The following is a 144179-nucleotide window of genomic DNA, read 5'->3' as shown; positions in this document are numbered from 1 at the left end:
TGATGATCTATCAAGTTTAATCTCCCAGACCTACATGGTAGAAGAGAACCAACATCCACAAGCTTTCCATTCAACTTCATATGTAAACCATAGCATACATATACCCACATATATATATATATATATATATATGTATATGCACAATAAATAAACGAATGTAACTAAAATTTTTAAATGACCCAATACAGCCAGAGCTGTAAACTAATTTATTAACTATGAGCTTTAGATAATTTGCATTGGCATGGATTCTTGTATACTGATAGAAATGTAAAATTATTTTTGTATTTATGTTTAAGTTATTTTGTATATTGATACAAATACCAAACTATATTTGTTATATTGTACATACATTTCTACTTGTGTTTGAATTATTTTCATATATTGATACAAATGTAAAATTATATTTGTCATACTGTATATTTGTTCTATCATAGCTTAGGATATTTTGTGTATTGATTCAAATTAAGGATATTCTTGTAATAATGTACTATAAATTTCTACCTTTGATTGAGATATTTTGTATATTGTCACAATTTTGAGTTCATTGTCCCTATACTATACATCTCTTTACAGATTGTTTGCTTTTTTAATTTTTATTTTTTTATTTTGCAATACAATTCATTTCTACATATCAGCCACGAATTCCCTTGTTCTCCCGCCTCCCGCCCCCCTCACCTTCCCCCTAACCCGCCCCTCATTCCCATCTCCTCCAGGGCAAAGCCTTCCCCGAGGACTGAGATCAACCTGGTAGACTCAGTCCAGGTAGGTCCAGTCCCCTCCTCCCAGGCCGAGCCAAACAATCCTGCATAGGCCCCAGGTTTCAAACAGCCAACTCGTGCAATGAGCACAGGACCCGGTCCCACTGCCTGGATGCCTCCCAAACAGATCAAGCCAATCAACTGTCTCACCCATTCAGAGGGCCTGATCCAGTTGGGGACCCCTCAGCCATTGGTTCATAGTTCATGTGTTCCCATTCCTTTGGCTATTTGTCCCTCTGCTTTATCCAACCTTGGTCTCAACAATTCTCGCTCATATAAACCCTCCTCATTCTCGCTAATTGGACTCCCAGAGATCCACCCAGGGCCTAGCCATGGATCTCTGCATCCAGATCCCTCAGTAGGTGGATGAGGTTTCTAGCATGACAATTAGGGTGTTTGGCCATCCCATCACCAGAGTAGGTCAGTTCGGGCTGTATCTCGACCATTGCCAGCAATCTATTGTGGGGTATCTTTGTGGATTTCTGTGGGCCTCTCTAGCACTTTGCTTCTTCCTATTCTCATGTGGTCTTCATTTACCATGGTCTCCTATTCCTTGTTCTCCCTCTCTATTATTGATCCAGCTGGGATATCACGTTCCCCCAAGCTCTCTTTCCCTCGACCCTCGCCCTTCACTAGCCCCACTCATGTCCAGGCTGTTCATGTAGATCTCATTCCATTTCTCTGTCATTGGGCGATCCCCGTGTCTTTCTTGGGGTCCTGTTTTCCAGGTAGCCTCCCTGGTGATGTGAGTAGCAGTCCAGTCATCCTTGTTCTACATCTAGTATCCTGCTATGAGTGAGTACATACCACGTTTGTCTTTCTGAGTCTGGGTTACCTCACTCAGGATGATTTTTTCTAGATCCATCCATTTGTCTGCAAACCTCATGATGTCATTGTTTTTCTCTGCTGAGTAGTATTCCATTGTGTATATGTACCACATTTTGTTTATCCATTCTTCAGTTGAAGGGCATCTAGGTTGTTTCCATGTTCTGGCTATTACAAACAATGCTGATATGAACATAGTTGAACAAGTGCTCTTATGGTGTGGTTGAGCATTCCTTGGGTATATGCCCAAGAGTGGTATAGCTGGATCTTAGGGGAGATGGATTCCCAATTTTCTAAGAAAGCTCCATATTGATTTCCAAAGTGGTTGTACAAGCTTGCATTCCCACCAGCAGTGGAGGAGAATTCCCCTAACTCCACATCCTCTCCAGCATAAGGTGTCTTCAGTGTTTTTGATCTTAGACATTCTGATAGGCGTAAGGTGGTATCTCAGAGTTGTTTTGATTTGCATTTCTCTGATGATTAGGGATGTTGAGCAATTCCTTAAATGTCTTTCAGCCATTTGAGTTTCCTCTGTTGAGAATTCTCTGTTTAGTTCTATAGCCCATTTCTTAATTGGACTGTTGGGCATTTTGATGTCTAAATTCTTGAGTTCCTTATATATTTTGGATATCAGTCCTCTGTCAGATGTGGGGTTGGTGAAGATCTTTTCCCTTTCTGTAGGCTGTCGCTTTGCCTTGTTGACTGTATCTTTTGCTCTATAAAAGCTTCTCAGTTTCAAGAGAACCCATTGATAGATTGTTTCCCTCAGTGTCTGTGCTACTGGTGTTATATTTAGGAAGTGATCTCCTATGCCAATGCGTTCAAGACTACTTCCTACTTTCTCTTCTAGCAGGTTCAGAGTAGCTGGATTTATGTTGAGGTCCTGGATCCACTTGGACCTAAGTTTTGTGCACGGTGATAGATGTGGATCTTTTTGCAGCCTTCTACATGTTGATATCCAGTTATGTCAGCACCATTTGTTGAAAATGCTTTCTTTTTTCCATTGTGCACTTTTGGCTTCTTTGTCAAAAATTATATGTTCATAGGTGTGCAGATTAATGTCAGCGTCTTCAATTCGATTCCATTGGTCCACATGTCATTTTTCATGCCAGAACCAAGCTGTTTTTATTAGTGTAGCTCTATATTAGTGCTTGAAGTCAGGGATCGAGATGCCTACAGAGGTTGTGTTATTGTACAGGATTCTTTTGGCTATCCTGGGTTTTTTGTTTTTCCATTTGAAGTTGAGTATTATTATTTCCAGGTCTGTGAAGATTGTGTTGGTATTTTGATGGGGATTGCATTGAATCTGTAGATTGCTTTTGGTAAGATTGCCATTTTTACTATGTTAGTCCTGCCTATCCATGAGCAAGGGAGATCTTTCCATTTTCTGACATCTTCTTCAATTTCTTTTTTCAGGGACTTAAAGTTCTTGTTATATAGGTCCTTCACTTGCTTGGTTAGTGTTACCCCAAAGTATTTTATGTCATTTGTGGCTATTGTAAAGGGTGATGTATCTTTGATTTCCTTCTCAGCATCTTTGTCCATTGTATATAGGAGGGCTACTGATTTTTTTGAGTTGATCTTGTATCCTGCTATGCTGCTGAAGGTGTTTATAGGCTGTATCAGTTCCTTGGTTGAATCTTTGGGGTTGCTCAAGTATACTATCATGCCATCTGCAAATAGGGAAAGCTTGACTTCTTCCTTTCCAATTTGTATCCCCTTAATCTCCTTCTTTTTTCTTATTTCTCTGGCTAGAACTTCAAGTACTATATTGAATAAGTATGGGGAGAGCGAACAGCCTTGCCTCGTTCCTGATTTTAGTGGAATTGCTTTGAGTTTCTCTCCATTCAATTTGATAGTGGCTGTTGGCTTGCTGTAAATTGCCTTTATTATGTTTAGGTATGTTTCCTGTGTTCCTGATCGCTCCAAGACCTTTATCATGAAAGGGTGTTGGATTTTGTCAAATGCCTTTTCTGCATCTAGTGAGATGATCATGTGGTTTTTTCTTTGAGTTTGTTTATATGGTGTATTACATTGACGGACTTTCGTATGTTGAACCACCCTTGCATCCCTGGAATGAAGCCTACTTGATCATGGTGGATAATTGTTTTGATGTGTTCTTGGAGTCTGTTTGCCAGTATTTTATTGAGTATTTTTGCATCAATGTTCATGAGGGAGATCGGTCTGTAGTTCTCTTTCTTTGTTGTATCCTTGTTTGGTTTAGGAATAAGGGTAAATTGTAGCCTCATAGAAGGAGTTTGGTAATGTTCCTTCTGTTTCTATTGTGTGGAACAATTTAGAGAGTATTGGTATTAACTCTTCTTTGAAGATCTGGTAGAATTCTGTGCTGAAACCATTTGGACCTGGGCTTTTTTTGGTTGGGAGACTTTTAATGACTGTTTCTATTTCGTTAGGGGTTATTGGACAATTTAAATAGTTTATCTGGTCTTGATTTACCTTAGGTATGTGGTACCTATCCAGAAAGTTATCTATTTCTTTTTGGTTTTCCAGTTTTGTGAAGTAGAGGTTTTTGAAATATGACCTGATGATTCTCTGGATTTCCTCAATGTCTGTTGTTATGTCCCTCTTTTCATTTCTGATTTTGTTGATTTGGATGCTGTCTCTCTGTCTTTTGGTTAGTTTGGATAAGGGCTTGTCTATCTTGTTGATTTTCTCAAAGAACCAACTCTTTGTTTCATTAATTTTTTGTATTGTTCTCTTTGTTTCTATTGTATTGATTTCAGCTCTCACTTTGATAATGTCCTGGCGTCTATTTTTCCTGGGAGTCTTGGCTTCTTCTTGTTCTAGAGCTTTCAGGTGTGCTGTTAAGTCACTAGTGTGAGATTTCTCCAACTTATTTATGTGGGCATTTAGTGCTATGAATTTCGCTCTTAGCACCGCTTTCATAGTGTCCCATAGGTTTGGATATGTGGTGTCTTCATTTTCGTTGATCTCTAGGAAGTCTTTAATTTCTTTATTTCTTTCTTAACCCATTGGTGATTCAGTTGGGTATTATTCAGTTTCCATGAGATTGCAGGTTTTCTGTAGTTTTTGTTGTTGTTGAAATCCAACTTTAGACCATGGTGGTCTGATAGAACACAGGAGGTTATTCCAATTGTTTTGTATCTGTTGAGATTTGTTTTGTGGCCAAGTATGTGGTCGATTTTAGAGAAGGTTCCATGGGATGCTGAGAAGAAGGTATATTCTTTTTTGTTAGGATGGAATGTTATTTAGATATCGATTAAGTCCATTTGAGTCATGACATCAGTTAAGTCCTTTATTTCTCTGTTAAGTTTCGATTTGGGAGATCTGTCCAGTGGTGAAAGTGGGGTGTTGAGGTCTCCCACTATTTATGTGTGGGGTTTTATATGTGATTTAAGCTTTAGTAATGTTTCTTTTACATATGTGGGTGCCCTTGTGTTTGGGGCATAAATGTTCAGAATTGAGACTTCATCTTGGTGGATCTTTCCTGTGATGAGTATGTAATGCCCTTCTTGATCTCTTTTGATTGATTTTAGTTTGAAGTCTATTTTGCTGGATATCAGGATGGCTACACCCGCTTGTTTCTTAAGACCGTTTGATTGGAAAGTCTTTTCCCAGCCTTTTATTTTTAGGTAGTGTCTGTCTTTGAATTTGAGATGTGTTTCTTGTATGCAGCAGAAAGATGGGTCCTCCTTTCGTATCCATTCTGTAAGCCTATGTCTTTTCATAGGTGAATTAATTCCATTGATATTGAGGGATATTAATGACCAGTGATTGTTCATTCCTGTTGTTTTTTGGTGGTGATTTGTGTGTAGTTCTCTTTGTTGGGGTTTACTACTGTGGCTTTTTCTATTGCCTGTATTTTCGAGGGTGCATCTGAATTCCTTAGGTTGGAATTTTCCTTCTAGTGCTTTCTGTAGGGCTGGGTTTGTGGATAAGTATTGTTTAAATCTGGCTTTGTCTTGGAATGTCTTGTTCGCTCCATCTATGATGATTAAAAGTTTTGCTGGTTATATTAGTCTAGGCTGGCATCCATGGTCTCTTAGTGTCTGCATTACATCTGTCCAGGTCCTTCTGGCTTTCAAAGTCTCCATTGAGAAATCAGGTGTTATTCTGATGGGTTTGCCTTTATAAGTCACTTGGCCTTTTTCCTTTGCTGCTCTTAATATTCTTTCTTTATTCTGTACGTTTAGTTGTTTAATTATTATTTGGCGAGGTGACTTTTTTGGGGGTCTAGTCTGTTTGGTGTTCTATAGGCTTCTTGTATCTTCACAGGCATTTCCTTCTTTAAGTTGGGAAAGTTTTCTTCTATGATCTTGTTGAATATATTTTCTGTGCCCTTGAGTTGGTATTCTTCTCCTTCTTCGACCCCTATTATTCTTAGGTTTGGTCTTTTCATGGTGTCCCAAATTTCTTGGACATTTTGGTTCATGACTTTGTTGGCTTTAGTGTTTTCTTTGACTGATGAATCTATTTCTTCTACTGTATCTTCAATGCCAGAGATCCTGTCTTCCATCTCTTGCATTCTGTTGGTTATACTTGCATCTGAAGTTTCTGATCTTTTACTCAGATTTTCTATTTCCAGCATTCCCTCTGTTTGTGTCTTCTTCATTTTTTCTATTTCCCTTTTCAGGTCTTGGACTGTTTCCTTCATTTGTTTCATTGCTTTTTCTTGATTTTCTTTCAGTACTTTATTGTTTTCTTCCAGGACTTTATTGATTTCTTCTAATTTGTTTGCCCTTTCCTCTAGTTGTTTACAGCGTTCTTCCCATTTTTTGTCTTTTCCTCTACACAAGCCTCTACCTTCTTCATGATGTCATTCATAAGGCTGTTTTCTTCTGCTTCTTCCAATTTCTGATGTTCAGGTCTAGGTGTTGTAGGAGGGCTAGGTTCTGGTGATGCTGTATTGCTATTCATTTTGTTGTATGTATTTCTGCCTTGATGTCTGCCCATCTCCTTGTGGTTCGTTTTTGGTCTTATCAGCACACTTGGTTCAGACAGAGCTGACAGATTCAGGAAGTCTCTCTCTCTCTTGTCCAGATGGGAGCTCTCTTGTCCAAATGGGAACTCCGGGGCACGATGGGAGCTCTTGTCCAGAAGGGAAGTCTGGGGTAGGATGGGAGCTCTTGTCCAGACAGGAAGTCCGGGGCAGATTGGGTGCTCTTATCCAGAAGGGAAGTCCAGGGTAGGATGGGCGCTCTTGTCCAGAAGGGAAGTCCGGGGCAGGATGGGAGCTCCTCTCTCTCTCTCTCTCTCTCTCTCTCTCTCTCTCTCTCTCTCTCCCAGAAGGGAAGTCTGGGGCAGGATGGGAGCTGGGGGCCGGCCTCTAAATCTAAGGAAGTTCCTGGGGTCTCAGGTGCATAGGCGTGTGGACAAGGCGTGGAGATTGCAGGGTCTGCCGGGGGTCTTGGAGAAGGGGATCCTTCCCAGTGGGGCTAGAAGGGAACCTGCCCAGTGGCCAGAACCTGGGGCCAAGTTGGGCAGGTCTTCCCCAGAGTGGCTGGTGCCCAGGGATGGGGTCAGGGCCAAGCCAGGGCACTCACCTGTGCTCCAGAAGGGAAGTCCAAGGCAGGATGGGATCACCAGTTCTTATTTAATAAAGCCTGTCCTAATTTAAATTTATTCATGGTCACAGTGAATCTCTGAGTGACCCAGGCCGCACAATATTTTGTTGTATTCTAACATGTTAATTTCTATTTTCAGTCTGTATGTATGTATGTATGTATGTATGTATGTATGTATGTATATATGAATTTATTTTGGGTTTTTCAAGACAGGGTTTCTTTGTGCAGCCCTGTCAGTCTTGGAACTCACACTGTACCAGGCTGACCTCGAACTCACAGAGATCTGCCTGCCTCTGCCTCCTGAGGGCTGGGATTAAAGGCATGTACCACAACAGCTTGGCTATAGTTGATTTTATTATTATTCCTTTGAAGCCTGTATGTTTTCACACACACACACACACACACACACACACACACACACACACACACACACACACAAAAACACAATTTTTATTCTTTGTGAATTTCACATCATGCACCCCAAATCTACTCATTTCCCAGTCCTCCATATCCTCCCTTCACCCTTGCAGCATCCCTCCCTTATAATAAAATATAAAAAATACCAAACTAAACCTACCAACCAACTAAACAACCAACCACGCAAACAAAAAAGCCCACTTCTCTCTTTTGTCTCTCCTGCCTCTTCAACATCTCTTCATTCATTTGAGTGGCACTGGGTTCCCCGGTGTGTCCTGCAGTATACCCTTTGTTCAATCAGCCCCATCCGAAAATGAAAATTGTAATGAGTCATTGGTCTGGTTCAAGGCCTCTGGTTTCTGGTACACCGTCATCACTTGACCCTCACAGAAACTCCTCTCTGATATCCCATGGCTGTCCCTAGTCATGGAGATCTGCAGAACCAGTCCCTTCACATGCTCCAGCAGGTCCTAGATGGGGTTGATGTTAGGGTGGGCCAATCCAAGGCCCTGGATATGGACCTGGGTGGTAGTTGAGTTGGTCAGTCCTTGATACTAAGGCTGCCCCCTCAGGTGGAGGTGGAACCAGCTCTCCTATGCCCATGGCATCAGGGTCATCTCTCTCATGCCTGTGTTGAGAGGTGGGGCCAACTCTCCTAAGTATAGGGGGCCAGCTCTCCATGCCAGAGTCATTGGGGCCAGCTCTCCTGTGAGGGTCAAGGTCAGCACTCTAGCTGCAGTGTCTAGTGAGGAGCAGGGCCAGCTTTCCTAGGGCCAACACAGGGCAGGTGTGGCTCAGCACTGCCCTTGGATTTCATCATACATGACCTCCTATGGTTACATGGCCCACAGATGTCAACACAGACTCCAGTTACAGCAGGACCACAGATCCAGAGGTGGTCCTCCAGAGCATCTCGGGCCCAGATGTTACCATGTCCCGTGTCTCAGCTCATGTCACTCAGAGGAGTTCAGCCCCAGCATCAAGTAGCATGGCTCTCAGACACCAGCATAGTCTGAGGTGGCTAACCAGACCCTGGGCATCTGCATGTCCCTTGTTTGCAACAGATGCCATGGACATCAACTTAAACCCTGGCTGCTGTGGGGCCATGGACCCAGAGATGGCCCTAGACTGAAGCTTGGGCCCTGACATACCACGGCCCCAGGTGATGGCACAGGCCAACCAGAGCAGCAGCATGGCTGTGGGACACCAGCATGTTCTCAGGTGGCAGACCAGACCTCAGGCACCATCATGCCCCTTGGTGGTAACAGGAGCCATGGATATCAACTCAGACCATGGCTGCCATAGGGACACCGACCTGGACATGGCCCTCAGCAGCTACTTGGGCCCGGATGACACCTAGGCCCCAGGTGGTAGCATAGGCTACTCAGATCAGCATGGCTCTGGAGGCTTGGACAACAAGTCCACAGGTTGTGCCACAGACCCTGGGTATCCATGTGGCCTAGGTGGCAACACGGGACACAGACTTTAACACAGACACTGGCTACAGTAGGACATGGACCCAGACATTGTCCTAGGCAGCTACATGGCCTGGATGTCACCAAGGCCCCGGGTAGCAGCACAGGCACTCAGATTGGCATGGCCCCAGAGGCAGCATGATCCAGGGTCACCAACACGGCCCCAGGTGACAGCCCAGACCCCAGACATATGCATGGCTTTCAATGGTAGCAGGAGCCATGGATATCAACACATAGACCCTGGCTGCAGTAAGGCCATGGACCCAGACATGACCCATCAAGCAGCCCAGGCACAGGAATCATCACTTCCCTGGGTGACAAGCAGGCCATCTACCTCAGCCGGCTCCTCACCACCTTTGGTTCTTCTATTCCACTTCTTTCCACAGCACATGAACCATTCTGTCTCTCTTTTTCTCCCATTTCTCCACCACACATTTGCTCATTATAATGGCACCCAACCTCCATCAACTGCTTTAGGCAGCCCAGGTCTTGAGGACCCAGGATGGCCTGTGAGTGGCTTCCACCTATCTGAGCTGTTTTCTAATGACAGAATGGTAGACATGTCCAGATGGAAGGGTAAGTGAGGAGGAACTGGGAGGAGTAGGTGGAAGGGGAAACCATAATCAGAATATAGTATGTGACAGAAAAATCTATTTTCATTAAAAGAAAAAAGAAAGGATTGTTGTGACCCCTCCCCAAATAAAAAGTAATCATCACCATCAATACTTTCTTTGCCCACCTTCTCCTTAGATTCCCCATTTGCAGGGTTACTACTGAATCCCGTGCTCAAAGGATCAAGTGAGCCTGAATCAAGAAGGCTTAAGTGATCCACTGTTTCACAATTCCCATGTGTAGGCAATAGTCATCTGTGCAAACAATACTCATGACTTAGAAATATCACCCCAAAAACAGAACTTGTCATTTTGTTTAAATGGCATTTCCTGAAGAGTGTACATCTGTATACTACAAAACCCCAGGAAGCATATGAAATTAAATAACTTGGAAATTCATGATTGTATTGTTAACATGAGTGCTGAATTTTAGTGAAGCTGGACATTGAGTACAGGTGTCACCAGATTTCCCTCTAGCTCCTGAACTAAGATTGCACTCTAAGGATAGTCGTCCCTATCGATAATGAGAAGGACCTTTTCAATACGAGGAGGTGTGCTCTGTACTACTACACGCCTCTGACTCTTCCTCTCTTCTGCTCTCCGATGGACGAACCATGTCTAAAATTAGAGGAAGGCAGGATTGGAGTTAGCATTGGCTTCCACCCCAGAGCCAAGAGATAAAAACCACTTTAAGACACATAACACTGACTTTCTATTCAGCTCATAAAAGCAAATACCAGCTGTCTGTCAAATTCTGTAATAGGCCATGATTTTGTCTTTTTCCAGCAGTATAGACACTTCAGTGGTTTCTTTTCTAATGGATGGAAACCTTAGATTACAACATGTTCCAGTTCCTTGATATTAATTCAATATATGGTAACTGGGTAAAGGAAAGTCTTCATTCTGACATTTTTCCATCAGCTGTAGAATACCCTCCTCCCTAGTGATCCATTCCTCTTGTTTGGACAGAGATTGTGGATCGCCAAGTGTTAGCACATTTTAAAGGCCTATGGACGGGAACAGCTTTCTGTTTGCAAAAGCAATCTTCAGTATGAAGTAATTAATCAACAGAAATAAGCATGGGAGATTTTTAGAAAGAAAATAGCATTCAAGGGTTCCAATGGGATTGTTGGTGCTTGAAATTTCAGGAGAGCGAACAAGTGGTGGGCAGAGAAGGCCTGGTCAATGGTTTGACATCACAGCCTCGAGTGTTTGTGAAGGTTGACAAATTTAACCTAATGACATACAGGACACCGAAACCTTTACCATCTCCAGGAGTTCAGCTGAAAGCATGACTTCCACCCATGGTAAATCTGAACAGTATATTCTTTCATGCTATAAAAAGTTCTCCAGGATCAGGACGAAGAATAATATCATTGTTTCACCTATATTTCCAGAATCCTGTCCAGCACAGAGGGCACACTAGGCCCTGCTGTGTCATCAGGACATCTAAAGCCCATCTTTCTTCAAAAGGCAAAGAGTAAGATGGTCCACAACAGTGTGGGGAAAGTGGTCATAAATCAGCTCTTCCTAAATATGGTCTAGCTATGGAAATACAGTCACAGTAACCTGTTAGATGTCACCATCCTCTCAGGCTCCTAGTGAAATGAGGGTCCATTGTATTGGGAAGTTCTCAAACTGTACATTTGTGCCTCCATGTCCTTTCTTTCCCTACCTATTATGTGGATGTATAGTCTAAAGAAGACCAACCAAAGGACCAGAAGCCCTACTACCATCCTGATGCCTCCATGAACTCAAATAAAGCCCCAGTGGCTGACTCATGTGGTCTCACTTTAAGTCAGAGTTCCCCGTTTGATTCCTAAAGCCTATCGTTTGCATTTGTAAGAGGAAAGAGGAAATCAGAAACGAGGCTATTGGAAAGTCACACTCAAGAGTGTGCAAACAGGAGACCATGGGTGTTTTCTCTTGTGTCTTGTGTCCACCTTCTCTCTGTAGCTGCAGTGCACCAGTCTCTAGAGCTGGAGTGTATCATCCTCTCTAGAGCTGCAGTGCATCATCCTCTCTAGAGCTGCAGTGCACCAGTCTCTAGAGCTGGAGTGTATCATCCTCTCTAGAGCTGCACTGCATCATCCTCTCTAGAGCTGCAGTGCACCAGTCTCTAGAGCTGCAGTGCATCATCCTCTCTAGAACTGCAGTGCACCAGTCTCTAGAGCTGGAGTATATCATCCTCTCTAGAGCTGCACTGCATCATCCTCTCTAGAGCTGCAGTGCACCAGTCTCTAGAGCTACAGTGCATCAGCCTCTCTAGAGATGCAGTGCATCATCAACTCTAGAGTTGTAGTGCTTCAGTCTCTAGAGCTGCAGTGAATCAGTCTCTCTAGAGATGCAGTGTGTCAGCCTCTCTAGAGATGCAGTGCATCAGCCTCTCTTGCAAAGAATAATGAGGCTACAATCGACAACCCAAGAGAAGCCAGGTAAAGAGGAGGTCCCATAGAGGGACATTCATGGATCACCCCAGGAAGGGAAAACAGATACGATCTCCTTTGTAAACTGGGTAGGGGATAGAATGGAGGGGTTGGGAGATAGGAGTATGAGGGATCTGGATGGCCAAGTTGGAGTAGGAATGGAAAGGGAGAGCCATGAAAGAGATATCTTGAGAGAGTCATTATGGGTTTAGGGAGAAACCTGGTGCTAGGGAAATCCTCAAGAACCCAATGCCTTGTTCGGCCTTGATGCAGTAGGTCCTGCCCCAACTGAATGTACCAGGTTTGTTGACTCACAATGGAAGCCTTACCCGCTGTGGTAAGGAGTGGATGTGGGAGTTCAGGGAGGAGGTGGGGATGAGAGCAGGAGATGGGGAAGGAGGGGAACTGTGGTTGGTATGTAAAATGAAAAAAAATCTTAAATAAAAAAAAGTGCCTAGGACAAGGCTTCCCAAGACATGAGGAAGGCTGTAGATTGACTGTTCAATGTCTTTGCTTGGATTTACTGACCTTCACTTTGACTTCAGGAATAGTCAAAGCTTGTGCAAGTTCTTTCCTGTGGAAAGAAAACCACAAATGTTTAGCATGCCGTGTTTTACATGAACTGCAAAGTCATAAATGATTTCTATGCTTTTTTAATATTGCTATCTTCCCTCCAACCCCCCCTTTAACTTTCATTCTCAGAACTAGTCTTGCTTTTGCAATGGTTTCACCTGTTATAAAAATTTCTAAAAAAGATTTTAATTTTAACACTCTATGAAAACTTAAAAATAAATGCCAAAGTGTATGCCGAGCAAATTGTACTAAATTAAAAAACAGCAGCAGGGGAAGGGAAAGGGAAAGGGAAAGGAGTTGATGGATAGGTACACAGTCCCTGAAAAGATGACGAGACTACTGGTCAGGAGGTCACCCAACAAAGTGTAAATCCTTAACACTGGTGAAGTTTACACTAGTGAGTATTTTGCCACACTATACTCATGTCTCCATATTTTACAGAAATTAAAATATGACTCGAAATGAGTGGTGTTGACTATGTACACTTGTTTGGGGCCAACACTACACGCTAATACTGACTTTTACCCCTACACAAGGCACCCTCCTGTACCCACCACCTAGGGAGAAGACAGCAGTGTCTTAGGGAGGGATGACAGGAAACCAGGGCCTGGAACAACAAAAGGACATCTCAACCTGTGACAACAGGGAGGTTGGGGATAGCTCCTGGTGCAAGACACATACCTGGCAAGCGCATCTGGGTACTGGGTTTCTTTGAACAATTTTTCCATTTCCTCGACCTGCCCCAGTGTGAACTTCAATGTGGTTCGTCGTCGCCTTCGTGATGAACGGCGCCTGGGAATCCGAATCACAGCCTCGGCTGAGGGCCTTGGCTCCTCCTGGTGAGGCTCCGAGGAAGAGGAGTTCGGGTCCCTACGGCTCTCCTCAGAGTTGTTTTGGCTCTCACGGACCTGGCGGACCCCGTTATTTAGTTCCATTACGCAGCCTGCGTCACCTCCACTAGGGTTGCCACCCACCATGGCCAAGGCAGCCTCTAAGGTGGAGACCTCAGCTATCTCCTCACCATTCTCATTCCTCACAACGTATATATATTGCCAATGGACCTTGCGGGCCATGACTAGTAGTGGGCCGAAACCACAGAGAGAAGTGGGACCCCAGGAATGACGACACTCAAGGCCTATTGTTCGGTCATGTCTACTACTGATGAGGCATCAAGAGAGGCCTGAGGAAAGGGTGACGTCAACGTGTCCTTCTGCGCATGTTCCACACTTCTCCACATTCCTCAAGGTTTGCGTCCACATGCTCCTCTCCAGATGGGCGCTATAAGCTTTTCCCTCCCTGACTGACTGCTCTGGGCTTTATGACCTCTTGCTGAGGTAGGCGGTATTTGCTTTGGTGCACAAGTGGTGGGTGTGGCCCAATAGATGAGGAACGAGGGAGCCACTGTGAAGAGGCTTGTGAAAGGTCGTGTGAAGTTAAACCTTGCTTCCAGGGCATGCATGTAGAAGGAGTTTTAGCTTGCTTCTGCATGCATGTGCGTGCTGCCTGTTCCTCCTAGGTTATAGAGATGACACTGGAGGATGAATTGTGTAGCATTGCAAGATAATTGGGGAATAGAGTATGGGAGAAAGATGGGAACACACACTGACCACAGGACCCTTGCGAGAACATGTAGAAAATTTCTGTGAACCTCACCCTCCACCTACCACTGCTGCTCAGAGAATGGGCTTAGAACTAAGTGGACATGATCAGATTAGTGGCTGATAGTTCAAGAGTGCCTGTTAGTACATTGAGTCCTAGAACACACTCTTGTCTTCCCTAAGTTGCTTTTTCATCGTATTTTATCACAGCATAAGAGAGCAACTGAGGGGTGGAGTGACTTTGGGTGGGTGGGAGGAGTGACTGATGAGGACTTATTAATGGGGGAAGTGATTGATGGGGGTGAGTGACTGTTGAGGAATGGCTGATGGGGGGAGTGGCTGATGGAGAGTGCTGAGACAGTTTTCAGTTGAGATTTTTTAAAATTTCCTTTAAGTTCCTAATTGTGTATGTGAGTGCAATAGTCACGTGTGTGGGTCAGAAGATAACTTGGAGGAGTTGTTTCTCTCCTTCCACTGCATCCAGGAAGTGAACCCAGGCTGACAGACATTAGCAGCAAGCACCTTTACCATCCGAGTCATCTTGCTGGCCCTGACAGTACCTACTTAGGCAGGTTGTTTGTTAATGGGCATTTCCTAGTGTTATATATGTTCTTGTTCCCATATACTTAGGGCTTGAAAGGCATAGCTGTTTGAAGATTCAGAAATAGTAGTGTTTGGTTTAGGTCTTCTAGACACATACAACCACAAGAGCTAGTCAGCATAGCTGATGTTAAACTTAGTAAACAATTAGATTTCAGATTTTGGTGTAGTCATGTTTTTTTTTTTTTTAATGTTGTTGTTCGTTTTGTTGAGACAGGGTCTCGTATAGCTCAGACTGGCTTTGAATTCAGTATGTAGTAGAGCCAGACCCTGAGTTCCTGATTCCCCTCCCTTTGCCCCCTGGGTTTTGTGATTACAGATTTGCACCATCATGCCTGGGTTCAATTTTTAAATCCAATTTAAGAAAAATGCATTGTCAGTATTATTTTGTGTGGGTATGGATGCATGTATACTCTGGCACCACGTGACAATCATAGAATAACTTTGTGTACTGGGTTCTTTCTTTACGTCTATGTGTGTCCCTCTGTCACACTCAGGCTATCAGGCTTGAGTCTTTACCAGCTGAGTTATCCCACTGGTTCCAGGTTTTTGTTTGTTTGTTTCTCAGGAAAGGTTTTTTTTTTTTCTCTGTAACCCTGGCTGTCCTGGAAGTCACTCCAGACCAGGCTGTCCTTGAACTCACAGAGATCTGGTTGCCTCTACCTCTTAAGCGATTAGATTAAAGGCAGGCACCACCGCTGCCAAACTCCTAGGTTTTGTTTTTGTTTTTAAATGACACATTTATTTTTATTTTATGTGCATCGGTGTTTTGCCTGCATGTCTGTCTGTGTGAATGTAGATCACTTTGAGCTAGGTTACTGACAATTGTGAGCTACCATATGGGTGCTGGGAATTGAACCTGGGTCCTCTGGAAGAGCAGCCAGTGCTCTTAACACTGAGTCATCTATCCAGTCCATAGCTTTTTTTTAATACAAAGAAATAAAATTTTTTTTTTAAAGGACTGGGGCTGTAGCTTGTGAGCAGTCGTCTGGCACATAGGAAGTTCCCTAGGTTCTGTTCTCAGTCCTGTCAGAAATTGTTAAATCATTTCCAAGTCCCAGGTTTTCTCTCCAAGAAGCACAAGGAGGACAAGAGCATTTCAGTAAACTGGTGCATAAGACATGTCCTCGGCTTTAGAGAACGTCGGTGCAACCCTGAGTTTATGAGCTCTTCCCCTCAGACTCCAAGAACAGAAGTTTATCTGCACTGTGGTAGAGTCAGTGTTTGTACATGGAGGGCTAAAGGCCCTGTGTCAGGCTCTGTAGTCCTCAATCATAGATGAGGGAGGGAGGGAGGGGTTAGTCGGGAGAGCCAGACAGCTGAGGCTCTATGTGATGCACTGTGGGAGTGATGCTCACTGTCACTTGGAGGTGAACTTTCTCATAGTTGTAGGAGAGAAAGACGGTCCAAGTGTGTGATCCTCCATATGCTGTCGTTCCAGGTTGACACTGTGAGTTTTGTTGTTGTTGTTTTCTTTTTAAAGTTAGCTGCCAGGTGGTGGTGGCAGCAGTGGCACACACCTTGAATCCCCCCACTTGGGAGGCAGAGGCAGGTAGATCTCTATGAGTTCAAGGCCAGCCTGGTCAATGTAGAGAGCTCCAGAATGCATAGAGAGACATTGTCTCAAAAAAATTAACTGGCAAATTTGGGGTTATTTTTTATTTTTATTTTTTTAAATTTATGATGCCTACTTTCAAGATAAAACCTAATGATTTTCTGAATTTTGTTGGTATCTGTTGCAGTGGCTCTCCTTTTATCTTTAATTTTATTAATCTGAGTCTCTAATATTCTTATCTTTGTCTTTAGATCAGTCTGCCGAATCATACATTTCAAAGAACCAACTTCTAGTTACATTGATTCTTTATTGTTATTTTTGTTTCCATTTCAATAATTCCTGCATGGATCTTGATTTCTTTTCATCTCCTGATTTGGGGTTTGGCTTATCCTTCATTTTTGAGGGCTCTCATATGTATCATTTATTTGCACTCTCTCTGGCTTTTCTGTTGTTGTGTTTTGGGACAGGGTTTCTCTGTGTAACAGCCCTGGCTGTCTGGGAAGTCACTTTGTAGACCAGGCTGACCTCCAACTCACAGAGATCCCTCTGCCTCTGCCTCCTGGGTGTTGGGATTAAAAGGGTGTGCCACCACCTCCGGTAGTTTCATTCCATTTTGATCAGGTAAACCACAAGGAATTGTTTTCCTGTATTTGTTAAGACTTGCTTTGTCTCAGAAAATGGGATCTATTTTGAAGAAAGTTCCATGGGAATAATATGTATTCTGCAGAGTTTGGATGGAGTAGTCTGTAGATGTCTGTTAAGTCCATTTGATCTATAATATCATTTAATTTGCATATTTCTGTTTATTTTTTGTTAGGGAGACATATCAGTTGGTGAGATTTAGGTATTAACGTCACCCACTAGTATTGGGCTAGACTTAATCTGGCTTGAATCTAATATTATTTGTTAGGAAATCAGGTGCACTTGCTTGAGGCATACTTTTAGAATCATAAAGTCCTCTTACATTCCCTTAGTCAGTATGAAGTGACTCTCTTTATATTTTCTCACTAGTTTTGGTTGGAAGTCTGTTTCATTAGCTATTGGAACACTGGCACCTGCTTGTTTCCTAGGCCTATTTACTTGGATCATTTTCCATTCTTTTCTCCTAGGGTGACATCTGCCTTTGTAGTGACATCTGTTTCTTGGAGGCATCAAGTAGATGTTTCCTGTCATTTGATGCAATCTACTACTAGTCTGTGCCCTTTTTTCCAAAGATTTATTTTTATTTTCAATTGTGTGTGCCCATGCCTGTATGTAGGTCTGTGCGTGTGATTGCAGGTTTTCAAAGACCCAGTGGTGTGGGAGCCCCTGAAATTTGGTTGTGGAATTGAGACCATTAATACTCAGTTATTGTTGAAAAGTGGGTGTTAATTCCTGCCATTTGTTGATTTTGTAGGTTTTTTTTTCTTTTCCCCTCTTGCTTAACTACTATCCTACTGTGTTTATTCTTTGCTGTGGATTTGTGGAGGAATTTGTTTTTCTTTTCAGTCCAAAAGATTCCTGTAAGTATTTTCTATGGAGCTAGCTTAGTGCTCATGCATTCCTTTAGTCTGTTTTTTTTTTATCATGCAAAGTGTGTATTTTCCCCTCAGTTACAATAGACTGTTTTGCTAGCTATAGTCATCTGAGTTGGCAGTTGAGTCAGAATTGAAATGCATCTGCCCGGGTCTCCTGGCTGAAAAGTTGCAGCCGAATAATCTGCTGCCATACTGCCATTCTGCCCTATGGGACATGGTGTGTCTGGCTGCTGCTGAGATGCTGTCTTTGTTCTGTGTCTTTACTGTTCTAATTGTGAGGAGGGCCAATTCTTTCCTGGTCTGTCTCTTGGTGTTCTAAGCACTTCACATCTGGATTGAACTCTCTGTTTCCAGCACTGAGAAGTTAGTTTTCTGTTATGAGTTTTTTTTAAAACATATTTTGTACCTTTAGTACTTGATTCTTCTCCTTCTTCTATGCTGTCGTCATGGATCTCTCAGGGGGTTGTGTGTCTTGGAGTCCCACTGATGCCTTCTTTGTCTTGTTTCGATTGTTCCAGCAACTTAACTGTATTGAATTTCTCAACGATGTTTACATTTTCCCAGAACGCATTTTGTGATTAACTTTATTCTGTAGGTCTCTTCCTTCTTGTTATTTGCTTCTGATTCTTAACTATTTATTGCTGATTTAAGTACGTATTTTCTCTGCCGTTTTAGAATTGAAGTGCCATGATATAACACACTTTTTATTAGTAGTGAGCTGGTTCGTTCATGTAGATTTCCTGCCCTCCCCTCCAGCACCAGGAATCACACCCAGGCCCTTGTGTGTGCTAGGCACAGGCTCTCCCACTGGACCCAGCCTCAGCCTATGGATTCTGAACCCTAGTGAGGTACTGTGGGTCTTGTGTGGATAATGTAGCCTGGGAGGGATTCTGATTATTTTCTTTACTTTTCTCTTCTGTATAGTGCTTAGAATTGGACCCAGTAGCTCAAGTATGTAACATATAGTTTATAACTGAGCTATATTCCCACTCTAGCCTAGGAAATCTGAGCCTTTGCGTTTCTATGCAGGAATTGTTTGGGGAGTGTGGTGATAATGGCTGAATCCTTGAGCTCCAGGAATGACTATGAAGAGAAAGAAAAATGGTTCTTTTAAAAGCAATTTTATTTTTATTTATGTGTCAATGTGTGTCTTTATGAGTGTGTGCCATGTGTGTGCAGGTACCTGCAGAGACCAGAGAGCATGGATTCTGTGGAGCATAGGCGGTTGTGTGCTGGCAGTTGGACTTGCAGCCTTTGGAAGAGCAGCATGCACTCTTAACTGCTCAGCCATCTCTCCAGTTTTTACTTTTTTATTTATTTTGTTTTGTTTTGTTTTTTTGAGACCTGGCTTCTCTGTGCAGTCCTGTAGAACTAACTATAGACCAGGCTGGCCATGAACTCACAGATTTCCACCTGCATTTGCCTCCCAAGTGATGGCATTAAAGGTGTGTACCACCACCTCTGGCCAGTCGTGATTTTTTTTATTTTTATTTTTATTTTGCAATACAATTCAATTCTACATATCAGCCACGAATTCCCTTGTTCTCCCCCCTCTGGCCCCCCTTACTTTCCTCCCAGACCACGCCCCATTTCCACCTCCTCCAGGGCAAAGCCTCCCCCTAGGACTGAGATCAACCTGGTAGACTCAGTCCAGGTAGGTCCAGTCCCCTCCTCCCAGGCCGAGCCAAGCGATCCTGCATAGGCCCCAGGTTTCAAACAGCCAACTTATGTAATGAGCACAGGACCCGGTCCCACTGCCTCGATGCCTCCCCAACAGATCAAGTCAATCAACTGTCTCACCCATTCAGAAAGCGTGATCCAGTTGGGGACCCCTCAGCCATTTGTTCACAGTTCTTGTGTTTCCATTCGTTGGCTATTTGTCCCTGTGCTTTATCCAACCTTGGTCTCAACAATTCTCGCTCATATAAACCCTCCTCATTCTTGCTAATTGGACTCCCAGAGATCCACCCTGTGCCTAGCCATGGACCTCTGCACCCAGATCCCTCAGTAAGTGGATGAGGTTTCTAGCGCGACAATTAGGGTGTTTGGCCATCCCATCACCAGAGTAGGTCAGTTTGGGCTGTATCTCGACCATTGCCAGCAGTCTGTTGTGAGGGTGTCTTTTTGGATTTCTGTGGGCCTCTCTAGCACTTTGCTTCTTCCTATTCTCATGTGGTCTTCATTTACCATGGTCTCCTATTCCTTGTTCTCCCTCTCTGTTGGTGATCCAGCTGGGATCTCCCGCTCCCCCAAGCTCTCTTTCCCTCGACCCTCGCCCTTCACTAGCCCCACTCATGTCCAGGCTGTTCATGTAGATCTGATTCCATTTCTCTGTCATTGGGCGATCCCAGTGTCTTTCTTGGGGTCCTGTTTTCCGGGTAGCCTCCCTGGTGATGTGAGTAGCAGTCCAGTCATCCTTGTTCTACATCTAGTATCCTACTGAGTGAGTACATATCATGTTTGTCTTTCTGAGTCTGGGTTACCTCACTCAGGATGATTTTTTCTAGATCCATCCATTTGTCTGCAAACCTCATGATGTCATTGTTTTTCTCTGCTGAGTAGTATTCCGTTGTGTATATGTACCACATTTTGTTTATCCATTCTTCAGTTGAAGGGCATCTAGGTTGCTTCCATGTTCTGGCTATTACAAACAATGCTGATATGAACATAGCTGAACAAGTGCTCTTGTGCTGTGGTTGAGCATTCCTTGGGTATATGCCCAAGAGTGATATAGCTGGATCTTGGGGGAGATGGATTCCCAATTTTCTAAGAAAGTGCCATATTGATTTCCAAAGTGGTTGTACAAGCTTGCATTCCCACCAGCAGTGGAGGAGAGTTCCCCTAGCTCCACATCCTCTTCAGTGTTTTTGATCTTAGACATTCTGATAGGCATAAGGTGGTATCTCAGAGTTGTTTTGATTTGCATTTCTCTGATGATTAGGGATGTTGAGCAATTCCTTAAATGTTTTTCAGCCATTTGAGTTTCCTCTGTTGAGAATTCTCTGTTTAGTTCTATAGCCCATTTCTTAATTGGACTGTTGGGCATTTTGATGTCTAAATTCTTGAGTTCCTTATATATTATGGATAACAGTCTCTGTCAGATGTGGGGTTGGTGAAGATCTTTTCTCATTCTGTAGGCTGTCGCTTTGCCTTGTTGTCAGTATCCTTTGCTCTATCAAAGCTTCTCAGTTTCAAGAGGTCCCATTGATAGATTGTTTCCCTCAGTGTCTGTGCTACTGGTGTTATATTTAGGAAGTGATCTCCTATGCCATTGTGTTCAAGACTACTTCCTACTTTCTCTTCTAGCAGGTTCAGAGTAGCTGGATTTATGTTGAGGTCCTTGATTCCCTTGGACTTAAGTTTTGTGCACGGTATAGATATGGATCTATTTGCAGCCTTCTACATGTTGATATCCAGTTATGCCAGCACCATTTGTTGAAGATGCTTTCTTTTTTCCATTGTGCACTTTTGGCTTCTTTGTCAAAAATTATATGTTCATAGGTGTGCAGATTAATATCAGGGTCTTAAATGCAATTCCATTGGTCCACATGTCGGTTTTTATGCCAGTACCAAGCTGTTTTTATTAGTGTAGTGCTATAGTAGAGCTTGAAGTCAGGGATCATGATGCCTCCAGAGGTTGTGTTATTGAACAGAATTCTTTTGGCTATCCTGGGTTTTTTGTTTTTCCATATAAAGTTGAGCATTATTCTTTCCAGGTCTGTGAAGAATTGTGTTGGTATTTTGATGGGGATTGCATTGAATCTGTAGATTGCTTTTGGTAAGATTGTCATTTTTACTATGTTAGTCCTGCCTATCCATGAGCATGGCAGATTTTTCCATTTTCTGAGATCCTCTGAGATCTTCTTCAATTTCATTTTTCAGGGACTTAAAGTTCTTGTCATAGGTCCTTCATTTGCTTGGTTAGTGTTACCCCAAGGTATTTTATGTCATTTGTGGCTATTGTAAAGGGTGATGTGTCTCTGATTTCCTTCTCAGCTTCTTTGTCCATTGTATATAGGAGGGATACTGATTTTTTTGAGTTGATCTTGTATCCTGCTATGTCGCTGAAGGTGTTATAAACTGTATCACTTCCTTGGTTGAATCTTTGGGGTCGCACAAGTATACTATTATGTCATCTTCAAATAGGGAAAGCTTGACTTCTTCCTTTCCAATTCGTATCCCCTTAATCTCTGCAGAGACCAGAGAGCATGGATTCTGTGGAGCATAGGCGGTTGTGTGCTGGCAGTTGGACTTGCAGCCTTTGGAAGAGCAGGATGCACTCTTAACTGCTCAGCCATCTCTCCAGTTTTTACTTTTTTATTTGTTTTGTTTTGTTTTGGTTTTTGAGACGTGGCTTCTCTGTGCAGTCCTGTAGAACTCACTATAGACCAGGCTGGCCATGAACTCACAGATTTCCACCTGCATTGCCTCCCAAGTGATGGGATTAAAGGTGTGCATCACCACCTCCGGCCAGTCATGATTTTTTTTTTTTATTTTGCAATACAATTCAATTCTACATATCAGCCACGGATTCCCTTGTTCTCCCCCCTCACCTTCCCCACATCCCACCCCCTATTCCCACCTGCTCCAGGGTAAAGCCTTCCCCGTGGACTGAGATCAATCTGGTAGACTCAGTCCAGGTAGGTCCAGACCCCTAATACCAGGTCAAGCCAAGCGATCATGCATAGGCCTCAGATTTCAACAGCCAACTCATGCAATTAGCACAGGACCCGGTCCCACTGCTTGGATGCCTCCCCAACAGATCAAGCCAATCAACTGTCTCATCCATTCAAAGGGAAGCCATCCTTCAATGAGCACTGAAAGTCTCCAGAGGACCACCACCTTTCCAATGGTTCCTACACAATGCTCTCATCCACCATGCCCCGGCAAGGCCTGAGCCCCAAACCACACACAGGATGCACCACTCCAAACTTTGTGCTCACCTGAGCTGGAGCTGAAAGATAGAGCCCTAGAAGGCTTCCCCTGCATGCAAACCTGTCCTTCCTCTACATCCCAGAGCTGACCACCATAACTGTTACATACTGTGCCTCTCAGCCATTGCTTATGGCTTCTCACAGGACTAGGCCACAATAATCCCAGGTATACAAACACCCAACACACACACACACACACAAACACACACAAACACACACACACACACAGACACACAGACACACACACACACACACACACACACACACACACAAACACTCCTCCATGCGTAGCAGTTCTAGGACTCTAGATAGAGCTTTCTGTTAATTTCAGAGCCTTCTCTAAGTATTTTTCCTGCTGACATGATGCCTGCACAGGGGAGTGAGTGCAGGACAAGGGGATTTTTGACCTTTGACCCTGGGAGGTCTCCCTGGGTTTAAGGCAGAGTGAGCTAGGCAGGAGAACAGAGGAAGGAGTATGCGGTCTGCATGTGTGTCCTGCATAACACAGAGGAGGCTTGTCGGGGGAGGCAGCGACCATGAAACCTGGCCACCATGGTACCTACGTTCTGCCATGCCTGTTTATGAGCACCCCTGTGTCCAAATCCTGTTCTAGCCTCTTCTACTGGGATTCACTTTGAGCCACCACACTGCCTTGCTGGGTACACACAACCACCTTGCATAGGATGATGATGGGTGGGGGGCTTTCAGAGCCCTTGTAGGGATCTGGGGATGTGGCTCTGCAGCAGGAACCTTTTCTGACAGGTCCCAGTCGCTGAATTCCACCTATAGCACAGCTCAAGGGGAAAGCCTGTAAAAGGAACAAAAGGAAAGCCAGAGAGAAGGCCTGGCAGCCAGAGAGGAGAGGGGATGGCAGGGAGAGAGTTAATTGGATGACAGACATTTGGCCAAGGTAGCTAGCAACCAGGCCTGAGACCCTGAGGACCTCCCACAGATGCAGGACAGAGTTTGTGTGGTCTCCGGAAGTGAGCTGTGGATACCGCCAGGGAGGCTCAGACAAAAGCTAGGGGGTCCCAGGGTGGACTTGGGCACTACAGTAAGGGCAGGCGGTCCGGCACACGGGTAGGAAATCTCCCCAAAACCACCATGATGCTCCTCAGGCTGCACAATCCCCTGCGGAGAGGTCCTCTGCTGCTGCAAGACATGGCGGCCACAGGACCCGGGAGGCTGTGCTTCCGTGACCTGCAAGCCAACCCTCGTGGCGCCCGCCCGGAGCTAGTCTCCTGGACCCTGCTTCCTCCTCCAGCTCTCCTGGCTCTTGGAGTGGGAAAGAGAACCGCTTTGGTCCTGGGAGACCCAGGCCGGAGCCCTTCCCTAGCCTGCCGCCTCCATTTCCAGGGAAGCACAGGGCCTTGCTGGCGGAATCGGCAAACTGAATCCGCGTGATGGCAGCAGTGCACCGAGAATGCCAATGGCCAAGGGTGCAGGGTGCTCTCCCTCCGCCCTTCGCAAAGCAAAAAAATAAAAAAAAAAAATTTAAAAAAAAAAAGAGTTCTCCTGCCAAGTTCCAACATGGAGGCCAACCCTGTAGGAAGGGACAGGACACACATGAGGCTCTAGAGCTGCTGCTAGGGATCCCAGGGTGTTCAGCAGGTGGGGTGCGGTGGGCACATGAAGGATACCGACCTTAACACTTCCTCCATGCCCTGCACTGCCCTGAGACACTTGGCTTTGGGCACATGCCAGCCCATGATGGCCCCGCCTGAGGGTCTCATGTAGTACCTGGAGAGGGGGCGGGTGGTGGAGGGTGTCAAGGAGGGGGGCAAGTGGGCAATGTGTGGATGTGAGCGCAGAAGCACTTGAGAGCCCGCACCAGACCCTAAGGGAACCCTACATAAACCACATGCCAATCTGGACTATAGGGAAGGAGCCTCAGAAACATACTCATGGATTTGGGGAGCAGGGGCTGAGCATCACTCCCTAGCTGCCAAACCAGGGTATTCTCACAGCTGCATCCCTGCCCTCGCCCCGCCCTCATCCCAAACACACACACACACACACAAACACACACACACACACACACACACACACACACACACACACACACACACAGCAGCTTTGAGAGATCCAGCAGCTGTCTACATGACTCCACCCACCAGGGTGACCAGTACAACTGCCAGGATGGCCTTGGGTCTGCTGACACAAGCTTCAAGGTCAAGGGACCAGCCAAGAGGGGCCTCCCATGCTGACCCCGGTCCTGCTAGGGCAGTGGGTTGGTGGTGTCCCAGAACCGAGAGCACAAGCAGAGGTGTGAAAACCAGGGAGGAGACCACCCGACTCAATGGGACCCTAGGCCCAGCACGGGCTTCCCACCTGGCAGAAGGCCGCTCCTGGATGGACACAAGGGTAAAGGACAGGCAGCCGTGTTCACTGGTCAGGGCTCCAGGTCGGCGGCCTGAGCCCCGTGGCCCAGGGTCCCATGGTCTAATATTGAGATGGGAGAGGAGAAGGGCTTCCTTCCAAAACCTTGTCCTTGGTAGTGATGTGCGTTCAGGTGGATGCTGCCCTACATCATCCGAAGCAGGGACCACTAGGGTCCGGGGACATCCACAACCTCGCCTCAACAGGCAGGCTGTCCAGGTCCCTGAGGAGGAGACAAGGACACATCTAAAGAAGAAACATTGCACCCACCTGCCGTCTTGTCACCAAACCCTGGGCCCCGGCCCCCACCTTAACCGTCTCCTAGGCAGCACCAGGCAACCATTCTGACCTACCTCCAGCTCTGTCACAATCCCTCTCCTCTGCACAGTCCTCTGCCTCCCAAACCTAACCTCCCACCTCCCCACCCTACCCAACACCAACTACCAGGCCCCACACAGGAAACTTCTCTTTCCCTTCTCTAACTTCCCCAAGACCCTGTCAGGCACAGAACTCTCTGTATCCTCTATGGACACCCACCTACCTGTGGGAGGGCCTAGGCACACACAGGACTCAGCTCTCTCAAGAGATTCAACTGGCCCGAGGACAGCAACAGAGAATTAAGTGACAAGATGTAATTCTCACTCTTAACACCAACACCAGGATGCCTGCAGCACACACCCACCCTGTCTGTCCTTATGGATATCCCACAACATTCCAGGTGTCCTACACACAATTCCCTCCAGGGGCCCAGACCCATACAACAGAAAAAAGTGTCCACAGACAGAGTTGGTCTGCCCACCAGCCTGCATGAAAAAAACACCAACAATCACGAAAACACCCAACACCCCACATGCAGATTCTAATGTGCTCTCCCACCCTCTCTCATCCTGTCCCGCCCCCCTCTCTCTCCCTGTCGCCCCCCCTCATTTATCTATCCTCCTCTACCTCCACCTCTACCTCTATCTCTGTCTTTCTCTATCCTTCGCTCCTATGTACAGTCCCATCCCTGGTATCCATGGTAGCTAGGCCATGTTCCGTTGGGAAATGCTTTGCACTCCCCAACAGGAAGCCTTCCTTCAAAGAGCACTGAAAGTCTCCAGAGGCCCTCCTCCACACTGCTGACATCTTCCATCATGGAGCCTCGAAGAAAATCACTCTCCCTGCCACCTGGAGACAAGCCTGTCTATGCTCTTCCAAATCTCCTTCTCTACAAAGCCTCATGGAGACATTTGCTTAGGATAAAAAGGGAGCTTCCTGGTGCCTTTGTGAGGGTGGAGGCCCTGACTTCCTAGACCTGCCTGGCAGGCCACTCCAATGGAGGGTCCCACCACCTTTCCAATGGTTCCTACACAATGCTCTCATCCACCATGCCCCGGCAAGGCCTGAGCCCCAAACCACACACATGATGCACCACTCCAAACCTTGTGCTCACCTGAGCTGGAGCTGAAGGAAAGAGCCCTAGAAGGCTTCCCCTGCATGCAAACCTGTCTTTCCTCTACATCCCAGAGCTGACCACCATAACTGTTACATAGTGTGCCTCTCAGCCATTGCTTATGGCTTCTCACAGGACTAGGCCACAATAATCCCAGGTATACAAACACCCAACACACACACACACACACACACACACACACACACACACACACACATACACACACACACACACTCACAAACACTCCTCCATGCGTAGCAGTTCTAGGACTCTAGATAGAGCTTTCTGTTAATTTCAGAGCCTTCTTTAAGTATTCTTCCTGCTGAGGTGATGCCTGGACAGGGGAGTGCAGGACAAGGGGATTTTGGATCTTTGACCCTGGGAGTTCTTCCTGGGTTTAATGCAAAGAGAGCTAGGCAGGTGAACACAGGAAGGAATATTCGGCTTTCATGGGTGTCCTTCTTGAAACAGAGGAGGCTTGTCAGGGGAGGCAGGGGCCGTGAAACCTGGCCACCATTGTACCTAAATTCTGCCTGGCCTGTTTGTGAGCACCCTTGAGTCCAAACTCTGCTCTAGCTGCTTCTACTGGGATTCACTTTGAGCCACCACACTGCCTTACTGGGTACACACAACCACCTTGCATAGGATGATGATGATGTGAGGGGGGCGTTCAGACTTTTTTTAGTGTTCTGGGGATGTGGCTGTGGAGCAGGAAATTTTACGGACAGCTCCGAATTCTTGAATTCCTCCTGTAGCACAGTTCAAGGGGGAAAGCCTTGTAAAAGAAACAAAAGGCAAGCCAGAGAAAAGGCCTGGAAGACAGAGATTAGAGAGGATGGCAGGGAGTGAGCCAAATGGATGACAGACATGTGGCCACACTGACCATATGTCCCTAAGCTTTTGTGTACCACTCTAGATACCTGGTAGTATGTGTATGGTTTCCAGAAGTGAAATGTGGGTGCTGTTGGGAAGGCTCCACCATATTTAGTGGGTCATTATGTGGCCGTTTACTCATTGTGAAGTAGGGCATGAGAAATTCCCCACATCAACCCAGATGCAGCCTAGAATGGCATGATTCTCCATGGGACAGTGACAGCAATTCTTCTGAGAGAATATTTAATTTAAATACATGAGATCTTATACAGCATTCATGCATATTACATATTTTTTTATTTTTAATGTGTATACAATATATATATCATATGATTATGTTAATTATTCTATCCTGACCCTTATAGTTTCAAATGACATTGAAAGCCCACTCTTTATCTTTCCAATAAGGATATAAACACGGAGTAATTTCCTTGACTTAAAAATATACTTAAAATTGTTGTCGACATATAAAAAGTTGCAACAGTCATAGAAGAAGAATTGTAAGATCACAGAGGTGTCTCAGGTAAAAACATTTCCTTGTGTGCGCCTGAAAACCTGTGTCTAGAGCCTCTGCAAATTATAGTGCCCCTGTTGTTCTACCTTTGTTTAGGTAGATAGAAATTAAAGAAGCGAGCAGAATAACGCCAAAAATTTTAGGTCCACCATTTTGGAGTGTGCGCTGAAAGTGCAAAAATAAGAGAGACCCTGTTTCAGACAAGGTTAACAATGAAAACCAACTGGATATATTTGTTCTAACCACTGTGTATACGTGCCTCATGCACCACATACACACTTTGTATACACACACACACATACACACACTTTGTATACACACACACACACACACATACACACACTTTGTATACACACACACACACATACACACACTTTGTATACACACACACACATGGAAAATTGAAAGATAAGGTAAACTTCAAAAATAATTCTGCTGTGCTGAATGTGTTATAAGAGGCCTCTTATCTTAGCCTTGGGTGATGAAAGCAGGAGTATGTTGGAGACAAGACACTTAGTTTGAAAAATAATAGAGGAAGAGAACCTAAAGCTTCTCAGGTATCAAGTCACCTTGGAGTATACACAAACTTGAGAAAGAGCAATGGCTATGTACAGGAAGTTCCTAGTTCCATGCCTGGTTCACTGATAAACCTTGATAAACCTTGTAGGGATGCAGAAACTAAATGGAGAGGTAACTTGTTTTGTGTTGTTTTGTGTATTAGGACATTCCTTTATCATTCTAGACTCTAGAGGAGGAAGCTTAAGTATTCCTACATTTGAGTAAAAACACAGTAAAAAAAAAAAAAAGCCCTTGGCTATATGTGAACATAATATTCATCGTGGTAAATAAGTAGGAACTATGATATCAATCTCTTCAGAAACTTTAAGTTTTAAATAATGCTGCATTGGAGGTTTATGCTTCAGTATGATTAACAACCAATACAAGGATACAGAGGAACACCCACAAATACCGACAATGCCCTCATTTGTAAATAATTTGCATTTTGACCTTTTTTTTTTAAATAGGACTTGCTCTTCTTAGGCATATTATGTATTATTATAGACTTTGGTATCAGAAAGAATTTTTTCTTAAAAATTTTAAAATTTATGTTTCATTATTCCTTTAATATTCCAGGGAGCAAGTGGTTGTAAGGCAGAGTGCTTTTCCTCACATGAGCAAGGACATGGTAAATCAGTGCTGTAAAATATTCATAACCATGATTTCATATCTTCTCCAGTTCACAAAACTCTAGAGTCTAGACCAGTGAAAATGTGACTGGCCGGTGGTGCATGTCTTTAATCCGAGCATTTGGGAGACTTAGGTAGAAGGATCTCTTAGTTGGAGGACAGCCTGGTCTACAGAGCGAGTTTCAGGGCAGCCAGGGCTAAACAAAGAAATCTTGTCTCTCTGGGGAAAAAAAAAATGCCCCTGAAATTTTTTGAGAACTTGCCAATGCACACGTAGAAAGGCAGCTGTTTTTGGTGATTTTTCCCCTCTGAAACATCCCCGAAAGTAAACGTTCTTGCACTAAGTTACGGGAACCCGCACAGCCTTGCACAGGGCGGCTACACTTTAGCGATTACTTAGCTCAAACCACTACAGCACCCGCGCCTAAATGGCGGTGCACAGGCAGAGAGTAGGGGGCCCTGCTTAGTGCTAAGTCCCTGAGCCCTCTGTGGCCTCCAGCAGCCTCCTCTGGACCAGGGAAGTGATTCCGGGTCCCCCACGAGGCCCTTCCACCAGGCTTTCCGGATGCTGCCCAGTGCACAAACTCAAGTGTCCCTAAACTCATGAACAAGGCCATCCCACGTGGTGTCTCCTCCACCTGCCAGCGGGTCTGTCCCAGTGAGCACAAAGTCCCAAGGCTCCAGGCTCAGGGTCACACACTCAGGGACGGGAGAGGCCCTGGCTCCAGAGAGATCGCTCAAGCTACCAGGAAGGTGGGGATAATGCAAGAATCTTACGTGGTCCAGGCAGGGCCGTCCTGTGGTCGGATCTCAGGCCTCTGGGGGGCTGCAAGCGCCAGCAGCGTGCACTTGGCGCCTTCTTCCCACTCTCCCAACTCTTGGTTGAGGGGGAAGTAGGAAAGGAAGAAGGAAATTCCTGTCCCTCTGAGTGCTGGCCCCGCCCAGCGGATAACTGATCTATCCTAGATCCGCCCAGAATCTCAAAGGGGCAGGATCTGTGGACCTGGGAAAGCCGGGAGGGTTTCTTTGCTACTTCCTGAGAAAATCTTTGGCTCCATTAAGTGAGACAAAGGGTGACTGAGGAACCATATAACGGGAAATTAGCATTTACGGGAGAAACAAGCTTAAATAGGTTTTAATAAGGATTAAAGTGTTGTGCCACCACACCCCTTTGGGTGTTTTGCCTGCATGTGTCAAGGCAATTTATAAAAGAAAGCGTTTAATAGGGGCTAAAGGTCCCAGAGGTCTAGAGTTCATGACCATTATGGCAGGGAATATGTCAGCAGACCGGCCTAGTGCTGGAGAAATATGTGAGAGCTTCCATTTTGAGACAACAGCCATCAGGCAAAGGGGTCAGGTGAGCTTGCTGGGAATGCTATGGGCTTTGGAAACCTTGAAGGCCATTCCCAATGATGAATCTACTCAACAAGGCCACACCTCCTTATCTTTCCAAAACAAAGAGTTCCACCAAATGGCGACCAAGCCTTGAAATATATGAGCCTATGACAACAGTTCTCCCTTAAAGCACCACACATGGCTCTCTGAAACATCGTGTCACAGTTTGTTCTTGCTAACATGGACCTTTTGTGAAAATTATATATGTTCATTAGGCTTTGATAAGGAATATAGCTTACATTCTATGTGCTCAAAAATGCACAAAAATGGCAGGTTGTAGCACAAATCCTAATTGGTCTTAATAAAAACCCAGAACCAGATATTCAGGTAAATGCTGAAAGATCAGAGAGAGAATGGAAGAAGCCACAGCCACCTCTCACCTCACCAACTCCTCAGCAGAAAGGGAGCAAGATCCTTACTCTATAGGTCCCCAAACTGAATGGCCTGAGATCCTGTCCCCACCTGCTTTATATTCCTGTGTGTACCCCTCTAGTGCTGGTTTTAAAAGTGTGAGTCAACCACCACCACCTGGCCCTATTTCTCTTTTAGACAGGTTTAATCTCCTGTAGCCCAGGGTGGGCCTTGAATATTCCTGCTTCCTCTTCCTAAGTGCTGGGATTAAAGGTGTGTGCCACTACTGCCTGGCCTTTATGGTTAATTAGTGACTGGGTCTGCCCTCTGATCTTCAGGCAAGCTTTATTCCTTAGAGTACAAACAAAATATCACCACATTTCCCCTTTTTTTGTCTAAAATTCAAAAGTTATAACTATTATATGAGAAACTATGTACAATAAATACAATAACTATATACAATATATACAAGCAATGATTGCATTAACAATGTCCATTAACAATTGTCAAATTTTTAGAAAATATTCCATATCTATCCTATGATATCCAAAAGATTGTACCTAATTTACTTTCTATTCTAAATTGCATTACCAAAACTATCTTTTAATGTCCCTCAACCTTATACACTTTACCCCTCTTTAGTGAATTTGTTTTCTGAATCTGGTAACAAGGAAATCTATAACTTCATCAGTGCCCCAGTAAGGAAATAATTTGCAATGTTGGGGCATCCATCTTCAGCCTACAGACCTAGAATGTCTGACAGACTTTTCCATGAAGCAGTTATTTTGTAGGACTGTCCTGCCTTGTCTTGGCAAGCTTTGGCAGTCACTCTCTTTTGTGTCCTGCTTGTGCAATTTGGACAGCATGCTGTCAGTAGTTGAGGCAAGGGCAGTTTCTTGCCAGTGGGTAACTTTTGCCACAAAGAAAGTAAACTGCATATGGAGTTTCTCTGATGCTCATAATCTTCCCTGAAGTAGATTGGTGCTGCCAGGAGCAGATGTGTCTCATTGTCATAAGAAAACTTATATTAGGTGAGTGCCCATCCTTGCCCCAGACCCCATCCCTGGGCACCAGCCACTCCAGGGAAGACCTGCCCAACTTGGCCCCAGGTTCTGGCCACCGTGCAGGTTCCCTGCTAGCCCCACCAGGAAGGATCCCCTTCTCCAAGACCCCTGGCAGACCCTGCAGTCTCCACGCCCTGCCCCCACGCCCATCCGCCTGATCCCCAAGCCTCTTCCTGAGACTTAGAGGCCGGCCCCCAGCTCCCATCTTGCCCAAGACTTTCCTTTTGGAACACAGGTGAGTGCCCTTCCTTGTCCCAGACCCCATCACTGGGCACCAGCCAGTCCAGGGAAGACCTGCCCAACTTGGCCCCAGGTTCTGGCCACCGGGCAGGTTCCCTGCTAGCCCCACCGGGAAGGATCCCCTTCTCCAAGACCCCTGGCAGACCCTGCAGTCTCCACGCCCTGCCCCCACGCCCATCCGCCTGATCCCCAAGCCTCTTCCTGAGACTTAGAGGCCAGTCCCCAGCTCCCATCTTGCTCCGGACTTCCTTTTTGGAACACTGGTCTGTCTGAACCAAGTGTGCGGATAAGGCCAAGAACGAACCACAAGGAGATGGGCAGACGTCAAGGCAGAAACATATACAACAAAATGAATAGCAATACAGCATCACCAGGCCCTAGCCCTCCTCCAACACCTAGACCTGAACATCAGAAATTGGAAGAAGCAGAAGAAAACAGCCTTATGAATGACATCATGAAGAAGCTAGAGGCTTGTGTAGAGGAAAAGACAAAAAAAATGTGAAGAACGCTGTAAACAACTACAGGAAAGGGCAAACAAATTAGAAGAAATCAATAAAGTCCTGGAAGAAAACAATAAAATACTGAGAGAAAATCAAGAAAAATCAATGAAACAAATGAAGGAAACAGTCCAAGACCTGAAAAGGGAAATAGAAAAAATGAAGAAGACACAAACAGAGGGAATGCTGGAAATAGAAAATCTGAGTAAATGATTGAGAACTTCAGATGCAAGTATAATCAACAGAATGCAAGAGATGGAAGAGAGGATCTCTAGCGTTGAAGATACAGTAGAAGAAATACATTCATCAATCAAAGAAAACACTAAAGCCAACAAAGTCATGAACCAAAATGTCCAAGAAATTTGGGACACCATGAAAAGACCAAACCTAAGAATAATAGGGGTCGAAGAAGGAGAAGAATACCAACTCAAGGGCACAGAAAATATATTCAACAAGATCATAGAAGAAAACTTTCCCAACTTAAAGAAGGAAATGCCTATGAAGATACAAGAAGCTTATAGAACACCAAACAGACTAGACCCCCAAAAAAAGTCCCCTCGCCACATAATAGTTAAACAACTAAACGTACAGAATAAAGAAAGAATATTAAGAGCAGCAAAGGAAAAAGGCCAAGTGACATATAAAGGCAAACCCATCAGAATAACACCCGATTTCTCAATGGAGACTTTGAAAGCCAGAAGAACCTGGACAGATGTAATGCAGACACTAAGAGACCATGGATGTCAGCCTAGACTAATATACCCAGCAAAACTTTCAATCACCACAGATGGAGTGAACAAGACATTCCATGACAAAGCCAGATTTAAACAATACTTATCCACAAACCCAGCCCTACAGAAAGCACTAGAAGGAAAATTCCAACCTAAGGAAGTCAGATACACCCTCGAAAACACAGGCAACAGATAAAGCCACAGCAGTAAACCCCAACGTATAGAAGTACCCACACATCACCACCAAAAAATAACAGGAATGAACAATCACTGGTCATTAATTCCCCTCAATATCAATGGACTTAGTTCACCTATAAAAAGACATAGGCTTACAGAATGGATACGAAAGCAGGACCCATCTTTCTGCTGCATACAAGAAACACATCTCAAATTCAAAGATAGATACTACCTAAAAATAAAAGGCTGGGAAAAGACTTTCCAATCAAACGGTCTTAAGAAACAAGCGGGTGTAGCCATCCTGATATCCAGCAAAATAGACTTCAAACTAAAATCAATCAAAAGAGATCAAGAAGGGCATTACATACTCATCACAGGAAAGATCCACCAAGATGAAGTCTCAATTCTGAATATTTATGCCCCAAACACAAGGGCACCCACATATGTAAAAGAAACATTACTAAAGCTTAAATCACATATAAAACCCCACACATAAATAGTGGGAGACCTCAACACCCCACTTTCACCACTGGACAGATCTCCCAAATCGAAACTTAACAGAGAAATAAAGGACTTAACTGATGTCATGACTCAAATGGACTTAATCGATATCTACAGAACTTTCCATCCTAACAAAAAAGAATATACCTTCTTCTCAGCATCCCATGGAGCCTTCTCTAAAATTGACCACATACTTGGCCACAAAACAAATCTCAACAGTTACAAAACAAGTGGAATAACCTCCTGTGTTCTATCAGACCACCATGGTCTAAAGTTGGATTTCAAAAACAACAAAAACTACAGAAAACCTACAATCTCATGGAAACTGAATAATACTCAACTGAATCACCAATGGGTTAAGGAAGAAATGAAGAAATTAAAGACTTCCTAGAGATCAACGAAAATGAAGACACCACATATCCAAACCTATGGGACACTATGAAAGAAGTACTAAGAGGGAAATTCATAGCACTAAATGCCCACATAAATAAGTTGGAGAAATCTCACACTAGTGACTTAACAGCACACCTGAAAGCTCTAGAAAAAGAAGAAGCAAAGTCTCCCAGGAAAAATAGACGCCAGGAAATTATCAAAGTGAGAGCTGAAATCAATACAATAGAAACAAAGAGAACAATACAAAAAATTAATGAAACAAAGAGTTGGTTCTTTGAAAAAATCAACAAGATAGACAAGCCCTTATCCAAACTAACCAAAAGACACAGAGAGAGCATCCAAATCAACAAAATCAGAAATGAAAAGAGGGACATAACAACAGACATTGAGGAAATCCAGAGAATCATCAGGTCATATTTCAAAAACCTCTACTCCACAAAACTGGAAAACCAAAAAGAAATAGATAACTTTCTGGATAGGTACCACATACCTAAGTTAAATCAAGACCAGATAAACTATTTTAATAGTCCAATAACCCCTAACAAAATAGAAACAGTCATTAAAAGTCTCCCAACCAAAAAAAAGTCCAGGTCCAGATGGTTTCATCGCAGAATTCTACCAGATCTTCAAAGAAGAGTTAATACCAATACTCTCTAAATTGTTCCACACAATAGAAACAGAAGGAACATTACCAAACTCCTTCTATGAGGCTACAATTACCCTGATTCCTAAACCAAACAAGGATACAACAAAGAAAGAGAACTACAGACCGATCTCCCTCATGAACATTGATGCAAAAATACTCAATAAAATACTGGCAAACAGACTCCAAGAACACATCAAAACAATTATCCACCATGATCAAGTAGGATTCATTCCAGGGATGCAAGGGTGGTTCAACATAGGAAAGTCCATCAATGTAATACACCATATAAACAAACTCAAAGAAAAAAACCATATGATCATCTCACTGGATGCAGAAAAGGCATTTGACAAAATCCAACACCCCTTCATGATAAAGGTATTGGAGCGATCAGGAATACAGGGAACATACGTAAACATAATAAAGGCAATTTACAGCAAGCCAACAGCCAACATCAAATTAAATGGAGAGAAACTCAAAGCAATTCCACTAAAATCAGGAACGAGGCAAGGCTGTCCACTCTCCCCATACTTATTCAATATAGTACTTGAAGTTCTAGCCAGAGCAATAAGACAACATAAGGAGATTAAGGGGATACAAATAGGAAAGGAAGAAGTCAAGCGTTCCCTATTTGCAGATGACATGATAGTATACTTGAGCGACCCCAAAGATTCCACCAAGGAACTGATACAGCTTATAAACACCTTCAGCAACATAGCAGGATACAAGATCAACTCAAAAAAATCAGTAGCCCTCCTATATACAATGGACAAAGAAGCGGAGAAGGAAATCAGAGATACATCACCCTTTACTATAGCCACAAATGACATAAAATACCTTGGGGTAACACTAACCAAGCAAGTGAAGGACCTATATGACAAGAACTTTAAGTCCCTGAAAAAAGAAATTGAAGAAGATGTCAGAAAATGGAAAGATCTCCCATGCTCATGATTAGGCAGGACTAACATAGTAAAAATGGCAATCTTACCAAAAGCAATCTACAGATTCAATGCAATCCCCATCAAAATACCAATACAATTCTTCACAGACCTGAAAAGAATAATACTCAAATTCATATGGAAAAACAAAAAACCCAGGATAGCCAAAGGAATCCTGTACAATAACACAACTTCTGGAGGCATCACGATCCCTGACTTCAAGCTCTACTATAGAGCTACAGTAATAAAAACAGCTTGGTACTGGCATGAAAACCGACATGTGGACCAATGGAATCGAATTGAAGACCCTGACATTAATCCGCACACCTATGAACATATAATTTTTGACAAAGAAGCCAAAAGTGCACAATGGAAAAAAGAAAGCATCTTCAACAAATGGTGCTGGCAAAACTGGATATCAACATGTAGAAGGCTGCAAATAGATCCATATCTATCACCGTGCACAAAACTTAAGTCCAAGTGGATCAAGGACCTCAACATAAATCCAGCTACTCTGAACCTGCTAGAAGAGAAAGTAGGAAGTAGTCTTGAACGCATTGGCATAGGAGACTACTTCCTAAATAGAACACCAGTAGCACAGACTCTGAGAGAAACAATCAATCAATGGGACCTCTTGAAACTGAGAAGCTTTTGTAGAGCAAAGGATACGGTCAACAAGGCAAAGCGACAGCCTACAGAATGGGAAAAGATCTTCACCAACCCCACATCTGACAGAGGACTGATATCCAGAATATATAAGGAATTCAAGAAATTAGACATCAAAATGCCCAACAGTCCAATTAAGAAATGGGCTATAGAACTAAACAGAGAATTCTCAACAGAGGAAACTCAAATGGCTGAAAGACATTTAAGGAATTGCTCAACATCCCTAATCATCAGGGAAATGCAAATCAAAACAACTCTGAGATACCACCTTACGCCTGTCAGAATGTCTAAGATCAAAAACACTGAAGACACCTTATGCTGGAGAGGATGTGGAGCTAGGGGAACTCTCTTCCACTGCTGGTGGGAATGCAAGCTTGTACAACCACTTTGGAAATCAATATGGCGCTTTCTTAGAAAATTGGGAATCCATCTCCCCCAGGATCCAGCTATACCACCCTTGAGCATATACCCAAGAAATGCTCAACCACACCATAAGAGCACTTATTCAGCTATGTTCATATCAGCATTGTTTTTAATAGCCAGAACATGGAAACAACCCAGATGCCCTTCAACTGAAGAATGGATAAATAAAATGTGGTACATATACACAATGGAATACTACTCAGCAGAGAAAAACAATGGCATCATGAGGTTTGCAGACAAATGGATGGATCTAGAAAAAATCATCCTGAGTGAGGTAACCCAGACTCAGAAAGACAAACATGGTATGTACTCACTCATAGCAGGATACTAGACATGAAACAAGGATGACTTGTCTGCTACTCACATCACCAGGGAGGCTACCTGGAAAACAGGACCCCAAGAAAGACACAGGGATTGCCCAATGACAGAGAAATGGAATGAGATCTACATGAACAGCCTGGACATGAGTGGGGGTAATGAAAGGCGAGGGTTGAGGGAAAGAGAGCTTGGGGGAGTGGGAGATCCCAGCTGGATCACCAACAGAGAGGGAGAACAAGGAATAGGAGACCATGGTAAATGAAGACCACATGAGAGTAGGAAGAAGCAAAGTGCTAGAGAGGCCCACAGAAATCCACAAAGATACCCACACAACAGACTGCTGGCAGTGGTCGAGAGACAGCCCGAACTGACCTACTCTGGTGATGGGATGGCCAAACACACTAATTGTTGTGCTAGAAACCTCATCCAACTACTGAGGGATCTGGATGCAGAGATCCATGACTAGGCCCCGGGTAGATCTCTGGGAGTCCAATTAGCAAGAATGAGGAGGGTTTATATGAGCGAGAATTGTTGAGACCAAGGTTGGATAAAGCACAGGGACAAATAGCCAAATGAATGGAAACACATGAACTATGAACCAATGGCTGAGGGGTCCCCACTGGATCAGGCCCTCCGAGTGGGTGATACAGTTGATTGGCTTGATCTGTTTGGGAGGCATCCAGGCAGTGGGACCAGATCTTGTGCTCATTGCATGAGTTGGCTGTTTGAAACTTGGGGCCTATGCAGGACTGTTTGGCTCGGCCTGGGAGGAGGGCACTAGACCTACCTGGACTGAGTCTACCAGGTTGACCTCAGTCTGTGGGGAAGGCTTTGCCCTGGAGGAGATGGGAATGGGGGGGGTGTTGGGGGGAAGGTGAGGGGGACGGGAGGGGGGAGAACAAGGGAATCCGTGACTGATATGTAGAACTGAATTGTATTGCAAAATAAATTAAAACAAATTAAAAAAAATAAAAAAAGAAAACTTATATTATTAAATGCCATATTCTGTGGAACTCTGAAGTGTTTGAAGATGACCTATCTAAAACATATGTCTGTTTGACCTTGAAAACATACCTAATATGACAACAAGTTTGATTGTAATGGCTAACTGCTAACTTGCACTTTTTATATCGTAATTAGTTGGTATTAATAACTTTCAAGGACTTGAAATTTGCATTATATTGTTAAATGAGTTGTATAGGTGCAATACCTTGAACAAGAGTAGAAATATATGTAAAATGCATTCTAACAAAAGTAATCTCACCTTTGTATCAATATACAAAGATCCATTTCAATGTAAAATATTTAAAACTAGTAGCTGCTTTTTTTGGTTTAGAAGTAGATTTAGTAATCTACCCTTATTCTATCATATCTATATCTCCCTTTATTTTCTTTTCAGAGCAGATTCAATAATCTACACTTTTATCTCATCATTTCTATATCACCGTCTTTTTTTTCTTTTTCTTCAATGCAAGAACCCTAAATCTAATCTCTTTTGTTTATGTTTTTCCTAATAATTATTAATAAGAACTTGTAACCAACCCGTGTAAACAATGACAAATATCCATAACCCACTGAATTACCAAAACCACCCACCCTACATCTTTGGAATGTCCGTATTGTGTTCTTAAAAGCACTTCCTGCTGTCTGGTGGTGACAGCATCTTTAGTGGATCTTGAAAAGAAAAACTTGGCTTCATTGTCCAGTCTTGGGAGAAGTAGCTGTGTTATTTGTTGTCCAGTCTCTGTGTAATGGGAATGTGCAGGGCTTGTCTCAAGACCTGGCTAGAGTAGTGTGTGAGGCTGGAACATCTCAGCTAGTCACCTCGAAATTGTCCTGAGCAGTTGTAGTCCAATGCCAATCTTTGGGTGGTGTTTTTCAGTTTAATGGCATTACCATATTCCTGGTGGGTCATCCTTGCTGGGTTCCATCATCTTTTTGGAGACTTCAGTGATTGCATTCGGCCAGATTATTCCATTCCTTGGTGATTTTTTTCTGGGTAGTTGTCACTTTTTCTTTGGATGCTCATTTGTCCAAAGGTCTTTAAATTCCTCAAGTTGGTTGTTTTTATTTTCCTGGAAATATAAAAATACCACCCCCCAACCTGGACTTTGGGTAGTTTACCTTTTGGCAAACTATATCAGTTATATCTGATCAAATGAAAAGTATTTGTTAGCTTTATAAGTTAGTTTAGATGAGTTGTCAAACTTTTTTATGAACTATCACCTCTTCTGTCCCATGTTGATCTGCATTCATTGGTCCAATGTTGGCCTTCACCACACCTTCTGCACACTCCACTGCACTTCTGTTGGGATTATTCTTAAAAAAAAATTGTTTCTAGGAATGCCCTGTTTATAATCCCTTATTAGGTGAACTTGTTCGCCACAATTAAAACACCTGAGATTTTGATTTTTCTTCAAGCCTCTGGAAATCATTTCTCCAATCAAAGCATCATCATGGTTATGAGATTCAATATTGATGGTATCTCGGATCCATTCCTCCAAAGGTGCTGATCTTGCCTTTAATGGCCTAATTACCCTTTCACAAGGTGCATTAGCATTTTCAAAAGCCAGAGATTCTATTATTATTTGTCCGGCTTCTGAATTTGGTATAATTCTATTTACTGCAGAAATCAACCCAGGGAGAGCAAACAACCCACCTGGAGAGAAGAATCCAAACAGCCAGCTGTCTGTACAGGGGAACATGCAAAAGCACCTAACTCCTGCTAACTCGTGGGGCATTTGGAACCCAAACGCCTGTGTATGAAGTTTTCTGTACAGAGGCTGTAATAGAAACTTATCCAGTGAAGTAATGACTCCAGCGTTCTGGAGCTCTGGTCTGGGCTTGTGGGTGGAATGACACAGGCAAGTAGCTTTTTTTGTGAATTCATACCCCACAAGTTCGACGCCGGATGTAGCATGAATCCTAATTGGTCTTAATAAAAACCCAGAGCCATCTATTGGGGTAAATGCTGGAAGATCAGGGAGACAAAGGAACAAGCCACAGCCACCTCTCACCTCACCAACTCCTCAGCTGAAAGGGAGCAAGATCCTGTCTCTAGGAGAAGAAATGAGTACTTTATTTGTTTGATATGTTATTATTTAGTGATTTACTTGAACTGTATTATTAATTGTATACTATTAAATATAAATATCATGCTATTCACTGAAGGGAAGTGAAATATTCAAAGCCCATTTCTGAGCTCAAGCCTAGATATAGAAAAAGAAAGAAAACAAAAGTGCACAGAACTTGGAGCAGATAATCTGCAAGATACATTTTGTATCATGTCACATTAGGTGCTGTGAGAGACAAATTCTTGTCAGTAAGAGGGGGAAAACAGACCCTCATGCGTATTTTTTGGAGCATTCATATTTTAGCTTAGATAACTCCATGAGTCTCATCTGAGAAGACATAAAATTATTTTCATGTGTGGAAAGGAGCCAGCCATTTGTTCCTCAAATATGTGCTTTGTACACACAAGCAAAACGGTTTGGAAGAGATCGTTTTATGATTGTGATAATAATCGAGTTCATCATATTTCTTTCCAAGCAGATATTGCTGCATGGGGTGAGCTCTTGGTTTGGTTCCCAACATCACAAGAAAATAATAATAATAATGACCTTTTTCATTTTCCTTTTCTATTTTTTTTCTTTTAGAGACAGGGATTCTTTGGTAGCCTTGGTTGTCTTGGAACTCACTCTATAGACCAGTATTGCCTTGAACTCACAGATAGATGCCACCTCTGCCTCCGAGTGCTGGGACTAAAGGTATGTATCATCACCATCTCATAATGACTTTTAATAATCTGTATATTTGTATAAATTTCAACAAATATTTGTTCTAAAGATGGAAATTAAAATCTTCCTACATGCTCTTGAAGAAGTATTCATGCATACTTAAATTTTCCATTAGACAGTCTGCACCTTAGAAATGATCAAGTTCTCTCCTCAAGATAGCTTACATTTGGAGGGTGTATGTAAAAAGTAAAGGTTGTATCTTGACATGGTAGATACACACTAGCATTTATTGTTTAAATTGGTCTGTTACCCCATTCACATGAAAAGTAGTAAATGTCTGCAATGAATGCCACACAAGCTGACTGTGTTTGTCTACAATATTTTGTCATTTTTTTTTCCTTTTTTTTAAGGAAGGTGAAGTGAGTTGAAACAGGGCCTTTGAAGACACTTAATATCAGTTGTCTGGAAACTGTCTCTGTGGCCCATATTGGCCTCAAACTCACATTCCTGCCTGAGTCTCTCAAGTGCTTGGATTATAGACATGAGCTGCCATGTCTGGTTTTATCATTTCTTTTCTAGAAATTGTTCATTTTTCCTACCCTCCGTTTCCTCTTTCACATATATGAGAAGTCAGTTCTCCACTTGTTCATCCTCCACTGGAACATTCCAGAAGGTTGTTTCCTCATCACGTGATAGAGGGAAAGTATTCATAAAAAAAAAAAACAAAACAATATGGTATAATTGAAAAGGGAACTGAGCCAGTTGGTGGTAGTGCAAGCCTTTAACCCCAGCACTCTGGAGGCAGAGGCAGGCAGATCCCTGTGAGTTCTAGGTCAGCCTGGTCTACAGAGAAAGTTCCAGCACAGCTAGGGCTACACAGAGAAACCCTGTCTTGAAAGGGAAAAAAACAACAAACATATTGGCAGGGCTTGGTGGCATGTGCCTTTGATCCCAGCACCCTAGAGGCAGAGGCACTTGGACCCATTCTCCAAACAGAGGTTCAGTTTTCCAACCCACATGGTGGATTACAGCCATTTGTAGCTCTACGTTCAGAGGATCCAGTGCCCTCTTTTGACTTCCAAGTGTACAAGCAATATAGTGGCCACACATACAAAAATGCAGGTAAAATATTTGTGAACGTAAAATAAATAAATATATATAGTAAAACATACTTCTTGGGACAAGAGAGATGGCTTAGCACTTATAAATGCTTGCTCCTTTTTTTTCATTTTTCTTTATTAAGAAATTTTCTACTCACTCCACATACTATCCACAGATCCCCCCTCCTCCCTCCTTCCACCCCCCAGCCCTCTTTCCCAAGCCACCCTACATGCCCACATCCCCCAAATCAAGGTCTCCCATGGTCAGTCAGCAGAGCCCAGCACACTGATCCTAGGCAGGTCCAAGCCCGTTCCCACTGCACCAAGGCTGTGCAAGGCGTCACACCTCAGGCACCAGATTCCAGAAGCCTGCCCATAGACCAGGGACAGATCCCGATCCTCCTGCCTGGGTGGCCCCCAAACAGTTCGAGCCAAACAACCATCTTCCATATCCAGAGGGCCTGTTCCAGTCCCATGGGGGCTCCACAGCCACCAGTCCACAGTTCATGGGCTTCCACTAGTGTGGCTGGTCATCTCTGCATGTCCTCCCATCATGATCTCAACATCCTTCGCCTGAAGAATCTCTCCTCTCTCTCATCAATTGGATTCCCAGAGCTCAGCCTGGTGCCTGGCTGTGGATCTCTGTAAACACTTGCTCCTTTTTAAAGGTCCTGCATTTGATTCCCAGCACACCAGGTTGGGCAGCTCACAACCACCCCTAACTCCAGCTCCAGGGCATCTGATGCCCTCTTTCAGGCTCGGAGGGCACTGCACATGTGTCACATAGCCACATTCCCCTCCATCTATGTATACACATAATAAAAATAGTAATAGTAGGGCTGGAGAGACGGCTCAGTAGTTAAGAGCATTAGCAGCTCTTCCAGAGGTCCTGAGTTCAGTTCCCAGCAACCACTTAGTGGCTCACAACCATTTGTAACAAGATCTGGTGCCCTCTTCTGGCCTTCAGGAATACATGCAGGCAGAACACCATATATATATAATATATATGTATATTCTTTAAAAAAAGGAAAAATAGTAAATCTTAAAAAACATTGTTCTTTATATTTATGATTAAAATGTGTTACATGGTCATTATAAAAATTCCACAAATCCAAAAGTGATATCAAAGAAAAACAAATACTGATGGAATCTATGACTCATGATACTCACTTTTTCCCTTTTGTTGGCATGTATATGTGTGGTATGTGCATATGCACATGTGTGCACACAGAGTCTGGAGGAGTGTGTTAGTTAGGGTTTTTATTTCTGTGAAGAGACACCATCACCACGGCAACTCTTGTAAATAAAACATTTAATTGAGGGAACTCACAGTTTCAGTGGTGCAGTCAATTATCATCATGGCAGGGAGCATAGCACCATGCAGGAGACATGGTGCTGGAGCTGAGAGTGCTGCATCTTGTAGTGGAGAGGAAATCAACTGACTGTCACACGGAGTAAAGCTTGAGAAAACGCCCTCAAAGGCCGCCCCCACAGCAACACACTTCCAACAGCAGGTGTGGCCCAGACTAAAGGGGTGCCCTCTAGCCTCAAGGTCTGGATTAATGGTGTGTGTTAATCTAGTCTCCTCCAACAAGACCACACTTCCTCCAACCAGTCCACATCACTGAAGAGTGTCACTCCCTGTGAGCTAATTGGGTCCAAATACATTCAAACTACCACAAGGAGGAATCAGGTTTTCTACTTCATCACTCTCTGCCTTATTACTGTCATACAGGGCCTCTCATTAATCCTGGAGCTAGCCTCAGGAATGCTCCTGTCTCCACTCCAAAAACATTGAAGTTATGGGCATGTGGTCTCACCTGCCTTTTTCTTTGCCTGCTGGGATTGAACTCCGGTTCTCATGCTTGTTCAGCAAGTGCTCTTATTCACTGAACCACCTCCACAGTGTCTCATGACTTCAATTTAAATATTTGACATTTCATATTCATCAGATAAATTTGATAAGAAATCTTTTTTGTTGTTTGCTTGTTGTTTGAGACAGGATTTCTCTGTATGTCCCAGAACTGGCTCTGGAGAACAGGCTGGCCCAGCACTCAAGAGGTCTACCTGCCTCTGTCTCCCTTCCAAGTGCTGGTATTAAGGCATACACCCTCGGCCATCATTTCCCTATTTTGAGCTACTAGCCACAGCCTATGCCCCTCTGTCCCCACTGGGTCCCGTATAGCTTCTGAGTTTATATGAAGCCTTAGTCCTTAGGTTATTTAGGTAGACAAGACTTACAGATTTATAGTCACCCATGCTTGTCATCTCTATAGTTATGTTAGTTAGGTTATCCAGATTTACAGAAACATATGTCAGATGGACAGGTAATCTTCAAACACTTCATAGACCTAGAGAATATGGCATTTAAATAACTTAGAATTCTGTTGATGTGAGACATGATTGCTCTTGGCAGCACTGATATGATTCCTAAAGAATGTTGGGCTTCTAAGACATTTCCGTTTGAAAGTTTGTCTTCTTCTTGGCACAAAATGGCCTACTGGGCAAAGAACTGCCCTTGCCTCGACTGCTGACAGTATGAATGCTGTTCTTTCTGGACAAGCGGGACACAAGGAAAAGCGACTACTGAACTTTTTCAAGACAGGATAAGATTTTCTTTCAAAATTCCTCCTTCTGAAAATGGTCTGTCAGATACTCTAGGCCTGTAGCCAATTTGGATGCACCAACAATGCTGAGAAACTTTAGGTGACTGTCCAGGCTGCCAGCTGTCTCTGTCTACTTTCTTTCGCAAGTCTCCTGAATGTTGCTTGCATCCATCTCCAATTTCCTTAAGTAACAGTTACAGTTACAATCTTCTCGTATCTTAGCCAGAACACATTAAGTATTAGATTTAGATTCTTCAGGATAGTATACCTTTTGGAATGATCTCAGTAACATGTCATTTTCCTATGCTCCAGACTTCTCTGGATGTTAGTATGTGTCTCTTGTTTGATGTTGATCTTGTTGGTTGTAGTTCCTTTTGTTTATGTCATTACTCTTTATTTCTCCTTGATAATTATTCCTATTGTATATACTTTTGTGTTAGGTTAGAAAGTTCTTCCTTAGACAAAAGGGGGAGATGTAGGGGTGGTTGTTTGTGTCATGCCCTGGAGCACCGCTCCTAGTGAGGCAACAGGTAAGTGCTAGGTACCTGCCCCTGGATGTGGCTGCCAGAGACTCTTAAGACCTGGGATATATGTATGCACGCTCTCTCTTTGTGACCTCATGGTCTTGGATGCTGGTACCAAGATCAAGGCATAGCTCTCCAGAGAACCATGTTGGACTGTGCCCCACCCCTAAGGATTCTGCCACCAACTCCTTTATTCTGATTGTGAGTTAACCCCCAAACAAATTCATTTGACCATCAAATAGACTCTGTGGATTTATCCCATTACCCAATCAGCATTTTTACTGACAATGAGAGCAATACATATTTATAGTGTACAGAGATTGTTCCACAGCAGTCTATAGCCAGCTAGAAATTACAATTGAGTACAATGTTCAAGCTGGATGTTCCTCTGTCAATGCAAAAACAGCTTTTGTAGAGAGAGAGAGAGTTCATTTGGTAGAGTGCTTACCAAGTATGCAGGAAGTCCTGGGTTTGATTCCCAGCTCTGCAAAAATCAAGCATGGTGGTGCATGAATATAACCCCAGCACATAGGGGGTAGAGTTAGGAAGATCAGAAATTTGCAATCATCCTTGGCTACATAGTAAATGTGAGGATAGCCTGGGCTAGTGATGAATCAGCCTGACTCCATCGTAGGCTTAAAGATCATCATATAATAAACACAAACTGTGTTCATTCCTATTTATGATGAAACCTTTGTTTCTCAAGGATTGGGCTATATCTCACCTGTAACCTTCACTACAGATGATTCTATATGGCCTGTTCCAGGAAAAGGCAGCCATGCTTTTATTTTGAAAGATTATTAATGACTATCTCTTGTTATAACTCCCTTTTTATGCCCATCTTGCAATGATGTCTTTGTTTCAAGAAGTTGTTATGATTAACTTTTTATGCTTATTTTTCTGTTCCTGTAACCCCACCTACTTTGCCCACCAAATCCCCCTTTTGGAAACTCCCTACCCCAAGCTACAAAAATTTTGTCTTCCTCATATCCAATGTTGACCTCTTAACCTCCAATTTATGGGAAGGCAGCCTGTGTACACAAATAAAAAAGCTTGCTTTAATTAATTGTTTGCTTTTAATTAATTTGGCAATGATAACTTGGGTTGGTGGTCTTTCTCCTCCCATCTTTGGGATTAAGACTACATAGCGCTCACATCCCCCCCACCTTTTTGGTTTTTCAAGACTGGTTTTCACCATGTAGACCTGACTGTGATGGAACCCACTCTGTGCAAGGTGTCCCACCATAGGTAGTGGGCTCCAAAAAGTCAGCTCATGCACCAGGGATGGATCCTGATCCTACTGCCAGGAGGCCCCTTAAGCAGATCACGCTACACAACTGTCTCACTTATGCAGAGGGCCTAGTCCAGTCCCGTGGAGGCTCCATGGGTGTTGGTCTGAAGTTCATGAGTTCCCACTAGTTTGGTTTGGTTGTCTCTGTAGGTTTCCTCATCATGATATTGATGCCCCTTGCTCATAGAATCCCTCTTCTCTCTCTTCAACTGGTTCCCGGGACTCAGCCTGGTGCTTGGCTGTGGATCTCTGTATCTGCTTCCATCAGTTCCTGGATGAAGGCTCTATGGTAACAGTTAGGGTATTCACCAATCTGATTACTAGGGTAGGCCAGTTCAGGCACCTTCTCCACTATTGTTAGTTGTCTAAGCTGGGGTCATCCTTGTGGATTCCTGGGAACTTCCCTAGCACCAGGTTTCTCCCTTACCCCATAATGTCTCCCTCTATCAAGATATCTCTTTCATTGCTCTCCCGCTCCATCCCCTATCCAGCTCGACCATCCTGTTCCCTTATATTCTCATCTCCCACCCCTACCCTCTATTGCTCCCCCACCCCCAATTTACTCATGGAGATCTTGTCTATTTCCCCTTCACAGTGCCATCCATGCACCCCTCTTAGGGACCCCGATATTCTTAAGGGAGCTATCTTACTTCTGTCAGCAAATGGGCAGATGGAACGTCTTATCTTATATCCAAGCCTTTTAAAAAAAATCTTAGCTCCAAACCCTCTCCCCTTGCTTCCTATTCACCTGCCCATGTGCTCCTAGCTATGCAACCCGAATCAGAGGAACCCCTCATTACTACTCTACACCCCGCTAATGAACACCCCCTTCCTACCTCCTGCTCCTTCCTCTTCTCAAATGACTGTTCCTTCAGCTCCTCCAGCCCTTTCCTCCTCTCTGGTACAAGGCCACTCCCACTGCCCGACTCTGGCTCCCACTTTTCCTCCTCCCTGTCACTAATTCTTGAGCTACTAACGAACACCACTCTATTCAAACCAACTGGGTGACTCTCCTCCCTTTTTGAGAGGACCTTGGGTGGATGGACTGATTATGGTGCATGTCCCTTTCTCACTGGCAGAACTCTCTCAGACAAAAGAAAATGGGTTCTTATACATCCAACTCTTCCTCTTTCATTACACAATTCCAATATATCACTCAAAAGGGAGACTCATAATACAGACTTTAATATAACAATTTATTATTCTTGACTGCCCTCAGCAATCAATCACCTGTGTCTCTTGGATGCTAAAATGATACAACCATAATGAAAGGAAACAGGTGCCTGATACACAATAAGGTTTGTCTCAGGTGAAGATAGGGAAGCCTAATTGGTAATAATGGAAAAAGTAAAGCATGTTCCAGATTTCTTTTTCTCTCTCTGCTATATGACTCCATAATTTTAATACTAACCAATACAGTTCTGATAACAGAGTACTAAAGAGTATAATATCATAGGTACAAGCTCAGGATTTTAAATTTCCCTTTGGTGCTTCTTAATATGTCCAAAATTTGTCTCTTTCATAAACTTAAAAATTCTTCTGAGCTCCAGAGAGAGAGAGCTTGGACCCACCTGGACAGGTCAGATTCACTCCAGATAAGTATCATTCAACCTTTCCCTGGTCCTGGGACCCCCTCTCTCATCCTGGGACCCCTCAGGGAACCCCCCTCATCTCCCCTTTCTCCCAAGTACCAGGATCTAAAAAAAAAAAAATTCTAAACTTCATCTTCTGCCTTGCCAGCATCTTGTCGGGTCCAAACTGTGAGATCCAAGCAGCGCTGGATGATTTCACAGAGCTCAAACAGCAGCGAAGACAAACAGGTACCTTAGGACGACAGGCTACCTTGGGAAAAGCTCCCCCCTCCCCAAATAACTGACACCCACCAAGTCATCTGGAAGCAGTCTTGAGAGACTTGTCACGCCCACTCCTGTTCACTCAGTACCCCAAACCCCTTTCTTTTGATAAGAACAAAAGGGTGGAATGACATCATTCCCGACACCCTCCTAGTCACTTCTGGAGTTCCATGACTGTGCATGCACTGTCAGCATTCAGCCAAAACATTTAGTCACTCCAGGACCTTGGATCCTACGTAATCCATGTGCAGCTTGGCCACATAATCTATGCACATTCCTGGTATGGCTACTTAAGTCTCTATACGCACAGGCAAGGTGATCCTTAAAAGCAGACTCCACCCATCCCCTCACTTCTTCTGAACATTTCCTCTCTGACAGGCTTGCTCACTTGCCCATCTTTCCAACCCCCCTTAATAAAACTCTCAAAGTGGGTTTTGTTGTATTTTGTGGTCTGTTCTTGCATCTGGTAAATAACATGGACTTCATGTTATTAATCACGCAAAACCTTAAAAGGGCATCCTAACCCTGTACTTGTCAGTTAAGGTTCATTTTTTATCCCAGGGGACAATAGGCTATGGCCAGAGATATTTTTGGTGGACACAACCAGAAGCATGGCCTTGGTATCCAGTATCCAGTATCCAGTAGACAGAGGATACATGATGCTCCTATATGCCCTGTAGTGCTCAGGATGGCTCGTCTTACCACCTCTCAGAGGGAATTATCCCCCGCCCCAAGTGACAACTGTAAAGAGGCTAAGAAAGCCTGACTTAGTCATTTCTCATCCCTGGCCAGTCAGATTCTCCCACTTCAAGGTCTGTACATTAGAGATGAAAGACAAAGAGGGAGGGAAAAGGTGGCAGTGGATAAAATACTTTATAGGGCAATGGGGATCGAACCCAGCACCTTTTGAATGTTATGATCTCTCCTATGTGCCCTCACCCAAGGAAATCAGGTAAATCAGAGGAAAACATTACACTTACAATTTATTTGTACTCTCCTTAGTTGCATACCTCTAATTCAGCCCTCAAACTCAAATCTAATACAAATGATTAGATAGAACGTAACAGACAAAGAGGCAATGTAGGTCAACACTGACATATCACTATGGGGCAGAAGCACCAAGAGGAGACTCAGGGCAGACATACCTGAAAAACTGGCACTAAACAAATTGAAGTGGAAAGACCCAAGTCCAAAACCATCCCGAGCTACACAGGGAGACCTATCTCAAAACAAAACAGTGAGCTGGACAATTAGCTCAGCAATTAAGAGGGCAGGCTGCTCTTTCAGAGGACCCAAGTTTGGTGGCCAGCACCCTCATCATGCAGATCGCCACAGCCTTAAACTCCAGATCCAGGGGAACCAATGCCCTCTCTGTAGGCCATAGGCACCCCTCTACCCAACATACAATAGGAATAAAAGCAAACCTTAAAAAAAATAAAAAACCTGAGAGACTAATTATTATGCAAATGCCTTTATTTGGACTACTATGTTGCTACCAGATTACATCACTTTTCAGAGTTAGATTAACATAATGATCTTGAGAACTATAGCAAAAAAAAGCTTGACAAAGGAAGAGAACATCGAGTCTGACATACATACTTTCCCTTTTGCGTGACCAAGTCTCCTTGTTACATTAAAAAATCTATTGTACACTTAGCATACTTTGTTTATCAAATCCCCATCTAAATTCTCACTCTCTCCTCAAAAGCATCATATTTAAGAGTATTTTAGATTGAAACACAGTTTTGTGATAAAGTTTCCAAAACAAAGAAGCATGTCTTGAACTGATTCATTGAAGACCAAATATTTCATTTGATTTAAGCATGAGTGTAAGGGGGAATACAACTGTAGGGTCCATTTTCCTCCACCTATAGTTTATGCTTTTTTTTTTACTGACTTGAAGCCCCTTTAAAAAAAGTAGCAAATCAGCAGACTTGTTGACTGTCATCAAAATATTCTTAAATGTACAAAAAATAATCATGTAGAAAGAATACTGTAAAAAGATACTGATTTTAAGAATAAAAGAATGAGAAAACTTCTAGTCCATTCTGCACAGTCAGTTACTTCAGCAGATTTTCAGCACTACAAAGTAAGCAAAGGACACTCATATCCACATGGTGTCTGCCCACAGTTCTCCAGCAAAAACTGGTTGAGCAAGGAAGGCAAAATGGCAAGCTGATACTGTTCCTATGTGCCCGTCTAAGAAGTCTCAAGAGACGGACACCCTAAGAGTGAAACGGTATACAGAGAGATATTACACAGCAACAGGAAATGTCAAGGGCAACATTCTAGGAGGAGAGAGCATGTGGTCGGCTGTGAGCATGTTCAGGTGTGCTGAACAGATCCCACTCGAAGGGAAAGAGGAGTTGCTTGTTACTAAAAGTCTTTCCCCGAAGTTGCTGTCATGATGAGCTAGTCTTGTTAATGAAAATAAAAAGTCCTTTAAATGACCAAGAATTCCTTAAGCCATGAGCACTTCCCCTGGGAATAGCTGACTTGCTAATCATGCACCTGTGAGTAAGTTTGGTTCTGTTCAGATTGGTTATTTTACACTCTCTTCATCCCCCGGCCCATCAAACAGGCAAACACGGTCATGACCATCTTGGGTTTTACTTCCACAAGGTCTTCGGGAAGAGCATATACTCTGGCTCCGATTCTTCTAGCCATTGACACTGCATACCTAGATTTTGAGAAGACAAAAATTAAGACGAGACTTTTCTTTGTCAAAGGAACCTTCGAATTGTTTTTAAAAAAGATTCATTTATTTTTATGTGCTTTGGTGTTTTGCCTGCATGCCTGTCTGGGTGAGGGTGTAGGATCCCCCTTACCTGGAGTTATGGAAGTCATGAGCTGCAGTGTGGGTGCTGGGACCTAAGCTTACGTCCTCTAGAAGAACAGCCAGTGTTTTTAAACACTGACCCATATCTCCAGCCCCAAGGACACCATCTATTTCCTCCTATATAAGCTGGTGATTGGGATGCAAATTTCCTGTATGGAAAGTACACATCACAGAACTGTGCATGGTGGCACATGCTTATCCTTCTACAGCCCTAGCACTCTGGAGGCAGAGGTTGAGGCCGAAGGGTCACTGTAAGTTTCAAAGCAGCCAGAACTACACAGTGAGACGTTGTTTCAGAAAACAGAAAGTACCAGTTAATAATTTCACATTTGTTTTCTGTTTTATTTACGTTTGGAATTGATTTTTAACTTATTCTAAATCTAAACATGAGATTTATTTATTTTATTTTATGTGTATGAGTGTTTTCTCTTCATGCAAGAATGGGCTCCATATGTGTTCCTGGAGATTGAAGCGGTCAGAAAAAGTCATTAGACCTCCTGGAAGCAGAGTTACAGATGTTTGTGAGCCACCATGTGGGTGCCGGGAACTGAACCCAGGTCCTCTGTAAGAGCAACCAGTGCTCTTAGCTGCTGATTCTCCATCTCTCCAGCCCCACATTACACTAAATTTTTACAATTTACTATTTTGGAGTTTATTTATTAATTTCTTCCAAATATGAAGTGGAAACCAAAGCTTGAAGCAGTGACTTCATGGAAAATGAAATGTGATTGTGCAGGATGACTGCACAATCAATTATGAAATTCTCTGTGCAGTGTAATGAGATAACAGATACTTTTCTTTTGTGAATGTGGTGCTGGGGATGGAACTGAGGGACTGGTGTGTGTTAGTTCCCAACCCTTCAGTGCCAGAAGTAAAACTCAGGTGCTTAGGTCAATGCACCCAGTACCTCCAAATACTGAAGAAGAGGTAGAGATAGGATCTGCATGCTGCACAGAGAGATACTGGGTCAAGGGCAGACAAGGTGTAAGATGGAAAGTCTGACAGGTGCAGCTAGGAAAACAGGCAGGAGCACACCTCAAATGATCCAGGAAGCATTTCCGAGATACTGCAACAGGAATCTTCATGGATATTAAAAATATATCATTGCCACTACAAATACTTTTCAAAGATGAGGGAAATGATGTACCTAGTTTCCAAATTTGGCAGAGTAGCATCTTCATTGTCCTAAAAAGCACTGCTGAGGACTGCTTACCAGCATGTATTTATGAAATTATCACGGGTGACCCAGCAAACTAGGGCACAGTCTTGGTCTTTAGTGAAGAATGGAAGTGATGGTGGAGAAGACCAGCGTGTTGCTGGAATGTGAGAGACTTCCAAGGCTCAGGCTTCTGGTAAGGGATAGCAAGCGCCCTGCTAGTGCTGGGACTGAGCATATATTGCAAGAGTGCTTGATTCACAGCATGTAAGAGAGGCATGATTGGACAATGTGTTTCAATAAAATAAAAGGTATAGACAAACACTCTAAGATATGGCCAGCCATGCTTGTAAGGATCATCTTTGCCTTGTTGCAAGTTGGTACTGTTTTGCATTAAGTTGTTTCAATAATCCATTAAAGAAAGAGTTGAAAGTTTTGAAGGTCAGACACAGTGCTAAATTCTTAGGCTTGTTTGTTTTTTATCTGTTTCTTGACAGTGTTGCACTGTGTAGCCCAGGCTGCTGTTGAAATCCTAATCTCCCTGCCCCAGACTCCAGATGTCTGAGGTTACTGTTGTATTTTCTGACACCCACCATACCTAGTTCTTATAGTGGGGTGTGGTGGGGTCTAAGGATGGAGTCCAGTGCCTTATTCAATTGTCCCAAGCCCTATACCACTCAGCTACACTCCAGGCTTTTTTGTGTGCTTTTCTATTTTGAGATTGAATCTTGCTATTTTGCCTAGGCTAGCCTAGAATCTGCATTTCTCTTGCCTTAGCCTCTTGAGTACTTGACTTCTGGGCTTGGACCACAGTGTCTGGTTTTATCGTTTTGTTTTCATATATTTAAATTCCAATGATCTTATTTATTTGTGTGTGCATGTGTTCGTGGGATGTGTGCTCACAGTGTGTGCATGGAGGTTAGTGAACAACTCAGAGGACTCAGTCACGCTTTTCACCATGTGGGTACTTGGGAATCAGACTAAGGTTATCAGATATTCCAGTAGGTGCATTTACCTGCAAAGCCATCTTGTAATTTCTATGAAAATAACTTTAAACCTTTGAACTCTCTAACATAAAAATTTTCTTCATCTTTTTTTGTTTTGTTCATGATGAACTTGAAGTTTAAAAATATTTCCCTCATGGCCTAGAGAGATGGCTTACTGGCTGCTCTTCTAGAGGGCCCAGGTTCAATTCCTCCAAGTACCCACTTGGTGGCGCCCAACAATCTGTAACTTTATTTTCAGTGGATAGGGTACACTCTCCTGGCCTATTCAGGCAACAGGCACACATGTGGTGCACAGCCATATCTGCAGGCAAAATACCCCCCACATAAATAACAATATTGGTTAAAAATGGTGCTTCCCCTCACCGATACACAATCACACCATATTTGTACTTTTGTGTCTGACGTTTATCATCATCTCCATATTCACTCATGCTGTTGCAAATGATAGAATTTCATTCATATAGAGGTTATCTAGTGTTTCATTGTCTTATTTTGGCTCCACAAATTTATTCTCACTAAAGGACAGAGAGAGGCTTGGGTAGTTATGTTGAGGGGTACAAAGGGGAGATGGTGGTACGAGGGATATATAGTTGGTGTTAAATTATAGAGAGATAAATCAGTTAAGAATAGACAAATACAGAGCTTGAAGCTCGGGTGCTTGGAAGAAGAGGGTGGTGACAGTGACTATGATGCTCAGAAAGGTTTGGTATCATTTGTTATATGTTCTAAAACTGATTGTGGTGATGGTTATATAACAGTGTGAACATGGTCACAACCATTAGATCGTATACTTAAATGAGTGAAGTGTATGTCTTTGAACTGGATCTCAATAAAGCCCTTCAAATAAAAAGCTCTTTCTCAGGTGCCATCCCTGTGCAGGGTTGGGTGGGGACCTTGAATTCAACTGGAAGTGCCTTGCTGTAACACCAGTGTTCTTTGTGTGACAGTGCAGGCTGGCCCTTACTTGGCATTGTTGTGCTTGTCATCTTCTGTAAGATTCCCGCTCTTAACAAGGTCATAGTTAATGCAGCCTGGCTGGATGGCGTCAATTAAATCCACAACCGCCAAACTGGAGCTGATCGTCTTGTCCTATTAAAAAAAGGGAGGAACAAACCAAAGAATTTTAGTATTTACAAATTAGCATGGAAATACTTACAGGGAAATCTTGCCATTATCTCAACAATAATTCTTACAAACAAACACAGGTTGTTCTTAAAATAATTGCTATTATCTGGCAAACATAATGTGTAATAATCCGTATACTGACCTTAAAACTCTGAATGGAAGTTGACTTTCCAGCTTCACTCAATGTTCTGTTCACCCAGTTTACAATGATGTCATCATTTGCTTTCTGACCTTCTCCAAGATCTTCCAGAACATTAAGGGTATATCTAAGAGAATCAGCAGAAGAAAGTCACAGTCTAGTCAATGAAGAAAAATGCAAGCGTCAGCAAGATGTCTCAGGTACATTCTTATCACAATGATATCGTGAGGGTTGGCCAGATGGCTCAGTAGGGAAGCGGGTTGATGTATGTCTGACAGCCTGAACTGGACTCCCAGATCCTACAGTGGATGGCAAAAACTGATTCCCAAACGTTATTCTCTGACCTTCATCTGAGACAACGGTATAAGCCTTGCCATACTCACTCACACATATACACTTCATACTCCGTGCTTTGGCTGGCATGGAGGCATAAGGAATGCTTTTGGTGTTGTTAAGAGATGTTCATTTTCCAAGGGGTTGGGAAGAGTGTAAGGGCCAGAGTTCAGAAAGGAGTGCTGAGAAACAGCATCATCTGGACATGACAGGGCTGTTGCCCTCATGAAGTTCTAGTGGCTGTGGTTGCCTGCACAAGACCCACACAGGCTCATTGGCAGTTTATGCTCCTGGGTGACAGTTAGGTTTTAGAATGGGTTGTGGCTCCTAATAGGTTCCCATGCTCCAAATGGATTGTCCCACACTGTGTACATATGGGCAGCATTAATTGGACTCAGTGGTTTATCAAAAAGCATGAAAGTGGGAAGAGGAATGGGAGAGATCCAGCAGGAGTTGGAGGGGCTACAAGTGGGGTTGGATATTATTAAAGTTCATTGTATACATGTATGAAATTCTCAATGTATTATTAAAAATATATCAAAATAAAGGAGTCTTCAATTTCTTAAAAATTTATAAAAATTGCCGGGCGGTGGTGGCACACGCCTTTAATCCCAGCACTTGGGAGGCAGAGCCAGGTGGATCTCTGTGAGTTCAAGACCAGCCTGGTCTACAGAGCGAGATTCAGGACAGGCACCAAAACACCACAGAGAAACCCTGCCTCGAAAAACCAAAAAAAATTTACAAAAATTACAGTTATTATGTGTGTGTGGACACATGTATGCCATGGCACACTTATGGAAGTCAGAGAACAGTTTGCAGGAGATGGTTCGGTTCTTTCACACATGGCTTCCAGGGACAGAACTCAGGTCGTCAAGCTGGGCACAAGTGCCATTAACCACTGAGCCATCCTGCTGGCCCAGACCTTCATTTTCAAATGGATACATATACATGTTCCTATTTCTTCCGATAATTTTTTGGTTTATTCTTTGGGGGCAAGGTCCCACACTATAGTTCAGGATGTCCTGGAACTCAGTATGTAGCCCAAACTGGCCTCAAACTAGCCATTCCCCTCCTCAGACTCCTAGGTGTTAAGATTTTAAGTATGTGACACCATTTTGGGCTTCTGATAAGTTTTCCTTATTTGTTTTGGGGGTCTGGGGATAGCCTCCATGCATTCTAAGTGTATCCTGGACTACTGAGCTGGAGCTGCAGCCCAGCTGACAATTGTTTTCAGTGACATTGCGTCAGGCTTAAGTGTACATGTCAGACTCCTGTGAAAGATTAGACAACCACCGTTCTATCTAACTCATAAGGAGGTATCTCCCAGTGAAGATCAAACATACACTCAAAGAAAACTTATTTCAGTGTCTAAGTACAATGAGCTTGGAAGTGTATTTAATGAACTAAATGACTGATTGAAATCTGCGAAAATACACTAAGAGTGAATTCATAGACCTGTAACACTGTGAAATTCCAATGGCCAACACTGTACACAGTACCTTCTCATCAGCTGCCAGACTACAGCCAAGGTCAAGGTTGGGTTCCCATCGTTCAGGTCTTGTCCTCCAATGCCAACCAGAGAGAATTTAGCCGGGTGCTTCCCTAATTCAACTGCATAGTTGCAGTTTTCTAACTGCAAATGTACAAAAGTAAATGAATGGTTAAAGATTGTCATTTGTTCAATCTACATGAGCTCTCTCTCCCACCCCTCTGTGTGTGTGTGTGTGTGTGTGTGTGTGTGTGTGTGTGTGTGTGTGTGCTGTGTAATGGTAGGGGTGTGTGTGTGTGTGTGTGTGTGTGTGTGTGTGTGTGTGTGTGTGTGTTGTACATAGTAGGTATCTGCTCAAAACCAAGATGTAGTTGCTATCCTCAAGAAGCAGCTTAGAGTCCCGAGGTTTTAAACCAAAAGGAAGAAAGGAAGCAGACCCCAGCTTTGGTACCTTTTTCATGTTGGCTCCCAGCTTTGGGTACGGAGGCTTGTTAACTTTACTCCAGTCCACAGGAACTTTAATTCGTTCATATAGCTGTAAGATGACCAGGGCATCTTGCAGGTCACTAACAATTCAAAACACAACCTTCATCAGTGGTCAGAAGCAGTAACACAAATCAAACAAAATCTATAGTCACAATACCCATGACTCACAGCTTTCTAAATCAGTCTATGCTGAAGATGGAGCCAAGACCATTCAGTTCACTTAAAAGCATGTGAGTACAGCTAGGCAAAGTAGCGCCCACCTTTAATCCTAGGCTGGGGAGGGGAAGGCAGGGTGATTTCTGTGAGTGAGAGGGCAGCCTGCTCTAGATGAGCTAGCTGTTCCAAGTCAGCTAGGTCTACACAGTGAGATCCTGTGCTGTCTTAAAAAAAAGTAAGGTGCGGGCAGTGGTGGTGCATGCCTTTAATCCCCATACTTGGGAGGCAGAGGCAGACTGATCTCTGTGAGTTTGAGGCCAGCCTGGTCTACATAGAGAAACTTTGTCTTGAAAAACCAAAAGAAGGGGTGGAGAAATGGCTCAGGGGTTAAGAGCACTGCCTGTTCTTCCAAAGGTCCGGAGTTTAATTCCCAGTAACCACATGGTGGCTCACAACCATCTGTAATGAGATCTGGTGCCCTCTTCTGGCCTTCAGGCATACATGCAGGCAGAATGCTTTATATATAATAAATAAATCTTAAAAAAGAAAAACCAAAAAAAATTAATAATTATGATGAAAGGATGTATGTTTATTATAAGCAAAAACTCTTATAAAGGTTGGGAACACTGGATGAAAACTTAGGGTGCTACATGAAAGTCAGAAAGACACAATAAACAACCGTGTTGATAAACAAGTAATATGATTTTGGTGTATATGTCAATGCAATGAATAAAATTAATACTAGAGTTAGTAGGTAGTAAATGGCAGATGGTAGGAAAATAGTGAAGATAGGGAATATAGTTAGGATAGAAACCATTACATGTCAGCCAAGAACAATCCAGCCAGGAATCCAAAGGCCATAGGGAATCACGGGTAGTCTGCTACAAGTATTCGCAGACTGTTTATGAAACTTAAAGTACCTGTTCCCTAAGGTACCATCAAGACATTTACATATTCTATCACTTACAGTCAATGATCAGGCAAAGAAAGAATTTGGGCTCTTGTATATTAGGAAAATGATGATGGAAATCACTAATGCTTTCTAATATAAATACTTGCTACAAGTAGACATGCAGAAAAATTTTGGAGCTGTCGTTAGTTATGCTAAATCCGTTCATGATATTCATAACTTCGTAATAGCAGCAGGGTAGCTTACGCATAGAGATGGTTTACGTGAGGATTAACACCAAGGGAGTTCATCCAGTTACGGAAGGTTCTTTCTTCACGAGTTTCTCCTATTAAAACATTCACAAAACGTATTCATTCATTAAATGTAGTGTATATATACAGATAGGAGAAGTGTATGCATTCATCTATTTTATGTGCTTTATTCTGATCTAATAATTACCATATGATAGTATGCCACTGTGACTATAGATAACTGAAATATAATCACAAAACATAGGTTAAATTCTGCATATATTTGTATCTTTTTGGTTAGAGGTTTAAAAAGATGATCTAGTTAGACACAGCGGCTCATGTCAATAATCTCAGCCCTCATGAGGCTGAAAGAAAGAGGATTGCCACGAGTTCAAGGTCAGTCTTGAGTTACATAGGTCGTTTCAGACCAGTTTCAGCTCCAGGGTGAGATGCTGGCTCACAATCACCTCCAAGGCTCTGGGGAATGGAACTCAGTTTGTAGAGGGCTTGCCTACAGTGCATGAAGTTCTGGGTTTCATCCTCGGCACCCTTAAAACTGCACGTGATACCTGTAATCCCAGCACTTCGAGGGAGGAGGATAGGAAACTTAGGGTCATTTTTTTTTACTACATAGTGAGTTTGAGGCCAGCCTGAGACTCATGAAATGCTTGACTCAAAATAGATGGCTAGGTTAAAAAGACTCAAACAAAACATGACTCTTCTCAAAATAAATAAATAGGTTAATAAAACTCAAACAAAACCTGCCTTATCCACCCCCCCTGCAAAAAAACTAAACATTGAAACAAAACATTTGTTTACTAACAGGTCTCATGATAGGACCCTGGATTTTTATTTTCTGTTTTAGTCTTGGCTGTGCTAGGCAGGAGCTCTGGCAGTGAGCCACATTCCCCAACTCGACTATTTTATTTGCAAATTTTGTTTCCATCACCATCTCCATCCAGCAGTTTCCAGTTCTCACTCAGCACTGCATCTACTTTTAGCAGATTCTTGCAAAAGCCAAATGGGATAAAGCAACTCACTGGGTTGGAATCATATCATTGTGGCCTCTGTGTTTTTATGCCACAGACTGCACACTAGAATTTCAGAAACGTTTAAGTTACCTTCTAGTAGAGTCCAGTCAATGTCCTGGTTTTCAGGTTTAGTGAGTGCTGGGTATTTATTAAAGAGGTTAGCTACGAAGGCTAAGTTCAGTTTGGGGTTTCCACTGACAACATCAGCAGGGGTAACAAACTGTCTGCAACCTAATTTATCTGCTTGTTGAAGCATACTTTCGGCTCTCTTCAAATCATCTGTTTCCTGTTGAAGTAAAAGAAGATATCTTTTAAAGGCCATCCAAAAATATATATAAATTGCCCCTATAATCATAGGCTGGGTAACGGATTCTACTTTCTTTCAGCTAACACATGGTACTTATTATAAAATTGTTTTTGAATGCAAAACAAGGAGGCACAGGATATGTAGTACCTTTAAATTCCCCGAGATGGCACCAGAACACACGTTTAAAAAAACGAATAAAGCATTCCACTGGGATTTTCTCTCATGGCAAAATGCAGAGGGGGAAAAAAGCTGTTGCCTTTTCAGCCACACTCCCTTGAAGATTTAACTTTAAATATGGATAGTTTCAGAAAAACTTTTTTTTAAATTTTAAAATCTTTTCCATCCTCATATTCCTGAGCATGCAAAAGAGGTCACTTGGGTCTCCTGGATCTGGAGTTACAGGTTGTTCTGAGCTACTTAAAGTGGGTGTTGGGAACATCACTATGGTCTCTGCAAGAGCAGCAAGCACTCTTAACAGCTGATCCGTCTCTTCAGATCCTTATTTTTTACTTAAAGGAACATACCTAAAAAAAAAAACAAAAAAACAAGCAAGCACAGCCTTGGAGTTAAAAAGGATATTTGGGCTGGGCAGCGGTGATGCACACCTTTAATCTCAGCACTGGGGAGGCAGAGGCAGGTGGCAGATCTCTGTGAGTTCCAGGCCAGCCTGGTCTACACAGCTAGTTCCAGGACTGCCAGGCCTACAAAGAGAAATCCTGTCTCGAAAAAATAAAAACAAAAAAAGGAAGGAGTGTTTGGAGAAGTATAAGACAGCTGCAGGATGATAGGAAGAGGTTTCTGGGGGCAGACTGAAAGAAACTGGTAACATTTTGTAGAAATTTAAATCCAAGCTGATCAATTTAGACCAAATTCTAGATCCAGTTGGGGAATCCTGGATAGATCTTGGGCCAAGATACAAAAGACTGTAGTAGGGAAAAATCAAACAGAGGACTTCCTGGTGTGAGGCTTCATCTCGACTGTCAGTTTAATTTAGAAATACTTAGGTGACACATCTCTGAGCATGCCTGTGATTGTATTTCAAGAGAGAGGAAGCTATCTCAGATAGTTCCCTTAATGCAAAAACTAGCCCTTTACCCCTACCCATGGTGAATAAGTCAGAGTACAATTAAGTACCACCGTAGTTATGGAACTCAAAAATTATCTAAATAAATCAGGATACTTTCTCTCCTGTGAGTCACATGTACCACATCCTTTAAAAAATTCTTAAAAGTGTCAACACCACTACATGAAGTTACATAGAAATTTTGATAGAATTTACACAAAATTATTTGGGTGTGGCAGCACATGCGTTTAATCCCAGCACTCAGAAGGCAGAGGCAGATGGATCTCTATGAGTCTGACACCAGTCTGCTCTACATAGCAAGTTCTAGGCCAGGTAGGGCTTCCATAGCAAGACCTTTTCTCAACAAAAGCAAAGAAAACAAAACCCAGTCAACACTAGTGTAAGACTGTAGAGTTTGAAAGAACACCTATACTTACGTTAAAGCCTGACATGCTGATCTCTATCCGTGGTTCACCTTCCTTCTGTCCTTTTGGTGCAATTTGATTGAGCAGATGGAAATAGGCTTTGGAGTCCTACAAAAGAATTGAAAATACCAGTGTGATCACATTTACAGAGTAACTGCATCGTACTGTCTTGTGTTGACGAGGACATTTTCATCAGATTTTGTGAAAATGCATGGCATTCTTCTCTGTCTTCTTATTTGAGAGATCTTTACCAAGAAAAGTCCATCTGTCTGGAACTTGATTTTGCTAAGACTTGACAATTTATTGATTTCATCAACACAATGAAGCTAGTAAGTGTTTCTGTACCTTCACTGAATTACTGAAGTCAAAAAGCTTGACAGATTAAACAAGCATGAAATAGAAGAGCAGAAATCCAGGAAGCATAGGGAAAGAAAAAATAAACACATTATAGCATTACAAAGCATGATAAATATCAACCTTTGGAGACAACATCTGCTAGTTAATTATCTATTCAACTAAAAGTGGGACTGACAGAAGGTCTGAACTGAGAAACCCATAGTTGGTAAAACAGCATTTAACTTTTTAGGATCCGAATATATGTAACAAAACAAGCTCTTTTCTCCCCCTCTCCCATTCTGTTGGGGGATTGAGGTTAAGGCCTCACATAATCAACAAATGCAACAATTCTTTGATTTTCAAAAATATTCAAAGTGGACTTCAGTTAAAAAAAAAAGATTTCCACTGACTAGGCACATTGGCATATGCCTATATGTGTTCTTAAGCAGAAGTAGGAAGATTACAAATTTGAAGTCAACCTAACTGACACAGTGAACTGTAGGCCAACCTGGGCTACAAAGAGAAATCATATCCGTAAAAACCAAATTGGACCCAGTTACTAGAGTGCTGGCCTGACGTGCTTGAAACCCTAGGTTTAGTCCTGAACACCTCACAAAACTGAGAATGGAACTCACAGCCTCCTCAAGTACACAGCAGATTTGAGGTCAGCCTGGGACACAAAAGACTCTGCTTCAAACAACAGAAACAAAAACAAACAAAAAATAAGAAAAAAGTATCACCTAGCTATGGTGGCATGTGTCTGTATGCCAACACTCAAGAGGTAGGAACAGAATCACAGTAAGTTTGAGGCCAGCCTGGTCTACAACAGTGATGCCCAGGTACAGCCTGGGCTACACAGCAAGACTCTTTCTCAAAACACAAGAGGTAGCAAGGTTTGGTCACATCCTACCCTTTTTTTCTCTGTTAAGATGGAATAAAATCTCCCAAGTCATCACAACTCCCCAAATGCTCTGGTTCTTTGCACCATTACCTTGATGTCAGCACTGAAGTTGTTGATTTTCTGCCAGCCTGAATTTTCCAGATGAAAGTTGGCCCATCTTAGCAGAAGCTCTTCTGGAGACAATTTCATAAGCTCCTCCAAAGTCTCACCATCCCGAAGCAAAGCCGCCAGTGCTTGTAGACATAAAACTCTCAGTCAATATGTGATGTGATAGTGGCCATGCCAATCTCTCTCTCTCTCTCTCTCTCTCTCTCTCTCTCTCTCTCTCTCTCTGAGTTTTACTTTGAGACAAACCCATGGCACTTCAATCTCATGATTTCCCTCTCCAAACACTGGGATTACAGGCATGCAGCAGCATACCTAGTTTCACTCAGTATTCTGATACTTTGGTGGTAATAGAGATGTAAGGTCTACTATGACCTAGTTCTAGCTTTGAGATACTAAGCATCTGTGCTGAGGAGATGGCTCAGTCAACAAAGGGCCTGCTGTGAAAGCACAAGGACCCGAGTTCAATCCCCAGCACGCACGTGAAAAATCCAGGTGTAGCAACCCAAGTTGGTACTCTTAGAGCGGCAGAAATGGAAGCAGGGGACCCTCTGGGGCTTGCTGACCAGCAGTCTAGTCAAATTGGTGAGCTCCTTGTCTCAAAAGTAAGCCTGGGGCTGGAGAGAAGAACTTGCTGGTAAATTGCTTGCTGTGTAAGTACGAGGAGCAGAGCTTGGATTCTCTAGCAGTGCAGTGGAAGCTGGGTGCAGTGGTGTGCATCTGCAATCCCAGTGTCGGTGACATGGAGACAGAAGGACCCCTGGGCCTTGCTGGTCAGCCAGTCCAGCCAAACTGATAAGCTGGAGGTTCAGAGAAAGACCCTGTCTCAAAACCTAAGGTGGAGAGTGCTTTAGGAAGACACACTCCTCTGATTTCTGGCCTCCACTCACATATGCATACACACTTGTAAATCACATGTACTCACACACATGAACACATACATAAAACACACACACACACACACACACACACACACACACACACAGAGAGAGAGAGAGAGAGAGAGAGAGAGAGAGAGAGAGAGAGAGAGAGAGAGAGAGAGCCTTAAGATGGAGAGAGACTGAGGGAGACACCCAGCATCACTCTCTCTGTGTTTCCATGTCTTTATAGTAAAATCAAATGTGAACAGTCATGCAAATGTTTGCAACAGCTAAAGAACAGAGGCATATGGGTTGTTCTCCCGAATAGCTCTGTGTTCATTCTAATTACCATTTGCTCACCTCAGTTAAGTGCAAGAAAAAGGAAAAAAATCACCAATAAGTATCTTTCAAAATAACAACTGTGTTCCATTACCTTCATTCCTGCTTAATTCAATGTCAGCGAACAAGCCAATCTTAATAATCTGCCAGAGCAGTCCCAAAACCAGATGAGGTTTCCCGGCCCGCAAATCTTCGGCACCAATGTTCACAACATGACACCCAATGGCAGAAGCAGAGTTCAGTGCCAAGTTCAAGTTTTCCTGCAAGACAGCCAAATTATACACTTCTTGACCTTTCTCTCCCACCCAGACCACTTCTGCCTTCACTGAAAATAACAATAAGAAATCAATACGAGGTATTAATTTCATCCACATACATCCACAGAAAACATATTGCAGAATTCAGCATTAAAAAGCAAAGCGATAAATCTCAGCCTTATTCCTATTATTTTTGCAGAATTCTACAGGAAGTGAACTTTTTATTTTTATTTGGTTGCTTTGAATTCTGTTGATTTTAAATTAAAAGGCAAGTAACCAAGGTAAATATATCCATGTGAATAGTGTTACTTTTCTAAAATTGCCTAAATGTGAGTCCAGCAGCATCCAGGTTCTAGAAATGACCAATTTGCCCACATAAAGGGACATTCCTGCCTGAGGGAACTTTGCTGTACTAATCTACTACTCACTTGCTGGAAAAGAAAAACGCTCTACCCCTTAAGCACAGCAGCTAAGTAAGAGCTTAAATCATTGTATTTATTTCAGCAATATCTTAACACAATAGGCAATAAAAGGAACACAGGGCTTTGAGTTCAATGAGGATCTGTGCCTCTGTGAACTTCTGGCAAACTCTCCAAGCCTTTCTGAGTCCCAGGTCGTTGTATAAAATGTCCATGATCATTCCTCACTCACAGAGAATTAAAGTAGAGCAGACAGAACACAGAGGCTATGACCTCTAGTTCAAACCCCCACGTCATGCAAGAGGGCAGAGAGAACACGGCACACCTGAATGATGAAGGGTGTAAGTTTCTTCTTGTTGATTGCTCTCTCATCAATGGTATCAGGAACCGAAAGGTTGATCATTTTGCTGAAACAAACAAACAGAAGTTGATTTACTTTTAGAGTCTATAAAGTCTGGAGATGTAGCTCACTTTCTAGAGAGCTTAACTAGTGTGCATGAGGGTTCAGTCCCCCAGAAGCATATAACTGGGACATGGGGAAGCTTGCACTCCCAGCACTGGAGCATGGAGGCAGGAGAATCTGGAGTTAAGTCCATTGTGGACTACATGCCAAGCTGGAGACTAGCTGGAGACACAGGAGATTCTGTCTCAAACAACGACAGCCTGTAAATCTTCATTAATGTTAAAGCTTATTCCAGAATTTCTTTCATGCAATCTAAATAATGCAGTAGATTTGGGGCTGGAGAGATGGCCCAGGGGTTAGGAGAACTTACTACTCTTGCAGAGGTCCCAGGTTTGATTCCCAGCACTCACACTGAACAGCTCACAACTGTCTGTAAGTCCAGTTTCAGGGGATCCTATGCCTTCTTTTGGCCTCCACAGGTACCTGCACACTTGTGGTACACATAAACCCATGCAGGCACACACATACTAAAAAAATTATACAAAATGTAATAGATGACTTTCATCATGTTGACCACAGAAACTATATGTGTCCAAAATGCAGATTAGACATATAATGACACACTGTGGTAACCAAGTCTGAATACTTTTTTTTTATTCATGTTCTATATACATATATATGTATGTACATAAATATATGTGTATGTATGTATGCATACACACACACATACAACTTGAATATAAGTTTTGCTTTTTTTTGTGGTGCTAATGTTGTTTTATTATTGTTTTCTCTTCTTTCTCTTTCTGTTTTTTTTTTCTTTTTGAGACAGGATCTCTCTGTCTCCCTGGCTGTCCTGGAACTCACAGACATCTGTCTGCCCCACCTCCTGAGTGCTGGGATTACAGGCATATGCCACCATGCCCAGCGTAGTGCCGAGATTAGAAACCAAGGCCATGAACATGCTAGACATACACTGTGCCACTGAGGTATACCCGTGGCTCAGAAGGCAATTTTATGCAGTATTTTGGGAGTACCTGTGCTTTGACTACCACTTGTCACCTCAGGCTGGCTGTGGAGTATTCCACTGTGGCGTCATTATCAGAATTTAGAAAGTTTCCAGTGCTCCTGTAACTAGCCTCTAACCCTTGCTCCTATAAGTAAGCCTGATGGAACTCATTGGGTCACGGAAAAAAACAAGACAAGAAAGTAAAAGGGGGTGAGATGGGAAGCAGAAGGGGATCAGGAGGAGTGGGAGAGGGCCAGGACAGGAAAGGGCAACGTGTAGGAAGGACTGTGATCAAAATTATATATATATATATATATATATATATATATATATATATATATATATATATATATATATATATATGAAAAGGTCATAATGAAACCCATTATCACGTATAACTAGCATATGATAATAAAAACAAAAATAAAACAAGAGTTTCAGATTTTTGGATTTTTGCATTAGGGGTGCTCAAATTGCATGATACTATGAAGATCACAGTGGAAACAGAAATGTAAAGGGTTTGACTATCTGGACTTCAGCAACACAGTTACAGAGGGTGAAGGCTTGCACAGAAACCCAGAACTTGGCCGGGCCAGGCTGTGGTGGCACACGCCTTTAATCCTAGTAGAGGGAGAGGCAGGCAGATCTCTGTGAGGCCAGCCTGATCTACAGATCGAGTTCCAGGACAGCCAAGGCTACACAGAGTAACCCTGTCTTGAAAAACCAAAAGAGAAAAAGAAAAAGAAAAAACGAACCCCAGAACTTCTTAGGGAACATATTTTGGAGCATTGTGCAAAACTGCCTCTGGGACCAGGAACTGCAATGGACAGTGTTGAGAATCTTCCATCATTTCTGCTAAGATACTGCTGGCTCTGGGGCCGCCACAGTGACAAAAGGGTTGTTCAGAATTAGGTCACTGAAGAATGAGAACTGAAGGCTAGCCTCTTTTTTTCCCTTTGGAAGCCACTGGACTTCAGAATAAATAGATAGTGACATACTGAAGTCTGACAAAGTTGTAATGTTCTGCTTGCTCAGTGATGAGGAGAAATTGGAAGCTGAGAGTTCTACCTTCTAAAGAGGTCTCCACTTCATGATTGAGTTTTACTTTTACAGACAGCTTTAGATATTAAATGAAAAGGACAAAACCCGGGAAATTGTCCTCTCTCTTTCTTTCCTGATATCAAACAACAAAATACATTCATTCGGTGGAAGCTATCTTTGGAAATCTGGATACAAAACAAACTGACATCCTACCAGAGCACAATTCCATCACCAACTGCTTTGAACAGGTCATCAGTATTCGGGTTCATGGGTATAACGTGTCTGCAATCGGGATCATTTTCCAAAGCTTTGTTTATCCAGTTAACGAAAGCGTATTTTTCTTCCTCTAAAATTATGTTAAGGTACAAGAAATCAGTTCATATCAGGTTAATTAACTCTCTGGTAATCATCTGGCCCTCAAACCTACTATAATATAGTAGTATTATAATATAGTAGTATAGCATAGTCCTGCTATAATAATGCATCACAAATATGTGGCCGTACTCTTCGGACACTTGGAAGTAACACAGTGGCTGTTAGGAATCAATTACAAAATAAGTAAGAACAAAAAGAACAGGTTAACCAATCCTTAGGGGAGTTACAAAATATTTAAAAATAAAGTTACAAAATATTTAAAAATATTTTTATTATTGAATAAGTCTACTGTAATAAAGACTATCATAACACAGATTTCACTATGTGTCTTACAAGCTACCAGTATCTATCAGGACTTTATATCTCACCCAAGACCAATTATGTCACCAAGACTACTTAGTATATTTAATTAGAGGGACAAGCTTTTTTAGGGAATTACAGTATGTACATGCTCCATGCACTGTAGTAACCTAAGCACATCCATGCCATTAATTACCTGAGTAGGAATGCTGTGTTCCTTCACTGGACAACTCTGACGTTCCTCCCAGAGCACAAATCCCTTCTTTCCTGTTGATGGCTTTTCGGAAGGTTTTAGCAATATCACTGCTCTTTACCTCTTGGAAAATCTATCAATTAAAACAGTTTTGTTGGTTCACAGTTTTCAAGCGAGCACAAGAATAAGCAAATTTAGCTCCTTTCCCCCTGGCCATCACCTATAGTGTTCTCCACAGGCAGTGAGGGGTAAGAGGGAAACTGGCTTGGGTTTTTGCAATGCTACAATACTGCTACTAAAGATGAAGCATCAATTGCACACACTTGCCAAACACATTCAGTGCTGCATGCATTGAATCCACTTTAAGTTAAAAAACAGTGTGGTTCCAAGGTGTGAGTAAATCGGCTAGTTTTCCATTGTGAAGCATGGCTTTGTTCTTAGATGACTTCCCCTTCTTTAACTACAGTTCTTAGCATACAGATAAAGATTTATAACTCAATCCAAAAAAACTGTTTTGTGGTAGAATGTGGTAGCTCAGTAGTTCACTCAGTCAAAAGCAACAGAATAATAAACAAAAATTTTGTTATGTGGGTGATATAGATAAATATCAAGAACAATAAGTACTAAGCGGCAATATTGTCAATAGCACACAGACTACTGCTCTACTGTGGCAACTCAATAAACTATTCAAAAAAAAAAGCAAGAAAGAATGGAGACAATAAAGGCAGGGCATGGTGGCACACATTTGTAATCATAGCACTGAGGAGGCAGAGGTAAGAGGATCTGTACAAGTTTGAGACTAGCTGGGTCTACATAGAGAGTTCTAGGCTAGCCAGGGCTCCATTGAAAGACTTTATATAAAGAAGGAGGGGATTGAGAATAAGGGTGTAGACACTAATTAAAAAAGAAGAGCTGGTGTGATGCAGAAGGATTGCAGGTTCACAAGGTGGGCAACACAATGAAACCTTCTGTAAAAATAAAAATTTTAAAAAAGTGAAGTTAGCCTGGTGGTGGTGGGGCACACCCTTAATGCCAGCACTTGGGAGGCAGAGGCAGGTGGATTTCTGAGTTTGAGGACAGCCTGGTCTACAGTGTGAGTTCCAGGATAGCCAGGGCTTCACAGCTGTGAAAAAAACCAAATCAAACCAAACAAACAAACAAAAAAGTGAATTCAGAGCTGTGAAGATGGGTCAGTGGCAGAGCACTTGCCTTGTACACACAAGTCCAGGTTTTGACGTCAGTCATGAGAAGAAGAAAAGAAGAAGAGAAGAAGAAGAAGAAGAAGAAGAAGAAGAAGAAGAAGAAGAAGAAGAAGAAGAGGAGGAGGAGGAGGAGGAGGAGGAGGAGGAGGAGGAGGAGGAGAGGGAGGGGGAGGCGGAAGAAGGAGGAGGAGGAGAAGGGGAAGGGGAAGGGGAAGAAGGAGGAGGAGGAGAAGGGGCAGAGGAAAAGGAAGGGGAAGAAGAAGAAGAAGGGGAGGGGGAGGAGGAGGAGGCAAAGGAGAAGAAAAGACACATAAAAGGCTTTTTAGTGGTTGTCCTATTTGGGCATTTGAGTTCAGCTCCTCTTCTCACCAAAGAACATAGATAACAAGCTAACTTTTATGTTCTAATTGCACAAAAACAGGGCAGAAGAGTGTAAGCTTAGTTTCCTGGTTTAATAATGTGAATGAATGAGCATCTCTATACTTCAGAAATTCTCAAATTTGCCTCACCCCAAATTTTTCGTCTGTTTACCAATGTGCATGCCTAAATTAGTCACTGTCAGTTAGGGACAAGTCTGGCAACTTTCTGAGCGGGAGGGACACACATGTGGAAGTCACAGGACAGCTCTGAGGAGTTAGTTCTCACCTTCCACCTTTACATGCATTCTGATAGATCAAATTTCAGCAGGCTTGTGAAGCAAGGGCTTTACCCACTGAGCCATGTCTCAGGCTCATAAAACTTTCTCTAAATGCCTTTAGGACCTCCCTTTAAGTGGAACAACTTAACAAAACATTGCTGAACAAAATACAACATATGTTTGGGCTTTTAGGGCTGCTGACTCTCATTCTCCTCCCTGGGGGAGGTCATCTCTAGCTAGCTGAGGTTTACAATATGTAGCAGATCAGACTGGACCAATCTAATCCATGCAATACTAGCCAAGCTTTAGGCAAGACACTTTTCAGAATCAGTCTTTCCAAGAGATGCCCTTTTTGTAATTGGTCTACTTAAAGAAAGGGACTTTGTTTGTTTGATAAGTCTGCCTCTGCCTCCCAAGTGCTAGGATTAGAGGAATGTGCCACCAAGCCCAGCAAGAAAGGGGCTTTTTGTAATGGTTATTGTCATTGATGTTCACAGTCATATCATCCCACTACCATTCTTAAATCCCAACTGTCTTTGGTTCTACAAACATGCTTTTATTTAGGAAAATACTATGCAATCAGCTTTACAAAATCAAGCTTCCTCTATTTTTTTTTTTCCTGGGAGCAGGTAGATTTTCAAAATAGGGTTTCTCTGTGTAGCTCTGGCTATCCTGGAACTCACTTTGTATACCAGGCTGGTCTTGAACTCAGAAATCACCTGCCTCTGCCTCCTGAATGCTGGGGTTAAAGCTGTGTGCCACCATGCCCAACTACTTTCTCTATTTTTGATGATGTGTCCTCAAAAGTTGAAATTTTATGCTATATCTACAGTTTTATGAAAAGATTTTAAGATGGATGAATATATGTGTGATTATAACAGAATGGGTCCCTGAATACATAGTAAAGTCTAATTCATGGGTTAGTGGAATACTGTCCCTTCCCTTTTTAGAATACATCTGCTGGGGGGTGGAGAAATGACTCTGTGGTTAAGCGCATTTGGTATTCTTCCAGAGGACTCAAGTTCCATTTCCAGAACCACATTAGGTGGTTCACAACAGCCTGTAACTCCAGCTCCAGGGGGGTCTGATACCTTCTTCTGGACTCTGTGGGTGCCTGTATTCACATGTGCACAGGCACGCGCACGCGCACGCACACACACACACACACACACACACACACACACACACACACACACACACACACACTGAAAAATGAAAACAAATCTTTAGAGCACTGGCTGACTTTCCAGGGGATTTGGGTTCAATTCTCTGCACCCACATGGTGGCTCACAACCATCAGCAACTCCAGTTCTACAGGATAAGATTCCTTTTATTCTCCCCCCAAACCTCTGCAGGCACCAAGCATGCACATAATATGCACATGTACATGCAAATAAAATACACCCACCCATGAAAAATAAAAAACTAATAAACTAATAACAATAGTGACAGACACCTGCAATCTCAGCACATGGGGATGTTGATGCAAGAGGGTTGCTATGAGTTCCAGGCCAGCCTGGAAAATAGAGATCCAGGAGTGCATGGGCCATATAATGAGCTCCTGTCTCAAAAAAAACAAAACAAAAATCGTCGGCCATGGTGGCTCACATCTGTAATCCCTGCACTCAGGATATTAAAGCAGGAGGATTGCCAGGAGTTCAAAGCCATCCTGGTTTACAGAATGAGACCCTAGCTCAAACAAAACAAAACAAAACAAAGTGAAGAAAAAAGAAAAGAGTGTCTGCTCACTGAAAAGTCAACCTTCCTAAGTGAACTCCACTCTAGTTAAAAAAAATTGTGGAATATGTGAAAATCGGACAGGTGTGCATTTATTTCCTCATACCAGGCATACCACACATCACTGCAAGACCAAAACATGTTACAGCTTCAGAAATAGACAGGAAAAGCTGTTTTTCCTGTTGTGTGTGCATTTACTTCAAGCACTGCAGCCTTCTAAAAATTAAGTTGTTTAAATGATCATGATTCCAGCTGAAGGATTCAAATTTATATACGTTATGGAAAAGTGGAATAATTCAATTAAAAATATCTTCATGGTAAAATACCCTATTCTCTCATGGCTCTGGGAAACGTTGCTTGGGAATGATGTGGAGAGTCCAATTAAATTTGTTAAGTGTCTTTTTTGGTGTGTGGTGCTGAGGACTGAGTCCATGTTTACCACTGAGCTATATTTGTAATCCTACCTTCCAAATATTTCTAAACAGATTATTTCAGCCAACCTCAAATTAGGTCCCATAATATTTACTCTTAGAGTAAAACTGTTTTTTTTTAAATTAAGAGAATTGAAAATTCATACATCAGATTGGTTCACTACAAGAAAAAATCTGCATTTTCCTTTCTACTTCAGCAGAGACACTGATGGATGATAAAGCCATTTGAGTAAAGGCTTTGATTTTACAGGAATCTTGGAAATCAGAGCTAGCACAAGACTGTACTAGTCTTCTCAATGGATATTTTCAAGGCTGAGTTGTGATCCTAATGAGTTCACTTGCTTTATCATTTGGAGACAAATCCCTTGGGTACTGTGCTCAGAAGACAACAGCCATTCCCATCCTATACATCCTTTTCAGTCTCTTTGGCGGCACCTGTGGCTCTTACTTCCTTTCCTAAGCTTCAACTCTCAGCAGCCACTTAAGTTCTTTGGACCCCAAAGTGAGCCCTGCAAAGGCCTAGCAGCCAACCCAAAACAATGCAGAGGCATGTGACTTAAGAAGGAAAGATTTCAGAGAGAATTGTAGAAAATATTGACTGCTTCCAGGGTGGCACTTGTTTCCAATATAGCAGGTTTGAATTTTTGAATTCTTCCTTCTTCTGGAAATTGTTGAAGGGCTCAAGTTGGAAAAGAACATTACTACCTTTGATGTGTGTGTGTGTGTGTGTGTGTGTGTGTGTGTGTGTGTGTGTGTGTTTTACCATGGGTGTTGGGTCCCTTGGAACCGGAATTACAGACAGTTGTGAGCTGCCATGTGGGTGCTGGGAATTTAACCTGGGTCCTCTGGAAGAGCAGTCAGTGTTCTTAACCTCTGCACCATCTCTTCAGCCCCCTACTTTGATTTTAAATAGGAGAAAATCAGAGTACAAGGGGGCCTGGAGCCCCACAGCTGTCACAAAGGTTGAGCAGAAGAGAATCATTGAGCCCTTGAGGTTTGCCAAGCCTGGGTAACTTGGTGAGACCCTGGCTCAAAGGAATCAATCAATAATAATAGAAATAATTATTTCAACCACTAACAGCTATGGAGCATTTATTCCATGCCTAGCATTGTTCTAAGTACTTTGCTAGTTTTAAATGATTAATCTTGTTGGTGAATTCTATTGGCAAAAGATTAAGGATTTATTACCACAATGTAAAAGCAAGTTTCTCATTGTGAAAATAAGAAATTAACACAATCATCTCTGTTTAAAAATATATTGCCCCATCAGCCTTTCACAATGGAAGAAAATAATTGTGTTAGTTTATAAGTATAAAAACCTAGTATTCTTGGTATATGGCTCAGTGGTACAGCATTTACCTAGCACATGCAAGGCCCAGGTTTAATCTGTAGCACAAGAAAAAAAAAGTCAGGATAGGAAAAAATATCAACATTAAAAAAACTCCAATAGTACAGCATGGTAGCACACACATTTAATCCCAGCACTGGGGAGGGAGGTAGAGGCAGGTAGCTCTCTGAGTTCAGGGTTCCTTCCTCAGAGGGAATTCCAGGATAGCCAGGGCTACACAGAAAAACCCTGTCTTGAAAAACTAAAAAATGAACAAACAAATAAAACCACTAACTTCAGTTTGTAATACTTAAAATGAAAACAAATAATTAATTATAGTTCTGCCTTTGAAGTTTATATACAATATTCAGAGCCTTTTCTGTCCTATATATACTCTTGAAAATTAATAGAAACTGGTTTTGTTGGTCCTTAGTTTACACTGAATACTCCTTTAAACTCAAATTCACATGAACCCCCCAAACCTAGCATGTGAAACTAACTACGTTCTTTCTCTTTCCTTATGCTAATAGCTGACAAAAATTACAGTCTCTATTTCTTGGGTAGTTAAGCCATAGTCCAATTTTCTTCGATAAATTGCAAGGTGTTAAATCTGTGACATGGCAGCAGCATTTTTATAGTTTATGTGGGTTACTTTACCATCATAGTCCAAGTTTGAAAACATTACTACTTTATGTGTATGGGTGTTTTCCCTGCAGGTATGTCTGTGTACCACATATGTGTACCAGAAGAGGGCATGGGATCCCCTGGAACTGGAGTCACAGATGTTTGTGAGCTGCCGTGGGTGCTGGAAATCAAATCAAGGACTTTTGGAAGAGCAGCCAGTGTTGCTGAGCTATTTGTCTCGGCCCCAGTTTGAGTTTCTTGATTAGTAGGGACTAACTAGAAAAGGCTACTCGCCCTCTGGACAATGCTGGTCAAGTCATTTTCTTGTTTTAAGTTGAAGAAGGGTAGAGTGTTCACACTTTTAATTCTAGCTCTCGAGGCCGAAGCAGGCAGACCTCTGTGAGTTTTTGAATAGCCTGGTCAACATAGTCTGTTCCAGGACAGCCGGGGCTATGGAGAGTGATCCCCTCTCAAACAAAAGTGAGTGTAAACCCTTCTACTTCTAAAACATTACTTTGACCTAAAATGTTTTTTCCTTGATATTTTGTTCAAGAAAATCCCCACTGTTGCCCAAATCATTTTAAAGAACTTACTAAGACAATTTCACCTTATTGTTTGAAAGCCACTAAAGGATGTGTGGAAAGTACAGTGTTTCAGAACACACAAAGTGTGCCCAAGATCATTTTCTTTGTAGAAACATTTATAAATTTGTCTTCAACAGTACCGGTTAGACTACAAATCCTAATGCCTCAGGCTGCTGCTTTCTAGTAGATACAAAGATTCTCGGCTGTAAGTTGTATCAAAAGCAACTGAGCATAGCTCACTACTGCTCTGGCTTGCCTTCAGTTCACAGCGACCCATGCAAGTTACGCAAGGAGCCATGCAAGTGCTCAAGTCAGAAACCGTTCGTAACTTACTATTGAACACAGAATTCAAAGCAAAAGACTTTGGCCAGAACTGGAGACAGAAAGGATGGGAGGAAATCAGTTTTTCAAAGGGAAAATGGGAAGACCTTGTAATGATAATAATGACATGAGCTTCTAGTTTTCAAACAGTAGAGACCTCCCCTCCCCCACCACGTAGTCTATTTGTTTCTGAGCCTATGGTGTTTTCTTTGAGTTAGTTCTAATCAGAGGGAACATGTCTGGAATTCACTTGTCATATTGTCAAATTCATGAGTCATGGTAGCTCATGAGAGCATATGTTCTAATAGCAGCTATCTTGGTGCCAAGATAAAGCATAGAAAAGGAGGACAGGCGGGTTGGATCTTGATGACAAATATTAAGCACTAATTACTAGTTTGCGGATATTGAAGAGAATGCCTAATAAGATCTAGTCAAACTCAGGCTTAAAGTAATAAAAAATACTCAGGCAGTATAGTATACTGCTATAATCTCAGCACTGGGAATGATTCTGAGGCAGGAGGGATCACAAATTAGATGCCAGTCTTAGCCACACAGCCAAAGGTAGTCTTAAAAACCAAGTAAATGAGCTGGGTAGTGTTGGCACAAGCCTTTAGTCCCAGCACTCGGGAGGTAGAGGCAGGTGGATATCTATGAGTTTGAGGCCAGCCTGTTCTACAAAGCAAGTTCCAGGACAACCAGGGCTGTTACACAGAGAAACCCTATCTTGAAAAACAAAACCAAGTAAATGAGTAAATAAATAGTAATATCCATAAAATCTTAGGGTAGGCCAGGTAAGTAGTATATGCCTTTTTCCCTCAGCTCTCTGGAGGCTAAGGCAGGATGACCATGATTTTAAAGTTAGACTGTCTCAAAAACAAAAACAAAAACAAAACAAACCCTCACCCAAACAAAAAACATAAACATGTATATTTGTTTTTTGAGGCAGGGTCTTACTTTGCAGCCATGGGTGGCCTGGAATTTGCTATGTAAACCAAGCTGGCCTTGAAATCACTGAGGTCTACCTGCTTCTGCTGTGATTATAGGTATGTACCACCATGCCCCTAGGGTGTTCTATTTTAAATGAATTTTTATGTTTACAATACATGTATTTCTGCGGCCCACTTATGCGCAGTGCCTGAGGAAGCCAGAAGAGGGTGTCGGATCCTGTGGAACTGGAATTACAAACAGTTGTGAGCTGCCATGTAGGACTGGAAGTTAAGCCCAGGTCCTCTGGAAAAGCAACCAGTACTTTTAACTGTTGAGCCATTTCTCCAGCCCCTTAAGGGTGTTCTTATCAGAGAGAAGAAGCAACAGCTCTTTAAAAAGACATCTTGCAATAATCTGTTAACAAATCTAGACTGAAAATCTGTAAGTCAATAAAATCGGGACTGTAATTGCTGGCAGCTAAAATAGTTAGATCTTGATAAAGAACCACGTGCCTGTCACACATGCTGCAGGCACTGAGCTAAATGCTTACGGGGGAGAAGAGTTACGAAATCAGCCAAGAACCTGGAGGACTATTTGATGACACTAGACAAGAAAACAAAAATTGCAAATGCCTCTTCCAACAGACGGAAAGGATATGCTTTTATTTATCAAGATGATCGCCCTGGAGAAAATGGTACAGTTAAATACTACTGGTACAGGGCTTAGAAAACATCTTTTAATCAGAAAGTTCAGCTTAGGAAGCTTCGAAGATTTAGTCATATGCTATCATTAAACTTGTGAAGCACACTGTTCTCCATGGGGGAGAGAAAGAATGCTTCAAAGATGTCATTTAGCATCTTGAAAGATGCCCTCTAATGATGCCCCTGAAGGAGATTGTTTCTGCCCACTGTGAGCACTGTGTTATATCTTTGTTTCTGTCAATGGACCTTTTATTGACATTTTGTTAAGTATTCTGAACAGAATGACAAAAATGTTACTCGGTATCAGAGTATTAACATGATTATATTTAACTATTCAATACAATAGTATTTATATTTTTAAGACTCCCACTAGACAATGGAACAACAATGACTTTTAATAATCACAGATTTTCTCCATACTTACATAAACAAATTCATTAAAACTTATCTTCCCATCTTTGTTTCTGTCACCATCCAGCATGAGTTTTTGAATAATTTCTCTCACTTTATATCCTGGCAGTGGCATATTGGCTTCCTTGAAAAGCTCATGAAGTTCATAGTCGCAAATGAATCCATTGCTGTTGAGATCTTTGTGGAAAGGAAGGAAAAACCAGCCAAAGGGGGAAAAAAACCAAAAAGATAAAACAGGAAAAAAGATTAGAAATAAATTTGTAAGACTAATATATAAAAAGAATATTATCACTTCACAAGTTTGTCTAATTACAATTTTTTTTATCATTTGGAATGTAAGGATGTTTGGAAGGGAAATGTATATTTTAACTGACAGGGAAATGTTTTGTTTATATCATGTATCTTGTATTTTAAACAATGTGTACAAAGCTTTACTTAAAAATAGCGTCTCTGATGATAAAAAAAAGTATACTTTCTGGTTAATTAAGCTATTATTAAACCATAGAACCGAGAGGAATCTTAAAAACAGTACTTTATATACCAACAAAATTTTGTCATAGTATAGCATAATTTCTGCTGTACCTATGCAGGAATTTTATCCTTATTTTTTCTTTTTTTTTTTTTTTTTTTTTTTTGGTTTTTTGAGACAGGGTTTCTCTGTGTAGCTTTGCACCTGTCCTGGAACTCACTTGGTAGCCCAGGCTGGCCTCAAACTCACAGAGATCCGCCTGGCCCTGCCTCCCGAGTGCTGGGATTAAAGGCGTGCGCCACCACCGCCCGGCTATTTTTTCTTTTTGCAAAAGAAGTTTTATGATATAGTACTGATTCTGTCTTAAAGCACATCTGATATCAAGCAACTGCTTTCAGGCCAAGTTTTTTTAGTTAATGTAAACAAGTGTTAATCTAAGACAATAGAGAGTTTACAAGAATAAATGCAGTACTGAGTAAAGCAGATGTTTAAAATGATTTTATAAATGTCATTTTTATTTTTGGGCTATTACAATTTTAATTAGAATATGCAAAATGCTGATAAATGAATAATGCTTATTCAAAACTATGAAAAATGGAGGCAAAGCCACCAACAGATGACTACAAGTCAGCTTTTTGAAAAAGCAGGCACATGTATGCATATATGTACGCATATGTGTGTGAATAAATTTTTACTTACCAGAAATATCAAGTACGTAAAATGAAATCTAAAGGAAGAAAATAATCTGCAAATAAGCAAATATCCCAAGATGACCATGCTACTCGAGTATTTACAGAAATGTTTTATGACTAGGGAATTTACTTAAAAGTTCCGCCAAGGCAGCGTGAAGTGGTATTCATGTTTAATCCCAGCACTCGGGAGGCAGAAGTAGGTTGATTTCTGTGAGTTCAAAGTCAGCCTGGTGTACAGGGTGGGCTCTAGAACAGCCAGGGCTACAGCCCTGTCTCATAAACTAAATCAAGAATAACAAAAAGCCCTGCCAACTATTGTTCTTGGAACCAAAGATGTCACAGGATGCCTTGCACTTTTGAATCCCACATTCTGACCAGAATACATACATAGAACAGCAAGTGTGACTGTAAGACACAACACAATATAACAATGTATATATAATTTACATAAGGGATATTTGAGGCAGAGAAGAGGATTAGACCAGCAGCTATTTGCCCCACCCTCCACTGAGAAATTCAGAAACATCTGGACAATTTTGCACTGCTTGTGAGACAGGGTCTTACAATGGTACCCTGGCTAGTCTAGACCTTACAATGACTTGTGGTGATCTATCTTCCCGCCTCAGCCGTATATGAGCTGGGATTACAGTCATAAACCCCAACACCCAGCTCAGGTTGAAGACATTCCTGATTGCCACATCTGAAAGAGGAGATGCTCCTGGCACCCAGTGGGTAGAGTCCAAAGATGCCGTGAAATCTCCTACAGCACATACGACACCCTTATGCCATTAGGCAACACAAAATGCTGCAGCTCAAAATATAAACAGCGCTGAAGTTGAGTAACTCTGGATTTTAATGACATTGTGGAGGCTGCTGTTTATACAGAATGGTTAAGGAAGGCCTTTGCACTAAGGTTCTATTTGAATATAGACTTGTGTAAGGCAAAGGCAGACATCTGGAGTAAGAGATTTCAAGTAGGGGAAAGAGCCACCACAGAGTGTGATGCAGATGCACATGCAGTATGCTCTTGGAACAGTGGAGATCCAGCATGCCTTCAGCAAATCGAGCAAAGGGGAAAGAGAGAAGGTTATTCAGTGGGTTACACATGTCCTTCTAGATTGCAGTACATATTTTGGATTTTTTTCTGAAGTGTGAATGAAGCGTTACTCATAGCAGTTAATTTTGGGCAACCACTAAAATATTAACTGTTTTATGTCCACACTTTTGTTTGGAAGTTTGTATCTGAGACAGGATCTCACCATTATAGTTCTGGCTAGGCTTGTACTTACAGCGATTCTCCTCCATCCTCTGTCTCCCCAAGTGCTGGGAGACACACCTTGCAAAAAATATCAACAATCTTATCTAAGATCACATCACCAATCATTTAAAGGCTGATGAGTATTTTTGTCTTTTTTCTTGGTAATGTGGTCCTAAACCAGGGCTACATGCTAGGCAAGTGCTTTACCTCTATCAAAAGTAGTACACTTAGTACAAAAGCTCATGAAATTCTGTTTCGTTGTAGTGCAGTGTATCTTTACATTCCTATTGATTTTTGCATTGGTAAAAACTGAACCAAGGCTTTATGCATGCCAAGTACAAGGTCTACAACTGGATCCCAAGCTCTAGAGTCAAATGCTCTTAAATATTGATTACTAATTTTTTTACTTATTATTACATTTGAAAGGCTATTTTCTCTGTGTTTATGTGCTTATGGGCATGCATACCATGGCAGCAGTCAGGATGGCTTGGGGGAGTAGCATCTCTCCTAGCACCATGTGGGCTCTGGGAATTAAATTCAGATCCTTGGCTTAGCAGCAAGTGTCTTTAGCAGGTGAGCCATTTCTCTGGACCTTATTTAATTGTATTAATTTTAGTGTGTGTATATCGTAAAGAGGAATGTATTTTGGGACTTAATGCTTGCTAGATAAGTACTCCATCATTAATTTATTAATATATCCCGAGCCCCCTTTTTATTTTTTATTCTGAGATAGGATCTCACTAAATTATCCAGACTGGCTTTGAACTTACACTGTAGCTCAAGTAGTCTTTGAGCTTGTGATCCTCTTGCTGCAGCCTTCCAAAGAGCTGATGTCACAGGCCTTTATGATGAAGCCCAAGACACATTTTAAAATTTGCTGGAGGGCTGAAGATATAGATTAATTTGTGGAGTATTTGCCTACCATGCATGAAGTCCTGGGTCCAGTCCTTGAGTTTCTATAAAACTGTGAATGGTAATATATGCCTGTAATCCCAGCACTCAGGAGGTAGAGACAGGAGGATCAGAAATTCAAGGTTATTCTAGGGTACATAGGGAGTTTGAGACCATCCTAGGTGGTATAAATCTCTATTCCCCCCTCCTCAAATCTACCAGCTAAGTATCTGTATTTTTACAGTACCCGTCACAAGCCACTTGACATTTGTGCAGTCATTTATATTTCCTTTAAGGTAAAACAATTTTCACGTTCTTTATGTTGAATGTAAGTCAAACACTGAACTCTTTGTACATATGAACTACTTTATATAGAAACGAAACCAGGAATATGTACAGTTGCTAAAGAGAACAAAGAAATTTGCATGGAGCTGTGGAAGAATCTGAGCAACTCTGGTATATGAACATCGTGGATTTAGACGTGTTGCTCCTGAGCATATATCAATCTATTTCTCCTACTTCCTTGATAAATTTAATAAGGAGCTCAGTACTATGGACTACATTAGACATAGTGAAAAGTACATTGCATAGTTGAAGGGACACACCATGGGAATAATATAATAATAATAATAATAATAATAATATAATATAATATAATATAATATAATATAATATAATATAATATAATATAGGATCTAATTGAAAATTGTCCACTGATTTGCACATCATCTTTCCAGGTTTTAATGTTTGCCTGTGTATTATGCAATCTCTCAGATTGCTTCTGTCTCAGTCATACTCCAGGTTAGAATACATGGGAATTCATAATGCTGCCTGAGAACACATTTTTGAAGCCAGAAGTAGAAAAATAATGTTTATTAAATACAAACATAGGTGCTAACTCTATACTAACTACTATTTCTCATGACCTAAATACAATAATCTTACCTTGGCAACTCTTCCTTGAGAAGCCCACAACCATGTTCTTGGGTGTAGCTTACTTTCTCACAAGTGCCTCTCTTTTTTTTAACTCTTTCATTTAAAATTTTATATTCAAATAGTGGTCCTATTCTTTCCTTTTCAAGAATTGTTTTTACAGTGCTGGGGATGGAACCCAGCACCTTGCACATACCAGGCAAGTACTCTGTCTCTGAGCTATACCCCCAGTTCTCTCTCTTTTATTTATTTATTTTTTTTGAGACAAGATCTCAGGACACAGTTCAAGCAAACCTTAAATTCACAAGCTTTCTGCCTCCTAAGTGCAAGGATTATAGTAGTGTGCCACCATACATAGCTATTTATTCATTCATTTACTTACTTATTTATATATTATGAAGCAAAGTTGGAATTTCCTTTCCTTTCCCTCTCTTTCTTCCTTCCTTCCTTCCTTCCTTCCTTCCTTCCTTCCTTCCTTCCTTCCTTTCTTTCTTTCTTTCTTTTTTCTTTTTTTTGAGACAGGGTTTCTCTGTGTAACCCTGGCTGTCCTGGAACTTGCTCTGTAGACTGGGCTGGCCTCAAACTCACAGAGATCTGCCTGCCTCTGCCTCCTGAGTGCTGGGACTAAAGGCGTGTGCCACCATCACTGACTGGAATTTCTTAAGAAGAGATTTTTAATATACTTTTAAAAACACAGGTTTTGTCACGCTTTTATTTTTGTATGTGTATACATATATGTACTGGTACATATGCATGTGAAGGTCAGAGTGCAATGTCAGGTGACTTCCTCAATCATTCTCTGCTGTGGGATATCATTCTATATGCTGTGAATATGTGTTGCTCTGATTGGTTGATAAATAAAACACTGATTGACCAGTAGTCAGGCAGGAAGTATAGTATAGGTGGGGTGAGCAGACAAGGAGAATTCTGGGAAGAGGAAGGCTGAATCAGGAGTCGCCAGCCAGACACAGAGGAGGCAAGATGACAAGGCAGAACGGAGAAAAGGTACCAAGCCATGTGGCTAAAAAGAATAAGAATTATGGATTAATTTAAGTGTAAGAGCTAGTCAGTAATAAGCCAGAGCTAATGGCCAAGCAGTTATAATTAATATTAAGCCTCTGAATGAATATTTTATAAGTGGCTGCAGGTCCGCAGTGGGCCAGGCAGGACCCGAGAAAAATTCTGGCCACAATTTTCTGTTATTTTTTAATTTTCAAATTATATTTGTGTGTGTGTGTGTGTGTGTGTGTGTGTGTGTGTGTGTGTGTGTGTGTATGTGTGTGTATGTATACTCGTGTACCCTCATACATTTATGGAGGTCAGAGGACAATTTTCACGAGTCAGTTCTAGAGGGTCATGTGAGTTGAACTCAGGCTATTAGGTTTGACAGCAAATGCTTTTGCCTGCTGAGACATCTTGCTGGCCAGAGATTTTAGAAGATTTAAGTACACGCATTAAGGAAAGGAGAGAGGTACTTAGAGGAAGGCCAATGCACACGGAGGACATGGGTGTGGGATTTTTTTTGGATTCACCCCAGCTCATTTTTCGAATGCTTTTGGAGAAAGAAATAAGTTGTTCCCTTTAACTAAGAAAACTCTGGCCACTTTATTGTTACAGGAATTTTTCTTTTCTCTGACTTGTGAAAGAGCATAAATCTGAATACAATCTAACCTTTCGTTCTTGTTATTTTGTTCCCCTCTCCCCAGGTGAGGAACCCTGAGCCTTGTGCTAGTTAGGCAAGCACTCTACCACTGAGCTAAGTCCCCAACCCCTTAAGCTTTCATTCTTGATACCAGTTTAGACTTGACATACAACACCAGGCACTCCAGAAGTGTTCTTTTGGTATAATAAAAGCAGAAGACTGACAGGCTTCAAGCTAAATATTTAAAAACCATAATGGATTCAAAGCTCCATGAAGCTGATGATCCCTGAGAGTCTAGCTGGCTTTTTATTTTATTAGATGGAAATGGACATTTGGATAGCACAGAGAACTGCTGTTTGCATAAAGCCCATCTGCAATAACATCTCTTGAGCATTAATTAGAAGTCAGTTCCGAAATGTGATTAAAAGACACCAGGAAGTAGCCACCTCCTAATAGAGCTAATGTAAAATAACCACATGCGGAAACTCTGTTTCAAAGTCGGGTAGTAATAACAGATAATTTTAGTAAAGGAGAGGAAAACTTAAATGGGGGGAGGTTGGACGAACAAAAATTTGTCATTTTACGACAATCCTCCTTATTAGGTTTCACCAAAGTTTCTTTAACATTAATCTCCTTATCTTTCAAAGCATATCACATACCACAGTGTTTTGCATATAGCGAGCAATGGGAAGAATTCTGCCTGTAGAAACTAATTCTCAGACATTTAACCAGAGGAAAAAATGCTCTAATCCTAGATAAGCATTTTCAAAACAAAACTAAGCAGCAATGACCAAAAAAAAAAAAAAAAATACAGAAATAGCACTAAAAGACAGAATGCCAGTTCATCAGGAAACCAAACCTGGACAGAAATATCTCTCAAATAACATTTAATCTCTCTCCCTTTGTTCTAATCCTGTCCCCACCCAGCAAAGTCAGATCTGTAATTTGGTTTGCTAAGTGACCACAACCATCAAACAGGACCTAAGTGCACAGAGCAGAGATGCTACCAGGGTTAGGGTATCTTTTCTAATGCAGAATCCAGCCTTGCTTTGTCAACAAGTATCACTTAGCTAGGGGTCCTTGGGGCTGCCTGTAGTCGCAACTACTCATAAGACTGGTGACACAGAGGTTATCACTTAAGTCAGGAGTTCAAGGCCAGCCTGGGAAACATAGCAAGGCCCTTTCCAAAACAACATGACCAGTCACTTTAAGCTACTCTGTCAAAGACACTAACCTGAACCTAAATGAGAGAAGGAAAGAATCAGACAGGACTCTTGGGTCTCACTTGAACCAATGGTTTTCAAATTCTTATACAAGTTTGGAATTCCTGAGGAAATTTATCCTTTACTTTTCCTGAGATTAGAATGTATATCATCTTTCTTTCATAAATTCTACTTGACTACACTCCTATATTCCCTCAGTAGATGCTAATCCTATTTACACTATGGCATTTTAGTGTTAGTATTAGCAAATCACACTGGTCCTTTCCTAGGACTTCTAAGTCCTACAATGGAAGAGAATGGCTTCAATGTCATTAAGAAGGCAGAGAGAGCCTGAAAATGGCAGCAGCGAGCAATTAATTTTATAAAACCTCCCAGCTGGGAAAGTCCTTGAAAGATACAACATAGTGTGTAATTATTTTCAAAGCGTCTTATGCTGATTTTATTTTCAATCTCCAGTTTAAAGAAAAGCAAAAACAAAAGCAGTACCACATCCTTAAGCAGTGACAGTGATCTCCAGTGCCAGAAAATGAGGGGGTACATGCTAAATAGCCACTGTCCATCTTGCCACTAACACTGTTAACCAAAGCTCAAGACCATGTTTGATGGTGAACTTTCCCCATTCTGAGTTTTGATAGAAACATAAGATTTTAATAACGTGTGCATCTAAGAAACAGACCCAGATCAAAAGCAGTTTTAACTGGAAACTAAAATCACAAACACCAGGCATGTAAGCTCTTTCTTTTCTCATTAAAGCTGCCAAAATCCTGGAAGCCATTTCTGGCTCATTCCCTGCTTCTATACATTGGCATTAGGCTTGGCATTCAGAAGGCTCATCTTTTCTGCCATCACATTTCAACTGACTGAAGAAAAATCATAAATGACTTACATACAGCTTATGTTATTCACAACAGTCACAATGCTTCTATGAACATTTTCGTTCTGAAAATATGATCAGTATGGGTAGACTGACAAGCCACAGAAAAAATAAGAAATGTCACCTAACCACTAAACAAGTGCTTGCAGAAGGTAAAGAGCTAAGATTTAACTAATATACCAAGTGTATTTAAAAAACAAACACTGAAAAACATTCCACTTGAAAAAAAATCACTAGGAGGCACTCAAGATGGCACTAGACAGAATCATCTTTCATTCTGGCTGCTGAACTCATCAGAAATGAACCAACTGTTGGTTACAAGGAATTCGCTCTCTGTCTATGTCTCTCTCTGTCTCTCTCAGATGACACTCAGAGAGTCCCATCTGTATTTTGTTTTAAAGGAAATCATATTATTCTCTTTTACCATGTATTAGTTTAAATGGCAGTTACCTCCTTCAAACTCTCCCCCAAGGAACCTCAAAGTAAATAAACTTATTATGCAGCCATGTTCCTGCAGAAGTTTGAATCACACCAAGAATGCATAACCTTAAAAGGAAATGTTTTCCCTCCCCTTGCATCCTGTTATTTAAGCTATTTTAAGTTCTTGTCTGGAGAAAGCTGAGCCAGAATTCAAGTGGTTTTGATTTTAGCTGCTGTTTTACACTGCCCTTGCCTAGGTGGTATGCACTGTAATCCATCACTTCAAAAGCATCTTTTGGGGTGCTACTTTGCTTTATAAATCTGACAGTAAGAAAGACGAGGACTTTCTTTGACCCTCAGGTTGTGTGTGTGCGTGTGTGTGTGTGTGTGTGTGTGTGTGTGTGTGCGTGCTGCTCTAATTCTCTTTGAGTCTGTCTAAATCTGGTGTTTTTCTTATAAACAGGTTGTAACTATATGCCCTCATATGCTATACATATGTGGCATCTATATTAAGCCATTGTGGATAATGCTCATTACAACTTAAAGAAGAAAATCAATCAAGTGCAGACATACACTTTATTGGAAACGCTGGGATTAAAAAGTTCAATTTAGCTTAACCAATGCATTCTAAATATTTTTTAAATTAAAAAATTGATAATAAGAATTTAAATGTGTAATAATGGATTTTCACGAAAACATTGATTTTAAAGACTCAACCAGGGGCTGGAGAGATGGTTCAGTGGTTAAGAGTACTTGTTGCTCTTGCAGAGGACTCAGGTTCTGTTCCCAGCAACCACCTGTTGGCTTGTAATCATAATTTCTGCTCCAAGGAATCTGAAACCCTCTTCTGACCTTTGAGTGTACCAGGCACACATGTGGTGCTCAGACATACATGCAGGCAAAACACACAAAACAGCACTCAATAGTAGATTCACAAAGCACTGGAAGACTGGACCAGTCTAGAAGGGCAAGACTGCGCACTCAGAAATGTTTATAATTTCTTTTGCGTGTTTCTAGCAGCTTGGCTGTAGTTTTCGACCTGCTGCCACTCTCCCTCTCTAAAGCTATTTATGTACACATGCTGTCATAGACATGTTCTCATATGTGTGCAGTACTGCTTGCACTCTCACACAGGTGCTTGTACAACGGTCCACATTATCAGAACGTGGTCTTCAGATTGTCCCCAAACTGACCATGTGCAAAGTTGTTATTTAGTTTTGTGAGACAGGGTCTCAGGTAACTCATGCTGGTCTTGTACTTGTTAAGTAGCTAAGGCAAGCCTTGAATTCTTCTTCTTCTTCTTGTCTCTACTTCCAGATTTTGGGATTACAGGTTTGTACCACCAGGCCCAGTTTCATTTATTTATCTGTTTGTTCACTCATTCATTTTTCTTGGTGTGGGTCTAGAAATATGTGTATATGTATATATGTATATATATATATATATATATATACACACACACACACACATGCCCAGGGCCTCCTATATACTGAGCAACAGCCCTACCACCTATCGACAAAACTAGCCTCATAGTTTTTGTATTTTTATGTTTAAGTTATAATTAAACAAATGTGCAGTTTTATTTAAAACTGAAAGTAAACTGGACAAAAGTGCCAGCCATACTAGAGAATATCAAGTAATTGGAAATAATTCAACTTTCTGGGCTAAGAGAAATCTGGTACAGCTAAATCATCACAACCAAAATGTCTTAGCTTCATTTGGTGGGCAACCTCAAAGGAATGCAGCACACTACTCCTGGTCACTTAAGAATCCCAAGTATTCTTGTGTTTCAAAAGTCCTGACTTTCATGCTCATAAAAGTTCACTATAGCATGCTTTGGGGAAGAAAAGGGTCATATTTTATTATTATTTTAAAAAGACGTATTTCATTTTTAATTATATATGTGCATGTGGGGGAGGGGCACATACATAGGTGATTGCAGCTGCCCAGAGTTCAGAAGAGGGTGTCTGATCCTCTGGAACTGGAGTTCTAGGAGGTTGTGAGCCCCCTTTATGGGTGCTGGGAATTGAATCCAGGCCTTCTGCAAGAGCAGTAAGTAGTCATAACCAGTGAGTTACCGCTCCAGCCCTCAGACATCCTATTTTGAAGAGTGGTTGCAGGACCAAAACCAACGTGAGAGGATTTAAGTTCCCTGAGATTCATTGTTGGAGGTAAGCAATCATACAAAATTAAATCTTAGAATATAAAAGACATCTTCTATCATCTGGTAAATATTCACTTTGTAAGTGAATGAAATCATATATTCATTAATGTTATGTTTTTTGAGACAGGGTCTTACTATGTAGTTCTGGCCGACCTGAAACTCTCTGTCTAGAACTGGCCTTGAACTCACAGAGATGTTCCTGTGCCTGCCTCTGCCTCCCAAGTAGTAGGATTAGAGGTGTGTGCCACCCACCAAGCCTGAAAATATATTTTCGAGGCAGGGTTTCCTTATCCAGCCTTGGCTAGCCTGGTACTGTTGGGATCGTCTTGCTTCAACCACGCTAGTACAAGGGTTATAGAGCACTAGGATTGCAAGCAGGCACCAACATGCCAAGCTTTATGCTCTCTAGAAAAAAAAATAGTCATGCAGGATGGCAGCATTTAAATGAAAACAGAAACGGGTTTTGTGTGGAGGGGGAGGGGACACTAAGGTTTCCACTGACCCAGAGGGAAATACTGAGACAATTGTTGAGATCATTAAAATAATTACATGTGATTAGAGCTTAACAGTAAGCAGGTGCAAAAAGCGAGTGAAAGAACTTTAAATCCTAATACTCAATTTATTGCTAGTAAAGAGCGTTTCAAAGCACTATTAATTGATTGCACAAAACCTGTGATTAGTCGTAATTACAGAGATTTTTCTCTGCACACTGTGATTTTTGCTGAATTTCTAAGCAGATAATCAAGGCTATTATTGTTACTAGATGAGGAAAATGATTTCCATATTTTGTCACAATTGAAGTGAGACAAAGCAGTCTTCTTTACTCTCCCCTACCACACAAAGTAGGAAATGATTATCCTTGCCAGGAAGATAAGTTCTAGAGTTCCCCCCTTTTTTTTTTAATAAATAAGGGATCCTCAAATGAAAAAATAAATCCCACAACACCTTTGACAGCTGCCCAAGGACTCTGTAACTAGCACCATCTAAAAACTACAAAGAAGTTTGAAGGAAAATCCAAAGATCCAGCTGTTATCTTTTCAATGAGTTTCTGAAAGGAAAGACTCTACACAAGCATTTACCACACATATACTTCCCCCAACAGACAGACAGACAGACAGACAGACAGACACTATGTGTTTCAGTGTAATGGCCAAAAAAATCTTTCATAATAAATTCTTCATGACAGAGACCCTTTGAATGTATAATTGTAAAATCCCAGTACATCAAAAGACTGTTTATGGTTCCTTCAGATTCAAGTAATTAAATATTTATTGGGAACCTAACACATATGCAACACTACATTAGATATTTAGAGGGGGAAATACAAAAGAGTACTATCCAGAACAGGCAGAAATATTGGCCTGAATTCTAGTTGACAGCTTGTACGTTAGTAAGATGGGGTATACTGAAACATGTGCCTGGTATGGGATTCACTAAGCCTCACAGTCCCACCTCCTGCCTATGCAAAGCAAAGAGTTCCACAGTGGTAGGGTTTTGTTGTTGTCATGGATTTCTTTGAAGTCAAACCTCTAACTCAGCAGTTTCCAGTCTGTGGGTTGAGATCCCTCTGGGGGTGGAGGGTTCAATGACCCTTTCACAAGGGTTGCCTAAGACTATAGGAAAACATAGATATTTGTACTACAATTCGTAACAGTAGCAAAATTACAGTTATGAAGTAGCAATGAAAATAATTTTAAGGTTGGGGGTCACCACAACATGAGGAACTGTATTAAAGGATCACAGCATGAGGAAGGTTGAGAACCTCTTCTCTAATTGATCCCTTACTGGATAAAATTTAACCCTGTTTCCACAATGGCAATAACTGGTCAACTTTCTATTATTGTGTCTTAACAGAGTAGTAAAGGTGTATAACTCATAAAAAGTACTCCAAGTCCCATCAAGTAAATCACATTTGAATTAATGTTAATCTAAAACAAACAGTGAACATAAATATTTCTAAGAGGCCACACATGAGGTCAAGTCCTGTATTCAACAAGAAGCAATTCTTTCAGGAGGCTAGGCATAGCAATTAAGTAATGCAACATTAATAAGTCATGGGTCCCACTCTAATGCTCTATCATAAGCAAACTATGCTGCTCCTAACACTGAAAGATGAACGTAAGCAAAAGACAATGGTCACGGAAATACATTCCTAAAATAATTATGATAAGAACTACCCTAATGAATATTGACAGGAGACAAATTTAACAACCAAATAATCCCATCTCTTATGACCAACAACTCATTTGCTAATTTTCATCAGTTGAATATCTGACTATGTACTTCATTTCTCCCAGTGAGTCATATCTACAGCAAGTTAATTTATTGCTTTGTAAAATATACACATATAAAATTAAAATTCAGAACAATTTAACCTTTTCTATCTAGACATATGACAGGATATGAATAATCATTTTAGCTAGGCGTTATTATTCTTTCCAAGGTATGCTGTTTCTATTAATATAAACGCTTTTATAGAAAATGTGGATCATGGACTAGGGATGTAATTGAGTAGGTAGAGAGTTTGCCTAGCCTGCACAAAGACCTGAGTTCAATCCCCAGCACCACATTAAGCTTGGTGTGGTAATATCTGTAATCCCAGCACTAGGGAGCTGGAGGAAGGAGATTCGGAGTTTGAAGTCTTCATAGGCTATTTGGAGTGAATTTTGAGACAAACCTGGACTAGAAGAATCTTTGTCTCAAAAAAATGAGAATAAATGAATGAATCAATCAATCAACAGGGAACAGAGATAGATATTCTTTTTCCTTTTATATTAATGGGATTTGTAGCATAAGTTTAAGAGCAAATCTGATTTAAATAATAGACCATTATGCTCTACCTTCACTCCCTTTAGTTCAGGCAATGTTAAAAGGACATAGCTTACCTTAAGCCAGCAGTCCTCAACCTTCCTAATGCTGCAATCCTTTAATACAGTTCCACAGGTTGTGGTGACCAGAATCATAAAATTACTTCCCTTGCTATTTCATAAATGGAATTTTGCTACTGTTATGAATTGTAATGTAAACATTTTTTGGAGATAGATGGTTTCCAAAGGGGTCATGACCCACAGTTTGAGAACCAATGCTTAAGCACATGCTACTTCATGTGAGTATACATGTAGTTAGTTCTCATTCCATTTCACTTTATCTTTTAACCACTTTATCTTTTATCACTTGACCTTCACATAGAATGTAAACACTATATATTGCTTCCATTGCTGCTCTTCTGTAAGGCATGCGACATGATGTTAAAAGATAAATAAAACAGGCCTGGTGGTGGAGGTCTGTAACCTCAGCTGCTAAGGAAGCTGAAAAGAAGGATGGATACCAAATTCAAGACCTGGTTAAGCTTTCGAGTAAGTTCAAGGCCAGTCTGAGCACCTTATTGAGACCTTGTCTCAAAATAAAAAGTGAAAAAGGATCTGGGAACATAGTTTGTTTAGTATATATGTACACAAAAAAATATACAAAAAGGAAAACAAGCCATGTGTGTTGGTACATGCTTATAATTCTAACTCCTTGGGAAGGTAAGAGGATCACAAGTTTGGATCAGCCTGAACAGCTCAGTAAGCTTGTTTCAAAATATAAATGGCTGAGGATGTAGCTCAGTAGTAGAGTACTTGCCTGCCATGCATGAGGTTCTGGGTTCAGTACCCTTTTCCATGGGGAAACAATGCTGTCACAATATGCCTTTGCCACTTCGGTTGATTCTATACTTTTACTTATTGTTATAAAGATGAATAGTATACATAGTGAGTTCAAGGTTGGCTAGCCTAGGTAGGATACAGAATGAGACTCCTTTCTCAATAAATAAACACCACAGGAATGGTGAATTCCATCTAATGCTTCAATGTTCACTCCAAACGCTCATCTCAGAAAAACAGGATATTCCAACTGGGTGTGGTGACATACTCCTTTAGTTCCAGAACTAGTGAGGCAGAAGCAGGTGGATCTCTGTGAGTTCAAGGCCAACCTGGTCTACAGAGAGAGTTCCAAGACTGCCAAGGGCACACAGAGAAACCCTGTTCAACACAAAAAGACAAACGTGATATTCAAAATATTCTAACAACACAACAAATGACACAGCAGTCCCTATGTAATGACTAGAGTTCTGGGGGAAAAATGCTTGACCATATTAAATACTAGATGGAATTAAAATATTTTAAAAATTAAAAATGTATATATATACACAACAATAATAGAGAAGACGAAGTCATGAATTTGAGAGGGAGTGTGGGGGACATGGAAGGAGTTGGAGGAGAAAGAAGGGGGACTGGAAATGATATAAACACAGTGCTCATATAGAAATACTAATAAAATTTATGATTTCTCTCTCTCTCTCTCTCTCTCTCTCTCTCTCTCTCTCTCTCTCTCTCTCTCTCTCTCTGCAGTCAGGGGACAACTTGAAGGAATTAGATCCCTCCTTCCACCATGTGGGACTGCAGGACTGAATTCAGGTAAGTACCATTAACTGATGAGCAATGCCTGCCCGAAATAATACAATTTTCATTCTAACCTCTTTTTTTAAATCTTTTATTATTTTTTTTTTTTTTTTGCCAAATGCTGTTTATTGAAGGAGGGAAGAGGTCTTAAATACAGGCTTACAGCACAATGGGAGAACCCCAGAGGGCAGAAGTTTGCTATAGGTGTTTTACAATCTTGCATCTAAGCTGTTAACGCCCATTATGCAGGATACACAGACAAGGAACTTCCCTTAAGCATTCAGGAGGGTGGAACCCAACAGGGAATTAGCATAGGGAGAATATCAAGGTTAAGGTCCACAAGCAAGGCAACAGTTACCCAAAATGGGGGCCAGGGCCCTACAGGTCCCCCTTTTACTAGAAAATGTCACTCTAACTTCTAAAACTTGATACATCTAATTTTTGAAGTCAGTTTCACTATGTTGCTCAGGCTAAGGCTGATTCATGACAATTTCTAGAGACATAACATTAAGACCAAATAAAAGTGCCTTTCCTGTGGTTATAGCATACAATGCACTCACCAACTTTCGCAAAGGCCTCTTTGAGTTCATCAAGTTCATCTTTGGAAATCTGAGTGGTTGCCATGTCATCCATGTAAAGATCTAAAGGAAAGCAAATAGTTCAGTCTTCAAAAAAGTTGGTGAATACATAACATTAGCATCCTTGCTAGATTACAAACACACTAAGTAGGCTTGTAAACTACTAAAACAATCTGAATAGGTGGCCATATATGCCTAAAATAAAGAAAATAAACAGGTGACAAATCCTCATTTATCAAAAGCTATACAGTAAAAAAAAGTCTGACTCTATCTTTTTAAGGATAAAGTTTAAATGTTTTAAAAATTACATTTATCCATTGTGTATGTGTGTGTGTGTGCGCGCACACACACATACACACACACACACACACACACACACACACACACACACACGCATCATAGTGGGCAAGTAGAAGTCAGATGATAACTACTGGCATAGATTCTTTCTTCATCATGTGGATCCCAGAAGTTGAACTCAGGTCTCACTTGGTGGCAACTTTGTCCTCCTAAGGATAAAATCTTAAGCTACATTAAAAGAGTATAAGTAAGGATCAAGGTACAACAAGAAAGTGATGTATAACAGAATCTTGGCTTTTTGTGCCAAAGTGAAGGTCAAAACCACTCGGCTAACAATTCCTGGAAAATAAGTCACTAATTTTAAACAACATACTGATATCTATTAATCACTTTTTTGTTGTTGTTTTTGTTTTTCGAGACAGGGTTTCTCTGTGTAGTTTTGGAGCCTGTCCTGGATCTCACTGTAGACCAGGCTGGCCTCGAACTCACAGAAACCCACCTGTCTCTGCTCCCTGAGTGCTGGGATTAAGGGTGTACACAGCCACTGCTGGCTTTCAATCACTCTTTGTTTGTTTGTTTGTTTGTTTTGTTTAAGACAGGGTTTTTCTGTGTAGTTTTGGTGCCTGTCCTGGATCTCGCTCTGTAGACCAGGCTGGCCTTGAACTCACAGAGATCCACCTGCCTCTGTCTCTTGAGTGCTGGGATTAAAGGCGTGTGCCACCACCATCGGTATCAATCACTCTTCTTAAAGGAGAGATAAGACAAATATATTTGGGTTTGATATAGAATCCACACAAGTATATGGTAATATACATATGCTATATTAAATTGTTAATATTATAGAGTAGATATAATTTAAAATATTTTTAAAATTTATAATTTAAATATATTTGTATAAACACAATAATAAAGAAGAGAAAAAGGAAGAGGCCATGATTTGAGGGTGCATGTGGGAGGGGCATAGGAGGATTTGAGAGAGGAAAGAAAGAGGAAAATGATACAATTAAATTATGAACTTGAAAGTGAAAAAAGTGCTTTCAGAAAAAGAAATAAATATCCCCAGTAACACTCTTGACACAAATAAGTAGCAACTTTGTTTAAAAATAATAAAGTTATTTTAAAAATTAAGCTATAATCCTGTGGTATTAAATCTAAATTTATTCTATGTAGCATAAAAAAGATGTTTAACAGTGCTAATCACAAAAATACCAAATAAGATTAATTATAATTTCGTTTCCATATATTTTAAGCAATCATTAAGGTTTGTTGTGAATTGTTGTCTCATTCTGTAGCTGGACTCGACCTCTCTATGTAGACTTGACTGACCTCAAACGTTGGGCAAGTCTCTCACTTCTACACTGTATCATACTACAGTTACAGGCTTAGGCTACCATGCCAAGCCAATCATGGTTTTAATGAAAGTTATTACCCATTTCCATGAATTATATGTATAGAACAATGGCACAAAAAGCTTGGGAGTGAGAAAACGTAAAACATTTGGCTTGACCTCTATTTCTTAAGGCCCTTTCTAGTTTGGGTAATTTGAAGCAGTAATAATTTAAAATATGTAAGTAAAAAATTCCAAGCAACAACAAAACCTTACACAACTTATTTCATTCATACATTACATAGCATTTCTGTTTAAAAAAAAATCACAAAGAAAATTAGAAGAGTTAAGCCTGGACATAAACTACCCACGCTCACTATCCTTATTCCAGATGACAGGAATGTCCATACTTCTGTCCCACTTCCTTCCTTTTCAAAGCCTTTCAGTCCCCATTTTACCCTCACACTATATTTTAAAAATATCTTATTATTCTTTTTGAAGTGTGTGTGTGTGTGTGTGTGTGTGTGTGTGTGTGTGTGTGTGTGTGTGCGCGCGCGCGCACACATGCTCGAGTGCATGTGTGTGCAGTACCTGTGGAGGCTAGAAGAAGGTGTTAGTCTCCTGGAACTGTAGGTATATGCAGTTGTGCACCGCCAACATGGGTGCTGGGAATAGAACTCTAGGCTTCTGGAAGAGCGTTCTGTGCTCCTGACTGCTGAGCCATCTCTCCAGTCTCAGCCTTACACCATATTTTCAGTATCTATTACAGGCCCAGTTTTTGCCTTTGAAGAATTTACAATCTCGGGAGGCAACCAAATAATTACAACATGACAAGGAATTAGTGCCTTCAATGAAAGGTATAGATATCCATTTTGAAGAAGCCTGCAGGCTCGGGAGACTTTAAGGATTCGTGTTTTCTCAGGAAGGCCAGGGAAACAGTTCTTTTATTCTTCCTATAGAATTAGGAAATGCTTAGATCTCATTGAAATTATTTCAATTTTTTTCTTTATCTTTTACTATGTCATACAGGTTCTCCCAAAGAAACTAAAAGCATCCCAGACTGGTTCACACGCGAAACAGAAAAAATTGATATCATTGCTGCCTCTGAATAGTTTTTGAACACTAGGCATGCCCAGTGGTAGCTTTTTGCCCAATGACATAGTATATTCTCACTGGGCATGCAATGAGAGGACATCAATCAGTACCCTGGTTCTGCTGCTTCCTAACTGTACGTCCATGAGTAAGTTTATTTCATCTCTGTGAGCCTCAGCTTCTCATTTGCACACAGCACTAATAACACCTGTTTCCCGGGGATCCTCCTAAAGATTAAAGATGACGTATGTGAAGGCACATTATAAACTACAAAGCATTAGACAGCAACTTCAAATCCTCAGTGAAAGAAAAGCGGGAATAACTAACTCCAGAAGTCATTGTGAGGGACCATAAATATTAGGCATCAGTCTACTAAGAGCTTTGTAAATGGGATACATGAAGAGCTGTCTCATCTCCCCTCTAATTATTGACTACGGAGTATAACAAGCCTCCCTCATATATAAAAATTACAAGCCTTCAGTCAGGGTTGTTTAAGAAGGACGGGCCTAAAGAAAACCTGTCAGTCACATTTTACCTATGACTCAATTTGGCTCTTTCATAAGGCCAACTTCTTTACGGAACTTCAAGTGCAGTCAAGTGATACATTTTAAAAAATAAAAGTAATTTTAGTTTAAATATTTCAAAATCATCCACAGCTTGTTAATATGGTCACATTCCTCCTCATTTGCATATTTTCTCTTGAGCAATAAGGCAAAGGAAATGTTAAAGAGGTAAGATTAAGATTCAAATTTAAACCAGTTTCATAATGTATGATTGACAGGGAAAAGGCTCTTTGTAATGTCTTTCTTTTGCCCCCGAAGTCTGTCTTACCACAAAAGTGAACTTGGTTTACATGAAATGAAAGAGAACTAATATTCAAAGAACAGAACTATTTCCCTCCATTTCATTTCAGCAAATGAAATACTAGTCACGGATAAAAACTCCCAGGGTCTCTAGTCAGCAAAGCCCTTTGTTCTGCCTGGGTTCTGTTTTTTTTTTTTTTCCTTGCTCCATCTGCCTGATTCTTCTGTACAGAGAAAGCAGCCGGGAATTTAAAAAAAACAGAAAAAGCAATCCCTCTTTCCTAAACATCTGAGACACAGGAAAACAGATTTTCAACTCAGGGAATAAAAAAAAAGCAAACAAACCCTTGTTTGTTTGTTTTTTTCATAAAAGGATATGGTGTACAACTGGGTACGAATTCAGGGCGTCACCCATAGAAGAATCTTATGCCTATGAAGTCATCCCTAATTACAGCGTTTGACTAACAATACAGCAATTATGAAACCACACCACTGGCTCATTTAACTATACAGAAACCCTGGACACAAACCCTTGCTGAGAATGTTTTACCTGAAACTATTACTCAAAATTTGAAGGTTGTTTGAGGGAGAAAAAGGAGGGCCCTGATTTCTTTTCCTCGGGCACACACCTTTGGAATGTAGCTTACTGTACAGTAAGTAGACTTACAATGTGTCATTCTGTACCGTGGCTGAGTCAGGAGGAAGAGCGGCACATTCAGGAGCTGATTGGTGGGTAATCAGCTTGGATTAGTTTGTGTGTGTGTGTGTGTGTGTGTGTGTGTGTGTGTGTGTGTGTGTGTGTGTGTGTGTGCGCGTGCGTATGTGTGTATGCATATATGTATTTTTCCCTTGAAACTGGACTGGGTAAAAGGATAAAAATGGGATATGGCTGGGCTTGTAGCTCAATGTTAGAGGGCCTGACAATCAAGTGCCCCGAGTTTCATTCCCAGCACAGCAGAAAACAAATTGATCACCCACCCAAGCAACCCACGGGATATTCACCGTAGGCTTCATTCCCGTAGCTTACTCGTAAACTATGTAAAACTGGAAATGGGGGAAAAATGTTGATTAGTTACAAGATTGCACAATACATGACTTAAGACTTCTGAAGGAGAAACCAATAAAGGGTGAAAAAAAATGGAAGAATGTATTATTTTGTTATGAAGAAGAGGAAAACCCAAGGATATAGCCATCATTGTGGACAAACAATTCAAGAGCAGGCAACACAAAAGGGGATATTATTTGTCACCTTCTTCCATTCAAAACAGGCAGTGCTTTGAAACGCCCACACTTCACATTCCTACCTGTACCAACAGAAACTGCCACCCTGCCTCCTCCTCAGTTAGGTAAATCAACAGCACCAATCTCGAGGCTGGATGGGTGTGTGCCCTTCTGTGGGCTAAAGCTCACCTTCTCTTACTATGATTACTCAAACTCCAGTGCCATATTTCCTAATGACTTTGGAAGATTTCACCCCGAATGTCTAACACATTCACTCCTTACTCATCACCACTCATCAAGCCTTCATTGAATATATAGTAGACGGTGTGTCAAGTGCCACAGATACAGACAAGTAGGACCCTAAAGCCTCTTTTCTCTGAAAGAGTTTATTGTCCACTGGGGGAAACAGATGGCAACCCAGAGACACCATACTAGAGCTATCATTGCCATTTGAGCTGCATGGTGTGTGTCAGGGAACATTTTCAATGGGTCTGATGCAATCTTTGTCTTAGGAGACTGGGGACCCGTTCTGGGGTTAGAGTCAGAAAGAGAAGATGTTATCTGGGCCTGCAAAAATACAGGATGGTTGGGGCTTTTAGCCTAGGGTTACTGACAAGACACAATTACAGAAGGTCAGAGTCCGGCTGAGATGTAACCAAGGGGATGAAGGTTAGCAAGAATAACTCTATCTGGCCTCACTGCCATTCTCTCCCCTTCTCTTCTCAGTACTATGAATCAAACCCAGGGCCTCAAGCATGCTAGGCAGATGCTTCAATCTGGTTTGACTCTGACCTTTTCCTCTGAAGACCTCTTCCCTCAACTACTTCTCTCTCTCTCTCTCTCTCTCTCTCTCTCTCTCTCTCTCTCTCTCTCTCTCTCTCTCTCTCTCTCTCTCTCTCTCTCTCTCTGCTTTCCTTTTCCTCCCTGCATATTTTGGTTACTGTCAACCTCCAAGGTTGCCTTTTCTCCCTGAAAAGCCTGATTCCTAGTACTCTACCCACCTCTCATCTTTCTCTTCAGCTCGCACAGATTTTAGAATCCTGCCACGAAGTTTAGCAGTTTAGTGATAGACTTCCTCCTATAGTTACATAAGTGGAGGACAATATGGCTGAGATGCCTATCATCCTATTTGATTCCGTTCATCAGCCTCCTCCACACCGAGTCTCAAGTTCGACCCAAAATATTTTCCCTCAATAAATCAGAACTGTTATTTGACTTAATGTTGCTCAAATTTCTCACTCTGCAAGTCTTATTTTAAGGTAGCTTATTTCTGGAGAAGAAAATAGCAACTTATTTCTCATATATACCGCACCCATGGCTTGCTTCATGCTGGATACACAGATCTGGTGTCAAAAATATTGCAGCCAGTTGCAATTTTTCAAGGGTAATGAAAACTGCCGGCGTGCCCAATAGCCAATAATCATAGAAATTACAAGATATAAGCTAAATATTTAGGGTTCTGGTACATTTTTCTTTGAGCCAGAGTCTTAAGGCATCCCAGGCTGGCTTCAAACTCACTATGTCATAAAGGATGACCTTGAACTTCTGATCCTCCCGTCTTCACCTCCCAAGTGCTCAGATTATACATGTGAACTCCCAAGCCCAGTTTATGCAGTGCTGGCAACTAAACCCAAGGCCCTGGTTATACACTAGGCAAGTACTCTACTGAGCTGTATGCCCCGCTCAGGTTCTATTATTTTATCACCTATATTGTTTCAGGTGTGCGTTAAGTGGTCTAAGCCAGTTATATATAACTTTGCCTAAGACACAGAGCTACACAACAAATGTGAAACTAAAATACCATATGGGAAGAAAAGTGATCAATTGCTCCAACTACCCAACAAACTGCTCTTTAGATCTTTGGCCTCATACCCAGTAGAACCTGTGGAAGACAATTCAAAAGCTGTTAACAAATATGACCATGCTATTGAGAAATAGAAACAGTTGGCAGAAAACATAAATAGGAGCCCCTCCTAATGTTATCTTGTTCACATTACTTAAAGGATAAAGGAGTCACTTACATCTTAACTGAAATGACAAGTTCTGTGATTTTATGAAATGTTTAGAATATAGGGCTGGAGAAATGGCTGTTCTCTCAGAGGACCTGGATTTGGTTCTCAGCTTTCACACAGCAGCTCATATTCCAAACTCCAATTCTAGGGAGTTTGACACCCTCTTCTGGCCTCCTCAGGCACCAGGCATGCATGTCGTGCACAGACATACATGCAGGCATAACACTCATACACATAAAATAAAAATAAACTCATAAATCTTAAAAAGATTAAAAACATATACAGGATCTAGACAACAGGCTGAGCAAAGACTATACAGAGATTGCCTTTTCCAAAACATTGAGCTCAAATTGCCTTTGACTGTAAAACAAGTTCATAGTATCTGTGGGTACAGCTCAGTGGTAAGTAAAGGCCCTGGTTTCAAGCTCTAGCAACAAAAAATAAAATAAGAATACAGCACAAAACACTTTTCTTGCTGTACACTCATTCCTATGTACATTCATTGCTTAATTTCTTTTTTCTTTTCTTTTTTTTTTTTTTTTGTTGGTTTTTCGAGACAGGGTTTTTCTCTGTAGTTTTGCGCCTTTCCTGGAACTCACTTTGTAGACCAGGCTGGCCTCGAACTCACAGAGATCCTCCTGCCTCTGCCTCCCGAGTGCTGGGATTAAAGGCGTGCGCCACCATCGCCCGGCTACATTGCTTAATTTCTTGAGTCAAGCCTCTCCAATGCTCAGTGCTATGAAGAGCCTCCCCCGTTGTATTGGCATTATTAACTTAGTCTTAATGTAAACATAAGCAAACAAGCATGCATACATCGTTACTTTTTAGTACAGGATACTTTTTCTTTGGGGGCTTTTTGCCTTTCAGCAAACTTTCATGGAATCTTGCTAAAGCAGTCATTTTAATAGCTTAAGAATCTATACATTATTTTCCCCTTTTATTTCCTTTTTTCTCTTTTCTCTCCTCTCCTCCTTTCCTTTTGTGTCCTGTCCTGTCCTGTCCTGACTCCCTCTGTAGACCAGACTGGCCTCTAATTCAGAGATCTACCTGTCTCTGCCTCCTGACTGCTAGGATTAAAGGTGTATGTACTATACATCATTTTCATTCAATTGTTTGAAAGTCAAAAGCAGGCAGTCAAATCCCAAATGCCCTCAAACCTGTTTTAGGCCCCTAGTTCTGAAATGTAGAAAGTCATGCCTTTTTAGTGGCAAAAACGAAGTAACCTCGTCTCAAAGAAGGTGGAAGGTAAGGACTGACTGACAGCAGAGGCTATCTTCCGACCACTACATATGAGCCAGTGTCCCCACACTTATGCATATAAACACACAAAAAGGTTTTGTTTTTTGAGTCTTTTTTGTCTTTTCTTTTCTATTCATTTATTCTGTGCTTCATTATGACAAATATATCACACACATGTATTTGTATAATGTTCGATTATTGTTTTGAGACAGGGTCTCAAGTAATTCAAGCTGGCTTGAACTTTGCTATGCAACCAAGACTAACTTTAAACTCCTGACTAGCTCTAGATCCTGAGTGCTAGGATTACAGCTGTGCACCAAGATACTTTGTTTATGTGGTGCTAAGGGGATCAAACTGAGGGCATTATGTATGTGGCCAACTGAGCTACATCTCTATTCCCTGTCACTCACCAATTGCTTGGTTTTCTTTTCTTTCTGTGAGATACGGTATCACTATGTAGCTCAGGCTGGCCTGGAACTCATAGATATTCACCTGACTGTGCCGTTCAAGTGGTGAGATTAAAGGTGTTTACCATCACACTTGGTCCTGCCAATTGCTTTTGTGTGTGTGTGTGTGTGTGTGTGTGTGTGTGTGTGTGTGTGTGTGTGTGTGTGTGTGTGTGCTTTTCGAGACAGGGTTTCTCTGTGTAGTTTTGGTGCCTGTCATGTAACTAGCTCTGTAGACCAGGCTGGCCTTGAACTCACAGAGATCTGCCTGCCTCTGCCTCCTGAGTGCTGGGATTAAAGACGTGTGCCAATACCACCCACCCTGCCAGTTGCTTTTTATAGCTAATGTCCAAATTTTTTTTATAGTCAGTGTGAAGAAAAAATTTATATGAAAGGAATATTCAACCTATATAACAGACTTTACTTAGCACAGTTATTTTCAGGTCTACATCTTCTGGTAACTATGACATTTCAGGCACAAACTGTAAAACTAAGCAGAGAACATCTTTAAACCCACATGCTTAAAACAACATCATCTGATCTTTAGGGATAGCTAAAAATGTTATTTGGGCTGTACAGAATTAGGACTTGGAAAATAAAGCCAGTGGTTGAAAGAACATAAATCTGGATAGATGTAGCAGATATTCTTGGTTAATTCTTTTTTAAAAGGTTTATTTATTTGTGTGTGTGTGTGTGTGTGTGTGTGTGTGTGTGTGTGTGTGTATGTGTGTGTGTGTGTGTGTGTGTGTGTGTGTATGTGTGTGTGTGTGTGTGTTTGTGTGTGTGTGTTTGCATGGAAGACAGAGGCCATGGATCCCCCTACCACTGGAGATAGAGGTGTGTGGCAGCTGCCTAATGTGGGTACTGGAAAGAGAACCTATGTCCTCTGGAAGAGCAGTATGTGGTCCTAACTACTGAACCACCTTTCCAGCCCCTCTTCTTGGTTCATTCTAGTTCAAATAACGTAGGCTGGGCTGGGTGCCATAGAACTGTCATCTCACCTACTTGGAAAGCTGAGGCTGGAGGATTCTAAATTCAACAACAACCAGGGCAATTTGGCCAGATCATGTTTCAAAAGTAAAAGAAAAGAAGATGCTGGAGATATGGTCCAGTGGTAGAGTGTTGACTTAGAATTCATGAGACCCTAGATTCAATCAGCTGTACCACCAAACGATACATGAATGACATACAAAAATATGTCAGATAATGCAATTCAGGGACACTTGTGAGGTAACTTAAAAAGTCTTTTATTACTTGGGACTGGAGATGTGGTTCAGCAGTTAAGAACACTGGTTGCTTTTGTAAAGGACCTGGGTTTGTTTCCCAGCACCCCATGGCAGATCAAAGCTGTCTCTAACTCTAGTTCCAGGGGATCTGACATTCTCTTCTGGCCTCCAAGGGCACTGGATGCATGTGGTGCACAGACATATGTGCACATACATAATACAAATATACACATATTTCTAAAATTAATTACTTTTAATTTTATTTTGAGTATGAGCATATTTTATGTACATATATGTCTATGTACCACATGCATACAGTGCCCACAGAGGCCAGAAGAGGGCACCCGTTCCTCTGGAACTGGAGTTACAGATGGTTAGTTAGAGTCGCCATGTGGGTGCTGGGAACTGAACCAAGGTCCTCTGGAAGACTGCAAGTGCTCTTAACCATTGAGCCATCTCTCCAGACCCAAATAATGAAATCTTAACAAGGGCAAGTCTTTTACTCCCTTGACAAAATACGCTTTCAATTCCAAATCAAATGATATACTCTGGAAGACTGTTGCTGAAGGTTTTGTCTACCCTTTGCTCTGTCCCAAGAACTTGCCTCCTTTAACTATAATTTTAACTTAGATGTACCCAAAACCTTTCAAGAGACTTAAACATTCATCTTCTGTGAAATGTAAAGATGTTACACTCTTTTGCATTTCTATTGTCCCATGATCCCTTCAGATGCCCAAATGACCTTTTACATACCAACCACAGATCTCTCTCTCTCTCTCTCTCTCTCTCTCTCTCTCTCTCTCTCTCTCTCTCTCTCTCTCTCTCCCTCTTTTGGTTTTTTTGAGACAGAGTTTCTCTGTATAACAGTCCTGGCTGTCCTGGAACTCACTTTGTACACCAGGCTGACCTCAAACTCACTGAGATCCACCTGCCTCTGCCTCCCAAGTGCTGAGATTAAAGGTGTGTGCCACCACCACCTGGCAGATCCCTCTCTCATCCCTCCTCCTGCTCCCACCCACCCACCCACATCCCCTCCTCCAAAAGGGCAAGACCTCCTGTGGGGAGTCAACAAAGCCTGGTACATTCAGTTGAGGCAGGACCAAGCCCCTCCCCCTGCATCAAGGCTGTGCAAAGTGTCCCACCATAGGTAATGGGCTCCAGAAAGTCAGCTCATGCACCAAGGATAAATCCTGATCTCATTGCCAGGTGCTCCTCAAACAGACCAATCTACACAACTGTCTCCTGTATACAGAGGCTTTGCCCACTTTCTATTTACTTAATACCAGCAACCAGTTCAACTGTCCTAAGTTTTGTTGTTGTTGTTTCTTTTGTTTAGAGGTAAGGACTCCTGTAGCCTTGACTGACCTCAAAGTCACTGTGTAATTGAGATGGCTTAGAACTTCTGATCCTCCTGCCTCTGCTTCCCAAATGCTGTGATTACAGATATAGACTACCATGCCCAGACCTCAAATTTTCTGTTTGAATGATTTTAAAGGAGATGCATCACACAATCATAGCTATTAGCCAGTAACTTCCTCCCTGAATTTCTGTAAGCCACCCCTCTCCACACACACACACACATAGTGTGGTGCCTACCTACTGCCTTCTCTGTCTCCTCCACTCATCTGTGATTTCCTAGAAAACACAGATGATATCACCAATGCTTTTTGTATCTTGGCTCACAACAGGTACCCACTAAATGCTAGTTGAAAACATAAGCATTGATGGGGGTGAGTAGGTGATTGAGCAGACCTATCTAGCAGGCAGGCTATCTAGTCATCTCACATGTTTTACAAAATGCACATTCTTGAGCTGGACATGGTGATGCCTATAATTACAGAACTTGGGAGTGTAAGGCAGGAGGATTGTAAGTCCCAGGCCATCCTGAGCTATACAGAAAGTTCAAAGACAGGCTAGGAAACAAAAGGAAACCTGTCTAAAAAAGGAAACAAAGCCTCCCCACAAAAAAAAAGCTAAACTAGTCACACTCAGGGTATAGATTAGTGGTAGAGTGTTTCTCTTAATACAGTGGGCTCAGTCCTTACAGTGCTCATCTCCAATAAATAAATGAATGAATGATTAAAAAACACATAAAGTTGCAAACATTATTAGAGAAAACTGTGAAAAAGAAACCTGAGAACATAACAAACTCAGATTCTTCACATGCGATTGGTCTGTGATCATGTTTTACTTATTTACTCTGGTTTCATACTTCAAGATACTACAGAACTCCTTGAGATGTTTGCTACCTATTCTTTGAATGTAACTGAAAGTCAAACAGAAAGAAACAGTTCTTGCTGGCTTTTGGCATATAAGTAGCACATTTCACCCTTACACTATGACACATGCATGGATCATGTTTTGACAGTTTTGCCTTTCACAGGTAAAACTGAATGTTTACAAATAGACATAGGTAGTTATACAAATAGCTATTAGCACTTTCAATACACAAAAATAGGAGAAAACAGCCAGGCATGGTGGTGGCATATACCTTTAATCCCAGCCCTCAGGAGGCAGAGGCAGGCCGCTCTCTGTGAGTTTGAGGTCATCCTGGTCTACAGAGCGAGTTCCAGGACAGCCAGTACTACCCAGAGAAACCCTGTCTTGGAAAACCAAAAAAAAAAAAAAAAAAAAAGCCAAGGCAACATACTGAGACCCTGTAAGTAAGTAAGTAAGTAAATAAATAAATAAATACAAAAATAGGAGAAAACAATATAATTGCCACCCACAAACCCACCAGACAGTACATTCATCAGGATTTACCGACAAATGCTCTGTCTACCGTCTCTTCATTCCCACTCCCACTCTTTTCCCTACCTCTCTAACTGGAATTATTTCCAGTCTAATGTCAGACATCCCATGATTTCACTACCACCTAGCTACTAAGAAACAAATTCATCTTCTGAAGGTATTTCTACTCTAGTCTAGAACAGTATAGGCTAGATCCTAATTGAGCATTGTCAGTAGCAATGTGTATGAGTCACTCAAATCCCAAAGGGTGCCCTACTCTGTGTCATTTCCTAAAGGAATATCGAACACTTCCATTTAAAGTAAAAGTTTCCTTTCACCTTTGGTGCTTAATATATCCAGATAAGATCTCAAAGAAATGGCTATTTAAAAAGAAGTCACTAACTGTTCCAATAATAACAATGCTCAATTTGACTTACATTGAAGACATTCTTTAAATGCTTGCTTCAGAAAAGTTTCATAGGTTTTTAATGCAAGTCAGAATCATGATTTAAATATGTCAAACTCAAAAGACTCGACTCGGAGGGAGGAAAGGGATAGGAGAAATGATGTTATATTATAATTTCAAAAAAGTAATAATAATAAAAAAGACTCAACTCATATAAACTCCTTTTTTTTAACCCATTGTGTACTAACTCATTGGACTGAACTAGAACAAACCCCTTTTGAAAGCATTCATTCCTTTTGTATTTCTCTAGCAAATTTTACACCTCCTACCCACAAACTGTGTAAAAAATAATGCTGTTGCTCATGAAATGAATTGCCCTTCATACCTGAGGGGTCTCCAGCCTCCTGTCTTGTGAAAATGAACATGTTTAAAAAGTCAAGGGCGATCTCCTGGGATGTGTGTTTGTACATATGTATGCGCAATATCAGAGTAGCTAACATGTTTCAATTAAAAAGAAAACTACTGCTAAGCACTATTACCTACAATATAAAAATCACTAGATACACAGTTCCACGTCCCTCTTCCATCAACCGAGTATCTGTCTCTAAAAGTGCCTGCCTGCTTCAGTATCATATACCTTCCCAATTCAAATATTGTCCTTGTTCTAAAAACCACTAGACTTGTGTTTCATACTGCATAGGTGATGTTTCACTCAGAGTGGAGATTATTCTGTAACTAGCTATACTCCCTCTTGTCAGAAACTTCAAGAAATAAGCCTTTTAAGAGCCTCTCCTTTGTATGACTGAAAACCTTGCTGAGCACTGCAAGTCACCACCACTGCTTTGTTACAGTAACACCATCTAAATTCTGTAGTTTGTGAACGGCAAACACCAGGCAAACTGTTTGGCATAAGCCACTTTGTATGAACAGAGATACTAATCTAATTATGACATGTTCTAGCACGACCAGCCACCTCAACTTCGTTACAGAATTAAAAAATCAAAAACCTTTAACAAGAATCAAAAGCATCTGAAATCTCGTCTCTTCTCTCTCCACTCAAAAAGCCACAGGTAACAATTTCTACCGTTTAAACTTTGAAGCATTGAACTTGACAAGTAAAGATTATTTAAGTAGGACTTCAAAACCAAAATACTTAAAAAAAAAAAGAGAACAAAACCCCTAGAACATTCCCAACATTGAAAAAGAGAGAGAAAAAACCCAGTATATACATAGAAGAGGTTAAATTTATAGATTCAAAGATTTCTTAAAATAAACAAATTTGACTATACTTAAATAAAATTTTAAGAGTGATTGGGATTACAATGGTTTATCTAAGCAGAAAATAAGAATTTCTTGTTTTTACAAAGTCAAGCTTGGCTTAAATATTCAATAACCTAAAAGTTAGCACCTACAAAAATAATATTAAAATAGTTACCCTTTCCGACGGGAGCAAACCTGTTTCTTCTCTTGAAGCACTCTCTAATAGGACCGTCTCCCACGCCCAGAACTTGAAATCTGGAAACCCAACATTCTTCTTCCAATTGCATCTTTAAAGAGCAAGTCACAACACTTCCTGCTAGCAAATGAACACCCTGACAAAGGAATGATACAATACTTACGAATCTCCTTCCTGGCTGCCTGGCAGTCCTTTGCCAGAGGTTGAATAAATTCAAACTTAAGCGCAACCTTGAGAGAGAACTTTATGCTTTCATTTTGGCTCCACTTTTATAACCAGACAGGGAACCAAGGGAATTTCATGTTGGTTCAGGTCAAATAGCTACAACCCATATACCTATTTAGAGTTTGGACAGTAGCCAAGTAACCCGCTTATTTTAGAACACAAAGAACAGCTTCTCCCCAGTGTCCAAGCCAGTCACCCACAGTTAAATACATTACTTAGAAAAGCAAATTAACTATCTCAGGACACTTACACTTTCTATTACTCATTCCAATCCACATTCAACATTTATACTCCATATTCTAGTTGGTACAGCGTTTATTTCATTTCAGTTTCTGTTAGAACAGTAAGCTCTGACATGGGACAAATTACAGTGTCTACCAGCACAGTACACCAGAGCTAAGCCAATGCTTGCTGAACTGAGCCCTGCTCTATCAAAAAGGCTGTTTCACCTTAGTAAAGAGCTCAGGAGTCAGACTGGGTGTGAAGCCTTGCTCCACATTTTAATAGCTTTACATGCTCTTAGGCAAGTTGTTTAAACTCTTCTGCCTGGTTTTCCCAGCCAGGATCATGATGACAACAAGCATTTTGGACTGGAGCTGGGGCTGGGGCTCAGACACAGTGCTGGCCCAGTATGCAAAGGGTCCTAGGATCCATCTCTAACACTGTAAATGATAATAATAATATGAAATGCCCACTGGGCATGGTGGTCCACACCTTTAATCCCAGCACACGGGAGTTAGAAGTAGGCACATCTCTGTAATTTCAAAGCCAGCCTGGTCTACAGATTGAGTTCCAGGACAGCCAGAGCTATTTCACAGAGGAACCCTGTCTCAAAAAAAAAAAAAAAAGCAAAAGATAATAAAAATATTCAATATTCCATATTACAGTAACTACTTTATACACAGTAGAGCATTTTAAATGTTTGTGTATGCCATAAATGTAGGTCATGCTAATCAATAGATGTGGATAGCCACCCTTATTAAAAGGCTTTTTACCTGCTCTAGCAATCGAATCACTGAATGGCTAGATGAAAACAAAACAAAACGGTAGTACTAACTAGGCTCAGAACACCATTTCTATAGAAAGACTCAGTGTTAATTAATAACATGAGAGGAATGGAATGGAAGCATGGGAGCCCTAGACGTCTGGCAGTCTTGAAGTCTTTTTGACCCTGACCAAATCATTTAGCCTCTCTGAGCCTCACATCCCTGTCTGTAAAAATGGAGCGAACTTTAAAAGGCTGCCTGGGAAGATGGAAGTATGTAAGAGTGTCAGTGTCCAGCAAGATGTTGCATAAGTGGAGGGTAGTATTGTAGTGAGCCCGGATAACACGTGCTTACTAATTTTTGCTCTATCTACCATATAAGAAAGAAATAAAATGAAATAACCAATACTCTGGATCTTTCCAAATAGGATAAAACCAGGTGATGCATCTTATAATCCATTAACTTCTTGGCACACAGATGTGACTCATAGTGCATTCACTTGTGAAGAGGAACCATCACTGGATAGTCCCTATTAAGAGGCAGACAGCGTCTTGTCCTCATCACTTCCTATTGCCTACCAACGCTTGATTACACTTCATTGCCTTAATGGACATGCTTCAATGCATTACATCAACCACCAAAATTCATATGAAATACCAAAAAAGCAACACAATCCAGAAGAGACAAAATGTACCAGGAGAAGCCAGAGGACATATTTTTCTTTTCTCCCCGCTCTTTCTTTTTCGAGACATGTATCTCTGTGTTTACCCTGGCTATCCTGGAACTCGGTCTGTAGACCAGGTTGGTCTGGAACTCAACGATCTGTCTGGCTCTGCCTCCCGAGTGCTGGGATCAAAGGCGGGCGTCACCAGTGCCGCCCGGCTTGTCACCTCTGCCTGGCCTTTTTTCATCAGCTTTAATTGCTGACTCATAGAAATTTCTCAACTTTTTCCAATTCTCCATTTGCAAACCAAGCCTATCACTGTCTCCCAGATGCCTGTCAGGGTACCTAGTACTTCTGCAGGACCCCCAAAGACCCTGGTACTAACAGGAAGACAGGTATCTACATAAGTGTAATTGTGTTTTTTGCAGGTAAAAAAATACTGGAGCAGAGGCAACTGCTTTAGGTAAGGAGACCAGAAATCCTGGGTTGTTCTTCCCAGCAGGAGCTGTTCTTCAGCCACACCAGCTGCTTCAAACCACTTAGATGGATCTGTTCCAATTGCTACCTAGCTACCCTTTCCAGATGCACAACATCATCATCAGGTGAATGCAGCTTGAGAAGACACTTTTCTTTCTGTTTTACAGATAGTTCTAATAGGTTACTTAGAAAGTATATCCTTGACTTCTTTGGTCATAGACAAATGTATATTTTTCTAGCTTTTCAAACTCAAATGCTAATGCTAATCTCTCTCCTACCTAGCATTCAAGAGGTGCTAGGTTCCATCCGTAGCACTTGAAAAAGGAAAATCCAAAAGGGAAAAAACAAAACTAATAAAAAACCCAAAACAAACCACCCCCACACGTTTCCTAAAAGAAACTTCTTCAGCATCAATAGAGCAACCAGTTTTGTTTTGTTTTCTTATTCTTTCTTTTAGTCTGTGGCTCATTTTGTAAACTTCTTTCTCACTCACCATCTGAAAGGGGGGTTAGAAGAAGGGTTGGGTGGTGGTGAGTGTGTCTGTGTTTGCATGTGCCCATTTTGTGCCTGTGTGGCTAGGAACCTGTTTTTACTATGGGTAATGAAAATTGGCTTGGGAAGAGAAGAGGGTGGCTAGGGGTGAATAATGAGCTTTCCATTTTTACAAGCAGGCAACAGAATAAAAACAGGTTTCATATTCATCCTGATGAATGGAAAGCCAAGGGAAAGCCCATGCAAATTGTCTCTCAGATCTTACAAGCAAAACAATAAGGTTCACACACACCCCTCAGGGTGGAAAAAAAATAATAAGCACACCCAATAACGTCATAGGAGAGTTTCATACACACAGCAGTGTAATGTGTAGCTAGAATACAAAATCTAGACCGCATTTTTAAGATCTTTCCAACTTGTGCTCAAATGTCATGCTCCCCACCACACCCACTGCTGTGTATTTTCTTTCTGCGTGGGACCGGTACCTGGGAGCCCCTCCCACTCTGCTTAATGACACACCTCAATACAATGATCTAATTTCCTGTCAAGAAACAAGATATTACCCATTTTGTGACTTAAAAAGTAACACAGAGTGAGTGAAGCACTCATGAACAGGGATCTAACATATAAAATAGGTGCCAGTATACCATGCAGGAGACTACTATACTCCTGTAATTTTTAGCCACATTGGAACATTTCAAAAATGCGTCCTAGAAGCAGTATTAGGTAAACGAACTTCTTGTTGCACAGACATGGCTGGTTGTAACATCCTAATCGATCTGTTTTTAAGGATCTTTTTCCTTTTCCTCCCTCCCACCCTGACTGTTCTGAGAATGGAATCTGGGGCCTTCTACCTGCCATGAAAGTGATTTACACTGATCTATACAAGGCTCTGTAAATTTTCATATTTGGAGAGAAAAACAAGGCACAATCATGCATCAGTTTCAGCATTCTGAGATACCAAATAGTGACAGTTCACCTCCATAACCACAGGCTGCCTCGTGAACAGTTAGTTCATATCCGAATTCACTTTATCTTCTACAGACTTGACCATAGCATTGAAATTTGGAATGTAAACACTTTACATTGCTTCCATAGCTGCTCAGTTGTAAGGCATGGGAAACGATGTTAAAAGATAAACAAAACACACTTGGTGGTCCTGGCCTCTAATTATATTGCTATTGGGGAGGCTGAGGCAGAAAGATGGCAAATTCAAGGCCTGGTAGGGATATGGACTAAGTGCAAGGGTCCAGGAACCAAGAGAGGGCGCATCCGGATCTCGGGTCTTCAGGGTCCTCTCTTGGCCCCACCTTGGAGGCGTAACAGTTACCGCAGCCTCAATGGGGGTTGGAACTTCCAGATCAAGGTTGGAATGGCTACCCACTACAATAATTTATTTAATGCGTGAAGGTGGAACAATCTACATCATTCAAAGGCCAGGAAGACCAAAGACAAAAACTTTAATATGAAGCTAATTAGGGAGGGGTGGCTAGATATGGTACTATAAACATGTAAGGCAAGTACTTGGGAGGAACATGCTAGGCAAATGCTTTTACACTGACCTACAGCTCCAGCCCCTGGAATGTTTGTTCATATTTAAGGAGAGAAATAGGACACAAAAATATCTTAATTTCAGAGGACAGATAGTGGGGGGTTTACTATATGGTGGTGAAGCTGAATCTGGCGGAAGTTAAAGGGAAAGTTGGGGTAAATATGACCAAAATACATGGTATGAAATTCTCAAAGAATTAATAGAGTGTGTGGGTGGGAGGAGGATCCGGGAGGAGTTTGGAACAGTAAAAAGAATAGGATAAAATATATTGTATGAAAATATATTTTGAATCAAGAAATAAAATAATGAATAATGAAAAAAAAACTCTTAATCTCAACATTCCAAGGATGACTCCATGTTGCTATAGATTTATTAGCTCTGTTTCAATAATAAAATAACCTGTTTTAAAATAAACCAGAATTTTAAATGTATATTAAATTATATTCCCAATGCACTAAAACTAAAGGTTGAAATAAAACAATCGAAACATTTTCATTTGAGACAAGGTCTAGTCTTAGAAGCTTGCCTTAAACTATGATCCTCTTGTCCCACCCACCTAACTTTTGGGATTGCAGGTATGGTCCACCATTATGGGCTTTTCTCAGTTTGAAATATAAGTTCTCAGAAAACGGTTAGGCCAGTCTGGCTCCATAGTCAATTCCAGGATCGCCTGGGCTACCGTGAAAGTCTCTGTCTTTAAAAAAAAAAACAGCAAAACAGACTATTAAGTATTAATGGAGCTAGGCTCCATCCTTAGTAGTGGAGGGGAGGAAAAGGAGAAAGGAAATCAGAACACAAAAAGTCCAAGTATTGAGAAGTAAAGGGGGCCAATACAAATCTTCAATAATTTTTAGTTTGACTTACATCTCCAACTTTATTCTTGAAAAACAAGTACTCTATTGTTCCTTTCATGCCAAGAACATTCAATTCATTTACTTAAAAAGATTTATGTATGTGTATGTGCACATGTGTGGTGTATGTACATGTGTGTGGCATGTGTTCACGTTTACATGCCTGTAAGACCACAAGGGATGACCAGAGGAGGATGTTGGTCCTTCTCTATCATGCTTCATCTTATTCCCTTGAGATAGGGTCTCTCACTGAGGCTGGAGCTAGGCTCAAGGGTAATTATGCACATACATTAATATTATAAACACATTAGTAAAATTCATATTGGGTATGGAGAATGTAGGTCAGTTGGTAAAGTTCTTGCTTAGCCTGTATGAAACTCAGGGTTCAATACCCAGCAGCAAGTAAACCAGGTGTGTTGGTGCACACTCATAATCTCAGCATTTGGAAGGTGGATGCAGGAGGATCAGAAATTCAAATTCAATCTTACCTTGCCTATATCATGAGTTCAAAATCAATGTGCTGTATTTATTAACCCTGATTCCCTCTAATAAGACTATATTAATGTGGTGCACATGCTATTACAAAGCACAATGTCAGCTAAGCAAATTGCAAATTATTAAGATGGAATTTTAAAAAGAAATAAAAGAGAAATGGTAGGAGAAAAAAGAGGAACCTTAAAAAAAAGAAAGAGAGAGAATCTCCTTGGTTTTCCTCTATAAAAGGAAATGAATAAGGGATGTGAGCAAATATGGGCATGACCACATGGTTTTTCCACCACAGCCTGTCATCTTATTTTACTTCAGGACAGGAACCATCATGTCATCTCCTTTGAGTCAGCCCTTGTACTACTCACATAGGCAAAAATAACTAAGCGATATATTCATTTTCCATGGTGACTATTAAGTACATTTGAGTATTCCACAATTCCTCAAATGACAGAAACACATTTCTAAATGAATTTACACACTAATTTGAGCCTCCTGTGTCCCTTCACTCCCCCACAAAACTTGAATTAAGCTATTTCTAAAGAATAAATCGCCAAGGTAAGCCCATAGCACTCCTTGGATAGTGAGGCGTACAGGTGTATGTAACACTTGCAAAGGAACATGGCCGTGACAATCAAAAATATTTACTTTAGTTACCAGCTTCTGGATACTTGCCATGTATTCCAAACAAATCGTCAATTTTTCCCTATTCAAATCAGATAAAATATTCAAGAGTTCAACACGCATTTGGTGGAGGTTTTAAAAGGCTGAGCAGCCCCATTAAACGACTTCAAATAGTTCTAGAGCCTTAACCTTGATCAAAGTATACGAGGGCAGTGATTTTTTTTTTTGTCTACTTCCTTTAGTAATCTACTTTGGCATCTAAGACAGTGCCTGGCACACAAGCGGCACTGAACAAACCAAACTTGACCCACAAGAAAGAAAAATCTCATTTAGCTCCCAAGACATCACTGCTCTGGCTTTCCAAACTTTACAACTGCTTTTTGACCTCACAGGGAAGAATGAAAGAAATCTTCAAAAGAAAGAGCTGTTTTAGCATTTCCTGCCTGGATGCCCTAGTCCAAGATTAACCTTGTCAGTTCTTAGCAAGGCATATAAAATACTCTTTAAATGACTAAATCAGATGCATTGGTAACATGAAGCCAGAGCTTCTAGGAGGCCAGTTTCTACTTGTTACCAGATGTTGCTATCACTTCGAAGTGTTAAATGCATCCATGAAGTTTCACATGTTTTGCATGGGAAATACAGTCTGACTTCCGCTACAATTGCAACAACAAGTTCACAGAGAAAACTTGTGGCCTTGTTGCCTAATAAAACATTTAGGATATTGCCAACATTCATTCACTTCAAGAACTGCATAGTGGCAGCTCAATTCTCCCTTGGAATTTTTGCAAATATACATACACTTTCAGAACACAAACCAAATCAATTCCATGTCCTTAGGACTTGGCAGTGCACAGCCTGCATTGTAGCTCTTCAGAATACATATTTTTGGGTGCTTTCACAAAAGCAACTAGCTGAAAGATCCAATTTGTGTGTGGGTGCGTGCACACACACACGCGGGGACACACTTTTGGAATTATTCTTGTAAATAAGTAAGCAATCTTCAGCTTTCTATACACTTCAGGTATCCTTTGCCAGGTCCAATTCAACAGTCCTATGCTGTTTCTAAGCACTGTTTGCTGGTTAATTTCTTTGGTGTGTTACCATTAAGGTTTTATTCGCTTCATTTAATTTTTTTTTACTCTCCAGAGAGTTCAGTACAGCAACAATGGTTGCTATTTTCCACACATAATGGTCATTGTTAAATCTGCCTCAACACAGAACTGTGAACACAATGTAGATTTATCTCTAAGATTGGTCACAAAAATGCCACAGTCTCTTAAAAGAGGTTATATGCTCTTACCATTCATATATATGTATGAGAGATAATTTACAAATTTTATTTATTATATTTTTGCTGAGGAACTTCATTGTATGTTTTTTGAGGAGGGAGCAGAATTCATCAACATAAGACCAGGCTGGCTCAGATCGCTCCACTTGGATTATAAACAACCAGATTTGTTTGGCTTGTACTTCATTTGGTCATCTGTTAACCTGGTATAGCTAAACACATCTCATTACAATGAATTTTGCCGCAAGTCAAAAGGTTCTTATGGTCTTCACTTGCTAAACACCACATTTTTAGGGTTAATCATCCTCTTCCTGCTCCCAGATCATTACGTCAGAAACCAGCTAAGACTGTCAGTGTTCTTCCACTGGGGTTGACTATTCTAGGTTGACTGGCTATTAGAATTCATGGCTTTGTAGGGTGATTTTTTTAAAAGACAAAATTAATGGCTACTGATACCACTTCGTGGTCAGAGTGATTGGCTAGCATGTGCAAGGCTGTTTCCATCTCCATAAGTGCAAATTAAGAAATAAATACTCCTGAAGTAAAAAAAATACATAAAAATGCAATCAATTATGTGAAAAAAGAAACGACTATTTTTGATGAGTACCATATCATTTCCTCTTAAAGGCAACAATAAAAAGCTTTTGTAGCTGTTGTACTCAACCATTGAACTACATCACAAGCCACATGTATTTTTTTCTCCTTTTGTTTTCTTCTTTTGATATTTTCTTTTGAGACAGAGTTTCAACTATGAAGCCTACCAGGCCAGCCTTGAACTTGCCATAGAACTGGCTTCATCTTGTGATCCTCCTGCCTCAGTCTCTCCACATTACAAGTGTGAACTGCTATGCTTCACTGTCTTTCCCAAATTAAACTTTCTTCTGTTAAAGATAGGTTTTTCTGAAGCTGTAGCCATTACCTAAGCAGTTACAGACATCACTGGCTCTATGATGGTAGACAGCACTATAACGACTATCATTAGGATCCACGTGCTATATGTTAAGGAAGCTTTCATTATAGAGCAATAATTCTGCTCTCTACTTCGAGCAGTACATTTCAACTGTGGTTCTCCTGTTTCTGCTCTCTGAATCTAACCACTTCATTTTGTCTTCCAGTGTTACAGGCTGAATGATACATTTTACTAAATGAAATAAAAGCCAATTGAGAATAAAAACAGGATGCAAAAATGAGCCATACGGCTTTGTTCTGTGCCGCTCACTCTGAATCATTAAATATAAAGAGAGTATAAAAGCTTTTTCCCGAGAAAGCAGGACAGAAATGAAAGCACAACTTTGTTTCATCTTCCCTCACCCGAATGCAAGAAGGTGACATCTTCTTTCCAGTTCCCCAGCCATAATCAGTCTGGCAGTCCCCATTGTTTTGATTTTGTTCCAACCTGACAGTAAATTTCCCAGTGTTCTTCTAAGTCCACCAGCTTACCAGACGCGTTTGTAATTGTTAAGGTATTATTTTTGAAGAATCTATAATGAAAGCCCGAGAATGCACAAGGGTTTTCATTTCAAAACTTTTGATTTAACTGCTCACGAATAGCAAACACATCTCAAACTCCAATGCTCCAAATCCCAGTGGTTTAATAGCATGTCCCATTTTGCTATTTTGAGACATGAATTTATTTGAGGCAAATGATGGGCTAAGCCATAATTCCCTTAAGGCATGTACAATAAGAAGTTTGGGAGTCTCATAAGCAGTTAGTTACTCTTTAGCAATTACAAAAATAGCTAGTCATTGTGGCTTGTGTTTATAATCTAAGTAATCAGAGGCTGAGTCATGAGGACTACCTATATAGAAGCTACGCAGTAAATTCCAGGCCTTCCTGGACTACGGAGTATGAGCCTGTCTTAAAAACACCCAAGACAAATTTAAAAAAATAAAAATAAAAAGTTCCACAAGTAAAACTTAAAACTTTCCTTAAATTCAAGCAACGTTCAATGATTTAGAAAAGCTACATAGTTTAAATCAAAGAATGTGTCAGCTCTGTGTGGTAGCTAACATCTATAATTCCAGCACTTGAGAGGATGAGTTTGAGACCAGCCTATGCTTCAGTGTGACACTTTGTCTCAACCTTTCCCACCTGCCCCAGAGGATATGTAATTCTTGGGCTGGGGCTGTAGCTCAGTGGTAGAGCATTGATCTGGCAGGAATAATACCCTGGGTCCCATGCTGACAATTATAAAACAACAAAAAAGGAAAGTTTCATTCCTTTGTGAAACTTCAATTCTTGGCAACTCAAAAGGCATTCAGGCTATATTTTAAGAGACACTTTCATTCGATGATGTAAAAATTATAAAAATAAATGAATGTGTTTGCCAAAAGGAAATGGTAAATATACAGCAGTTGGGTGTCATATGCATGCGATCCCAGCACTTAGAAAGCAGAGGGAAGAGAATCACGTGAGTTTGAGGCCAACTAGGGTACACACAACCATGGTACACACTCGGGGAAAAAGAAGGTAAGTGGCTGAGGGGACAGGTACCTGTTTCTTGATACATTATACAACACATACATGTGTCAAATCATAGGGTAATATAATTTTTATATTTCTGTTTGTCAGTTAAGGAAATTAATTTTGTGGGGAGACAGTATATAACCCTGGCTGGCCTGGATCCATCTATGAAGACTAAGGCTGGCCTAAAACTCACAGAGATCTACCTACCTGAGTCCTGGGATTAAGGGCATGTGCCACCACGCCTGGCTTAATTATTTTAAAGTATAAAAATAGATACAGCTGTGGTTGGTATGTAGCTCAGCTGACAGAATGCTTGTTTTGTATGCATGCGTCCCTGGGGTAAGTCCCCAGCACTTCACACAGCAGAGCTGGAAGACCACACCTGTAGATTCAGCACTCTGGTAGTAGAGGCAGGATGATCAAAAGTTCAAAGTCATCTCAACTACATAGAGAATTTAAGGCTAGTATGTGCTACATGACATTGTATCTTTAAAAAAAAAAGGTACAGTGTTAGAAAACAAGATTTAGCATTAGACTAGACAAGGAACTAAATAGTTTTCCTTAATGAAATTATCATTTGAAAATGTGTTGTCATTTACATATACAATCTCTAAAATCTAATTCGTTGATATAATTCCTCTAAAAACTCCAGTGTAATTTTTTTTTTTTTTTTGAGACAAGGTTTCTCTGTGTAACAGTCCTGGCTGTCCTGGAACTCTGTAGACCAAGCTGGCCTTGAACTCACAGAGATCTGCCTGCCTCTGCTTCCCAAGGGCTGGGATTAAAGGAGTGTACCCCTCCCCCTGACCCCCCCTCCCGCAACCCCCGCTGGTGTAATTCTTTACAGTTATAAGCAAATGTTTCCTTAAAAATTATGTAGTAAAGAACAAGCCTAAAAATAGTTAAAACATACAGACAAGTGAGTGGATTGACGTTCCCCAGTGTTAAAGTTACACTGTGCAGCTACACTGGTCAAGAGACATTGTTGATGACAGAGCATCAATACTTGGAACACTGGAACAGAACAGAGAACTCAAAGCACTTATATAAGTATGTGCAACAGATTGTGTGTGTGTGTGTGTGTGTGTGTGTGTGTGTGTGTGTGTGTGTGTGTTTTATTCTGTGTGTGTGTCCCTGGACAGGAAACTATGTCCCAGAGGGCCCAGAAGTGGTCCCAGAGAGGTCACGTGAATATGTGTGTGCTGTGGATGGAAGCCAGTATCTTTTGCACTCTAAGCATATGACCTACCATTGAGCTATTTTGCTATCCCATGAACAAATGACTTTTTACAAGAATGAAAAAAAAGCCGACCAGTGGAGGAATAGTAGTAGAGCAGAGAGATAAGCACAAGCACATAAAGGAGGGGGAGGAAAGATAGTAGGAGTCAGAGGAGAGTGGATCTGGGGGAGAGGGGAGGTGGGGGCTAGGAGGAGTGGAGGGAGGGGAAACTGTGCTGGGGAGGGATTGTATGAGAGAACAATCTATTTCCAATAAATAAATAAATAAACAAATAAATAAATAAATAAAAACAAAAGCCAGGTGCACTGGCACATACTTGTAATTAGGAAGTGGAGGCAAAAGAATTACAAACAAGTTCAAGGCCAGCCTCAGCTATAGTGAGTTAGAAGCCTGAATGAGCTATATAAATTCTGTCCCAAACAAATAAAAATAGAACTACTCAAACCTTATATAAAAATTAACTTACAATGGCTTAGTATGGTGGGTTACACAGTAATTGCAGGACCCAGGAGCCTAAGAAAAGGGTGTGGCTGTGAGTTCAAAGCCAGCTTGGGCTATACATAACAACTTCCAGACCATCCCAACCTGTATAACAAGACCTTTCTCAAAGGGAAAAATAAAACCAAACTGTAGGGATAGAGATATGGTTTAGCAGTTAGGAAGATTAGCTGCTCTTCTAGAGGACCTAAGTTTGGTTCCTGGTATCCATATGACAGCTCACAACTATCTCTAATTTTAGTTCCAGGAGATCCAACACCTTCCCCTGGCCTCTGAAGGCATAAAGCTTGCATATGGTACATAGACATGCATGCAGGCAAAACACCCAGACATATAAAATAAAAATTAAGAAAAATTCATAATGGATTGTAGAACTAAATGTAAAACTTAATCTTTTGAAATTTTTGAAATTTTTTAAGAAAAAAATCCAGGATCATATTTGGTGAAAAGTTTTTGGCCATGACATCAAAAAAGGAAAATATTGCTAATTGGGAATCGTTAAAATTCTTTTGCTTTTGCATGGTGGGTGTTTGCTCATGCCTATAATCCAAAAGCTAGGGAGTTAGAAGCAGGTGAGTGTAGAATTCAAAGTCAACCTGGGCAACATAAGGGAAACCAGTCTCAGAGTTTTTTTTTCCATTCTGTGAAAGAGCTTGTTTATCCCAGACAAATTATTGCATATCATAATCTTAACAAAGGACTCGTAACTGCAATATATAAAGCACACTAAAAATTCAACATCACACAACAAATAACCCAATAAGAAAGGCAAGAGACATGTGTAGACATTGCACAAAAAAGGATATATAAATGGAAAGTAAACACAGGAAAAGATGTTCAAAATTAGGGAGGAGTAAAGGTTTACTAACACACCTTTGATGGAATGGCTAAACAGTGATATTATCAAGGATAGGCAAAGACATGGGAAAGCTGGATGATTCACACATTGCTTGTAAAAGCAGAACAGTCGCTCTGCCAACATACTTTGGCAGTTTCTTATACAACTGACATGCAACTATCATACACCTCAGTAACTGTCTTCTTTGGATATTGGTCTTCACGTTAGAGTTTCTGTTAACTGTGACAAAATATCTAACATGAATAAGTGAAGAAAAATTTGTTTTGGTTCACGATTTCAGAGGTTTCTCAGTCCGTAGACTTGCCTCCATTGATTTTTAGTTCTATGGTGAGACAGCACATTACGACATAGCATATGGCATGTGGCAGAGTCTACTCGCTTCAGTGGACAGGAAACGAGACAGAGAAGCCGAGGGCCCAAGATACAGGCCCCAATAACACATCCTCAGTGACCTATTTCCTCCAGATAGGCTCCACCTCTTAAAGGAACACCGAGTATTCAACACATGGTCCTGCACAAGACATTTCATATTCCAACCATAGCAATTTCCTCCAAATAAAACTTATACTTGGACAAGTATTTGCACACAAATGTTTATAGCACTTTATTTATGACAATAAAAGAACCTGGAAATGAGCTGGGAGTGTAGCTCAGTGGTAGGGCATGTGCTTAGGATGCTTGAAATCAAAAGTTCAACCCCCAGGAGGATGGCTCAGTGGGTAAAGGCACTTGTAAACCAAGGATGATGATTTTAGTTCAATCCCTGGGACCCATATGGTAGAAGGAGATTACCAACTCCTGCAAATTGTTCTCTGACCTCCACTTGTGTGCTATGGCACATGCATGTCACCCTCCAATAAACAAATAAAGGTAATAGATGCATCTTCCAGGCATGAGTGATTGTGCAAAACAAGCCATGTACCAGATACCAAGGGTGTGGAGATGTTGTAACACTTTTTTTTAAACAACACCAAAATACAGTTGGAAATGGTCCAGATGTCCTCTAATGGACACATTGTTAAATAGCGACACACCCACACCCACAGACTACTATTTAGCAATGAAAAGGAACAAAGAATGGATATATAGGCTTAGCAGAAAAAATACACTGAATGAATAAAGCCAATTCCCAGGCTTTGTAGTCCATGCCTGAGCAAGTGCTGAAGTGATGATCACAAGTTCAAGCTAGGCCAGCCTGGGTCATAGTGAGACATTGAATCAAAATAAAATAAAATAATAAAAAGAGAGAAATAGAGGAAGTACAAGGAGGGCAAGGGAAGAGAGGGAGGGAGGGAGAAAGAGAGAGAGAAACTCAAATTCCCTAATGTCCCATTATATATATTACGGAATTGACAAAAAGTATAAAAATAGAGAACATAATGGTGATTTCCAGGTTTCAGGAATGGGGGTGGAGGAAGGAAGGAAGTATGTGTTGCTATAAATGGAAAATAAAAAATACTCTGGAGGTGATGGAATGCTCTACATCTTGACTGTATCAATGTCAGTATCCTGGGATTGATATTATTATACTGTTTTAGCAAGTGGCTACTATGGGAGGAAACTGGGTAAGGAACATAAGATCTCTGCGCTGTTTCTTACATTTATGTATGAACCTACATTTACCTCAAAATAAAATGAATAAAAATCAAGTTCAAAACTAAATTCATAAAGAAGCCAGGTGTGGTGGTGCATGCCTTAAATCCCAGCACTCAGGGGGCAGAGGCAGGTGATTCACTGTGAGTTCAAGGCCAAGCCTGGTCTACTTTGGGAGTTTTGGACAAGACAGGATAATATAGTGAAACTCTGTCTCAAAAAAAACCCCAATAAATAAATGAATAAAATATATGCATTAATCTAACTAACATCATTTTAAAAATTGTTCCCATAGTCTTTCTAAAACAGCATAAATATTGATAAAATATTCTTACTACAAATTGTCAATAAAAAAACCACAAAAAATCCAAAACATATAATCAATTCCTGAATATTTTTGATCTATACTAAAATTCACAGGAGCTGACATAAAGAATTATTCCAAGGCCAAACCATCAGTATGTTTTGATTATTAACACAATTAAAACTGATTTTTAGGCTGTGTGGTGGTGGCATACATCTTTAATCTCACCATTCTGGAGGCAGAGGCAGATGGATCTCTGTGAGTTCGAGGCCAGCCTGGTCTACAGAGTGAGTTCCAGGACAGCCATATCTACACAGAGAAACTCTGTCTCAAAAACAAAAACAAAAACAAAACCAAAAACGAACAAACAAAAAAAGGAAATAATTTTTATTTGCTCAAATGAAATAAAGTTCAATATAAATCAGGAGTGATAAACATTCCTTCCTGGATATTCCCGTGGGTCATTCCTTGATCATCTTTATTCCTCTCTGGAAATTTCTCTCAGAGAAAGTCCTGTGATTTCACAATTGGAAATGCTAATTCCCTTCTTCTTCCTCCCTGTACCCCTAATCCTGTTTTAACTTCCTCCCCAACACAAGAGCATCTAACATATTACATGTTAGGGTTTGGTATGAAAAGTCCCATGAGGGGCTGGGGAGATGGCTCAGTTGCAAAAGTGCTTGTCATGCAATCATGAGAACCCAATCTTGGATCCTCAGCACACATGTGCTTTATGCCAACCTGTAACTCTCGTGTTATGGGGGAAATGGGCAGAGATAAGCAGATCCCTAAACCTCATGGACCAGCCAGCCCAGGAGAATCAAGCTTAGTGAGAGACTGTCTCAAAAATTCAAATGAGAGAAAGCAAGGAAGACGGCACACATGCATACAAGCTCATCCACATGTGCACACATCCACACTAAGGAATACACACGCGCGCGCGCGCGCGCGCGCGCACACACACACACACACACACACACACACACACACACCACACAACACATTCCACAAGAGGTTCATGTGTTGAAGATGTTATCTCCAGCTAGTGGAGCCAATCACTGGGAAGTAATTGGACCACAAGGCCTAGATTTAATCACTGGATACAGCCAATGGTGGATTCATGATCTGATAGCATTCCTGGGGATAACAGAAATTTTCGAAGACCAACCCAAGTTGGGAGGAAACAGGTCAATGGGGCTATGTCCTTGAGGGAAGTACACAGTTTCTGGTCTCTTTCTTTCTCCCCTTCCTTCCCGCCATGAAGTAATCATCTTTATTCACAAGAGTCTACTGCCATAATATTCTGCCTTACCTCAAGCCCAAATTAATGGAGGCAGCTTACTTTGGATTGAAGCCATGAGCCAATAAAACCTTTTCCTTTAAACAGTTTCTCTAATATATTTGTTACAACAGCAAATAGTTGAACATACTTTATCAATGTGATTTTCTTTGCCACCTCCAATAGAATGCTAAGTTTCATAAAGGTGGTGGCTTTGGGAGTTTCATTCACAACTAAATCCCCAATGACAAAATATTACCTGGCTTACGTAAGATATGCAATAATTATTTGAATAATTGGACGATCTGCTGAATGAAACTTCTTTTTGGTCAAGAAAATTATAGAGGCTGTGTGTGATGGCATAGGCCTATAGTCCCAGCACTTGGGAAGCTAAGGCAAATGATCAGGAATTCATAGTGAGTGTCTGGGAATTTAGCTCAGTTGGTAGAGTATTTGCCCAGCATTTATGTGAATCCTGGACTTACTCTCCAACACCTTAAACCACTGGATATGCTGGTATATGCCTGTAATCTCAACATTCTGGAGGTACAGGCACATAAGGTCAGAATCATACTTGGCTACATAGTTTGAGGTCAACTTGGGATACTTGAGAGTCTGTCTCAAAAAAAAAAAAAAAAGAATAAATAGAAAAAAGAGACTTGCAAAGACTGAATAAACTAGCATAATAAATTCTTTTTATTATTGTTAGGGTTTTTTTTTTTTGAGGCAGGGCTTCTCTGTGTAACAGCCTTGGCTATGCTGGAACTCACTCTGTAGACTAGGCTGGCCTTGAACTCAGGAGATCCACCTGCCTCTGTCTCCTGAGTGCTGGGATCAAAGGTGTGCACCACCACCACCTGGCAATAAATTACAGTTTACTAGAAACCAGGAATGATAAAACCCTATGATAGACTTGCAATATATTGAATTGGAGTTTTCAAAACCTTTTGGATGCATTAACCATAGAGGATTATGAATATGTGCTTGTTAGCACACTGTGAACTATTGTCTAAAGATGGGACATAGAAAAAGAATTCACTGGCATTGCATAACTATTATTAATGAATTTTTATTAGCTATGGACAAACTGTCTGGCCTAAGCTGCATTAGAGATAAGTGGTTGAGTTCCACTGAGTTCATGGCAGTTTAAAAGCATGACATAGCATCTGCCAACCTGTTAGCATATGAAAGAAAACAGCAGTTAGTATAAACTGATTCAGGGAGGAAGAGACAGGACTATCAGACAGTGTGGACCATGGATGTTGTATTGAAATGGACAGAGAATGGTGTTGGACTAGGTCTACTGCTAAAATCCGAATCTCCCATGATAACGATGTGCTCCTCCACCAATGACCTCGACAATTGTATGTTGAGGCTAATCACAATCAGACTTCCTTGGCTTCACTTGTGAAATCAGTGCCCAGAATGAACTCCCAGCTCAAACGTTGACATATTGTTTGATTAATCTTAGTATGCCAGGCACACTGTAAACAATTAACAAAGACGTGTTACAAGAATTAAGTAATTACATAGGAAGTTCGAAATGAGTCTCCAGGAAATGGTACTGACTTCCAGCCTTCCTTACACAGCAAAGTTGTTCCTTTCCTCAAGGGCCTGCAAGTGTCAAGGAGCTGGGACCCAGGAACTTCTCTTTTTTCTCTTTCCCCAACATAATATTTTTATTAATTATTTGGGAATTTCGTACAGTGCACCCCATCACATTTGCTTCCCAGTCTTCTCAGGTCCACCCTCCCACCCTTGCACTGTCTCCATTAAACAAAAAACAAAAAACACCAAGTCCAATTTGTGTTGTCCATAGACTCCCTGGAGCATGATCAAACTCCCAGTGGCCAGCCCCTAACGCCTGACTAAAGACTTTTTTCTTTTTCTTTTTTTCTTTTTTTTTTTTTTTTTGGTTTTTCGAGACAGGGTTCCTCTGTGTAGCTTTGCATCTTTCCTGGAACTCGCTTTGGAGACCAGGCTGGCCTCGAACTCACGAAGATCCGTCTGCCTCTGCCTCCCAAGTGCTGGGATTAAAGGCATTCGCCACTACCACCCAGCAAGACTTTTTTCAATAGCTTCCCAGGAAGTGTTCTTACAGTTGAATCCAGAAGACAAGAGCAAGGGTCCTTGAGATAAGATCTCATAATAACCCAGATTGGCCCCAAACTTGTGGCAATCCTCCTGCATCAGCGTTGAGGTAACGGGATTACAGGTATGTCCCCATCACACCTTGGTTTGCTATCATCTATTTTCACCAGTGTCATGTGGGTGAACCGGACACTGCTGGTCTCCCTTTCTCATATTCACTCCTAAAATGTTCACAGAGTCCTCCTACCATCGTTCTTCCTAACCACAAAACACCAATTTCTTTTGCAAATGTCAAGCGTTAAGAAGATTCCTCATTATATATTATGGCCCTTTGCAGCTTTTGAATTTTGTTCTATGTGAACACATTTGAAAAGCAAATGTATTCAGTAATTCTTTAGGTTAAAGATAACCATTGTTTTCAAGTATTTACTATTTACTTCTGCATTCCTTAACATTGCTTATCTTTGCTCTTCAGTGGTCAAGAATGCAGTGAAACAAATACGTGCCTGGGTGTGGTGGTGTGTCTGTATTTCCAGCTACTGGGGAAGGTGAAGCAGAAAGATCTTGAATTTGAGGCCGGCCTTAGCTACATAGCTGTCTCATAAACAAAACAACAATAACCTATGTTTAACTGACCATTCTAAACATCTGTTATACAATACATTTTAAAGGCCTGGTAGCACTGGCTGGGAATCCCAACTACTCCAGGAGCTGAGATAGGAGGATAAGTGTTCAAGGCCTGGCTGACCCCACTCAAAGAAAATTAAAATCTTTTATTTACTTTGCATTAATCAAAAAAAAAGGGGGAGAAATTTACTGGGAGCAAATCACTGATAAATCCATACGTACAAAATAAATAGCCCAATAACAAATAATAACAAGAAAATAATAGCCAAAGTCATTCACAGCTAAGATTCACATTAACAACAAAAGAGAAATAAATGAGACAATCTTGTCAGTACAACCTTTTAACTCAGAATCTTGCCTGTGATTAAATTTTAAATACTGAGGTGTTCCACCATTTATAAATACCCATAATGTAGTAACAATTCCAATGCCCACCTCTGAGCGAATGGTGGCTATATCTGCATAACCAAACATTGATCAGGCACACAAAAGCAGTGAAGTACTAGAATGTGGGTGACCTTTGAAAGCACTGCAACAAGTGGAAGAAGTCAGATGCAAAAAAGATTTAATTCATAAAAAAACATTTAATTCACATAAAAGTCCAGAATAGGGAAAATTATGGAGATGTAAAGTATATTAGCAGTCACTTAGGGTTAGGAGGCTGTGTATCTTGGGAGGATTATGAGTAGATAGTCAAGTATTTCTGTCTGAACTAATGAAAATGGATTGTAGGGGGCTGAAGAGATGGTTCAGCAGTTAAGAGCACTTGCTCTTGCAGAGGACCCAGGTTCAATTTCCAGCGCTCCCATGGTGATTCACAACTGTACCTAACTCTGGTTCCAGGGGATCTGACGCCCTCATCTGACCTTTGTGGGGATCTGGCATGTATATGTTACAAAGACATACATGAGAGCAAAGCATTCGTACACATAAAGTACAATAAATACATCTTTTTAAAAAAGAAAACGGGCAGTAATGATGTACATGATGCAAGATGGACTAATATGTGTTGAACCGTATATTTGAAGAAGATAGTATGGATATATACATGTACTTTTCAATAAACCTACCAAAATGTGAGGATAACAGAGCTTCCTTTTTGATTCTGAAGTTCAGCAGCTCTTTCTATGAAAATGCCATCTGCACTGGGGGATGGAAAGATGGCTCAGCAGTTAAAAGCCCTTATTCTTGCATCGGACTTCATTTTGGTTCCCAGCACTTACTTTGGGCAGCTTCTAACCAATCATCTACAACTGCAGTTCCAAGGAGTCTGAGGACCACTTCTGACTCCCATGGACACAGGCATGCACACTGTGTACATATGTATATGCAGGCAAAACACACACATAAAATAAATAAATTAATTTAAAAAGAAAAGACGATGCTACACATATCTGTAGGTGATAGAACATGCCTGCAACCTCAGCATATAGGAGGCTAAGGCAGGAGAATTATAAATTAGAACCTAGCCTGGGCAACATACCAAATTCCAGGCCAGCATGAGGTTACATAGTTAGACCGTCTCCAAAAACAAGAAACAAGCTGGGCAGTGGTGATGCATGCCTTTAATCTCAGCTCTCTAGAGACAGAGGAAGGCAGGTGTTTGTGAGTTCCAGGCCAGCCTGGTATACAGAACTAGTTCCAGGAGAGCCAGAGCTGTTACACAGAGAAACACTTATCTTCGAAAAAACAAAATCAAACAAAAAAATCAAGGAACAAAACATTCACTCACAATCAATCATTTTAAATAGCTATAGACAGGTAGGGGGATAAATTCCTGTGATTCCAGCATGCTGAAGGCTGAGGCAGGAGGATTTCGAGTTTGAGACCAGCTGAATTCATAGCACTTGGTAGAGTGCTTTTCCTAGTATGCATAAAGCTGTGGCTGGTTCTGTAGTACTGCCTATAACCAGGTGTGGGAGGACATGCCTATAATCTCAGCACATGAGATGTGGAGGCAAAATAATCAGAAGTTCAAGATCATCCTCAGCTGCATAGTGAGCTTGAGGCTAGCCTGTGCCACATGAGTCCTGAAAGAACAGAAAAAATGTTTTTTGGCCTATGTTTGTATCTTGAAATGTTTTCCTGATTTTCCTCTAGCAATTTCAGTGTTTCAGGTTTTAAATTGAGTTTTTTGAACTATTTTTGGCCTATTTTGTGCAGAGTGAGAGATATGGATCTAATTTTACTCTTCTTTTGGGGGATATCCAGTTTTGCCAGCACCATTTGATGGTCTTTTTTTTTAGTATATACTTTTATCACCTTTGTCTAATCTTATGTGTTCATAGTTTTCTGTGTTTCTTCATAGGTCCTCCATTCTATTTCATTGGTCCACATGTCTGTTTTTGTCTGGACCATGTTGTGTTTGCCAGGACAGCTCTATAGTATGATTTGATGTCAAGTAACTTTGATACCTTCCAGCAGTTTTCTTTCTGCTTAGCATTGCTTTGGATATGCATAGTCTCTTGTATTTCCATATGAATTTTAGGATGTTTTTCCTAGTTCTGTTGAACAAAGTCCACAGTGGTGTTTTTTCCAGCGACAAAGATGAATGAAATAATGTCAGTTACAGAAAAATGATGGAACTATAGATCATATTAAATGAAATAAGACACATTCAAAAGGACAGATATTCTGAGTTTTCTTTCATATGCAGTATTATCACATACACACACACAAACACACACATGCTACACACACATAGGATGTGAATCTCAAGGAACTACATGGGAAGGTTAAATAATCCTGTGGGAGGGTTGGAGACTGAGGAAAAGAGAGGGTAATGGGGTTAATATGGTCAAAGTACATTATGTATTTGCATGAAAATTTCATGCTGAATTACTTCATTTTGTGCATTGAACTTATGTTAATAAAATTTTACTAAGTAAATAAAATAGATAAAAAGTAAATAAAAGCCAGAACACCATTTGATTATTGTCATGGCAGAAAATCACTGTGTCATAACTCAATGGTCTACCAATTTGAGTTTCTTCAATTTGATCGTCCCCCAACCCTTACTTTTTTCTTTCTTTCTTTCCTTCCTTCCTTCACACCACCATTTCTTCCTCCTTCCCTGCTCCCTTTTCTTTCTGATGGGGATCAAATCTTAGCCATCATTCATGCCCAGTACAAATTCTACCACTGAGCCATATACCTCCAGCCCTCAGCTTCAAGTTTATCAGCAGACAATTCAGGGTCATTCCTTTTCATCAACTCAAGAATAGTAATTGGTGCACTATATCTATATGCTCCATATGGATTCAACCAACATCAGCTGGAAGATATTCAGAAAGGCCTGTGACTGCATTGACTTGTATAGATCTTTTCTTGTCTTCATTCTGCAGACAATACCGTTAACAACTATTTGCTAAGCTTTCATATTCTATGAGGTATTGAGTAACCTAGAGATGATTCAATATATGTGGGAGGGGGCTATGAATGTAGCTCAGTGGTAAGTTTAGAATGTGAGAGGCCTTTGATTCAGTTCTCACCTCCACACACAAGAAGGATGAAGAACATACACGGGTTATACGCAAATATTACCTTACTTCATATAAGGGGCTTAAGGATCTGTGAAAAACAGTATCTGAGAGAGTTCCAGGAACCCATTGCTTTCAAATATGGAGGGAATACTGTAAATGGGACCTGCTGTGTGTCAGGCTACTATGAAAGAACAAGAGCAGAGGTTTTCTTCATGGTTTATTTGCTCAATCTCTACTTGTATAGCTCATCCATTGGCAGAATTTTCTCACTGCCCTTGTAGAAAACAATATACATTACTTTGACTCCCTCCTACCAGAAGGAGCAACTGTCAGATCTGAAATACCAGGTTCTCCTACCCAATCTCAGGTCTGTGAAAATCATGAAGCACTAGTTAGGAAATGAAAGCCATCAGCTCTATGAGTTACTTGTACTTTATACACGGGCCAGACAAAACCTAAGAGAACAGGAGCTACACAAAGCTTATGCAATCAACTTTTCTAAGGGCTTCTATGCACATGGATGTTTGGGCATTTCCACAGCGGCAGAACCAACTACTACTGTCGTTGGACACAGCATCTCCAATTTAGTAAAGCTGGAAAGAATTTTAGTTTTGTAAAAACAAAATGGGGTGTGGCGCATTTTCTAGCCAAAGGGCTATTTTATTCCAAGACACTGGTGTCTGCTGACCTTCATTTATAGGCTGAGCAATGTTCTATTTAAGTAAAATTAACTCATAGTGGCTCTTTTTTTAGGACGTAATAATTATTGCAAAGAAATAACAATGTTTAAATGTGATTTGTTCTTAGTTTAGATTTGATTATACTGGGATATAAGTGAATGTCTTTGTCTATACAAAGTTTAAATTTAGAAATTATTTTATGTTAAGGAAAAAAGATCACATTTAAATTCATTTCTCCATGTAAAATATTTTTAAGAGGGGAAGGAGATGGCTCAATAGGTCAAAGTGATAGCCATACAAGCCTGATGACTCAAGTTCAATCCTGGAACTAATGCAAAAAGCCAGATGTGGTGGTACACATCTGTAATGCCATCCCTCCTACCAGAACTGGCAAGTGGAGAGGAGAATCACCCTAGCATCCATCATCCAGCTGGACTGGAAGAAGCAGAGCTGCAGCACAATCAATACAGACACTGCCTCAACAAGGTGGGAGGCAAGAATCAGTTCCTACAAGTTGTCCTGATGTCACATGCATGTGCACACACGCACACACATTAATAACTATAATAACTGTTTTTACATTTCATGAGAACCAATATTACCTTTGTGTCTTTTTCTTCTCCTAAATTGCAGGAGTTATCTTCTCCCTCTCTCCCTCTTTGCAATCCCAGTATATAAACAGTCTTGATTAAATACTTTCATTAAATGATAAGGCTGGAGAGATGATTGAACAGTTACCAGTATTGGCTGTCCTCACAGATGACCTGGGTTTGGTTCCCAGCACCCACATGGCAGCTTACAACTAGCTATAACTCCAGTTTCAGAGCATCCAGTGCCCTCTTCTGGCCTCTCTGGACATTTAGACATACACACAGTGCATTTGCAACTGTGGACAAAACACTCATACACATAAAATAATTAAAATAAACACTTTGGTTAACTGAATGGATTATAAAACCACTCACAAACAGAAGATGCTGTCCATATTCATGAATGATTATATATGATATATATCAGTCTAGATAGATGACAGAAAGACAGACAGACAGAGCAATAGATACTTGAATTTACTTGAGTACATTTTATAGTTTACCCAAGATTCTATTTATTAGTAGCCTATAGGCCTTTTTAAAGGAGACAGGGTCATATGTATTCCAGGCTAGCCTCAAATGTAATCTTGAACTTTTGACCCTCCTCATTCTGCCTCCTGAGTGCTGGGATTTATAGGCTTGTGCCACTATGGTTGATTTATGTGCTGCTGGGGACCAAAGCCAGGGCCTGCTATATAATAGGCAAACACTCTACCACTGATCTATATCCTAAACCTGGCTTACTTGTTTTCTCCCTTCTGTCCTTTCTTTCCTTTCCTCTCCTTTCCTTCTTCTCTTTCTTCCTTTTTCTCTCTTGCTCTTTCTTTCTCTCTTGCTCACTTTTCTTTCTTTTCTTTATTTATTTCATTCCTTTCTTTCTTTCTTTCTTTTCTTTTCTTCCTTCTTTCTCTCTTATATCTATACACTTCAATGTACTAGACACACCAAACCTCCTTCATCTTTCTTGGGAAGGTTTCACTTGTTGCTACCATCAATACTACATGCTAGCTTGAGTTTCATTAGAGAGCTAACAGAAGCTAGATTACTTGGAATTTAGATTAAAAAAAAAACCAAATGCATGAGTTGACTTGTATTTTTGACCATGTAACCTGTTGATAGAACTTTTAAAACTTTACTGAGATAAGTTGGTTCTATTTTCAAATTATGATAGGATAACTATTAAGATGCAATTATGCTAGCCAGGCCTGCTAACTCATGTCTGCATCCCAGCTATTCCAGAGGCTGAAGAAGTAGGATCAAAATTTAAAGTTCAGCCTGAAGAACTTAGCAAGATCTTGTCTCAAACTTAAAAAAAAACAACAGAAAATCAGGGCTGAAATTGCATCTCAGTCCTAGGGAGTTTGCTCAGCATACACAAAGACCTGCCCTGAATCACCAGAAACATATTCAGAGAAATGATTACTTCTTTATAACCACTAACAAAAATGGTTCAGCTATAGCTGCAAACTGAAGCTTCTCAAGTTGCTTAAACCTTTTTTTATGTTTGTTTGTTTATTCGTTTGGTTTTAGTTTTTTGAGGTAGGATCTCTCCACATAACCATGGCTGTCCTGGAACTCCCTCTGTATAACAAGCTGGCCTTGAACTTACAGAGATCCTCCTGTTTCTGACTCCTGGGCTTTGCATTTGAAGACTTCTACCAGGGGAAAAAATGAAAATAATTCATTTAACTCTAGTAATTTAAGTTTACCAATTTCTAAAGACTGTATGTTACCTTGGAAAACATATTGAGCTAAGTGCTTACAGCAACCCTGATGATCTGAACCCAGAACCTATAGTGGAAGGAGGGAACTGACTACCGAGAGGTATCCTCTGCCCATGAGCAAATACAAACACACACAAATATTTTTTTTTAAAGAAAGGATAGTGATACAGTTTATAATCCTGCCTTTTCTACATTTCAGTTTTCACTAATTGATTTTGTCTATGTTATTTTTTTTTTATCCAAAATCACCTTTTTAACACTGATATTTCTATTACTGTGAAAACTTGGCAAATCTTGACGCCTGCTCTCCCATCTACCAAACCTGGCCTCAACATTAACCATTACCTTTCATCTTTGTTTAAGCACTATTTTTTAATGGCTATTAGTTTATTTTAAATGGTATATGTAACTTATTAGGAGTCATGTTTTCAATTTTCCTTTGAAGGGAAGTTTTTTGGACTATTGGATAGCATATCTTCATAAAAATATTAAATCAATGATAAACAGGTTTCTGAGTTAAGTAAAGCTGCCTACATCCTTGCTTAAATATCTGCATTCAAAATGAAAAGCAACAGAAAACAGAATTTTCATAATAGCATTAAATAAAATGAATAAGTGAGGAAGAATGTTTGCTGCGTAGCCTGAGGACCCAAGTTAAATCCAAGGGACACCTACACGGCGGAAGGAGAACTAATTCCTCAAGTTGTCCTCTGACTCGTGTGTTTGCACTTTTGCACATGTGTGCGTGTGCACCCATACACAAATCAATGCAAAATTTAAATCAAACCAAAAAATTCCACTGTATTTTCCAGATTTAGATTTATTTTTAACTTGGTTACGTTTGGATGTGCGTGTTTGTGTGGGAGTATGTGCATATGAGTGTAGTTGCCCTCAGAGGCCAGAACGAAATGTTTGCATCTCTGAATCAGGAGTTACAGGCGGTTGTGAGCCACCCTATGTGGGCGCTGGGAATGGAACTCAAGTCCTCTTTAAGAAGAGCAAGTAGCACTTTTTAACTGCTGAGATATCTCTCCAGCTTCCCTGACACCCTATTTTCTTAGTGGCAAATGGTAATAAGGAAAAAGGGTTCAAATTAGTAGAAAATTGAGAAATCCAAATCTCTGACACAGATAGTGTAAAACATGAACTGAGCTATAAATGGAAACATTTGTTGAGAGTCTATTGCATTTTATACAAAGTAAGGACTTTCTATATTTACATATAATTATAATGTGTATATGTATTCATTTTTCCATGTGTGTGTCACAACTTGAGATAATCAAACTTCTATTTTCAATGCACTAGTTACAGGATTACACAAAATACCTTTCCCAGTGAATATTTTAAAACACAGATGGTTGAAGTAAGAGGACACAATTAAAAAATGATAATGAGTTTTAGGAGTAAAAATAGCCCACTCTTACAAACTAGTCATGATTCTTGGTTACTCTCAAGTCATTTAACTGAGCTGGCATGATGGCTCAGCAGGAAAGGCATTTGCCACCAATCCTAATGGCCTGAGTTCATGAGAGAAGTAAAGAACTCTTTCTCCAGAATGTCCTCTGACTTCCACGTGCACCATGACAAATGCACACACAGAAAATAAATAAATGCAAAAAATTATATTCAATCGTATCTACCATGACTGAGCTTTCATCATTCCTGGCATGTTGCAAAAGGACACTGTATCCTACCACAGAGATACTGACATACCTATTTTTATTGCTGCTCTACTCCCAAGAGCAAGGTAAGGATCAGCCTAGATGTTAATCAACAGATAAATGGATAAAGAAAATGTAATACAAACATAGTGGGTAATTTTATTCAGCCATAAAGAAAAATGAAGTTTGCAGGAAAATGAATATGTAGAAAACATTATTTTAAGTGAGATGGCCCAGATTCAGAGAAAAATTATGTTCTCTCATGTGTGCATCCTAGCATATAATTTTTATATGTATGTAAACAGGCAGAAGGTGAGTGCAGCCACGGGCTATGAAACTAGCTGGGGATTGAACTCAGAGCCTCACGCATGTAAAGCAAATGTTCTTCCATTGAGCCCCACCCCAGTCTTCTGAAAAGCCCTGTTAAAGCCCTAGCACAGTTATGATATACTACAGTATGCTGGATTTACATAGCACCTGTCTGCTGAAGAGCCAAGGTTTCACATAGCTCACTTATCCTTTCAGCATGCTTCTGAAATGCATAGATTAAAAACAGATGCCTTAAAAATCAAGTAAACTCCAGATATGAGTACAACAGTGATTTACTGAAAAGGGCCTATCTATCCAGACAGTGGAGGAATAAAAGACCAGAGATTCTACACCCAATGCCTTTTATAATAAGCTATGCTATGCTTATCATCAATCACCTTTCTAAACTTTAAGAAAAAATTTTTTCATACTATAAAATCAGTCTGTAGCCAGACCTGGTGGGTGCAACCTGTAATCCAGGGTACTTGAGAGATTGAGGCAGGAGGATTACACATTCAAAGGCCTGCTTGGACTACAAAGTGAGTTTAAGACTCGCCTGGTATCTTAGCAAGACTCTGTCTCAAAACAGAAAAGAACGATTGGGCCTGGCATATAGCTCAGTAGTAGAATGCTTGCCTGGCATGAAGGAGGCCCTGACATCCATCTCCAAGCCTGAAAAAACAAAACCAAGTTAAATGATAATATAACTGGAAACAGAGGCTGCAGTGATGGCTCAGTGGTTAAGAGCACTGCCTGATCTTCCAGAGGACCTGGGTTCAATTTATAACACCCATACAGCAGCTTGCAACTGTCTTTATATCCAGATGTAGAGAATTTGACACCCCCTTCTGGCCTCCATGGGCACCAGGTACTAGAAGTGATACAGGCAAAACACTCACACATTAAAAAAATAATAAAACAGTTAACTGAGAATGGCCAGATTATACGCATTTAAAAAAGAAATTTCAGTCAGCTAAAATCATGGCGCTCCTCCACATTTCAAAACAGAAATGCTTAGTGTCTAGAGCATGTGTGTGTATGAAATGTTATTTACTAATATAACAATTTTATTTGTTTCTCAAGGTGAGATTCTGGCTCAGAGGCAGTTCCTCTGAGACCATGTCCAATATACTTCCTCCTTCATATTTTCTTTTGAGACAAGATCCCATGCCACTGAGCTTGGCCTGGAACTCACTATATATACTCACATTCCATGTGCTGGGATTACAGTCCTGTGCTGCCACACCCCTCTCTTCTTTCAGTATTTTCTTTGAAATGCAATGTTTCTTCATCCCTAGAACAATCCATACTCACATTTTTCTTAGAAGTGTTAAGAATATGGCACAGTTCCCCCTCCCTGCCCCATTTCTGCTTCCCCTCATCTACCCCCCCCACTCCACTATGGTTGGTATGTAAAATGAAAATAAAAATTAATAAATAAAAGAAAAATTTAAAAAAGAATAGCTGTGAATCTTTTGAAAGTGCTTCACCTCCATAACTGAAATAAACTGACCTATGTATTGTGAGCCTGGCTTCGAAGAACGGCATTTAAGGACCAAAGAGATGGTTCGGCAGTAAGCCGCTTGCTGTGCAGGCACAAGGACCTGAGTTCAGATTCCCCAGCACAAATGTGAGAAAGACAGATGATGGAGCACGCACTTGTACTGACAACACTGAGGAGGAAGGACAGGAGGATCCCCAGGACTCGCCAGCCAGCCAGTCTAGCCAAACAGGCAAGCTCCAGTTTCAGTTCGAGCCCCTGTCTTAAAAAGTAAGGAGGCAGGTCATTTAGGAAGACACGTTTTGTCCATCTCTGTATGGCACACACAGACACAGACACAGATACTCACAGACACATGGGGTTGGGGATGTCACACAGGCATTAGACAGTTGCTACAACTTTAAACAAAGGATTCAAAACTGAAAACAGTTACAAGGATGCATCCAAAAAGCTTTCGAAAATCTCCAACCCATTAAACTTACACCATATGGCACATCACTCCCTAGAATAAGCACACAGATTCAAAGCATGACCCAGCCTCTAACCTTCTTCTAAACTTAGCTTTATTTTTTACCCATCAATCTTTTCCCTTTAGATCATTTTCCACTAAGATCCCATCATACTAGCAAAATAAGTCTAAAAACAGATACTCAAGCTGTCCTATACTAATAGATGTTCGTTTTCAAATTTGATTTCATACCAGTTACTTTTAGAATCAGTTACAAGCAAGAAATGGCTTGGGATATATACATTCCACCCAGAGTATAGCAGACTGAATACAAATACAAATGCCTGCCATTGTCATATATGTTAAGAATATGATGTCAAGAAATATGGGAAGCCAAGTAGAAATGACACTGAAAACAGACCATGGAATAAGTGGACTTCATTCTCTTGTCCAAAGGCATCCATCACTTTAGTGCTCAAGCACCATGGCCAAGCTGCCCCTTTTTTTCTCAGTAGCAGTCATACTATTTTGCCTAAGAGGAAAATTTCACTGGGTTTCTGATAGTGCCCTGGATATTAACACTTTGCCAGAATAGTCGTGATTAAGTCTAATGTGTGTATACCATTTGTAGAAGAGACTTATCTCCCTTAAAATATTACTCAATCATCATATCTAATCCTTCTACTCCAAATGCCACAAACCTAGGCACATTTTAGTAATTAGACTTTAAAGAGCATCAAAGATACTAGACACTTAAGATTTCAATGCTATTTACAATTTACAAAAGAGCCAAAACATAATTCAGCTGGCATTCCAGGTAACTCGTTAGGTCTAAGGGTAGAAATTAAGAATTGGACTCACTGGCCGGGCGGTGGTGGCGCACGCCTTTAATCCCAGCACTCGGGAGGCAGAGGCAGGCGGATCTCTGTGAGTTCAAGGCCAGCCTGGACTACCAAGTGAGTTCCAGGAAAGGCGCAAAGCTACACAGAGAAACCCTGTCTCGAAAAACCAAAAAAAAAAAAAAAAAAAAAAAAAAGAATTGGACTCACACCTGGCAGTGGTGGTGCACACCTATAATCTCAGCATTCAGGAGGCAGGCAGGCCAATCTCTGTGAGTTTGAGGCCAGCCTGGTCTACAGAGCTAGTTCCAGGACAGCCAAGGCTACATGGAGAAATCCTGTCTTGAAAAACAAACAAACAAACAAACAAAAAAACATCTGGGTTAATTAGATAACACTAAATCACAAGTCCACACCAATGAGGGTTTCTTTTTTTTTAATGTATGGGCAATCTAAGAAGTTCTGTGGACCAGAAACTAGTGGTGATTAGCATGACCAGGGTATGGAACATCATGCTGTGTCTTGGCCCATGTGTGGAGGTCAGAGGACAACGTCAGGAGTCAGGTCTCACCTTCTGTTATGTGGGCCCAGGGGATCAAATTCAGGTTGTCAGGCTAGATGATTAGTGCCTTTATTTACTGAGCCGTGTTCCAGGTTCATGATTCTGGGTTTATATGACTTATAAAGGCTGCAATCCAGTCTGTCAGTACTCCACCTCTTAAAAATGACTGAGGTCTAATATTTTTTGTCTGAATTGTTTTGATATTTATTTTGTTTTGACAGAGTGAGAGAACAAATAAAGTTGAGTGGATAGGATTTTGGAAGATTTGGGGGGGAGAATATGATCAAACCATATTATATGAAAAAATTTAAATAATGATTAAAGATGAAAAAAATCAGTAAACTAAATAAAAACTATTTAAAACATTTTTCTTCTTGGCTTATTGAGACAGGCTCTTGTGGAAGCCAGGCTAGGATCATAGTAGAGGATGACCTGGAATCCCTAATCCTCCTGCATCTGCCACCTAAATGCTGGAATGAGAGATGTATGTTACCATAACTGGCTTTAAACCAATTTTGAAATAATTTTAGATTAACAAAATAACAACAACAATCATATAGACTTTGTTAATCTTCACTGACCAGATATGAGTAGTATCATTTTATATATCTAGCTAAACATTTTTAAAAGTAGGAAATTAACAATGGTTATTAGTGGTGTCAATTCATAGTACACAATGCTGAGTTTCATAGACAGTTTCTTCGACTGATTTTTTAAAGTTAAACTTTTATTAGAAATTCAGTCAAAAAGAAAGAAAGAAAGAAATTCAGTCTAAAGTTATCCAGGCAGTGTTGGTGTACATCTTTAATCTCAGCACTCCGGAGGCAGAGGCAGGTAGATCTCTGTGAGTTCGAGGCCAGCCTGGTCTATAGAGCGAGTTCCAGAATAGCCAGGACTGTTACATAGAGAAACCCTGACTTGAAAAACCCATGAATAAACAAAGAAACAAATGAATAGATTCAGTCTAAAATTACATTGTCACTTCACTTCCACTAGGGGGGCTCAACTGTAGGAGTTCAGGTACAATTTAGAGCCATTCCTAGCTAATCTGGACTGCAGGCTAGTCTGCAGAGCAGAACTGTGTCTTTAAGATAGCTGTAGTTTTCATGCTCAAAAGCTCATGCTCAGCTGAAAACGGAGTGCAGGAACTATTCAGAAGCTACTGAAATAAAAAGTCTGGGAGGAAAGACACAAAGCAAACAATCTCCTACATGTTCCCAGTTACTTTAAAAAATGATGTGTGTGTGTGTGTGTGTGTGTGTGTGTGTGTGTGTGTGTGTGTGTGTGTGTGTATGTGTGTGTGTGTGTGTGTGTGTGTGTGTGTGTGTGTGTATGAATACATGCACACACAATACGAAGGAATGGTGTGTAAAGGTTATAGTACAAATTGCAGGAGCCAGTTTTCTTCTACCCAATAGATCTAGGGGATTGAGCTCAGGTAGTCAGGACTGACATCAAGTGCTTTATCATTTCATTTTTATAGCTTCTGCAATAATGGGTTTAAAGAACGAATTTGTGGAAACTGTGCCTGTATTTTGCAAGTCAGTGAGGCTTTTAAGCTCCTGACCTTGGAGACTCCTCTACATGTTTCTTTTCTTCTGTTTATGTTTTTCCTTAACTTATTTACTTGTTGTTTGAGACAGGGTATCATGGAGTCCTTCTTGGTTTTGGACTCCTGATTCTCCTGCCTCTGCCCCCCAAGTGCTGGGATTATAATGTCTGCCACCACCACACCTGGCTGCTCTACATTGTTTCCATAGTTATAATATACAATCTAAATAGTAAAACTTCCACGTGTTCTCTCAGAAGCAACTCCAACACTGGATAAGATGGGCAAGTCATTCATAGTCTTCTAACCAAACCACTTTGGACCACAAACCCCAACCAGCTTTGTAAATTTTGTGTTAACTAGTTTGGGGTAGGATTTCTGAGCCAATTAAATCCAAACTACAAATAACTGATAGTTAATTTTAGTCAAAGGATTATTCACCACCTTTAAGTAGATGTCCAATATAGAGAATAAATAGTTCAACGGAAGTATAGGCTAGACCAAGGAATATGGATAGTCTTTATATTTTTAACACTATCTTATGCGATATGGCTTCAAAACTAGCGTTTAGGAATGAAATGGGACATGAGTTAAATAAAGCTTAGCTTTCTTAGAAAACGATTTTAAAATATTTTTAAAATTTAGAAAAGCCGTATGTAATTGTGGGGAAACATATTAATGTCATGGCACAAATATATTTCAAGCTTTTGTTCTTAAAACAGCCTCTTTTTTATTTTTAGAATGTTTTGTTCAATTTTTATTTTGTTTAAAATCACAGTAACAAATTCCTTTCTGTTCCCCTCACGCAAATCCAAGAAATCCCTTCAGTGGAAGCTGACACACATCAGCCCCTCCCTCTTTTTGTCTTGGTAGTTTTTGGAATATGGGCCTCGGCCATTGCATTCCAGTTTTAAAGTCGAAAGAGGTCATGTGACCATCACCCCAGGGGCATCAGAGACCTAAGGCATGTGATGCCAAATGGCATATGTGGGACCTCGGTCATTAAGTTGTTCACAGTAAACTACATCTCAGGATCAATTTTAGGCTCTCCAACACACAGTGATGTTGAAATGGAGGAAATGCTGACTGTTCAGGAGGTTTTAACTTCACGTACATCTTCTAACTACTGTGGCTAACCAAAGTCCCTCACTCTGTCTACATTACCCCTAACAGGAAGGACAATACCAGCATCCCTCCTGACTGGCCCAATATAGGTAGGCTCCCCAATTCAAATCCAAGCTAGACTTGCAACACGGGGCTAGTTACACAGCTCAAGTGAAAAGCAAGAAATCTTCAGGATGGAAAGTGTCAGCCAAGCTGGAGCAGCTAGCTAGGGCCTGGAGCCAGGCTGAGGTTCGGAACCGCCAGCACTTGACCAAGCAGCAGCAACTTTGGGACTGGCGACCCGCCAGGGCAGTGGTAGTCTGAGTCCCCAGGCCTCTCATTAGGTCGCTAAAGTAAGGCGGGTGGAGAAAAGCAAACACAGGCAAGTGCAGCTGTTCCTGGAATGGGGTTCCAGCCACCCTGTTTGCTCAGCCTCCCAGGGATCCCGAGTGGTCCCCGGTGCGGCAGCCCAGCTCCAGAGCTCTGGGTTGCAGAGCCTGAGCAGTTAGTTAGGACACTAGCGGACTGCCAGCGCGCTGCTAGAGGAGGGAATCTAAAGGTACTCCTGGGCTTGCTAGCCTGGAGAGGTTCTGCTAAGGAAAGAAAGAAAAAAAAAAAAAAAAACTGCTTACTCATAGGGAGACGCCGCGCGGTCCCGACGCTCAGGGTAAGGGATAGGGAGGGGAGCGGGCAGAAGGTGGGCAGCCCAGGCCAGGTTCCTTCCCAGGGCCACCGCACCCGCTCGGCGTCCAGCCCCTCTCTCTAGGAGCCACAGGGTCCTCAGGAACCCGCTGGGTCACCCTCAGTAGTTCACTGGGAACTAGCGGGAGGCGACCTAGGCGGCTGGCTCCAGGATTTCCCAGCGGCTGAGAAGGAGGGAGGGAGGGATGGATTGGGGAATGGCAGTAGCTGGGAAAGGACGGCAGAGGGAAGTTAGGCACACGGTTTCCACTTCAGGGGTGGTCGCTGCCGTAGGGAATCTGGGTAAGAGTTGGCTTCCCCGACCGAGGACCTCCCGCTGGTGGTGGGCAACAAGTTCAGAGCAACTAGAGAGCAGGCACAGTAAATAGCAGAAAAAGTGATGGCAGCGGGTGGTGATAAGGAACCCTTTGGAGCTCCCACCCATCTTGGTGGCTAAAGCTCGTCCTGGAGCCTCAGACCCCAGATCAAATTTTCCTCCGTCTCCCCCTTTGCCCAACCCCCGCCCCCGGTGCAAGGCACGTTCCAGCTGAGGTTCCGGGAGATGCTCTCGCCAGGACCCACTCTTGCCCACGCCCAGGAAACCCGCTCCCCTTGCGCTAGAGCTGCAAAGTACTTACGTAAAGTCTTAGAGTCGTGGATCTGGCCCTACAGCTTCCCACCAAGCACTCAGACAACTTCTGGCCCTAGGAATCTCTGCAGCTGGGGTTCTAAAGCCAGCGCTCCCCCTCCTGCCAGCCCCCTCCGCCCTGCGGCCGCAGCCATTGGCTCTGGTGGTGTTCACCAGCGGCCTGGGAACCAGGAAGGCGATTGGGCCACGAGCCTGTCACATCAACTGGGCTGGGAGCTGAGAGACTAGGCACAGGGATAGGCACTCAAGAGGGATCGGAACTGGAGGTCTGTGTTTGCAAGCCTGATTCTCCACTCCCTACCTGATGTTAAGAACTTAAGAGTCTAAATTGCCTGACTTGGAAAACATGCTTTCAAAGATGTTACTGAAATAACTGTAAAGTTAGGGATTCCAGACCGTGTTTGAACATTGCCGATTTAAGTCAGCTATGGGAGTGAAGGTGCAGTTTTTCCTCTTCGTTAGGAAGGTACAGTACTGTGTTTTGCTCCGTTCAAACCTGTCGCCAATGGACTTTGAGGGGGAACCTCTAGCTACTGTCCCTTTGTTTTTGCTTGGTATGTTTTGAGAGAGGGTCACACTATGTAGCTGAAGCTGGCCTCAAATTGGTGATCTCCAGGCTCAACCCTCCTCTAGTACTGGGAGAACTTCCTAGCGCCTCCACGCCCATTTCATCATAGTCAGGGCAAGGCCCATGTGTAGTCGGCTCCAGCCAAATGATTTGTTGGCCTAAAGCACCTGTCTGGTAACTTTGTCCTTGAGGAGTAAGAGGTAGGTGAAGGAAAGAAGAGGTGGTCGAAATCACTTGGTTGCACTGCAATGTCACTAGGGCTCCTCAGTGTCCTGTCCCCTAAGGAAACCTGGAGACATGTGCAGTTTCATTTCATCTTCTCCTTGGCCTCCAGTTCTGCCTCCTTCCTTGTCATGGCCAACACACGTTTCCCCTCAGTGTCTGTATTCCAATCTGCTGGCTCATCCTAGGTCCAAAATCAGCCTGGAAGCCCAAAGGTAAAAGGGTCCCCCTGAATCCTGTCTAGATTGGTTTGGAGGAGAAGGGGTAGAAAACACTCTGAGTGCTTCCGTGCTCCTCTCCATTCCAGTCCTAAACAGTTCTGTTGTTGTTGTTGAGGGAGTGTGTACTTGGGAAGTTGGTAAAAACTGAAAATTGGTTCAGTTAAGTTCCGCGTTACATATGCCAGGAAGGAATCTGAAAATAAGAGAGGCTTAAAAATTGGATGCCAGTGCCAGTGAGATGGCTTAGTGGAGAAAGTGCCAAACCTGTCCACCCGAGTGCCAACCCTGAACCCAATCGGTGGAAGGAGAGAACCGCTGTCTCACTTCCATTCATCTACCTTGGCACACACACACAAACATACAAACATACATACACACAAACACATACACACATAAATAAAGAAAATATAGTTTAATTATTACAAATTTTTATGCTACATGAAAGATTTATAAATTTTTTATTGTAGAAAATATAAAGGTAACATTAATTTAAATAATGTATGTTTTATTCCAATACAGCTAAAACTTACGATTAAATGTTTTCATAAAGGAGATTCTCTATTCAATAGTTACTGTGAAGTTACCTAGAGAAACTACTCTACTCTGGGCATGGTATTTTAGAACTGTAACACCAGTATCAGGGCAGGAGGCAGGCGGACTGCTGAAATGCTCAAAGTTAACCTGTGCTGCATAGTGAATTGCAGGCAAAGAGGCATGGGGTGGTGAGGATAAGACTTGTAGTGAATTCTAGTCCATTTTTGTTGTTGTTTTTCCAGACAGTGTTTCCTGTCCTGGAACTCACTTTGTAGACCAGGCTGGCCTGGAACTCACAGAGATCCATCTGCCTCTGCCTCCCAAGTGCTAGGATTAAAGGCGTGCACCACCACTGCCAGGGTAGAGCCTTCCTTCTTAAATTAGGGACATACACAGTACCTAGAGGCTAGACTAGCAGGGAAAGGCTTGGCACTGGGGAAAATTGTTAAATATTAGTCAATGATTAGCCAACTAGGAGACCTTACAAAAGGCCCAGAAAGGTAAAGAAGAAATCAGAGAGCATTCATGCTTTTCAGAAGCATTAAATTTCTGTTATGTGTGATGTTGCACTGAGTCAGGCTGGGTTGAGCATGCAGTGTATTGCCACACACATTTACAGGAGGCTCCACAATGAGATTCCTAGTTTTCAGTAACTACCCAAGGTTTGGTGTGGTCACTGGCACACTTTACCCATCATTTCTGGATACACTAAACAGGGAAGCTTGGTGTTCTACTGAACAACTCCCACTCACTTTTAAGGTTGAATCACCAATTTAACAACAGTGCATCAGGGTTCTGGCAGTGTTCCAGGACTGATGAGTTTGTCTAGTTTAACTCTGTATTCGATTGTACTTTGCTTTTCTAGTTATAGAATTTAAAATAAGGCAGAGAGGGCCAACAAGATGGTTTCATGGGTAAAGGCACTTGCCACCAGGTCTGAAGAGCTGAGCTCAATTCCAGAAAGCATATGGTGGAAGGAAAGGACCAATTCTTCAAAGGTGTTTTCTGCCTAATACATATGCTCACCTCAAAAGTAGATTGCACTTGAATACACATAAGCACATGTTTAACTAATGAATTAAATGTAAACTAAAATAAGGCAGAATGTAACAATTCTGCAATGTAAAATGATGGCACTTACTATAATAATCCCAGCACTCAGGAGGCAGATGCCAGTTTGGGATTAAGAAAATGTTACATGTATGTGTTATTTACAGGTACCTGTTTCTTAGTAAAACAAACAAAAACCTCACACAGCTGGAGAGGTGGTATATTTGGTAAAGCATTTGCCTAGAATGGGAACCCTGAAGTGTATCTCTGCCTGAAATCCCAACACATCAGAGATAGAGGCAGGAGGTTCAAGGTCATCCTTGGCTACATAGTAAGCAAGGCCTTCCTGGAATAATTAAGACCCAGTAAAACAAAACAAAAGAAAAACTATTTTTGTTCATTTTCAGTTTTTTGTGTATGTCCTTGTGTGGGCACGCATGGTTCATGTGGATGGATGTGTGTACCAGTAAATGTGGAGGTCAGATGATCACCCCAGGTAGCATGCCTTAAAGCGATGGTGCCACACACCTTTTTTTTTCCCTTCTGAGTATATGTGT

The 144179-nt window shown here is 41.3% G+C and overlaps 2 protein-coding genes across 4 annotated transcripts; both read right to left on the bottom strand.

Annotated features, from left to right (window-relative positions):
* Positions 1 to 10016: 10016 nt before the first annotated feature.
* Positions 10017 to 14529, bottom strand: LOC128115660 (homeobox protein Rhox13-like). Its single transcript, XM_052746610.1, has 3 exons — positions 13313 to 14529; positions 12587 to 12632; positions 10017 to 10250 (listed from the first exon to the last, which is right to left on the bottom strand). The coding sequence occupies exons 1-3, from the start codon at positions 13702 to 13704 to the stop codon at positions 10131 to 10133; spliced, it is 558 nt and encodes a 185-aa protein (XP_052602570.1). The 5' UTR covers positions 13705 to 14529; the 3' UTR covers positions 10017 to 10130.
* A 35594-nt stretch (positions 14530 to 50123) lies between these two features.
* Positions 50124 to 141147, bottom strand: Pls3 (plastin 3). Of its 3 annotated transcripts, none has more exons than XM_052737819.1 (17): positions 141017 to 141147; positions 92370 to 92450; positions 76815 to 76978; positions 67903 to 68032; positions 67245 to 67377; positions 64907 to 64988; positions 64000 to 64165; positions 62692 to 62834; positions 61710 to 61736; positions 61377 to 61472; positions 59660 to 59855; positions 58555 to 58633; positions 57208 to 57322; positions 56767 to 56900; positions 54938 to 55061; positions 54635 to 54759; positions 50124 to 51348 (listed from the first exon to the last, which is right to left on the bottom strand). In XM_052737819.1, the coding sequence occupies exons 2-17, from the start codon at positions 92440 to 92442 to the stop codon at positions 51216 to 51218; spliced, it is 1920 nt and encodes a 639-aa protein (XP_052593779.1). In that variant the 5' UTR covers positions 92443 to 92450; positions 141017 to 141147; the 3' UTR covers positions 50124 to 51215. The 3 variants fall into 3 exon arrangements, with proteins under 3 accessions (XP_052593779.1, XP_052593773.1, XP_052593789.1); XM_052737813.1 differs by lacking the exon at positions 141017 to 141147 and adding an exon at positions 140330 to 140501; XM_052737829.1 differs by lacking the exons at positions 61710 to 61736; positions 141017 to 141147 and adding an exon at positions 140330 to 140502.
* Between the last annotated feature and the right edge of the window lie 3032 nt (positions 141148 to 144179).

The sequence above is a fragment of the Peromyscus californicus genome, unplaced genomic scaffold (genome assembly GCF_007827085.1).
Source record: "Peromyscus californicus insignis strain IS unplaced genomic scaffold, ASM782708v3 Scaffold_10__1_contigs__length_136768540, whole genome shotgun sequence".
In the NCBI taxonomy this organism is placed as follows: domain Eukaryota; kingdom Metazoa; phylum Chordata; class Mammalia; order Rodentia; family Cricetidae; genus Peromyscus; species Peromyscus californicus.
This window is presented reverse-complemented; position numbering and strand designations above follow the sequence as displayed.

Bases quoted from the DNA above. Each gene is read 5' to 3' on its own strand.
- LOC128115660 (XM_052746610.1), bottom strand. From the start codon at position 13,704: ATGGCCCGCAAGGTCCATTGGCAATATATATACGTTGTGAGGAATGAG. The intron at 12,633-13,312 runs GTATGTGTCTTG...TTCTTTCCACAG, and splicing joins TACCCAGATGCGCTTGCCAG to GAAAGAACTTGCACAAGCTT. The intron at 10,251-12,586 runs GTCAGTAAATCC...CTCTAATTTTAG, and splicing joins TTCCTGAAGTCAAAGTGAAG to ACATGGTTCGTCCATCGGAG.
- Pls3 (XM_052737813.1), bottom strand. The intron at 58,634-59,659 runs GTAACTTAAACG...ATGTTTTAATAG, and splicing joins TGACTGGACTCTACTAGAAG to GAGAAACTCGTGAAGAAAGA. The intron at 57,323-58,554 runs GTAAGCTACCCT...TTGAATTGTTAG, and splicing joins CACGTAAACCATCTCTATGC to TGACCTGCAAGATGCCCTGG.